A 144,179-nucleotide genomic window follows, 5' to 3' on the forward strand; every position below is an offset into this window, starting at 1 on the left:
GGTTCATGTAGGTTATCTACAAATCGGAAGGTTGGTGGTTCATGAGTGTCGAGGTGTCCTTGAGGAAGACAGCTGCCCCCGACGAGCTGGATGGCGCCTTGAATGGCTGACACCGCAGTCGGTGTGTGGATGAATGGGTGAATGTGAGGCAAATTGTAAAGTGCTTTGGATGGCCATGTTGTCTGTTGAAAGCGCTATATAAATGCAGTCCATTTACCATTTAAGGGGAAGTTGTGGCCTAATGGTTAGAGAGTCAGACTTGCAATTGAAGGGTTGTGAGCTCGAGTCCCAGGCTGGCAGGAATTGTGGGTGGGGGGAGTGCATGTACAGTGCTCTCTCCACCCTCAATACCATGACTGAGGTGCCCTTGAGCAAGGCACCGAACCCCCAACTGCTCCCCGGGCGCCGCAGCATAAATGGCTGCCCACTGCTCCGTGTGTGTGTGTGTTCACACTGCTCTGTGTGTGTGCACTTTGGATGGGTTAAATGCAGAGCATGAATTCTGAGTATGGGTCACCATACTTGGCTGAATGTCACTTCACTTTCACTTTTTCACTTTCACTGTGTTGAGTCACTTGAACACTGATTTCATTGAGACACTTTTGAACACGTCACTATTGTACTATCAGGGTCCAAAACACTGGGCACCAAATATGAGTTAAAACTGACTGATAAACCAGTTATTTACTAGTTAGCTAATCATTTTATAAGGAATAGCGATATTGTAATTCTATGAATGTGTCTATAATCATCTATGTAATACAGCTGATAGAAAGCTCTTTTGTGTTACTGATAAATCAGAAATATTGCTAACAAAATACATGCCACAGGAGCTCAGAATACGTTCTTGAATATTTCAGCATGTGAAGTTTTTGTGATTCCATCTTCTCATCACAAATCCTCTCAGTTTTCAGTTGTTCAATCTTTAGATTATCCATCCTTCATGTTTTCAATCTTCAGCCTAAGCTGAACTCTCAGGTTTATGAACTTTACCTAATTACCAGCTACAGAAAGTGCTGCCCTGCTGGAAGGATATTCTATCAGACTGAATATGGTGAAAAGATGCTGTATTATGTATGTGTGCCAGTCGTTTACCTCGTTAAGGTTCCCTTTCACATTTATTTATTCATAAATGCTCATTATGACTGACAGAGCGGAGACTTGTGAAACGAGAGAAGGGATATCAAAGCAAGTGCCTTTTCCCCCTCGCCGTCTCTCTCTCTCACTCTCCCTTCTTTACTACAAAGAATAATGGAGAGCACTGCTGTCAATTCATGTGATGTTCACACTTCACCAAGAAGATGAGCTTTATCTTCTTTAAAGTAATAGTGTACGCCAAAAATGAAATTTCTGTCATCATTTACACTCACCCTCGCATCATTCAAAACCAGTGTTGCTTTCTTTCGTAAAACACCATTAAAATAGGGGTGGACAACCCTGATATTTCCATTTGTCCATTTGTAGTCCCACTTTTCTTGTTAACTGCTGAAAAAATCCATCCATCCATCCAAGTTCAAGTGAAGTTCAAACTGAGCATCAAAATGAGAAGAAAGGGGATTTAAGTGATTTTGAACGTGGAATGGTTGTTTGAGCCAGACAGCTGGTCTGAGTGTTTTAAAAACTGCTGATCTACTGGGATTTTCACACAAAACCATCTCTGGGATTTACAGAAAATGGTCCAAAAAAGAGAAAATATCCAGTGAGCGGCAGTTGTGTGGACGAAAATGCCTTGTTGATGTCAGAAGTCAGAAGAGAATGGGCAGACTGGTTAGAGATGACAGAAAGGCAACAGTAACTCAAATAACCGATCGTTACATCGAAGGTATACAGAATACCATCTCTGAACGCACATCGAACCCAGAAACAGATGAGCTACAGCAGCAGAAGACCACACCGGGTGCCACTCCTGTCAGCTAAGAACAGGAAACAGAGGCTACAATTCACACAGGCTCACCAAAATTGGACAATAGAAGATTGGAAAAACGTTGCCTGGTCTGATGAGTCTCAATTTCTGCTGCGACATTCAGATGGTAGGGTAAGAATTTGGCAGAAAGAACATGAAAGCATGGATCAATCTCAACGGTTCAGGCTGCTGCTGGTGGTGTAATGGTGTGGGGGGTATTTTCTTGGCACACTTTAGGCCCCTTAGGACCATTTGAGCATCGTTTAAACGCCACAGCCTTCCTGAGCATTGTTGCTGACCATGTCCATCCTTTTATGACTACAGTGTACCCATCTTATGGTGGCTACTTCCAGCAGGATAAAGCGTCATGTCACAAAGTTCAAATCAACTAAGACTGGTTTCTTGAACATGACAATGAGTTCACTTTACTCATATGGCCTTCACAGTCACCAGATCTCAATCCAATAGAGCAGCTTTGGGATGTGGTGGAATGGGAGATTTGCATCATGGATGTGCATCCAACAAATCTGCAGCAACTGCATGATGCTATCATGAGAATATGGACCAAACTTTCTGAGGAATGTTTCCAACACCTTGTTGAATCTATGCCACGAAGGTTAATACATATATTAAATTATATAATCCAGTGAGTGATTTTTGTTTGCACAATGAGTCTGACAGCAGCCAGTGCTCCACACAGAGATCTGATCATCATCATCAGTCTGTCTGGAATAACATGAAGAAACAGAACAAACTGAGACAGACTCAACCCAGAAGAACTGTGGCAATGTCTCCAAAATGCTTCAAAAAACCTGCAAAGCTACAGTACTGTGCAAAGTTTTAGGCACGTGTGTAAAAATGCTGTAAAGTGAGGATGCCGAAAATAATTATAATAAATAGACTTTATTAATTAACTTTTATTAACTTAAATGAATGAAATCAACATTTAGTGTGACCACACTAATGCATTAAAAAAAGGTTTGTCCTAGGTGCACTTGAGCATTGTTTTTCAGGTAGCTTTGCAGGTAGGTTTCTTGAAGTGTCTTGGAGACATTGCCACAGTTCTTCTGGGTTGAGTCTGTCTCAGTTTGTTCTGTTTCTTCATGTTATTCCAGACAGACTGATGATGATGATCAGATCTCTGTGTGGAGCACTGGCTGCTGTCAGACTCCTCGTGCAAACAAGAATCTCACTGGATTATTACCAGTAATGGCAAAAATAATGTTTGGAACTAATATTTCCTACTTACAAACTACAGCCAAGAATAGAAATAACTTATTTTTTATTTATTTTGCAAATACTTTTGCACAGTACTGTATATATATATATATATATATAGATAGATAGATAGATAGATAGATAGATAGATAGATAGATAGATAGATAGATAGATAGATAGATAGATAGATAGATAGATAGATAGATAGATATAAATCCACTTAAAAATTACTCCAGGTTGAGAACAACATGAGTAAATAATAACAATCAGAACATGACTTTGTGAGTCTAGACAGACTGAATACACAGTATAACTCTCCTGACAAAACATCTCTCCTGATAGTGTGTAATGACTTATCATTTCTGGGGTGTAGAGTGTCACATTCCTTTTGAGTTTTTGGTGTGCTTGAGCTGAACTCAGCAGCATTTGATTTCTTTTCCCTCCCGTAATGTCTTTTTACATGCTCTCAGAGCTCTCTAAGCCCATTGGGAAAGCAGAGACATGAGAGAGCATGACAGAAATAATGGGGTGAATCCAAAAACAAGGGCAGATGAAAAGACAAAAGAACAGAGAGCTGACAGGGTGGGAGGTGATCAGTAGTGTGTCTTTTCTATATAGCCATCTTCTGACTTTGGTGATGGACACACAGCCTGTGAAACTGCCCTGTGGACTTTTGTTGCTTTCTGGCATTTTTTTAATGAGCTGTCAGACACAACACTGCAAACTTGAGTTCGTAAGAAGATGCAAGTGAAAAGCTGATAGATAAATTCAGGTCAGAGAACTACTATTATTGTTATCGAAAGCTATTACATTTATTAAAATGAAATAACAACTGAAATGCAGTTAAAATACAATATACTTGAATTAAAAGAAGTTTAAAATAAAGTATTAAGATCACTTAAAACTAAAACTGAACTAAAAATAAAGCTAATAGAAATGTAAAATAATAATAATAAGATTATTCGGATCTTCTGAACTGTAATATATATACCATTTTTTTATGTATGAAAGCAAAAATAAGATTATAAAAATATTGTTATGTCTTTTTATTTGCAAAACAGCTGTTCCATTTTTCAATTGTTCTTGTGCATTCAGAGATCTCACTGTGAGTGTTTTGAAACTACAATATATTGGAGGCAAAGTCTTGAACGTCTGCAACAGTGTCTGGCATAATTAAAGGCTTATACTGTAAGACATCAGTGCCCATGTTGAGATTCATTGAACAATGGCTCTTAATCCCACAGTAAGCAGCTGTTTGTGCATGGAGATGGAGCCAACCTGAAAATAAGGCAGTTCTCCTCCAAACACGGCAACAACTCTAATCCTCCACACGGCATTACGGATTCATGTTTTATATTCAGGAAAACAACACTTGCACACACTGAGAACAAAAGGAATAATTTGCAGGCAAGGAGAGGTAATTGCATAGACAGAAGTCAGAGAAAAATAGACAAGGACAGCTGTAGATCTTGGCAGGTTAAGTGTGTCACGTAAAGGAACTGCAGCATAGGCAGAGATAAAATGACCTGAAGGAATAATTCACCCCAAAATAATTAATTTGCTTTTAAAAAGTTTGTTTTTTCTTTAAAACATATTTGGAGAAATTAAGCATTATATCAATTGCTCACCTGTGGATCCTTTGCAGTGAATGGGTGCCATCAGAATGAGAGGCCAAACAGCTGATAAACATTTAGCTTTTTATTTCACAAGACATTAATAGATGGATTGGTGTGGATTACTTGCAGATTATTGTTATGTTTTTATCAGATGTTTGACATGACGGCACCCATTCGCTGCATAAGATCCATAGGTGAACAAGTGATATAATGCTTCATTTCTGTACAGATGAAAAACTAAATCATCTACATATTGGATGGCCTGAAGGTGAGTAAATTTTCAGCAAGTTTTCAATTTTGGGTGAACTGTTCCTTGAAGTCAGAGTTGGTGATTTTAGCAACATGAAGGACAGCAACTGATGTCCAATGTCAAAGTAAAGGAAAGTTTCATTCTCTGCAAAAATATCAGTAAAGCATGATAGAGGGCAGTCATTTTCTAACATTGCATGTTGTGCAAGCCCACTGAAAATCAATTCAGCCTCCATGCTCAGATCTCAGCAGGTTATTTCAAACCCCCTTCTGGCCCCCTTAGCTCTCATTGGTTTGTTAAGGTGCAGTTTTTAGCACAGGCAAGTTTTGGCAGTGAAAATCGTGAGCACACAGGAGGAGAAGCACAATTATAATTAGCTGAGCTGACAACATGCCAATGGCTCACACACACACACACACACACACACACACAAACATCTCATTTCGTCTTCTTTTTATACCTTTCTAAAGAAAGCAATGTTCAGTTTGTTTGTACTGATTTTGTTGTTTCAAACACTGTTTCAAGCAATTATCCAGAGTGAGAATCTGGAGAAACACGGACATTAATGCAAACTAGTAATGGTTGGGTTTTTGGATCAATTCTGCTGCATTAATATTGTTCTTTTGATTTGAATAGGCCATGTTTTGTAGAAATGTTGGCAGCTTGATGGATGTTGATTCAGAAAGGAAACGGTAATGTTTTATGGCTAAAGATAATGCTCAGCTAAAAGCTTTCTTCTCTTTAACAGCTGCTCAGTTCAGCTGTATTGATCCAGCACAGGTGAGATGTTTTCTTGGCACACCTCATAGATTCTTTCATTGTTGTTTAACTCTTTTGTAGCTCACCAATCCTTCAAAATGCCCTCTAAAGATTTGCTCAAAGTCTTGGCAAGACAGATTACAACACACAGAACATGTTTCTTTTTGTTGCTTATGTATCCTCTATCTCTTTAGACTAATCAGGTTTTCAATTGGATTAAATGAGCCTAAGTGGCCTATGCTGAGTCTTTTTTCTCCATTTACATTTATGCATTCGAAAATTCTTATGATTAATAGGTCCATACATACTCCGTTGATGAATTTCCATGAACTCAAATCTGATGAATAAAGCATCCGGGAATATCAAGTAAAAGCATTTGGGTAGTTAATGTCCTGTTGTGTGACATGCTGTTTTCCATATAAGCATCACTTTGCTAATTAATTCTAATTAGTATGCATGCAGCTTTATGAGCTCATATTGAGAGATTAAAGGGAATATTAGCATTTTTGAAAACTCATTTGTTACACCGCTGAACCGTTTAAAATGAACTAGTATATAGTAATATATGGTAGGATAGTAACACTTTGCCATAAAGTTAAATTTTTTACCATTAGTTAAATCATTAACATGCACTAACAATGAAACAATGCATTTATTAATCTTAGTTAATGCTAATTTCAACATTTACAAATACATTATTAAAATGAAAAGTTATGTCTGTTAATATTATTATCATTATTATTTATAAATGGACCTAAGCTAACAGTGAACAGTTGTATGATTTAATATTATATGCAAACTACTAACAAAAAAAATGCTTAAATATATACTATATCATGCATTCATAGTTCAGTCTAAAATGTTGATATTGATTTTAAAAAGAAAATTAATTTATTCTGTGTGTTTCCTTTTAAAATAATTGCATCCACTTCAGTGGTGCTCATTGTTCAGATTCACTCACCAATATTCTGAGTGCTGGATTTAATAAGCATGAAATGGCATGTGCCAATCAGCCATATGGAGTTTCTTTTCTTCCTCAAGCTTCAACATTCACAAATGTTTTTGGTGCAGAAAGTGAGACAAATTTTATGAACATGAATATGGCTGGTTTTCCACTTTTTTTCTTTCTCCGTGCAAAACTTTATAGAGGTGTGAGGTCTGACAGCCCACTCCTGTTCCGACTGAGGAGCACAGATGGCGCCCCTCTCATAGAGATCCTTTTGAAATCCCTTTGAAGCCATGAAAATATTAAGAGCGAATGAAAATAAATTAAGAGATCCACTCAAGAAGATTGAACTGGCTGATTCAGACTTTATAGGTACCAGAACTGTGATCGCTGGACTTTATTGCAGAAAGAAGACTGATGTTTGATATTTCACATTGTGGCAGGTTATTGATTTATTTTATCTTATAGTTTGATATGCAATCAACATTTTAACAGAGCACTGAGTTCAGAAAAGAACACTCATACCATTGCTTTTCTTCTGAACTAAAAGGAATTTAATTGAAATATGGCACTTTATTTCACGATAGATACAGTGTTAAATCACTCTAAAAGTGCACAAACTGCAGGATGTATAACGCAGGAGTCAGACATGCACTTCTGTGATCAATAAAATATTAATTTGAGGAAAGGATGTGAGTGTATAAGTGTGAGATGTGAGTCACTTTGCGTGCAGACTAATCAGTTTACCTGACAGCGAGACAGACAGTCATACATGGAGATATTGATTCAGCTAATTAAGCTCAATAAAAGTTGTGTTTGTGATTGGAATCATAACCAAAACCAGTCGATTGCAAGGGAGTCTACAAATGAGACTTGTTGCATTTGTATCCAGTGTATTGGACATGCTTTGGCGCCACATTACTTTGGCTCCAGACGCTTGTGTTAACTTGAGTGCTCTTGAGTAACTTGTGTAGGGTGTGAAGATGGGACCAGTGCATATATGTCTTGAAAAACCTTTTATTTTAATAATAAATTAAACAGGGTCCAGAAGATTTAAGCTAATAGGCAGTCCAGAGATGCAGAAGGTCAAGTTGAGAACTAAAATTCAGTATTGAGAATGCCTTTTCAATTACGATTAATTTGAATGAATCGCAAAAATGCAGAATTGTGAATTAACTTTGAATTTAAGGGAGTGTAATAAGAGTTATATTTTAAGCAAAATTTAAAGTGAATATTATAACAGTCAAGACTTTTAAAAAGTGGAAACACGCAAGAAGACTCAAGAGTTTTACCTCGTCATTTCGTAACGTTTGATGATTGTGAGCTGCATTCATATGTGGGATTGCAAGCAAAATAGCATTCATCTCTAGCATTCATTTTGATCATGGAAAAGAAAATTGGAACAAAAACTAAGTCTATGTGTTTGGAACAAGTGGTAGTTCGATTTCGTACTAATTGCGTCATCAGTTTCTGTCCTCGTAATGATTTTATATTTGACATTCGTAGTAGGAGAAGCCACACTGCAGGACTAAAAACGTCTGACATTGACAGAATTTCATCAGAGGTGTAATCTGATCGCAGTGCTCATTATTCAGCTGTTGGTGAATATGTCAAACTAGCAACTGACTAGGATAAGATGAATGTTTTGCATTTAACTGGACAAATTGAGGCCAAAATTTTACAGTGTGCACCCATCTTAACATTTTATTTTTAGTATTTTATATATATATATTTTTTTTTTTTCACGACAACGTTATGATAAATGTCATTATATTATACACACACAACATAGCGGGTAAATATAATCCACAAAAACGTGTATATAACCTGCGAATCATTTTATGGCCATGTTGGAAGAACACTTCATTTCCCAGAATGCTCCAATTTGCCCAAATTGTGATGTCATCAAACATGTCCATAGTTAATGTGACTGGCTGCAACTGTCTGCTAAGACCCTGTGTGAACTTGAGGAGCACTGGTTTTTATTTTGTTGGTTAAAAGTAATTTAAAAAAATTGTCTGCAAAAAGTTAAGTTAGTTCTGAGAAAGTTCTAGCACCATTTTAGAGAGAGAGAAAAAAAAGCAAGACCAAGTGAAAGAGAAGGATTTAGGGCACACAAAGAATCAGGTGTGCTGCTGCACCTAGTTGCAAAATGCTCTATCTTGGGATTGGCTATCGAGTGAAAATGAATTGAGGGAATGCAGATCTTCCATCATACTCACTGTACATATATGTAAGTTCTCTGGGTTGTTTTAGTGGATCATGCTTCATATCCCCTTCCATGTGACAATCTGTATTTTTGTCTTAATTCATTATTCCACCTACTCCTTTATAAACTGTTCGTCTCTTATCTTGCTTATAAAGTGATTGTGTTTCTATGTGCTGTCAAGTTGCTTCATTATCAAATGAGAATCTTTTCTTCAAGCAAGTAAATGCACCAAGTAATTGATACCTGCAGCTTGTTTGGACTAGACACTGGTTCATTATTGGCCTGAGGCAAGATGAGTCTCTTCACATGCTCATTTTATTATTAGATAATGTATTAAATGTATGTAAGCAGAGATTGTTTAATATCAGCATGTTTCAAGACCTCAGGCTGTCATGAAAGGAGGTAGGTGTCTTGTAAACTGGTTGAACTGAGGGTTGAGGTGTGAGCTATTATTGACTTCCGCTCCACCTTCTGCTCAATTAGAGTAAATGAGAAGATTTTTCCTCAATTTTAATGACAGTCTGTAATGCACTGCAATGTTAAGATGATGTGCCATTCATTTGAGCAAATTGTCTTTTGAAAGCAGCTGTTCTCTATAAACAAACAAGGACTGGGGCGTTTTCCACTTCTGAGTCTCATTGCAGCTATTATAAATGCAGAAATTGAATCATGTATCTGCATAGACATAATCTCTAGACTTCTTCTGACCTCAATACACTGAATGTTTCTTTCTAAGAACCAGTGCGTTTGCTGGGAGTATAGCTCATAACTCGAAAGGGAGTAATTATTCAGAAAAAATGCTGTGGAAAGCAAAACTGGGCAAATATAGCCAGACCTAGATACAAAGATTGAGAACTAGGGTATGTGTGTGTGTGGGGTTGCATGAATGTATACTCCGATCTGTGAATTAGTTTAATTTAAACTTATTCTGAATCTGATATATTGCATTAAAACATGGTTCAGTCTCCATGTCTGTAATATTAATATCTGACATCTAAAAATGATGTTTTGACCGCTGTGAGCTAGATCTGAGTGAACTTTAAAGTAATTTTTAATTGATTAAACCCATTTGAGTTTGATATTTCAGTCTGATCGTTATTATTTGTAGGTGTTCATATGTAACCGTTTCACGTTTTTGACACTCGGAGATGTTGAAATATAAAAAGTTAAGGTATTTGAATGCACAGCTTTAGAAATGTTAAAATATTTACGAATCTTTTATGTTATAAATATACTTTTACAGTTAACTTTTTCTATTGTATAGATATTTTGAGCACCTTAACAGTGAAAGTTTTAGTATAAATCTATAATAGTATGTTGTACGATTGTTTTATAGTATGTTTTTGTTCAAGATAAATAAAAAAAATATATGATTATGTAATGATGAAAGCTTTTATTAATTTTGAAGTTTTGACTTTGGTAAATGAATCAGTGTTTTGAACAAATATGTTGAGTGAATGATTCAATGACTCAAAGACTCAAACAGTAAAAAAAAAAACAGTAGCTTAATTCGCAATAGCACATAGCATTCTACTTTTACCAGAGCCGATCCTAGACTTATGGGGGCCCTACGCAAAACTGTGTCAGCAGGTTAGGGGGGGTTGGCTGACGAGTTATGAATGAATGAAACAACTTTGTTAGTGTTCACTCAGTCTCGAAAAATTTATTTTGGCGTGCATATGATATGCAATTGTTAGGTTTAGGGGTGTGAGGTGGATGCATATTATATTTACACCAACAAAGTGCATATCATATGCATGCAAAAACTGCATTTTATATGCACATCAAACATGTGTGTATCCTATGCACGCCAATGTCTGTTTCTTTATATAAATAGCATGAAAAATGTAAAAATGTAATTGTGCAATTGATGCGCACCCTCATGAGGCAAACATGACGTAAATAATTAGAGTAATATGCTATTCTGAATTCAATTACTTGAATCAGCGTTTCTGAGGACTTTAATGTTATATAATGTTATATAATATTAATATTAAATATAAACCATAATGTCAACCATCACAATTCCAAATTAGTTTAAAGTGATTGCATTTAACATTTAATTAATTTAATTGACTAAAAATGTTTTAGAATGCTGTTACTAATGTGCATTTCAGATGCCAAAATTACACCTTATAAACAAATGTCTACCAAATCCCAATGGAAAGCAGAGTTTTACCAACAACTTGCAAGCTGAACAGCAGACTTGATTTAACTCTTTCTATTGTCTCTAGTGTCATCTGTCATGGTTCTTTTGAAGCAGTGGATATGGAAGTGTATATAAATGGATCCTGGAAATGCAATCTGCACTAGTTTGTGCCACAGGCAGAGCTTGTTTACAGAATGTGATATATGATCATGCTCTTGGCCAGTTTCCCTAGTGGTATCTGAGATGATAGGGACTGTGATTTCAATTGACATCCTCAACCAAACATCAATCATCTAGAAAGAACAACGAAATGATTGCTGCTAGTCAGCTGTGTAAGAAATGTAATATTATGTAAATGTACCCAATGCTGAAGGCCCAGTATTTTACCTCAGCTTGAGTGTCTCTTTCTTCAAAACAACTTCATGCTCGATCATGATTGATTAATCTTGCTAGGTGTCTCGATATTCTCTAGACGGCGCATAGCATCCCCTCGAGCATCAGGACTGTCCTGTGTTCAGCATCTGTCAGGATCTGTATTCCCTTGCCTTTACCAACACATCCTGTGAAGAACAAATTAATTGGTGCAAATGCTAGCAGATGGCTTTGAAGGACACTCGCTGTACCTCGGGTGACAACACTTGCCCAAATTCATGTAGATTTCCCTTATCGCATATCTCAAGATGCTGCCATGTGTCCACCCAGAAGAAGCCCCTGAAGTATGTACTCGGGAAAAACCGTCTGGTGCCATTTCACTATTCAATTTTTCAAACAAAAACACTGATTTGCAATAATTTTAACCTGGTGAGGAGGATAAGAGAGATTAATCCAACATCATTGCAAAGCTCGAACTTTCAGTTGCTTGGAACAGAAACGAGTGCTATCTGGCGTGTCCCGCTTTCACTTCCAACTGTAATTACAAATAATCAGCCCAATCAGTATGCTAATCTCTCGTGTTCAAACCGACGATTCATCAGTTGCTAATTCGCCGGTTGTCTTGAGTCTTTTATTTTGCCCTCTTTTCTGCAAATGCGATAACCGGTTAACATTATCAGTGCCTTATCAGGCCCAGGCCAGAACAATGGTACCAGTCCAAGCCTGAATGAATGAACTGAAAAGGTGGCAGAAAAGACAGCCATTGTGATTTTTGTCACTACGTGGCTGATAAATAGAGTCTGTGAGGAGAATGAACGGAGAGGCCTATCAATTATAGCTCAATTGTTTCCTATTCATTTCTAATTGAATGAGGGGGAGACGGTAGCATAGTAGCGTATGGTATATAAACAAAAGCCTACGCAAGCCATTTAGGCTTTGTATCCCGGCACAAATGAACCCAGGAAAATCCCCTCAAGTCTCATGTTATTGTTTGTGTGCTTGAGTCAATCGTATTGAGGAACAAAAGATCTAAATACAAAGCTAAGCTAGCGCTAACTGCTAACTCAAGTGTTTTGAATGACAGTGAATTCATTATTCTTGTCGTTTTTTTATGATTCAGTTTGCGGTTTTATCAGTTTTTAATCTGTCTTGTCTTAAATTTGATGAAGCCGAAGCTCACAGTTAAAAAATAATGAGTTTATCAGTATAAACGAGGTGTAATTTTTCTCATACAGTGATTAAGCGTTAGATTTCCCACAAGGTACGACGAATTGTCTCGCGCAGATGGCAACAATGAATGTATACAGTGAGTCATCAAATGAATGATTGCTTGTGTCTAATTGGTGATGTTCATTTTAAGACAACATCAGCAGCGATGTGGAAGAGCGTGAGGGGAGGGGGTGCTTTATTGACACAGGTCTTCGCACAAATCAAAGGTTCAGAAAAGGAAATGAACCATTCAGAAGTCATAGCAAATGACAGATATTCCTCGACGTAAGGGGAATGTGGTGACTGCTGCGTTTTTTAAATGCAAAAGTGACAGTTTAATTACCTTTGCCTAACGTGAAGATGGAAAGGGTCTGAGTCACTATGAGAGCATGGGTACATTTACAGTGGGTTTTTTTCTTTTAAATGATCCTATGAATCACGCGAATGCTCGCCGTTTTGGCAAACGCAGCTCTTTTTGAACTTGTGCACCCCTCACATGGATCCACAGCTGAAATCAAACATGATTATACTTTGTGTTCATAACACCATTCACTTTACTGAGTTTAAATGATGTTGCTTTTACCAAAGTGCATTTAAGGTTTAATGGTTTGAAAACCAATTGGGTAGATGATGTTTGGGAAGGTGATTGTAGTGACTGTGATATGATATGCCTCACTCTGAGAAAAATGGTTCACTTGGGCAGTACTGTACTAATATGTACCATTTAGGGATAAATAAGATACAAAAATTTACTTTTGAACGGTTGCTGCCCTAGAGTTACAGCTTAGTTCCATTTAATTAAAAAAATTATTTAACAAAGAATTATAAATAGACTGTTTATTCTTTTTGGTTTTATGAGCTCATGTGAAACCTGTTTAAAAATGTATTTTATTCTTATTTTTGCCGTTTTACTTAGTGATAATTTCTGTTATAAAATGTTATGTTATTTTTTTGTATTGCATATTTTTTCCTTTAAGTGGTTATAAATTGAAATTGTAAACTACACCTTTATATAACCTTGCAAAAGGCAAAAATGTGTTAGAAAATCGTGGAAAATTACCATTAATATACCAAAATATAACTTTCCATTTTTATTTCATTTAACAAGTGCGTGAACATCACATTTTATTTATTAACCATTAACCTCGTTTAGCTGCAATTTCATTGTAGACTTTTAATCATGTTTAATGGGTCAATATTTCACTCTCTTTCCTCATCCATTCTCCCGGCCCCAGCACACAGTCAGTCACAAACTAAGTCACAAAAATGAAAGTTATATAACCTGTCAAACCTAGTGCCTCTCAGCTTTAACTCAGATCAAAGTGTGTCTGTCTCCCTGAGGATGTCCTTGGTATTTTCCTCTGCTCGGGTACCATACCAACCACAGCACCAGTATTTACTCTTAGCATCTTAAAAGGAATTGTCCTCCCCTTAATCAACAACAAAAATAATTCCCATTAATAATATAAAAAATGTAAAGGGGGATTTGTTGCAGACTTTTAATCTCACACCAGTGTGTTCTCTTATTTGACATATACTTAAGTAATGATTTAAATCAACCTATGGCCAGTTGACTGACATGAGTTTCGCTCTCATTTCCTGAAAGAGATTTCCCTGCCATCTCACCCTGCAGACATCTGCATCCAGCTCACTGGGCTTCTTTATCATGGAAAAAGCGGTTAAAACTGAATCGATGCAGCACACAATGAAGTGGACTTGAGTGTAAATTGGTTCACTTGGGAGACAGAAGGTGTCTCTTCCTTCACATACAGTAAGAGAGAAGAGATGTCTATTCAGGTCACCATAAGCACATATATTCAGTAGCAGAGTGATGAATAAAACTGACATTTGTGAGACCTATCACAGGAAATGTCTTTATCGCTGATGTATTTCTTTAGGTTCTGGGTGTTTTCTGCAGTAAGAGATTCAGGTTAATTTGTCTTGTCTTATTTATTTTGGTTGTTTGTCTGTTCCCCTCATGATGATGTGTCCACTCAGGTGTCGTTTAGTCTAATTTAACTCTATTTGTGATCTGTGTGCGCAGTCATTTAATTTATTTTATTTTTTGCATGCAATGTTCGGTGAGACTTTGTTTTTGTATTGAATTCACTTTAAGCTTTCCTTTAGCTATAACTTGCAAAAAGTAATCCGATTACTTTTTTGAATTCAGAAGTAAAAGTTCAGTGGTCCAATGATGATTTTTAATGAAAAAAATGCAGATGTAGAAGATTTACTTTCAGGGGCCTTCTGATTTTTAAATGACTTATTAAAGCTTCAAATGGTATTCACTCAAAAACTGTCTTAAAAAAAAAAGATCTGGGCAGCGTTTCATCAAAGTAAATCATTGGTGTAAATAATTTCTATGATCTATAGGCTTATGACACTTTTGGGAAGAGCTGGCGCTGACTTTCTTTTCAGTGTTATTTTATTAATATTAACGGCATACAAGCTTATGTATGTTATTTCACATACCTTTTGTTGTTGTTTTCCTACCTGTTTGCATAAAGAAAGTACTTAAGTTGTAACTGAATGCATTTATATTAACACCTTGGCAAGGCAGACATTTTGTTACTTTTTTTTTCATTTAATGGTAGTTCACGATAAAGGGGCCCCAGCAAATATTTAAAGGGCCCGCAAGATGACTTCATGCAGTCTTGGAAAACCATCAGCTCCTAAAATGACAGGAATTATAAATGTAATACATAGTAATTATTTTAGTTGCTAAGAGTAAGCATTATTAGTTGCCACTAAGAGTGGCAAAAAATAATACAACTAACTAAAACGTATTTGGATGTTGAACGCATTGATACTTCAATCCATATTTGGCAAACTAACACTTCAGTGAGTTCAAAAAATATTGCACCACAATATATTATGTGAACATTTTTCAAATATTGTCTTTTGTCCCACAGAAGAAAGAAACTCATACAGGTTTGGAATGACATGAAGGTGAGAAAAGGACACTTTGTATTTTATTTTTAATTTTTTTTGAGTGGAAAAATGACACTCTAAAATGCCCATAGTGAAAGGAATATTCTGATTAAATTCATAGTCTAATGTTGAGTCCTGCAATGTGTTTCTAAGCTTCACTGTCTGTTTGTGCGCTTCCAATCTGAATACAAATGCATAAATAAATGAGAAAAGCAGCCTGCTCATTTATTTCTCTTCCTGTGTACCTGTTTCAAAGCCACCGCTTGCCCATTGGTTAGATGCCGCATTGGCAGGGTTTGCACTTCCTGTAGACTCGGACCCCTCCGAGCACCCACACAATGGGGACGGTTCATGTGCCAGGTAATTGGCGTCTGTGGGGGACAGGTGCTCCCACAATGCAGCGGGGCGCTCTGCCGAGTCTTCTTCACATGACTGTAATTACCTAATTGAAAAGCTCACTGGAGGGAAATAGGAATGAGAGATAAGGTCTCTTTCACCAAACCTCAGGCTGCTTTTCTGTTGAGCTGAAAAAACATCTATTTGTTGCCACTTGAGGTAAATATTGTCCAAGGGAGAAATAATGGAAAGAAAAGCAAAGATAGGGGACCCATTGTAAACGAGGGGCTGATTCAGACTGGCAGGGTTCGATGGAGGACACACACATGAGGAAACGGACAATAGACCCACCGATTTTTTGTTTTAGACTCAATGTTTATCTACGGTTCATGAACTGAAGTGATAAGAGTGAAGTAAAAAGTATAATGGAGATGGAAATAAATGGTGTTTTGTTTAAAAAAAAATATATATATATACAGTACAGACCAAAAGTTTGGACACACCTTTCATCAAAGAGTTTTCTTTATTTTCATGACTATGAAAACTGCAGAGTCACACTGAAGGCATCAAGGGCTATTTGACCAAGAAGGAGAGTGATGGGGTGCTGCGCCAAATGACCTGGCCTCCACAGTCACCGGACCTGAACCCAATCCAGATGGTTTAGGGGTGAGCTGGACCGCAGACAGAAGGCAAAAGGGCCAACAAGTGCTAAGCATCTCTCGGGGAACTCCTTCAAGACTGTTGGAAGATCATTTCAGGTGACTACCTCTTGAAGCTCATCAAGAGAATGCCAAGAGTGTGCAAAGCAGTAATCAAAGCAAAAGGTGGCTACTTTGAAGAACCTAGAATATGACATATTTTCAGTTGTTTCACTTTTTTTGTTATTTATATAATTCCATATATAATTCCACATGTGTTAATTCATAGTTTTGATGCCTTCAGTGTGACTCTACAATTTTCACAGTCATGAAAATAAAGAAAACTCTTCGAATGAGAAGGTGTGTCCAAACTTTTGGTCTGTACTGTATATATATATATAACAAATTAACTGGGTCAGATCACTTTCGATATCTCAGTATTAGTGATAAACACAGTGTTAGTTTTTTTTTTTTTTTGCTTTAAATCATTAAAATTCATATATTTATCAAAACTTTTGAGTGTTTATTTGTATTTGTTTTTATCACTACATTTTGAGTGATTTGAGCTTTTATGAAGTGTCACCTGCTTTCAGTTACTAATCATTATTGCTTATTTTTAATAAATAAAATAATTTATTAACCCTATTATCATTCCAAAACATTTCCAGGAAATAATTATTCAAATTGTTAACTTGTGTCTAATTTTTTTTCTCCAATCAAAATATTAAAATATAAGTAGTATTAGTAGTAATAATAGGATTATTCAAATCCTATTAGCCTTTTGCAATAAATTAAGGTCCTATGAATAAATAAAGATATCAGTATCATAATATCAGAAGATCAGTTAACATAAAATGGTATTCAAGGCAAATGCTTTCCTTTTGAATTTTTTTTATTTGATTTTATTAGTAGTAGTACTTCTATCAGGTCTTGCCTTTAACCTGCACATCTTTGTAAATCAGCTCTTGTGCCTCAGGTAGTCCAGACATGGATTATTTGCAGCTACATTGATCCATGAGATGTAACTATGAAACATGACATCAGTCTCCTCACTGTGTAGTCTGTGAAGTCATCGCGACCTTCAAGTGTGCAGGTTGCTGATGCTTCAAATGCACCATATGCAAGTCAGCTTCTGTAATATAAATGAGTTTGGTCTTTCTTGTTTCATTAACATATACTGCTTTAAGGGTTGCCAAGTAATGATATTTTAAACTTTGATCTCCTTGCAGAACTTCCCAGGACCATTTGCTCTTTTTATTTGTGCTGCAAGAACTGTAATTTAGTAGTGTTTTAAATTACGTCAGTTTTTTACTTTACAAATAAGTATACCTCAGCCTGTTATGAAATGTACAAATTATTGTTTGGATGTATTTACTGTTATGTTATGTGATTACAGAACAAAGCCACTGTAATCACTCTGACACTTTTTTTTTTTTTTTTTTTTTTTTTTTACCTGAATCTTTGCTGCTCCCTGGTGGAGAAGTTTAAATTGTTATTTTTTTATTTTCTTTCTGACGGTTAACTTTAGAAGCAGGCGTTTTTTATTTTATCTTTTATAGTATTTGATCCTGTCAATAGCAGAAATTTAACATTACAAATGCAAAATATTCCATCAGCTTTACTTTAAAAAAATAAATAAAATGTAAACACATTTTCAGTTTGTTGTTTGTAGCTTGTACTAAATCCTTTCTGATTTATTTATCTCTAAAATGGTAGGTTTAAAAGAACAGTTCACCCAGAAATGAAAATTAGCTGAAAATTCACTTACCCTTCAAGCCATCCAAGAGTTTTTTAATGGAGGAAGCATTATTATGGATCATAATTTTTGAAGTTAAAAACATGATTGGTTTCTTACAAACACGCAGCTTTTCATAAATCGTGTGGATTATTGTGATGCTTTTATCAGCCGTTTCGGACCCTCATTCTGACGGCACCCATTCACTACAGAGGATCCACTGGTGATGTAATGCTACATTTCTCCAACTCTGTTCCAGGAAAGAAACAACTCATCTACATCTTGAATGGCCTGAGGGTGAGTAAATTTTCAGCAAATTTTCATTTTTAAAAATATAGAAACTCTTTGGTCATTTTTGAACACAATGCTGCTGGTCTAATAGGATTCAATGATGTATGCTAAGCTATGCTAAAAGTGCTATCCCCAGACCCGGAGATTGGCTGAATGGATTCAAAAATGGTAAAACTCAATTTATTAACTCTGGGGGAGTTGAAGAATGAGCCTATTTCCAAAAAAAAAGTAGAGTGTTCCTTAAAGAAACAGTACACCCAAAAGCACTAGAAGAAGCGTTATAGTAGTCATAATTTCCAGAAACAAATCTGGCAGATTGTTAAATTGTTCAGATTAACATTTGGGTGAATAATGTATTTTTATTTATATTTATTTCTTTATTTTTTACTGTCCCTTTAACTAGGATAAAATTTTTAAATAAAAAATCAGTTTAAATTCACATTTCATTATTCAACACATTCTACTAATATTGCACAGATTCGAATGGAAGAGCAGCGATGCTCCGATCCTGTCTCAGAGAATACTTTTCTGTCATTATTCAGCAACAACATTACAGCTCAGCCAACTGCTGGAAGCATTCTCTGGATCTTCCTTACAGACATTCCAAGTCCTCTGGTAAAGAAATGACTAACTTTCCTGCAGTATGTGTGAGTGGTTCCATTCAGCGCCTCCTCCAGGGGTAACGAGAATGATTTTATGAGATCCTCTCCAAACATGTACTGCCAGAAAAAAGTAAAGACTGATTTATTAGCTTTGGAATGGAAAGGGAAAAAAAACCTAAAGTAAAAAAAAACTAGCAACTAACTAAAATAATACAACTTACATGTTTGAAAGCATCATACACAGCCTTGAAGGCTGTCTGTTTGTCACTGTGAAACACTCCTCTGTTGCCTTGTAGCATTAAAACACCCTCTTCTTCTGCCAGGATGCAGTTGCTGCCATAGATGCAGTGGTCAGGGCGGTAGTTCCAGTGGCAGGGGAAGGTAAATACCATCTCTGGGTGAACACACACACACGTTATAGAGCAGGGTTATTCAAATCTTGTCCTGGAGGGCCAGTGCACTGCAGAGTTAAGCTCGAACCCTGATCAAACCCACCTGAGCCTGTTAATCAATGTCTTTGGGATCATTAGAAAATCACAGGTAGGTGGGTTTGATCAGGCTTGGAGCTAAACTCTGCAGTGCACTGGCCCTCCAGGGCAAGAATTGAATAACCCTGTTATAGAGACTTGAAAGAGAATGGAAAGGAATGGGCGAAATCCAGAAAGGCTTACCTGGATTGAAATGGAAGATGATATTGATCAGATCTTGATCACCCCAGGTTATGTTAAGCTTGTATTTCTGTAACAGAGGCATCAGAAGCTCGTCCCAGTGCAGACCAACAGAAGACATGTCATTCTGTCCATCCAGAGTAAAAAAAAAGAAAGAAAAAGAGTAGTTTGAAATGAGTAGAGAGACTTTTACCCCTTCTTCTGGACTCAAATGTAATCACATGTTAAAAAAACCATTAACATGGAGTCCTAAATAGATAAGCAGATGTTTTACTCGAATGTATTTAAATAAGTAGCACAACTGTTTTCAACATCGATAATAATAAGAAACGTTTCTTGAGTACCAAATCTGCATATTAGAATAATTTCAGAAGGATCATGTGAAACTGAAGACTACATTAAGGGCTGCTGAACATTCAGCATTGGAATTGACACAAATAATTTCTATTTTTGAATACATTAAAATATAAAACATATTAAATTGAACTGATATTTCACAATAATACTGCTTTTACTGTATTTTTGATTCAAATGTAACCTGGATGAGCACAAGACTTCTTTCATAATTTTTTTTTTAAACCTAACCAAGCCCAAAGTTAAAATAGCTTTTTTTTTTTATATTTTATTTTTGTATTTTTATATTAATTATATATATATATATATATATATATATATATAATTTTTTAATTAGACTTTATTTTATTTTTTCTTTCTGTTTGATGGTAGGTGTTTTAATATAGTAATATAGAATGTCACATGACATTTGCAGCCCACATGTTTGCCTTTGAAACAAGATGGAGACATCAGCTTCTGCTTTAAATATTTGTAGATATTTCAAACTAAGCATTAAATTGCCGTAATACTCACTGGTAAGAAGAATCTTAGTGATGCACATGGCTTGAAAAGCTGACTCCACTTTTCATGGTTCTCATGGGGGAATGAAATGGAGTGAACAACATAGCTGAATTTTGCTCGGATGAAAGCTGGCCAGGAATCCAGCTGTAAAAGTGGAAAATGGATTGGAAAAAAGATTAAGTCTTTAATCTCTTTATACAGTTTCTCAATAGTTAAGTAGCAGATTAAAGGAATAGGTCACCTAAAAATGAAAATTTGCTGAAAATATACTAATCCTCAGCCCATACAAGATGTAGAGGATTTTGTTTCTTCATCAGAACAGATCTGGAGAAATTAAGCATTACGTTACCCATTTAAAATTGCATGTATCCCCTTTAATGTTGAAAAAACTTGCACATTCTTGTGAAACAACATAGATGTGCATACATATGTCAGAAATGACAACTGGCTCATACTGACTGCTGTTTTTATATTCTGGTGTGTAACTGCTCCTCTGCAAAGATGTGAAATCTCAAGGCACGGCTGCTGAGCATTGCTGCGGTCATGAGCATGTTGACAACTTCTCCGTGTCTCTCTCCACAAGCCACCACAGCCAACTGCATCGTCTCTCGCGGTCCAGGTGAATTCACCTTGTGTGCAACATCTCTGGAAATACACCAGTTTGAGCTTTACTGAACACCATGAGTAAATGAGCTGATACTACTTTTCCTACAGTCAGTGCAGGATATGCTTATCCTTTAGAAAATGTAAAATGTTGAAATGAGCTTTATTATGAGTTTATAATGTATAAAATATGAGTAATGAAATAGGTTTTATCTTCTTATAATTTGCAGTCAAGTTTGCAATCATTAAATATCAAAATTAAACAGACAATTTTTTTATGTAATAAGATGGACAAAGAAAAAAAATTGTTTACACAAACACACGTTTTTTTTCTGAGAATTGTCGAGACTTTCCATAGACTTCTATTACTTTTATACTGACCAAACAATATTTTTATATCCCCTAACTCTAAACCTACTTTTTATTTTTTTGCACCGTTACACTTTCAGATAAACATCATTTACTATTTTTAATACTTTTTTCCTCACGGGGACTGCAATGCTGGTTCTAACAATATAAAAAAAAATATATGTTAGGTTTTATTATTCTTGTGAGGACATTTGGTGTATTTATATATATATATATATATATATATATATATAGAGAGAGAGAGAGAGAGAGATACAGAGATAGATAGATAGATAGATAGATAGATAGATAGATAGATAGATAGATAGATAGATAGATAGATAGATAGAAATACAGATGCGGGTCATATAATTAGAATAATCATCAAAACATTGATTTATTTCATTAATTCCATTCAAAAAGTGAAACTTGTATATTATATTCATTCATTACACACAGACTGAAAAATTTCAAATGTTTATTTCTTTTAATTTAGATGATTATAACTGACAACTAAGGAAAATCCCAAATTCAGTATATCAGAAAATTTGAATATTACTTAAGACCAATACAAAGAAAGGATTTTTAGAAATCTTGACCAACTAAAAAGTATGAACATGAAAAGTATGAGCATGTACAGCACTCAATACTTGGTTGGGGCTCCTTTTGGCTGAATTACAGCAGCAATGCGGCGTGGCATGGAGTCGATCAGTCTGTGGCACTGCTCAGGTGTTATGAGAGCCCAGGTTGTTCTGATAGTGGCCTTCAGCTCTTCTGCATTGTTGGGTCTGGCATATCACATCTTCCTCTACCCAATACCCCATAAATTTTCTATGAAGTTAAGGTCAGGCGAGTTTGCTGGCCAATTAAGGACAGGGATACCATGGTCCTTAAACCAGGTACTGGTAGCTTGTCCTGTTGGAAAATGAAATCTGCATCTCCATAAAAGTTAGTCAGCAGCAGGAAGCATGAAGTGCTCTAAAACTTCCTGGTATAGGGCTGCGTTGACCTTGGACCTAAGAAAACACAGTGGACCAACACCAGCAGATGACACGGCACCCCAAACCATCACTGACTGTGGAAACTTTACACTGGACCTCAAGCAACATGGATTGTGTGCCTCTCCTCTTCCTCCAGACTTTGGGACCCTGATATCCAAAGGAAATGCAAAATTTACTTTCATCAGAGCACATAACTTTGGACCACTCAGCAGCAGTCCAGTCCTTTTTGTCTTTAGCCCAGGCGAGACGCTTCTGACGCTGTCTCTTGGCACCAGGTGTCTTCAATATTGAACCTTTTCACAATATTCTAATTTTCTGAGATACTGAATTTGGGATTTTCCTTAGTTGTCAGTTATAATCATGAAAATTAAAAGAAATAAACATTTGAAATATATCAGTCTGTGTGTAATGAATGAATATAATATACAAGTTTCACTTTTTGAATGGAATTAGTGAAATAAATCAATATTTTTTGTATTTATTTTTTAATAGCATTATTATTATTTTATATATATATATATATATATATATATATATATATATATATATATATATATATATATATATATATATATATATATATATATATATTTTATTGTGTGACACTTGCTCTTTGAAATGTTTTTTTCTTCTAGCTGCTTTACATAGAGCGACCAGGTGTTTCTAATTCGAATAATTAACTGCTGTTAAATGAACTGAGATGATGTTGGTTACACACACCCTGATGAAGGCATTTAACCACAACGCGTAGATGTACCTCTCACCAAAAGAGTTTTAATGTATAGCCAGTGATGCAATAAAGGCTTTTTAACTTTTCACTACAATTCGATTGCCTTGGAGTTCTTGTCCTTAAATATATACTGTCCCATACAACGAAAGAGCCCCAGATGTCATACCCTATGCAGCACTTCTCGATGCATTCAGTGCTTTGACAACTTTTTGATGATGTTCTATGACCAGCACCTATATATATAAATTTTTTATTACATTATATATTTTTTTCCCCTGAGATAAGTTCAATCAATTACAGAAATTCAAGGAAGTAATCACCCATTTGCCTTTAATCTGAGCCTACCTGCTGAAACACAGGTGTGTGTGAGAAAGACTTGATTTGGCAGTTTGTGGTCTGTTGCATCACTACTCAACATCTCAACAATGTTCTCGACATGCCAGCGCTCTCCCTTGACAATGAATCAGTAACGTTAGGCCTGCAGGTAAGTTAGGTGTGAACACCTTCGAGTGTGGAATTACACACAGGCTGTTGTCATGCGCATCGTTTTCCTCTCATGTGAATTCGGAGTGTTGGACCTTTCCTGTTCCTTTCATCCTATGCGAATGATATAGAAGATAAACTGGCTATCGCTGCAGCATACATTCACACTGAATGTCACACTTTGCCGCCAAACAACAACAACAACAAAACTTAAGAAAATGATTGAAATTAATTTGATTTACCGCGGTCTGTGTTCTCTGGTCGCGGTGGGGAGTTGTTTAGATTTTACTCCATTTAATTTCTTCGCGACGGATGGCTCAAGTGGCGCCCTGACTTGCTTTAAAACAGGCGAGAAACCTTCAGCGTCATGTTTACTGAAAAAAATACTAAAGGCAGAAGAGCGATAACTATGCACAGATTAAATGTACTAAGATATACACGCATTCTACAGGACACGGACACTGTTTTTACACTGTTTGTGTGTGTACAGTAACGTTAGCCTACTCGCCCACTAATGACCACTTGCGATGTCCGGTTCGTGAATGAATCGTTCTTTTGAGTCGGATCTTTTTCATTAATCAGTTGAACTCATTCATATGCTACGTAAATATGTTTAGAGATGTGATTAGCAAAACTGACTTGTTATCATAGACAGTAAAAGAAATGGACACAGCGACCCCATTGGATTCAACGGAGAAAAATGAAGTCAATTAGAAGAACGCACTTCCTGGGGGTCGAGCGTACTTTTTTTTATTTTTTAAATATTTTTTTTGCTTTTAAACTTTATTGACAAAGTTCCATTTACAAAACAAAGTGGCATGAAGTTTCAGTAGTATTCCTTGAAACAGAACGGGTGCAACAAATAAAAGACAAAACAAAAATAGTGCATCTTTTAACAATCATAAAGAACATTGTCAGAAAACATTGTAAGAAACATTCTAGGGGCTAGGGCTTGTACAGCAAATCGTATCTTTCAATTAAATTATCAAGTTTAATTGCATATTTGCATTTCAGTCTCTTTAAGGCTTTAGTAAAGGAAATAAAATCATTGTGAAAAACAGAAAACTTAGGATTAACCGACCTGTATTTACATTTATGTATGTAAAATTTACAAAGAATCAGGACATTGTTAATCAAAAAATCTAAATCATTGTTTTCTAAGGTAATGCCATAAATAATATCATTCTGAGTAAAGAGATCTAGTGGGATATTAGAATGGAGCCAGTCATGAATGTCAGTCCACAAAGCATGAAAGGACATTGGAAGAATAAGTGTTCTGTGGTTTCTATACCTATACAAAAAGCACAGCTATTTCTATCAAAGCCAAATCGCAGATGTAGAAATTCATTTGAAGGATATATACCATTTAAAATTTTAAAATGCATTTCTTTAGATTTTGGAGAGATGGGGAATTTAAGATATTTGGTTCTTAGAGGGGTCGAGCGTACTGCGCAGACTCAAACAAAGCTTGATGATGTAGATGTAACGTGAGCAACCTGTAAGTCTTCTAACCGCTGTGCCAAGAGAAATCTGAATCACCCATCGAATCTTGCAGAGAAGGCGAGCGTGAACGGGAGAAAATTTTGGTAAGTATTCTGATTAATTATCTCCCTTGACTTTATGCCTCCACGTTCCCCCGATAGCCTCATAGACAGTAAAAGATTACCTGCGAGCTTCTCCTCCTGTCCATACGGTAATTTCTCTACTTTTTTTTTTTTTTTCGGTAATTTCTCTACTGTGTGACAGAGAGTCGCTGGTTATGACGCAATCGTTAGCCTATTTTTTACAAAAACTGCTTCTACGGGACCATAACGTAAGATACAAGGTAATGGAGCCTTTTATACATTTTCGTGTTTCTTTGGAAATAATTAATGGACAAATGGAGTCTTTAAACGCCTCAGGTGTAAAGTTATTCGCTGTCAAAGTGATGCCAAAATGAATGGAAGTCAATGGAATGCTAACAGCAGGTGGGGGTCCGCTAGCCAATGGCGGAGCCCAGGGGTGCTTCAAAAAAATATGAAACCCTGCCCCCCTGCTTTTACATATAAAATAGCATTATTGCTAAAAAATATATTAAGTGAATCCTTGCTGCTGCAAACTGAAATCAATTACATGAAATTATAATTAACAACCTGGTAAGCTTAAACGGAAAATAAAACGCAAATAAAATGTGACTGCGAAACGTCAAAATCTTACGGGTATTATTTATTTTTTTAATGGAGATTTATACATGATCTGAATGCTGAAAAATATTATTATTGATTTATGGTTTGTTAGGTAAGACAATATTTGAAAATCTGGAATCTGAGGGAAAGAAAATAAAAAAATATTGAGAAAATCGCCTTTAAAAGTTGTCCAAATGAAGTTCTTAGCAATGCATATTACTAATAAAAAAATTCCCGGCAGAAAATGTACAAAATATCCCAATGATTTTTGGCATAAAATAAATATTGACAGTCCCCCCCCCCCCCCCCCCCCAAACAATGTATTGTTGGCTATTGCTACAAACATAAATTGTTCTACTTACGACTGTTTTTTGTGCTCCAGGGCCATATCTAAATAAATACGTGCCTACATTTGTTTTTACTGGAGCCTTTCTTGAGCATGCCAAAACTCTGCCAGAGACCACACAATGACGTAATTACCTAAAGAGCCGCTGTGTCTGTTGTTTGAAATTATCTGTTCGTAGGAACCGATTCGCACAAATGAGTCACTTCTCCTATCACTAACGACCACCACCATCCCCCACATACAAGTTTTCCCACAAATGGTGTAAGAATGACCCCTGTTATGACAAACACTTTAACTTACTAGCAGCTATTTAAAGTTATTACATATTATTCAGTCGCGGACTTCTATTTTTATTAATAACTGCTAGTATTTCTAGTTTTCCTTTACAGGATTATGTGACTTTGAAATTAAATTATTAATAATAAATCTTTATTTTAATCTTACAAATATTTTAATTTAATTATTATGCCTAGCCATTGCAAGAACAGTAAAGTTCAAATGAATTCTTAGTACCGTACCTCCTAGTAAAACAAAAGCTTGACTTGTGTAATAATGATTCATAACTAAATTAGTAGTAGTATCTTTAATATATGTTTTAATGTTTAGAGGAACACGTATCAAAAGCAACAACCGTACATGTAGAATAAATTATGAATATTCCTAATATTTTACTTGTAGGGAGCATAGAGGAACTTGACTTGGTGATCTTTTTTTACCAGCAAAAAATGCTTTCTGCTTTTTATTTTCATCAGAGATAAAAGGAAAAGGAATGTTTTCTGCTGTACAAGGCAATGTCTATTGAGAAATGGATTGCATGTTGTGTTAAGACACTGCTGGTAGTTGTCAAATAAGAAACAATTAGCTACTCTTGCTCGTCTCTGACTCAACCTGTTAGCCACATATTGCATCACTCCTCATGGTGAGGTAAAAACCACAACACTTTGAAGACCCACAGTGAATACATTTCACCACAAAAAATGATCAAAATTTGATAATCACTCCCTTAAGATCTTCATTTGCCCTAGAAATAACTTTTACTTGACAACAGGATTCTAAATCTTAAATTTTATTAAGAGATATTTCCTCTACTGCAATATATTTATATACCACCGTTCATCATAAAGGAGGGGATGAATTCAACATCTTACAAATACATTTGTCATTTTTAAATGTTATGTTTCTTGTGGAATTAACAGAATTATATCAAGACAGTCTAACACAAAACAGTGCTGGTAGAACTAGCCGCACAAGTGATGCAATCTATGACAAGTTTCAAATAAAACCGCATGAACAAGAACAATTTAAACAATTAATTTCTGCATCTCATAAAGCCATACAAAAAGTACCAACAGGTGCAACAAACAATTGAGAAAGGAAGTCTTGTTTGGGTCACAGTTATTCATAGATGACTTCATCATGTAATGCATTTAAAGTATATTAAAGTAACAGTTTGCAACAGACACGTCATTAAATACATTCACAACAATGTTCCAGTTGAATGTTTTTAAGCCCCAGGGCTAATTGTCGAGACGTAATGGGTGCTGTTGCAGAAATTACAGATTGTGGTTTTAAAAAAAATAATGGTTTATGAAATGAACCATTTAAGATAATGACGAGAACGAGAACGGGTGTCAATGTCCAAATCCAGACATAAAAACAATACTTATCCAATTCATAAAACTACCACGTGCTATAGGAATTAAATCGTCAAAATTCAATCATCAAAATTGCTTACAAAATTCTACAGTTTATCTCAAGCTGACCTACTGGGCATTGTATCAAACCAGGATGAGTGTATTGTGATCAAATCCTATGTTTCTGATCTTATAACTGTGGTAGTAGTGAGAGATGGCTTATATTGCTGGGTTAAGTCTGCGTCTCGTTAAGTCTTCGCATACATAAGCATGCTCCTGTAACTGTTCGTTTTAAAATGGATATATTAGGTGCAGGAGACTGGAAGTAACGTTCGTAATCCACAGGTTCTTAGTGAGATTCCCCATTGAGTGAGGAACCCTCCCCTCGCGGGGACGAGGATCTGGAGATCCCTTTCTCTGTGTTGTCTGAGTTGGATCCGCTCTGGCTGTGGTGGTCTCCAGCTGCACTGGAGGACGAACTGGAGGAGGGCTTAGTTTTCTCCTTAAAGTCTGTTATGATAACCGTCAGATCTCCCACTGTCACTTCCAGATGTTGTGCGCTGCTGCGGTCCACATTTTTTAACCTGGGCCTACAGGATAGTGAGCAAAGAACAGATGCTTGACATCCCTTGAGCTGAATAAATGACACCATTTTTTTTCTGTAGAGCTTCTCTATAGCATTTCATAATTGATGAACTTGACAACATCGATACCAAACTAAACTTAGCTGCACTGAGAACTTCTGTAGAACTGCTTTATAGCTGAAATTTAAATAGTTTCATAACTGATGCATTTAGCAACATCAACACTGTAATTTAACTGTTTATTACTGTAAAGCTGTTTTGAAACTAAATCTGTATTATATTAAGTTAATTTGGCTTAATATATAAATTGACTTGAATTGATATTATAATAGAGCACGAAGGTGAGCCTGGTGGCCTTGGCTTTGCTAGTATTTTCTCATTCCTTTTCACCATAGGTAATAAAAAAAAAAAATCAGGGAGGCAATGAACAAACTAATGATCAAAGAGATGAATCAGAACATCAGAAACATTCATTTGAAGTCTTTTTAACATACAGAAATGTGTATTTGAACATATGAATAATAGAGCCCGACCAATATATATATTTATATATGGGGGCCGATACAGATATTAGGGATGTAATAAGCACAGCCGAAAAAGAAACTGCCCATCCCCCGAAATCTGAAATATTTTTACAATTCGACCATTGTGTGTGTATTATATATATATATATATATATATATATATATATATATAGTGTGTGAGTGTGCATGTATATTGTTATGTGATGATCAAACCAAGTATTTACACCATATAGAAGCATTTCATGTGCGTAATGGTGGCACTCATCATTTACAAAGGAAAAAGGTCTATGTTCTGAAAAAAAAAAAGTTCATATCTGCGGCATATTCACAGATACGATATATATGCGACAGACTCATATCAGCCGATAAAATCGGCAAAACGAGGTATCGGCCAGGCTCTAATACATAACGTTTCGGAAAAATACACAAAAACAGTACATTTTTAAAATACAGTAAAAACAATAATATTGTAAAATATTACCATTCAATACAGGTGTTTACTATTTGCTGATTTGTTGCTCAGGAAACTTTTCTCATCATTATTATTGTTGTTTAAAACAGTTGTGCTGCTTAATATTTTTGTGGAACCTATGATAAATTTTTTCAGGATATTTTGATTAATAGAAAGTTCAAAAGAATAGGATTTTATTTGAAACAGAAATCTTCTGTAACTTTATAAACAGGGCTTGAAAACTGATTTTTTTTTTTTTTTAAATCTGTTCACTCCGAGCAGAATCGATATTTTAACATTTCTGTTCTGCATTCCTCTGATATTATTACCGTTCCGAAACCGGTTCGGGTGGAAGAAATACCGGTTAATAACATTATTTTTTAAAAAACAATATTATTTACCTAATAATATAACAATAATAATAAAGTATAGCGTTTCTTTACTCAAAAAGAAAAGGAAAAAAATAGAGATCTAACGCTTAGTCATCATCTCTAGATTTTGGCCAAATGTAAGCTACTAAAAAAAAAAAAAAAAAAAAAAATCTACCAACACTTTAAAGACAAAGTATTTTTAAGATATTTAAAAATGTTTGCTGCATTGTTAAAAGAAAAGAAAAAACATCATAATATTGCGTTTTGAGAGTAAAAAGAGTATTGAGGTTTGAGAGTTTTTCACGTCGCATTTTATTAGCCATATTACTTCCGAAATAATAAAGGCTAAAATGCCTGTAGTCTAAAGCAAAATGTTTAAAAACATTATAAAAACAGCTATTAGTTTAGGCTATAAAAACGTCAATCCAAAAACAAATTAATCTAAGGTGAAGCTGATGCCTACCTCTCTCTTTTGGCACGAATCCAAATGTTTCCACGTTCCCGACATATCTGGATGCTAAAATGTTATTTAATATAAAGAATATAGAATAATAGTATATGTATAATAAGTAACGCTGTATATGAGTCCAAAAGTCGGACTTCAAATCTCATTCTAAGAATTATTTTGAGGTAAATAGCAAATGAAAACTGTTCAGCTTCCGGGAAATTTGAGAAGCTCCACTGGGCTATTTTAGTTCCCCTAACTCCACAACAAAATAATTTAAATTAACAGTATTTAGAAAAGAACAAGAATTAAAAATATAAGAAGCTATAGCAATATTAACGACAAACTAAAACTAATTAATTTAGGCTAAAATGAAACTGAAACCAACATTGGGTCTCATTCAACACAAAATCAAATTTCCGTATTCGCGATGTATTTGAATGACAAATGATTATACAAAATAGCCTAGTGTTTATTATAGCCTGATGTTTGTTAACGTTTTGTGTCTGCATTATGTCTATTTCTGAAAGAAATAATTTTTTTTTTCTCTCTAAAAAACGTATAGGCTAAACAAGTTCTCTCTCTATCTCTCTCTCTATCTCTCTCTCTCTCTATCTCTCTATCTCTCTCTCTCTCTATCTATCTATCTATCTATCTATCTCTCTCTCTCTCTCTCTCTCTCTATATATATTATATATATATATATATATATATATATATATATATATATATATATATATATATAGCATATTTTAAAGGGGTGGTTCGGGATTTTTGACATCGGACCTCATTTTTAGGTCAGCCTGGTTGTTATTCATCAGTGGAGACATTTTTTTTTAAAAATTATCCAGTCCTTATATTTGGATAGTTGGCGGATGCTAGGCTAGCGCGAGTCAATGGGTATATGTTAGCCAGCCATTAAAACCCGTTTTACCCACTCCACAGTGCACCAAACGCAAATCAATTATAACACTAGACTATCGATGCAAATGTCCGTTGAGAGAATAATGTTAGAAATCAAACTTACCTTTCATCTCAATGATCCTAAAGGAACTAGTTTCTCAGCCGCTGCGGAATTTTACTTTGTTCTGCTTATGTGATGTTAGTGATAATCAGTGTGCCAGCGGCAGGTAAATACACTTGCGTCATGTGTGGACCGGCTCACTCGGTTGCCTAGGTAATCAATATCACTCCGCTGCTGCTGTCGACAAGGCTTATGATTACAGGGAACAAATTATAACTAATGCAATGTGATGAAAGGTAAGTTTGATTTCTAACATTATTCTATCAACGGACATTTGCATCGATAGTCTAGTGTTATAATTGATTTGCGTTTGGTGCACTGTGGAGCGGGTAAAACGGTTTTTAATGGCTGGCTAACATATACCCATTGACTCGCGCTAGCCTAGCATCGGCTATCTATCCAAATATAAAGACTGGATAATTAAAAAAAAAAAATGTCTCCACTAATGAATAACAACCAGGCTGACTTAAAAATGAGGTCCGATGTCAAAAATCCCGAACCACCCCTTTAACCATGCAGCAAACCTTTTTAAATATTTTGATACTTTACTGAAAATAAATAAATGACTTTTTAAAAAATAACTGATTATTAATCGGTCAAAATTAGCTGATACAGTTTGCTGCATTCATGCGCACTCAGAAACCGGTGACTGTGAACGAATCAGCAGAGCTTGTACTAGCTTTTGTCATCGCTGAATCCTTCTCAGACATTTCCAAATGTCGAAATTGGTTAGCGCATCTTTCTGTGCATGATGATGTCCAATGCCCCAGGCGAGCGGAGCTTCTCAAAGTTGGGAATTATCAAAGGAGAGCTGCGGTCATCAGTTGGGCAGGAAAGGGCTAAGCATGCTGGCGCTTGAGTGTCGAATGCACATGCACCAACGCCGAGAAAAAATAGGCTCTTTTTGCACTGCAGCACCAGGCCTAATTTGGTCTTAATCCGGCCCTGAAGGCGGTGCATTGTCATTGAGACTTGCCTATGATGAGTTCACAGCTGATCGGACATTTCACTCGCATTTGCATAGGTACTGCTGGAATTCGTGATTGGTTGACAGCAAATTTCAAATATTAAATGGAACGATAAAATAACGTTATTAACCCGTTATCGGCCATTTCAAATTTTTCGATTCTGTTCGGCACTATAAAATTTGATTTAGTTTCTGGTTCTGTTCCTGTCACAATTTCGTTCATTTCCGGTTTTCGTTTTCGTTCCTTGAACCGGTTCAGAGCCCTGGTTATAAATGACTTTACTCTCACTTTTGATCAATTTAATGCATCCTTGCTGAACAGATTAATGATACTGAGTCTGACCCCAAACTTTGTAACAAATATTGGTTACAAATATTTGTATTTGTAATATTTGTCACTAAAAGAGGACAAAAAGTAGTATAATTCTCGGGGGATTCCGGAAGATGAAATATAATTTATATTCAAATAGTTTCCACATAGAAAGCAACAATACATGATATTTTCCTGACTGAGCTACCTGCTATGTAAAATGCCAAAGAAAACCACTTAATTTGTTTGAGGAGTACAAACTACGCAGTGAATTTATGAATACAGGGGCCGTATCGCAACATTTCACCTCATTTTCTTGTGGCTATTCTTTTTCAGTGTCGGTTCTCTCTCGTTCTTGTCCTTCTCTGTTTTTTCCTTTTTCTCTTTCTTGGGCTGTGTGGGCGAAGCAAACTGCTGTGTGACAGGACGAGGTTTCCTGAGGGGAAAAAAAGGGAAGACTGAGAAGTGAGAAAGCGAGATATTTTAAATCGGGGTGACATGATTCAAGCTCACAAGGGCCTGATGAAAAGGACTATGTGGGAAAAAGCATGTTAAAACAGGCAAGTGTTGAAGCCAGTTGAGAAGTTTTGCCTACACAGAGTAATCTGAAAATAACGTGTTTTCTCATTAGTAGAAAAAAAACGCCTCAATTTCACTCATCTCTTTTCCTCTCTATAGCAGGAAGCCAAAAACTGGTAATTCAACTTCCTGTAATAATCTAACATCCCCTAATATACAAGCTTTCCCTGTCTAAACATATATATATATATATATATATATATATATATATATATAAAATATACACACACAGTACAGACCAAAGGTTTGGACACACCTTCTCATTCAAAGAGTTTTCTTTATTTTCATGACTATGAAAATTGTAGAGTCACACTGAAGGCATCAAGGGCTATTTGACCAAGAAGGAGAGTGATGGGGTGCTGCGCCAGATGACCTGGCCTCCACAGTCACCGGACCTGAACCCAATCGAGATGGTTTAGGGGTGAGCTGGACCGCAGACAGAAGGCAAAAGGGCCAACAAGTGCTAAGCATCTCTCGGGGAACTCGTTCAAGACTGTTGGAAGACCATTTCAGGTGACTACCTCTTGAAACTCATCAAGAGAATGCCAAGAGTGTGCAAAGCAGTAATCAAAGCAAAAGGTGACTTTGAAGAACCTACAATATGACATTTTCAGTTGTTTCACACTTTTTTGTTATGTATGTAATTCCATATATAATTCCACATGTGTTAATTCATAGTTTTGATGCCTTCAGTGTGACTCTACAATTTTCATAGTCATGAAAATAAAGAAAACTCTTTGAATGAGAAGGTGTGTCCAAACTTTTGGTCTGTACTGTATATAGTTAACTGATAAATAAAACAAAGGGAAAAAAACTAAAATACATTTGTAATTCCACAACTAAAATAAAATTAGTTTGTCAATTTTTATTTCAGTTTTAGGTACATAGTAATAAAATAATAGAAATAAAATGCAAATTGATGCAATAACACTATTATACTAATTAACACATTACCTTTGGCAGCCCTAAAAAACTAGACTGACAATAAAAACCGGAGAGAATATATACATATTATAAAATTATGATAAAAATACATGTAAAACACCAGATCCACACTGAACCTATGGATGTAAATAGCCAATCAGAAATTGCTAGAACAGCCCTTCTTGTCCTACTGTTGTCTGTTAGTAGAATACTGTAATGCTGTTGTCATTTCAATGCATCAGTTGTTGCACCACTAATTAACAACCTGACAGCTGCGGCAATTACAGATTATATCTAGGCCTATGAGCTGAACTAACCTATACTGATCTCAGATCAGAGCTCAGGGTGAAGCCGACAGGGATGCACCGTGACCGTTGCTCTAATGTCAAGAACAACAGCTGACACACCAAACGGTCCACAACAGCAATTGTAGCCGTCTGCTTTGCCAACACACACACACACTGTTTTTAAAAACAGCTTCTCCGTATCTATGTGCTGGTGCAATGTTTACGCTTTCATCCATTACCCCCCGGGTGCTTTGGGAATAGCTAATGAAGTTACACAATGTGAAATTAGGACATCTAGAGCCTTAAAGCAGAGCAGCCAAGAACCGGTCATTAGCATTGATCCCGAGCCCAAGGCAAGTGAAAACGGCCATTATTAGTTGTTGTTAGCTGTCTGCCTGCCTCGCTCTCTGCTGCATGTCAAGACCTAGCTGCTTGCTGTGGACTCTTAACACCCTTCACACTCAGCACTGTTAGTAAATCAATCGATCACTTTGTGATGCATTTCCTCCATGCCAGACAAAGCAATTCGGCATTAACATTGTTGATCCTGCTTATTTTTGAACGTTTGTCATTGGAGAGAGAGAGATTTTGTGAAATTACTCAATCATTAGTCACTTTCCGTCTCACGCACACATGTTGCAACTACACTTTACGTAATCCGTGCTATTAGTTTACATTTATCCTTTACAGTAATGCAGAAAGGCAAAGTAAGCCAGTTAATATTAGATTTATTTTGGAATAATGACAATTTCTTAATAAATTTTTAAATACATATTTAATGTTCCAATTATATTGTTTGTGTATCAACCAATTCAGTCAATAAAGGGATCGCTGCCAATGTAATAACTAATTGTATTATGTTATGGCTGATGACTTACAAATTGCATATTAATAAAATTTTACTCTACTCTGTAAAACACAAACTAAAACCATTTAAATCAGACCATAACATCAATTTAGGCAACACGACATTATAATGTATAGTATGAAAATGGGTATTCATTTTTAGATTTGCTAAATATTAGTGATATTAAATTAATGTTTAATGTTGAAATAGAAGAAGCTAGCATGTGCAATCAAATATTCAGTATGTTTAATATCTAAATAAAAAAATTATTATAATAATGAATATGGTACCAATATATATTGCGTATTCTTAGCAAAGTCTCTCACACTATAACTTGACTCAATTTCTCAAATCATTTTCTGTTTAAATAAAGCCAACGCAATGAATTTCATCATAAACTCACATCAATGTCAGCTTTTACATCAAATGATTACTGAATGTGTCTACAAAGATGTCTTCTTTTCTATAAGTGCACAAACAAAACAAATTTTCCCACATTACAGTGTTAAATCAGAAGGACATGAGGGCTGCGTTCTCTACTCTGAGCCAAGAGTCTCTCAGATGTGTTCATATCTGCATGTTTGTATAATGGCATGATGACTGTACCGGGGAGACTTGTGTCCTCATGGGCTTGAGTGATGGGAGGGGACACCATGATTAATGCACTACACTGTGTGAACATGCAGTCTCCATACTGCTCCTTCCTTCGCTCCACTGCCAAGTCCCCTGTTTGACAGATGGCCCACTGCCTCCCACCGTCCCAACTCTCCACGCTTTTTTTTTCCGGTTCTTTCCAAGTGTCTGCATTTCCTTTTAGCTGCTTTTCAAAATCCCACACTGCAGTTCCACATTACTTCTCCCTCGCTTCTGTATCCAGCTTTCTCTCCTTTCATCAAAGGCCCATAACTGTCTGAATCTAAATGAGGTCAACCCATTTGAGACGGTACGGGCATGCGCCTTTGCATGCTTTTGCAAACTATATGCAAAATTTCTCTAATAAATGACAACTGGCTCTTGTAAATACCGAATAATGTAGATGTTTTATGTAGCTTCTTGTTTATTTGGCAGAGGCATGCTAGGAACGCTTCCTCAGACTGCATTTGTTTTGCCTTTTTCGCAGTGCAGCGCTCTGGGTTTCTGCACACATGCAATTAGAGAGGATTTCACATGCTGCTCAACTCTTAAAAATGCCACATTGTAGCAATTGACTGACTAGTCATCTAATAACATACACTAGATAAGCATGTGTAAGCCATGGTATAACTTATTTAATGCATATAGCTACAAATTATGTTTTTTCGAAATATGTCAAGATTGCACACTAATTATTACTATATAATGCAGTTTATTATAATAAAAACAAATAAAAATATATTAAAATGTTTATATAGGCTCAATTTAATGGGTTAATTAGTTATGAAAAAGTAATGCAATTTAAAATATTTTAATGCAGTAAATGCACTGGCTCCGCCCCCATCCTTGTACATCATCTTACATTTCAAACAGTTGACTGTTGACAAATAAGATGCAGGGCAACAACTACTTTAAAAATGCAGTTATGCCCTAAAATGCAAGATATTGGTGCAAAAAAAAGATTTAAATCTACTTACAGCCGTTATATATACAGTATGCATGTGTGTATATATATATATATCTATATATATATATATATATATATATATATATAAAAAATAATATATATATATATATAGTTCTTCATCGTGAGAGGTCTTGAGTAAAAAATAAAAACGGCTTGGTCTAGAGGGGACATTCTCTACATTTTGTAGTAATTGAATGGTATAAACTCTCTCCTGCAGAGCGAAGTTTTCGCTGGGGGCAAAAAGTGTCGGTACACTGAAATAAGAGGTTTGACCGGCAGTTTCGCTAGGTCAGCGAGGGAATGGCCTGAAATGCTCAATGAGAAGCTCTGCAGCTTCATCAATTAAATGTCATTCTGTCAGCGCAAGGTAACAAATCTCTCTTAGAATGAGCAAATATAGCCAGAGTCAAAGCAACATTAAAAAAAACAACATTCACTTAGGAACTAGTATTGCGTCATTTAAATGGATAATTTACCCCAATATAAAACTTTTGACATTTTTACTTTTTTGTTGTTCCAAACCTTTATGACTTTCTGCGAAACTCAAAATAATTTATTTGAAGACTGTTTTGCCTGGTTTTGTACTTACAATGCAAGTCAATGGGATCCAAAACAACACAGGCTCTAATTGACATTCAGATAATTGTATTTTTTTTTCTAAAACCATGTCTTTTAACACAAATTAAATATATGATGAGATGCCCAACAAACATGCTCTGAATTAACCCTAGTATCATTCGCCACATATCAGTTAGGCTCAGCTAAATCATAGCCTTATAAAACATTCATATGCTATCCGCTGCACACAACCGCAATCTAAACGAACACACGGTTGTCATCTGACGGCTGCTCGAAAAGACGACGAAGCTGAAAGCGGCAATCAACACCAATGCATTTCATTGGCATTTACGCATACAACCACTCGGCAAATGCAGAATAAAAGCAGAAGAAGAGTAAACGAGCTGCGTGTCAAGAAGCTCTCCTTTCTTCATAAATGAACGACCTGCAAGGATCATACAATCAAGAAGACATCATCATTAAACCCCATCATTTGTGGCCATCTTGAGGCATTATAACAGGGCAGATGTGCAATCATGGGTTTATTTATGGGCATGGGAATCCTTGTGTGTGTGCCTGATGTGATGATGCCTCGTTTGATGACAGCATTCTTGATTAAGCCGTTGAATGCAAATGAGTTCAGGCCGTCTGGACGCCAGCTGCTGTGGTGGCCTAGACGAGTGACAGCACCCCACCCCCACATAAAAATCCACCGCCCTCTCACACGCACTTTTGCAGCAAAAATGAACATTGGTTGGCTTTAAATAACTGCTGTAATAATACTTTAATTCAGCTGGTGGTAATGGGATCTGAAACTTGAACATAATTAAGCCTTTATAAACAATCTCCCTAAAGAAAGATGATCGTTATCTGCCGCTGTTGTTGACAGCAGAGGTCTGTCATCATCATCATCATCTGCTTTTAGGGTGCGTTTATGTTCCGAAACGCAGATGATAAATGTTTTACTCCCTGACCTGATCTCATCTTAATGATATAAGGGAAATAACTGACTGCCGACTCAGTCGCTGACTGTTCCAAAGCAGGATTTTTATGACAGATGAGATGAAGGTGAGAAAATACGAGCCCATTAAATGTCTTCTCTGATGAGGTCATTAGTGCGCTCTCATGGATCGCTGCCACGGGATAGGCGCTATATGTGAGACCGATACAAGCAGAGTAGATGCTAGTATTGTGTAGGACCCCACATTCTGTATGATTAAGTGAAAAATTCTGAATTGATTCATTTTTGTATTCTTTTACTGTTATTTTCTATTTCTTTCCTATTTCAGTTAAACCTCCATTGCCAAAAGTGTAGCGGAAAGAAAGCACAGCTCACGCCGAAGTCACTTCCGAACCAAGCAGCTTTTTGTTGGTCAACATGGCGAAATGGATGACCAACTGTACTGAAATCTATAGGTGAAATTTTTCGCCCTCGTGCGAAATACCAGATTCTTATTCATGACTAGATTAACAACAAGAAATGTGACCATATCTTTAGAAACAGAATTACTTTAATTTTCCTGATTACTGTGTGTTGGACGCTTGAACATTTCGAGTTTATTCTCTGCATTCACGCGTGAAATTAACTTAACAACAGACGCAAATTCGTGTCATGGGAGGGGCTTCTGCCAGTTCACGCAGCATTGTGATTTCAACCACCATTTATTCTGATAATTTTCAAAATATTACTGTTATCGTGTCATGAAATGTAGTTTTAAAAGTATTTCAGGCGAGAATGTAGTTTTAAACACAAATATGCGGTTTATTTATAAAGACAGCGCCTATTTAAAAATGTGTTTGGCAGATTTCAGAGATGATCAGCTCCATGCGTTCAGCGGGAGCTCAGTGATCATGTATCTGCCTAGAGCAGTCTCAACTCAGCTAGTCCTTCTGACATTTGCCACTGGCTCTCATGTCTCTTTAGTGGTTCAACATAAAATATAATTTGTTTGGGTAACTCAAACAGGTAATCTTTGGTCTTTATTCAATTAATCTATTTATTCCAAGCAATATCCTTTTTCTTCCTGTTTCTGTAAAAGTATGAAGAAGTATCATACAGCTCTGGGTATCCACATACAGCATACACATACCTTAGTCAAAAGTGTAACGAAAAAAAGCACAGCATACAAAAGTTACTTCCAAACCAAGCAGCTTTTTTGGTCAACGTTGAGTATTTGCAAAACCAACTTGAACCTGTTGCGAAATCTGCATGTGGGCAAATCTTTCACACCAATGCAAAATTCCAGATTGTGCCGATTCCTATTGATATGACTCAATTTCGATGGTGAACATTTGCAGAACAGCAGTAAATGTCACCACAACTTTAGTAACATTATCTTCACAATTTTCCAGCATAGCCTTGGCAAAGTTTGTGTCTTCAAGCATTAATTATTTAAATGTTTGTTCTGAATTTGAGATTTTCCATAAAAATGCTTTAATGTACACATAATAATCAAACCACTTACATATTTTCAAAGTAATCTTTAGCAACCACTTAATTGAAATCATTAAATAATGATACTGATACCAAGTACAAGTATTTAACCTCCAATATACCACATTAGTAGTTATTATCGCTAGTATGAGTGCATCCCTAATGCTTTAAGATAAAAACAGAGAAACATTACAAATTGCTAATTTTAATGCATTTGATATGCAAATTATGAAGATTATGAAAATATGAACGACTTAGGCATTAGAATTAAGATGAATGTACGGTTTACAAGCCAATTTATTGAAATCGTTTTAGACTGCTAATGGAAAAAAAATGTATGGCATCACAGTGGTTTATTTATAGGTTGTGTCATGCCTGGCTAATGTATAATTACAAAATGAATTCAAATTAAACCCCAATTACTTCTGAAATAGCCCACATTAACCAGGAAATAATGGGTGTTTTACAAACAGAGATTAAGTTAAGTAGCTTGACACTTGTTCCTGAGGTTATAAACATTGTATTAACTGTGTAAATTATTCATACACCCAAGACAAACGGCTGTCTCAAAACCTAACGACCTGGCTATCTAGACGGCGTTCTTGGGTATCGAGTGAAGCCCAAAATGTTGTATAGGTAGGCAGCTCGCTAGATGTGAAGCAGCAGGCGTCGTGTGGCACACTCACCGTGTTGACGTGCCCTTCCTGACATCGCACATCATGCATTTGAACGCTTCGGCGCTGTTCTTGAACGTACACACGCTGCAGTCCCAGTAGCCGTCCTCGGCGGAGGGCTTCGTTTGGCGTTTCGGCCTTCAAAAAGCAAAACAAACAGAGAGAACATCACATCTCGGACTGTAGAAATCTCCGACACACATATCTGATCATATCCATGCGAACAGTCAGCAGGACGCCTGCGCAGGCGACGCGGGCTTTGTTTTTCTTTTAAATAAATGACACTTTAGGTTGATAAAAACAGCCAGTCCGCCATGGTGGCCACTCTGTTGCGTCTTTCTCATTCAGGCGCGCGCAGCCTAATGGTCTGTTTCAAGCCTTGAGACGGTCTCGAGTTTCTCGAAGCCGCGGCTGTGGGAGTTTCTTTCTGTTTGTTTTTACCTCGTCGGACTCCTCTTGTCTCCCATGCTCCAAAAAAACTTTGTGCGAAGCGTCGCAGGCACAGCCGCCTCTCGCGCTCTGTCCTCTCTCGAGCGGCTCCCTCCCCAGCTGTAGTAGAACCTCGAGCGCAGCGGTGGCCACGTGACTGAGCTCCACCAATCCGGCGCCGAACTATTTTCTCAAAATCTAGGGTCGTTCTCCTGAGCCTCCTGCTCCTGCTTCATCACAAATCATCCGGGCGCAGAGCGAGACGAGTGCGAGTGAGGGAAATGAGCAACTCTAAATTAAAGACATGCGTTCATCGAATAGGGTGCAACATACCTTTACTAAGATTTTACTATGGTTTACCACAAATTAAGCTATATTTAAACTGTGGTGACTACAAATTAACCATCGTTTTGCTACACTAATCATAGTTTAAACATAGTCTTTGTAGTAAAACTGTGGTAATACAAGTGGTAATTAATACGTCAAAAAAAAATGGTTACTACAATTTTACTATGGTAAAACCATGGTTTTTGTAAGGGTAGTGCCTAAATTCTAAAAAAAAAATTCTGTTGCAGTAAATGGTCTGTCAGCTTTTTATATGAGCTGTTGTTTTCTATTTATTTTCCATAATGTTTCCAAACCTTGGGTCTAAATGCAGCTTAAAACTTTGATTTGTGTGACTGTTTTGTTTGCTATTAACAATAAACATTGAAATTAAAATAAACTAACATTACAAAACAAAGAAACAAATAGGATGGTTAGCAGGGTTGCAATTACAGCCTACATTTAGCTGTTAGACAAATGGGACCAAATATGTTTGTTGGAAATATTTCCCATTTTTCCACTTCCAGAATAATATTTGCTACATTTTTTTTCTTATAATATCTTGTTTAACAGAGCTGGAACTGTTGAGATTGACTGATGCACTCAGGTTTTACTATTCAGATCAATAATTGTATGTTTTTTTTTTTCTTTTTACCAGATATCAGAAAAGAAGAACAAGATCTTTGACTTGGGACAGGCCAAAATCTTATTTTACAAATTTTAATTTGTATCATAGAAATGTGCATACATTTCACACATACATTTACTAATGATATGAAGTTAAAAAATATATATGCTGTACAAATATGCTGTACATTTTGAGGTCTTTCTCACTGAGAATACAAACAATTTTATATTGAACTTTCATAACTTGTATCAGTGGGTAAAAAAATGAAAGCTGACGACAAAGGTGACAGGAAGTTATTTTAAAATCGTTTATTTTCCATGCTTCCTGGAACAATAACAAGAATGTAATTGTGAAACACACAAAACTACACTTTATTTACAAGATAAAAATTACAGAACTTTTCTGCAGGATCTTTAAATCCCATTACTACATACCCGATATTTGGAGGTGTAATTATCTGAATGAGGAGCATAAAATGATAACAAACATCTCAGATGAAGGTAAGCAGAATTTCCGCAACACAGTTTGACAAAATTAGAAATTCAGATCAATATGTAACCTTCTCAATAGGTAAGAGTGGTTGAGAAGAGGCGATGTGTTCCGAACACATAAAAGTATGAGTCAGTCACTGAGCTCCTCCTCGTCACTGAAGTAGGCGCTCTTTTTGATCTTGGGTTTGTGGGTGTCCTCTGATGTAGATGCTTGAGACACATCCTCTGTGACCTGCTTCCTTCTCTTCTCCTCCTCCTCAATGCGTGCTTGCTGACGGTGATAGGCAAAAATTTATTTTTCTCTTTGAACCCTTTTTTTACTAGGAATATTAATGTATGATGACTGAACTGTAGAGTATATAATATTCACGGACCTGGAAAGCAATTGCCTGACTTAAACTGTCCAGTGCTGGATCCTCTCCTTCTTCCTCACTGTCCTCTGGTTCTCTGAAAGAACAAAAGCAGAATATGTATTCACTTATATTATTTGCAAGTTTATAGATATAAAAGATTAAAGAAAAAGTTAAACCCCCAAAAAATGAAAATTTGCTCTAATATTACTCACCCTCAGGCCATCCAAGATGTAGACAAGTTTGTTTCTTCATCGTAACGCATTGAGAAATGTACATCACATGTTAACAATGCATCCTCTGTCTGCAGTGAATGGGTGCCATCAGAATGAGAGTCCAAACAGCTGATAAAAAAAATCTAAATTTTCCACAAGTAATCAACACGACTCTTGTCTAACAATTTAAGGTCTTGTGAAGTGAAAAGGTGCATGATTATAATAAACGCACACAAAAATACAAGTCCATAATGCATAAAAAATGCTTCATCCAGTGAAAAAGTCCTTGTTGTCCTGGTACATCAAAATCCACCAATTTATTTGTTTAGAACTGTGTGGACTGTTTTCTCTTGTGAACAGTGCTTGATCTGTGCATTTTTCTCTCCTAATTCAGATGAGATGACTTTTTCACTGGAGAAGGCAATGTTATGGATAGAAAACTCATTTATTTTAGATAAAAGCAAGAGTTTACATTTGTTTTACAAACAAGCAGCTTTTTACTTCATGAGATGTTAATTGATGGACTGGAGACATGCTGATTACTTGTGGATTATTGTGGTATTGTTTTTTTCCCAGCAGTTTGAACTCTGGCAGCACCCATTCACTCCAGAGGATTCATTGGTGAGCAAATGATGTAAAACATTTCTCCAAATTTTTTCAGATGAAGAAACCAACTCATCTACATCTTTGATGGCCTAAAGGTGAGTAACCTTTCAGCAAATTTCATTTTTGGATAATGCATTCCATTAAATGCATTAAAAAAGCACAGAGTTTGAAATATCAATTATATTATGAACTGCTTACGGCTCCTCAGGCTGCTGCAACTTTTTCTTCTTTTTCTTTTCCTTTTTAGGTGGAGGTTCTCGCTCTCCAAGTAAATTTTTAGGACAAGCGTAACTCAAGTGCCCTTCGTCCTGCCGGAGACAAATTACATGACCTCAAAAAAATATAAGCAATACCATCTACACATTAGGAATATCACAGGGTAAAAATGTAATACATGAACACATTTCAACATATTATCATTAAATAACCCCACATATTATGAATGAAAACTTACCCCACATTCATAACATTTGGATTTGTCGGAGTAGTTTCTCCTTCTGATGAATTCTGTAGCTCTCCCATTGTCGATGGCGATGCTGGCCTTCACCGTTCTCCCAAACAACTGAAAGAGTTCAAGAGCAATCAAAAACTTTGGCTTCATGTGTCCTTTTTTATTATTTTTTTTATTTTTTTTTACTTGATGTCATGTTAAACCATCATACCTGTTTGTTGTTCAGTGATCGGGAGCAATTATGAGCAGACTCTCTGTCTAGGAACAGCACAAACGCCACTCCCTTACTCATCCGTGTCTGCTTGTCTTTGACAACAGTAACCCTTCAGAAAATGATATTGTGACTATGACCAAGCAATACTTTGATAGAATTATAGAGGTATAACAGAATCTATCAACTGCAGCCCAAAAATAAAAGATACTTACTTCACTACCTTGCCATATTTCGAGCATAACTGTGGGGAAGTTGCAAGAAACATGTTAACAATATTTGTAAATTTACTTTAAATTCTGTAATGAAAGAATGTAATATATGGGTGGTAACTATGGCTATGCTCCGGGTGTGTGTTCACTACTCACTGCTGTGTGTTTTGGGTTAAATGCAGACTACCAGTTCCGAGTATGGGTTACCATACTTTGCAAAATCACGACTTTCACTTTCACTTCATAAGGGAAGTGTGATAAGATGTGTTGCTCCCTTATTCTAAGGTATTTGCACAATATTTGTTATGTGACCATATATTTAGAGACAGTCCATTCAAGTTTAAAGTGTGTCCGATGCTTCAGGGTAAGACGTCAAAAAAAAAGATATATACATATGAAATGTATTTGAAATGTATTTTGTTTATTAGTTTCACTTCTTACTCAAGTGGCTTACCCCACTCCCCCAAATATAACTGATGTTATATGTACCTTGTGCAAATCGCTGTTAGTCAAGGAGAATGGGATGTTAGACACATAAACAGTGCTTTTGCTGGGCGCTAATCCACCACTCATATTTATCTTTGATATCTGCAAAAGAATAAAATACATATTTCAAACCATGCAAGGACTATAAACAAAGGTGTGATACTAAAAGAGCTTACGGAAAACATCAATGAAAAAGCATTTCAGACTTACTTAATCGTCAGAATCTTATTGATTTAAAGCAGGTTTACCATAATGACAACAACTGCATTTGTCGTGTCTAAACTTACTAAAATGTACGTTTAATCAGCGTGTAAATCCGATTCAAAATATCAACGCAACGCGACCCGGAAGATAAAGAGACGCTGCCGCCACAACATAACACCCTCTGTCACAAAACAAATTCACTAAATTAATTGCTACTTATATAAACCAAAGAGACCAATGGAAAGGTCTTATAATTAAAATGCGGCAAATACTAGCATCAACATTTTTTTAACAGTTATTTTATTAGGATTGAGTGGTTTTATTTTGAAAAAAGAATATTTGGTCTGAACCCGGAAACATTGTGTTTTTGATTGTGGCTGTGGATGTTTGTTTAGCAACTGACCGAGCGTCTCGCCACGTTTCGTCTCAAAATATTATTATTTAACAAACGTTAATTGGCTACAAAAGACAAAGAAATGTTACATTGACAGGAGGTATGTCAAACAACGAATGTAAACGGTATGTAAACGCTTATTTTGGGGTTAACGCATGTGTTCTCAGTATGCATGCACACTGGTAAAAGACGGTATTACTGCGTCTGGTTTAAATTTGTTTATAATATCACATCAGTTTGTTGACTGGAGATGCAGACATACGGGTAAAACATAAATCAATATAAATTGGAGCTGATTCCTCGTTGACTGTGAATTTAGCACAAACAACGCTCAAATGTAAGCAAAGGTTCTTGCACATCTTTGATAATATATATATATATATAAGTTATATAAAGTCTCGAATACACTGAGCGTTTTAACTTATCAGTCTGATAAGTAGTACAATATTGGAAGTAGATGGAAAATAAAATTAAAGACAAAACCACATTATTTCAGTTAAATTATGAAACGTGTAACGTTAGTTCTGCGCTTCGATATTTTTGTTGCACATCAACGATCTGTTGCAATTTTTCTTCTAACGCCATCTAGCCACAAATATATTGAACAGTGTATTATTAAAAGTCAGAAGTACTTAATTGTAGTGTTTTCTTCTGTACAATAAAATATGATAAAGCCTTTACTTTTCAGTTATTTTGAAAGCAAAGCTTCATATATTTATCAGCAATAATTATTATGGGCCATAAATAATCTGCCAGCTATAGACATTGGCACATCCCTATTCCTGATTCATTTACCTCTCATTTTTTCATAGATAACCATCATACAACTGAAGACAACTGCTTTCCATTCACAAACTAAAAGTAAGTCATTTAGAGAAATAAGATAAAGACTGATATTTACGAATGGATAAATATTATAAAATATGTTTATATTATTTTAAAATGTAAATATGAATAAGATGTAATAAGATATCACCGCGTTATATATATATTTTTTTTCAGTGTTATGCAATATTTAAAGATTTATTGATTGTTGTCATTTGTTTTGTATTAATTTAATTTAATTAGATGTAATAATTCATGTGTAAGTGCCTTACGGTTACTGAGGATTAAATCTTAATATTTCATCTTTGTCCATGTTTTTATATCTCAGTGGCTTTTAGGAGAGAACGAAATCTTAGAGATATTTATGAGGAACGGTTTCAAGCAGGAAGAGTGGTAAAAACTATTTATTTATTTTGTTTTATTTATTCATTGCAATAAGCAGGGGGAGGTTACAATTGAGATATTTGGTTTATGCTGTCAGACAAACGGCTGTGCTTGAGCTTTTTTGATCTTCCAGGGTCCATATCCAAGAGAAGCTCAAGGGGAAAGGAGACCACCCTTCGGGCGGCCAGACGAGGACTACGGCCGTGGCTTTGAATATGATGGCCCTCGGTTTTACCCAAATGGTGCTCCTCGCAACTACCCTGGAGAGGATCAGAGAGGTTATCATGGAGACAGCCATCACTCATTTCCAAACGAGCACAGGGGTGGACCACCCGGGCGAAGGGTAAGTATTAGAGATCAGATGTTTTTTTTTTCTTCCATCTTTAATTTACTTATTTATTGATTTTTTTTTTTTACTTTTTTGTTTCTTTTGTTTCAGTGTATACTTAATGCAGGGCTTAAAGTTCTCCGGCACTGTGCTGGATTTCGGGCATGCAGCGTTTGGCTGCAGAAAAAAATAGTCCTATATATATATATAAAAACATCTTGTTGATTGATATCACTTTTGAGTCCACGAGTTCGCCTACCAATGGTATGAGAGGAGCATAGCTTTCACTCTCAACCAAACTAACATTACTAGCCAATATTATAAACATGAGACATGCATAATGGTATCCATTTGCGGAGTCCCAGCCTCGATGAATGGAGAAGCACAGCAGAAAGCTGCGAGGCGCAATGGTCAAAGATGTCCATCTAGTATTTACATAGAATAACTAATTAAAAAGCAGGGGAGCTTTGTAAACCTCTCAGAATAATCATGTCATCTCCATAAAATGATATGATTGCCAGAACAAATTTGCGGGGATATATATAAAGGTCCTGTTCACACATGATCGCTTAACTTTACCAGTAATTTACCAGTAAAGACTGTATTTGTGAAAGGGGCTAAACTCTTCCTCTGTGGATTTGAATAAACATTCATTCAAAAGTAGAGAAAAAAATAAGCAAAATAGAAAACAATAACAACGAAATTCTACCAAAATGTAAACAACAAATTATTCAATCTGACAAAAAAAAATAAAAAATAAATATGTATTATAACAATTAAAATAATATTAGCATATATAAACAACATTAATGTTCACACTGTTGGTTATGAAGAAGCCATTTCTTAAAATGATGCTTAGATTAGTTAAATGATGTACATTCTCTAATTAATTGTGGTATTGAATTCCACTGTTATGATGCTCTGAATGGAAAAAACAGCTAGACTATATAAGGTTTTTCTAAGTGGAATTATGCAGCACCTCTAGTTACTCTGTTTTCAATAGTTTTAAATGGAATAAAATCAACTAAAGGAGGAGGAGCTAAACCATGCATAATCCTAAGAACTAAAGAAACATTTCTAAACTTGATGTGATCAAACGTGATGTTTTCCCAGCTAAGCAGGTTATGTATTTAAGATATGACAATGGTGAAAAATATATTTTTTTTTTTAAATCTAAAATTTTAATAAAATTTTAACCACTAATTCCAGTGGTTTTAGAGCTATAGCATGTGTATTAGACCATCTTGTCAGACAATAATTAATATAAATATACCTTTTCAGCCTCATTTGATCAGATTTGAACAGTGTTGTTCAATACAGTCATGTAATTTCTTTTGTTTTGATATTTATTTGAGCAAATTATTATTGCCTCATCGTTAGTTTATTTATAAATAGTCATATTAAAGCCTGGTTTTTACTTAAGTCTGTTTGTTACTAAAAATATCAGATTATTCAGTTGTCAAAATAATCAGTAGATTACTTGTTTACCAAAATAAACATTAGTTACAGCCCTAGATTAGTTAAAATATTTCTAAATACAAATGCATTGTTTTACTTTTTGTAATTAAAAGACAAATATTTTGTCATTGAAAATTTTAAAAGTAGTATTAAAATATTTTCACGTTTTAGTGAACTAAGTGTCTGTATTTTGTCTCATCTCGTGAGCTAAGTGTATTGTCACACCCCTACTGTCAATAAGCAGTGATATAGCTCATAATTTTCCAAGTGTATGATACAGCTTAAAAAAAAACAAAAAAAAAAAACTTTTGAATAAAGTCAATAACTTTGCCGTAGTATCCTTTCAAATGTTAAAGTTGTCACAGTCTTTGCATGCGCTGCCCCACCAGAAAAAAGTTCAGGCTCAGGATTTTTACATTTTTTTTTGCTTTATCCCCTGTTAATGTGTAAAACTGTGTCTGTCTGACTTTTTGTTTATTATTTGTGTTAGTTATAGGTATGGTTGTCTTATGTATAAAACTATATATATGTACACTCCTGAATGTTTTGAATAAGGGGGGCAAAAAAAGGGGAAAAAGATCAGATATGGAAAATGCTCAACAATTTGTTGCAATGCAATTGTATATCTCACCTCTTCTTCATATGATTTTGTTTTGCACTTTAGCAAGAGGACTTCCCATACTACAGAGGGCCGAGAGAGGAGCCGCAAGGTGGACGCCAAATGGACTTCAGGTATTTCATAACTGCAAAACGTTACAAAGGAAACAATGTATTCCTGGTGTATTCTGGATAAATGAATCTATCTTTTCTCTCTCTACTCTTTGGAAATAGTGGCTCACACTTGTATACATGTATTTAGATTAGATTTAGCAAAAGTTACAAATACAAAGTGGTTACATGCATTTCAGATAACCTCCAAACATGGTTTGAGTGGCCTTGAAACATTTTGGATCCCCTTTCCGCATTACACATTTCAGTATCTTAATACACTGTGAAAACGCAATGTCAAGAGTCAAGAGTGGACATGTCCACTGAAGCACATGTAATTTCCCCAGCAGATGGCAGGACTGTTCCTTCTAAAAACAAGCTGTGTTCCCTCCAGCTATAATGCCTTGTTTTTATACTCTGAGTAAGACACTAAAGGAAGTTTGTTAATAAGGAGCATAAATCAAACTCTGAGTTGTCCTACATTCTCTGGTTGGTTTTTGTGGTTCAGCTCCCATGGAAATACCCACAGACAGTCACTCTGCCAAATGCAGGAGCACAGTGAGCTTTCCAGTGGTTTTCCTTATCTCTTAATCGGTCTCTCTGGTAATTAAATGCAACAGTTTGCAGCAGAAATAGAGTGCAGCCAAATTAACTTTGTGTTGGTACACCCCTACTTAGAAGCATTAAAAACTTGTTTAAATGGTGACATCATTGTTTTCTCTTCAGCTCTGGCCAAACCCTACGACCCACCGGTGGGTCAGCGGGGGGTGGGGAGGGGGGTGTCATATTATTTTAAAAAAATCTAAAAACTGTGAAGCACAAAACTAGACATATATGATATTTTTTGAAAGCGTAGAACCTCTGCTTTCTTGCAAGTCCCATGATATTTGCATTCATTTTACATAAAAGAAAATAGTAAGGTCTAAATTCGTTCTTCCGCAACCACCCCACTTGAGAAAATCAGACGAATAATGTTCATATTTCATATTTATAGCACACAAACTCACCTAACATAGACAAGTCCCACATCAAATGAAAGCTCTCACTCTCAGGAATGTCCACAGATCTTACGCATTACAGTGACATAACAACGAATAATTTTCAGAAGAATCACGAAAACTGAAATGACTCCTGTGAACAAGCAAACTGCATCATATTTCTGTGCTGATAACTACATCTGTGCGTGCATACTAGCCTAAAATCCTATATCAGCTTTTACTTTAGGTTTTCTTCAAAATGAGACCATTTTTATCAATTTATTCCAAAGTATGTGGGTAGGGCTGTCTTTTAAGTTAAGGTATGCCTACTGCTTTCAGAAATCAAAAATGGTGAATGTAAAAGTACACTTGGTGACTCTAGCGCCACCTTGTGTTTAAAGCTAAATAACTGTGTGAGAAAGGTAGATTTTGGTCCATTCTTACCATTTGGTGGCGCTATTGTAATTAGATCTTAGGGAGTCATGCTCATCTAAGTCTCTCATCTTATTAAAATCAGACATTCCCAAGATTCAGTTATGAAGAATGTCCTTTATATGGTTTTATAAAGCATTTTCTCGCTAATTCGAATAATCGTGCTTGTCAAACATGTTTAAAAGTGCCTGTTTTGACCTTTTCAGTGCTTTAATTTAATCTGTCGTGATTGGTAGTGAGAAGTTGCCCTTTTTTTGGCTTGGGGTAATATTCTAGTTTCATATTGGCAGTAAGGACAGACATGTGGTAATTTGCTCTGTTAGTCCAGGGCAGACAGGGTCACCTGCACTTCAAACAGATGTGAGGGTCATTAAAGTTTTGTGAGGACACTGTGTGCGGACACATTGTCGTGTGTGTTTGTGAGAGGGGAACCTGGCTGGGGTTCAGGCCAGGGTCACCCGGACCAGGTGCCAGTGATTATTTTACGTCCTCCCTCTCGCCTGTGCGGCAGGCCGTATAAGTGGCACGTAATCAGCCTGTGCGACCGACCGGAGGGCCCTGGCAGGGAAAGCGAGTCAAGGGGGAGCAGAGTTTTACTCTCAGGTTTTACTGCTGCTAGAACAGATGTGTGTTAATGAATGTCTTGGTTGCGGGCAGACTCGGCAGAGCTGCGATGCTGCTCTGTCAGGCAGCGCTGCAACTTTTTACAAGCCTCATTTTGCCCTTTTCTTTGTGCAGTTTATATTGAGTTGCTTTTTACAAGCAGGATGTGAAGCCTCTGGCTTGGGCCTTGCACAAATAGGTACAGTCTTAAATGAATTAGCCCAGTGTGGAAACTAGTTTAAGAGAATCTCCTCTGTGTCATCAGGACCAGTGTAGCAGAATATATTCTGTCCCTCCTTTTCTGAATATTTATTAACCAATACAAGTCTTTAACACAACAAGGGATACTTCATCCAAAAACGAAAATGCTAAAGTTTTTTTGTGTGTGTGTGTTCATAAATTGGTCGGATGTGGTTTGGATATGGACAAAAACAATCCTTCAAAATATAATCTTTTGTCTTCCATAAGTCAGTCATATGTGTTATGGAAATATGTGTATGATAGATATAAAAAAAAGAGGATTAATTGAAGCGACAATCACAGTCCTGAGGCTGGTGGAAATCTCTTGTCTCCTCTTCCTTGACCCTTCAGACTCTGACCCTACAGAGCACGGTTCATATAAACAAGCATCTTAAGATTAACAGATTGTCCCCCCTTCAACCCCCTTCTTAACCTGTCAGAGGACAGTGGACAACCATTTAAACCACACTTTTTTACTTATTTTGCTTGTTTTTTTTTTCATTTTTGGTAATCTTTTCCTAAGTTTGCTTAGTTTTTGCTTAATTTAGTAAATTTTGGTCTAGTATATATTTTTTAAAAAAAAGTTATATTTTGTGTTTTAATATGTTTTCAAGATTAATGTTTACCTGTGTTTTTTTTTTTTTTTTCAGACCGAGCAATCGTGCAGGTCCTCCCCCGAATGCTCGAGTCCTGGGTGCTCATCCTCCTCCACCCAGGTCTCTGCCTACAATAGCCCCTGATGCAGGAGACGACACCCTCATACAGGCCATAATGAACCTGGACCGGGGGTTTGTATTCACATACGTTAAAAGTAAAGTGCCTCATGTTATTCAACTAGGGAAGAGATACTCAAGAAAACTGCGTATCTGTGCTCATCTCTCTCACAGGGAGGAGCGGGACAACTTGAGAAGAAAGGCGCCGTTCCCTCCAGTACGTGAGCGTTCTCCAGCTCGGCGGGACGTCCCCCCTTCCCCTCACAGTCGGTCGGGGTCCAGCATAAGTAGCCGCAGCTACTCACCAGAGCGGGGCAAAGTGCATCCTTTCCCACCTCAGCAGGGGAAAAGTATGAAAAATCTTCAGTCAAAATGCCTGTTCAGTTACTACTTAGTATTTCTTTGGTTTTGAGTTATTTACACTACTGTTCAAATTTTTGGGTTTAGAATGGAAGTGTATATACTTATACACAAATATTGAGGCATTTATGACCGCAACATTTCAACCTCAACTCAACATTGTTTAATGCCAGTGGTGTTCGCAGGTATAGACAGTCTGCCAAACCTCTCTGCATTTCACTTGGAGAAATCTCATTGGCTGGATCTCCCACACACACAGACTCTAGATGGTACAAAGGGTCAGTGCACAGCTTGAAGTGTAGTCTTTGACCTGACGTGGACTAGTATTTGAAACATTTAAAAGCCTGTTGATTGATTTAAGGGCTTTCATGACTAATTTGCACGCAAGCACATTTTAATTCGCCCAGCTGCAGAGTGGAAAGACCTTCCATGGATGCTTTATTTCTCATTGATACGTCCTAAATGCTTCCCAGACAGGTTTGATGTGAGTTATCGTCTTTGAAAACAGACAACCGCCACCGTCCACCGCAGACCTCCGGTCACAGATGATGTCATTCAAAGCCTGTCCTAATAAAGACTCCCATCTGTGTTTGTTTCGCTGTTCTCTGTTACTATAATGAAATCCTCAGTAATAAGTTCCAGAGTGACGCTTCGAGCAGCCAATATTGGATGCATGTGTTTGGGTTGACGTACACCAAGTGAGCGTCCCAAGATTATGCAGCTGTGAAAAAATGAAGCAGGCTTGCATGGGATCATGTGATCTGATCTCTAATACTGATCAAAGAAATGCATCAAAAACACCTGAATTATTGCTCACTAAAAAGACTGTTTGTTTACCCTTTTATTTGTATCTTTTATGATGATGATGATATACAAATTTTTTTTCCTGTGTTTCAGGATTTGAGGAGCCGTTCGGGCCAGGCAGGGGACCGGGTGAGTAAAACATTGTCGATTATCCGGTCATATTGATTGATATTATACATCATAAAACCTGCATGAATTCAATTTTTAAAAATGGTCATTTACTCAAACATTTTTTTTTTTGCTAAAACAATTTAACATAGCTTGTTGGAACATATGGAGAAAAATGAATTAATATAAATGTTCATCTTTTTACTGGATAACATACAGGCGGACATATCACTGGAAATAAATAAACACAACAGTGTGGTCTTGTATCATCCTGATATGGTTTATTTTGCAATTATGATTGGTTGACTATATTTTTCCAATAATGAGATGGCTACTTTCCAAATAAATAAATAAAGATGGCTACTTTCCAAAGAAAAAATTCAATTGCATGCACATAATTTTACTGTTAAAAAGTTTGGGGTTGGTAAAATTAACAAGGCTGCATTTATTTGATGAAAAATGCAGTAAAGAAGTAATATTGTGTAATATATTTACTGTATAAAATAAATGTTTTATCTTATATTTTAAAATGTAATTTATTCCTGTGATGGTAAAGCTGAATTTTCAGCAGCTGTTACTTCAGTCTTCATTAACACATGATCTATCAGAAATCATTCTAATATGCTCTGTTGGTGCTCAAGAAACTTTTCTTAATATTATCAACATTGAAAACAGTTCAATGTTTTTGTGTAAAATGATACACTGATTATTTTAATATAAAGTTAAAAAGAGTGATATTTATTTAAAATAGCAACCGTTTATTTTCTTGTTTGATGAAGTTAATGCATCCTTGCTGGTTAAAAGTATTAACATAAATAAATAAATAAATGAACTGGCCAAACATTTGAATCGTAGTTTACCTGGGTATTCAGTCACCTGGGTACCATTTTATATGAATATTTTAGAAACCAAAAAATTAAAAATAAATCATATTCCCCTTGAATCCTTATAAAGTAAGTTTATGGCTCACACGCAAGAAGATTTTGTTTCGCTTTACTTTATAAGTTAAAGGTCAGCCCGCAGTCACGGTAACTTGAGAGAAAGCGTTGCTAATCGCACCATTGTAGAGCCTCATTTTGTTTGTCTGCTATCCTCGCACTTCCTTTGGCCGGGGTTCGTAAAAAGTCCACAGGAGTGTGTCTGATTGCTAAACCTTTCCTTTTTCTCTAGCTTTCATCCGTTCCCTTTTTTGCTTTTCTTTGCCAGATGTTTGATATGCATGCATACGTCGCAAGGAGATTTAGATTGGAATCTTAAATCTGTGTAAATCTAAACAGAACTGCTGGTTATAGGCTTCTCTCCGCTCCAAATCAATTTAGCGAGCATTCCTTGATCTCTTGCCGACGAATCCATAGGTGTTGAGCACACAGCTCACATGGAGAGGGTCACGGGGTGACACTGCAGGGAAGAGTCCTGATCGGCAGCGAGGGAACCACCTGGTTCTGCACGCCAGCTGGATATTCGGAAAACGAGCAGGATCCGTTCCAGCATGTGAAAACGTTTATGGCACCAAATGAGTCAAGCAAGGCCATATTCCGTGGCTTTCTGGGGGATGTTGATCCATGTCCAAACTATAGCTGTATTGTTGGCTTACGTCCTACAACAGATGCTTTGTTTCTTATGTTCTGATCCCAGTCTTTCATCTTCTACAGACAGGGAAAGGCCCCCCGGCCCCTCTGTGAGTGCATCACGAGACGGTTCGCCCCATAGCTCCGTATCAGCCACTAAGGTGAGTCGCTCACACACACACGACTCCCAAACAGATGTGCTTACCAGAACACTCCCTTTCATCTGCTAAAATAATAATAAGTGTGACATGCCAGCAATTTCAGCTGATGGTGAAAAAACTGGAGATTTTTTCCTTCTTTTTGAAAAGCTGCTTGCTTGCGCTTTCCTCTCTCCCATATGGTGGGGTTTAAAGGGTACTATTTGGCGTATGAAAGGCAAGCGGCCCGTGTCGTGTTTGTTCAGACTGTAAGCACGGTACTGACACAAAACACGGCGGGTCGCTGAAGGAGAGTCATGGACATCATTGGGCCACCCAGGCCGCAGCAAGGCTAAAAACTCTCGGCTTTATCACAACATCTTATCAGAGGCTCAGAGCACTCTGGGCATACTCTTGGGAGCACTGAGAGCCTAAAATAATTTGGCTTACGTGTTTCTCTCATGTACTCTCTTCTTTTTCCTTTTTTTGTGTTTAGGTGAACCGAATCTGAGAATAATCATGGTGAACATACAAATTTTCTTTGCTGATTTTTAAATAAACGAAAAGAAAAGAAAGAAAAATTCTAATTAAAAATAATTACATTTTACTCTCTGTGAATATTTTATTCTTTTATTTGTAATGCAAACTAGTTCTTTCACTGATTCCCAAGACATTGGCTTTCCTTACTTAAAAAGCTTGAGAAGTGCTAATTTATTTTTAAGTTTTCGTTTATAGGTTTTTTTTTTCCCACAAAATTTAATATTTCAGGTCTATCACCCAAATTGTAAAGAAATTATTCAGGGTTTTTTGATAATTTTTAAGATTTAAGTTGGTAGAATAAATACTTAACAACACCAGAAAAATTTAACTGTGTATTGTAAATGTATGATGTTCAAAATATTTAAAAAATCATTTTTTTAAATATTTAAAAAACATTTTTAATATATAATAAAATATATCTATTACAAATTATAAAATATTATTTGTATATTAGTTGTTTTCTTATAAAATATCACCATTTATAATACATATAAAGTTATTATGGATATATAAATTTTAAATATATATACTGATAGATATTTAACACATTATTTTTGTATTTGAGGGTGACCCATATTGAGTGAAGGAAAGGGAAGTTGGAGGTTGCACCCAAACATATGCCATTACATATACAAGTAATTTGTAAAATAATTCAACTTTTGTTTTTTGTCTTGTCCCAGTACTCAATCAGTGTTTTGATGCAAGAATGCTTGAATCAAGCTTCAGTTTCAAGCCAACACGACATGAAATGCCTTATTAAAGAACCTCTGTGGGTTTCTTTTGTTTGATCACTTAGATTCACCTCTGAACCATGTACAGATGAAAGTTGTTTCTGGTTGTTGGATGTCTCGGTCCTTCAGCCTTTGATCTTCTTCCATAGCTCTGTTTTTGGGGCATAAGCCATAACCTTGTGCCTTAGATGAAAAGGCTTTGCCAGTGTAAACTCGGCTTGATAGGCGGTCTCTTAAGTTCAACAAACACACTTGTTTTGGGGATTCATTGTTTGAAGAACAAAGAACAGATGATTTTGCTGTGGTGGGCTCATATTTGTTTGTAATGCCTTTGCAGGTCTTGTCTTAAATATATTTCTATCCCCACTTAGATCAAATGATTATTATTTTGAGTTTGTTTAATTAGTGTTGTACAATTATATTTATTTTCTTCTTTTTTTAGACAAAAAGTATCCAATTAGGTCCAAGTCGTAGATCTAAATAGACAGAGCCAAATTGTTAACTTTTTTTGGACTTGTTTCCATTCTGTCATTGTTCTGCATTTGGAGAACTTTTCCTCTTTTCTGTTTTGGAGAAAACAGGACTTCCCAAATGTTGATTTCCAGCATCTGTTGGGATGTTTTACTCTGAACATGTTTCTGGATTAATCTAGCCTTTAAAAGTGCCTTGTCCTGTGTACTGCAGGAGGACATGACAATGGTGGAGGGGCCCACAGATGAAGTTCCACCCACCGTAGATGAAGCTTCCTCTGTCATGGACGACTTTCAAGAGCGACGAGCTCAAGCTATTGCTGCCAAGGCTCGGGAAATTGAGAAGGTTTGAGAAACGCCAAAAATTGCTTTGGAGCTTTTCTTCTTCCATAGTTCTGAGAGTGTCTAAATTAGTTAGGAAAAGTGTATTGCCAGTTTTTTAATGGCCACATACTTGTTTTAATGGCTCCTTTTCATGATGCTGTATATTATTAATAGGGTTGCCAGAAAGAGTTTAACTATTTACATTTTAGGTTATTTAAAGCATTGAAAGAGTACAGTACGGCATTTATTATGTTCAACAACATAATTTAAAAGAGGATTTTGGGTACTTCTGAGTACTTCCACTTTTTGTCTTTTTCCTTCCTTTTTATCCATCACATTTACTAAGGAGATACAAAGGTAAAAGACCCACTGTCTCAGCTTTCTGTACAAGTTCAGAACGATCATAATAAAGTTCCTGCTCTCTCCTCCTCTTCTTTACTGGCCCTATTAAATGAAAGATGGAATCCCACAGGATTGGTGAGCCAGCCCTCCTACTAGCTCGTTTCCACTGTCGAGCTTAAAGTGGGCGTGCTAGTGCGTGCCAGGGCCAGTCACATTTCCACTGTCACTTCTGGGGCTTGATCGTGCCTCGCCGGGGCTTCCTCGGGGCCAACGGACGGGGTTTTTTTGGCCTGACGAAAACCTTGGGCCAAAGCGGGCCAGCTGGGGCTAGAGGAGTGGTTATGAACAAAGGCGGAGTTTCTCTTAGCTCAGCGCTGCGGATCATTTCAGAAAGATAACAGCTATAACACCAGCATTAAAAACTTTTTTAAATAAGTTGAGCTCAAAACTCACTTTCAGCCAGCAGCATGTGTTTGAAATAATTTGATCGGATGTGGATTATAATCACCATACAAGGTCAGAATTATTTATAAGTGATGTAAAAGACTATGCACGCTAGGCATTAACATTACCATAGTAAACATGGTAAATGTGATCGTTTAAAGAAATCAGACATCAGCTTCTTATTCTCCATCACAATCGTATATTTATTTAGTACCTTATATTATCTGTCATAAGTCTCATCTCGAGACGTTAGCTCCACGTAGCCTATCATAAAAATATAATAATTTCTTTTGTTCGGGAGCTTTCATGAAAATAGAGATATTATCATTCATTCTAAATGTGACATATAAAGGATAGCTACTGTGGCTACAAATAAACAGAAACAGACTTGACTGAATAAGCAGGCTATTTTCATAACGCTTAAGCGTTAAAAATAAATCAAATAAATATAAATACATTTATTCTGATAAATTAATTCATTATGATCAATGTATCACTTATTCTAAAACATCAATGGTTTTGAATTTGAATATTTAACAAAGCATGCAAAAAAACCCCGCTTTTATCATGTTTGTTTTGTGATCGCTCTAGTTCCAGTGACTTATTTCTTAGTTTTCTGATAACTTCTCTTTGTTGGTGAAATCATGGGGTCGCGTGACATTGTTCCTGAGAGGCGTGTAAAGGGCGTGTTTTAGTGACGCGCAGCAGAGCTTCAGGCCTGAATGTGGAAACCCTGCGTTATTCTGGCCTCGGTGCTAGCGGTCCGAGGCTATTAACCCCGACCGGCCAATTTTAAGCCCTGGCTCGCACTGGCCCGACAGTGGAAATGCGGCTATTGAGAACAAGCCTTTGGCTCAATAGCTGCTGGCGATGCACAGTTTTAAATGTCGGATTTGTCCCAACCATGAGCTTTATTCGGCTTATTTACATATCGAAAATAAATCTGATTTTATGTATGGCTAAGATTTCCTTAACAGGAAGCCCCTTGAATCAGTTATAGTGTTTGAATAGCTCTTTGTATTCTCGATCACTTAAGCATCATTTCCTGCATAAAGGACTGACAGATCTACATTTCTGTAATTTGTTCAGGATTTTTTTTTTCTGCACTTCTTTTGAAATAGAAGTCAAAGTGTGTTTTGATTTGCCCTGAATGCACATATTTCAGTGACAGTGTTTGGATGCCTTTCAGGCCAAAGCCTGTTATTTCACAAAGTGTGTGTGTTGTTTCTGTTTAAGTGTCCACCAGATGTTTAGCTTCTCCTTTAATCTGGTCTAGCCATCTCTACACTCTGCACTTTACCTTTTTTCAACAAACATTTAGCTGGCATGCACTATACAGCATGCTTTTTGGTTTCTAAACAGTCGTGGCCAAAAGTTTTGAGAATTATATAAATATTGGAAATTGGAAAAGTTGCTGCTTAAGTTTTTATAATAGCAATTTGCATATACTCCAGAATGTTATGAAGAGTGATCAGATGAATTGCATAGTCCTTCTTTGTCATGAAATTTACTTAATCCCAAAAAAACCTTTCCACTGCATTTCATTGCTGTCATTAAAGGACCTGCTGAGATCATTTCAGTAATCGTCTTGTTAACTCAGGTGAGAATGTTGACGAGCACAAGGCTGGAGATCATTATGTCAGGCTGATTGGGTTAGAATGGCAGACTTGACATGTTAAAAGGAGGGTGATGCTTGAAATCATTGTTCTTCCATTGTTAACCATGGTGACCTGCAAAGAAACGCGTGCAGCCATCATTGCGTTGCATAAAAATGTCTTCACAGGCAAGGATATTGTGGCTACTAAGATTGCACCTAAATCAACAATTTATAGGATCATCAAGAACTTCAAGGAAAGAGGTTCAATTCTTGTAAAGAAGGCTTCAGGGCGTCCAAGAAAGTCCAGCAAGCGCCAGGATCGTCTCCTAAAGAGGATTCAGCTGCGGGATCGGAGTGCCTCCAGTGCAGAGCTTGCTCAGGAATGGCAGCAGGCAGGTGTGAGCGCATCTGTACGCACAGTGAGGCGAAGACTTTTGGAAAATGGCCTGGTGTCAAGAAGGGCAGCAAAGAAGCCACTTCTCTCCAAAAAAAACATCAGGGACAGATTGATCTTCTGCAGAAAGTATAGTGAATGGACTGCTGAGGACTGGGGCAAAGTCATATTCTCCGATGAAGCCCCTTTCCGATTGTTTGGGGCATCTGGAAAAAGGCTTGTCCGGAGAAGAAAATGTGAGCGCTACCATCAGTCCTGTGTCATGGCAACAGTAAAGCATCCTGACACCATTCATGTGTGGGGTTGCTTCTCATCCAAGGGAGTGGGCTCACTCACAATTCTGCCCAAAAACACAGCCATGAATAAAGAATGGTACCAAAACACCCTCCAACAGCAACTTCTTCCAACAATCCAACAACAGTTTGGTGAAGAACAATGCATTTTCCAGCAGGAGCAAAAAAGGCAAAAGTGATAACTAAGTGGCTCGGGGACCAGAATGTTGAAATTTTGGGTCCGTGGCCCGGAAACTCCCAGATCTTAATCCTATTGAGAACTTGTGGTCAATCCTCAAGAGGCGGGTGGACAAACAAAAACCCACTAATTCTGACAAACTCCAAGAAGTGATTATGAAAGAATGGGTTGCTATCAGTCAGGATTTGGCCCAGAATTGATTGAGATGATGCCCAGTCGAATTGCAGAGTTCCTGAAAAAGAAGGGCCAACACTGCAAATACTCTTTGCATAAATGTCATGTAATTGTCGATAAAAGCCTTTGAAACGTATGAAGTGCTTGTAATTATATTTCAGTACATCACAGAAACAACTGAAACAAAGATCTAAAAGCAGTTTAGCAGCAAACTTTTTGAAAACTAATATTTATGTAATTCTCAAAACTTTTGGCCACGACTGTACACTTAATATACATCTAAAGGGTTGTGGGACACAAAAGTAGAAATTTTGAATAATGTGGCAGTTGCTCTTTTCCATTAAATAAAACAATGAGTTGATAATAACAAACTAAAATATTTTAAGCGTCAAAGCATCATAAAAATGGCCTGTATGACTCTTGAGCTAGTTTCCATGTCTTCTGAAACCATATGATGGCGTACAAGCAAGAAAACCATTGATCTTGATTCAAACGTGAGAGTTTATGTGATTGGACAAAGGATTGTTCTTGTATGTTTAATCTTTTGTTTTCTGCACTCAGCATCTGGATCATTACTTCATGAGTTGGACTGATCTGGTTCTTGAGTTCAACACTGACTCAATGGTCTGTTCACAACATTTAACTGTTTACTGAAGAATTCAGTAAATAATGACTTCCAAGTTTAGTTTGTTCCTATCTATCATGCGCTATCATATGGCTTCAGGAACCTTGAAGTTAAGTGTCACTTGATTCTTTATGGTGCTTTTGCATCCATTTTGCAGTGTGAAAGCCTCATACACATGGGGACCAATTAAATGGAAAAGACCGACCAGTGCAATTCTTCAAAGTTGTAACACCAAAGAGTATAATTTATGGTTAAACTTTTTGTTTTTATCTGTTCAACCTGATGATCATCATCTTTTTTTATTATTATTATGTTTCATCTTGGCAGAGAGCATATACTTTAAACAAGTTCAGTTCAAGTCAAGCTCAAAGAGGAATCTAGCTGGGTCCTGATTGTTTTGTTTTGACCAGCAAGACGTTTATTTTACAGATGAGCCCGTGTGTTTCTAACGAGACTGAATTCCTTGCTGCTAAAGTACTGTAAGTAGGGCATCTTTGTTGTCATAGTTCTGCAGTCCGCGGTGAGGCTTAATCTGGGTCTGAAGCAAGGCTTTTGAGGTCCATCAGGGATGTTTGATTCCTTCGTTTGTTAATCGCGTTTGATGTTTCTGATCTGAAAATGTCAGATCAAATAAAATAATAGACTAATACACAGTTGCCCCTGAAGGCCATTACCCTTACATGATGTTTTGCTATGCTTAGGTTTTCTATGCTCCTGTTAGAGAACACAGGCATTAGAGTATGCTATATTAAGGTGAATATGCATCCTTAACAGTTATTTTGGATTGTAAATTAGTTCTGTGTGGTTTTTAGTCAATATGCTTGGGGGCATCTATATGCTAATGTACTGTATGTACAGTAAATTTCTTGACAATTTGATTCACAAGCTATTTCATTGGAGACGTTCATTTCATTTAGGTAATGTTATGTTTACTCCATATTGCTGGGCGTACAGATGAATATATTGAAACTTCACATGGCAAAATATTATACTCAAAGCTTTTATATATAATTTAACCTAACTTGGTCTTACACAACTAGAACTGAACTTTCACTGAACCACTCTGAAAGTTATTAGTGTATAGATACTTTCCCACTTTTCCCTCCTTGTCTTTCCCACCCTTCCTGAATAATTCTCTGCTATCTTTACCCGGAATCAGGAATCAGCCTCCCACAGTACAAAAATGGCACATGAAAGGCTGAACAAGAACACACACACTCTCTAGGTCCTGTTCAGCTTTCCTGTTTGATTGGGTTACAGAGGTGGGGTTCACAGGAAGTCTATGGAAGTAGAGCATGCATTAGGAAATCGCTTCCCAGCATTCTTGGAATTGTTCTGAATTATTTAAGCTCAGTGTGGCTTTGTATGTTCAAGGTTATCTCATAAAAGGACAGCATAGCAGTATGAATTAGAAACACAACTGATAATAATAAAATGTTTAATTTGATCATTGCAAAACAGCAGAAAAATGTTGCAAATAGAATAAATTTGCTTTAAAAAATAGCGGTCTTTCAGAACTTCCTGTTAACCTCTGCTTCAGATCATCCCTGCTTACTGAGTTTAGTAGTGGTTTATTGTGTAACGAGGAGTGTTTTCTACTGTACTCAGATGACATTGCAATAACAGTACCATAACCCCCTCTTCTCATCTAATTTGAATTTAATTCTAGGCCACACATACAGTTAACGCCCACATGGACTCTCAATTATTCATGGGAATCTCATGTACTAACTTTTTCAGGGCTAGGATCTGTAACTCATATCTGACTTAAGATTTTATGTCTGGCATACAATAAAATGGGCACAAAAAAAGACTTTAATGACCTAAATATCGTAGAATATAAAGATGTTGTAACATTTACTGTTGCTCACTAAAATTTCACCATTAAAATACAGTTCATTTAATAGGAATCGGTGCGATTTGGAATTCACCCATGCAGATTTATCATTCAAGTTTTTCATGCAAACTTGCTACATCAGCAAACAATGAATGTCTGTAAGTCCGGTTCCTTGATTACCGCTAAATCGCCATCACCTGCTTTTAAATGGAGAGGCATTTAATAGGCAGAGCCGTAGATCACTGACAAGCTACGCAATATCGCGTTCATTATCGAAGGTGATTCATCTTGGAACCGGACTTACAGACTAGGTGCGCATGATCACATCGTTAGATATATCGCCCAGCCCTAGTATATAGTACTGGTTTAAATTTTTATAACTTACATTAACATTTATTTTCAACCCCCTTTTATAAAATAGCACATATGCTACAAGGCTCCAGCAACCAGGTTTATTTGCTGTGTGTTAATGCAATTTAAACAGTCCCACAGATTGACTATTTTACTGCATTCTCTTAACCTGCAGCCTTAGGCTTCTGAGTACTTCCTTTCTACATCATTTGTCCATTCTCTTCTGGAATGTTCTAATTGACTATTAGAGTCTTCTCATTTAACCTATTCGACTTAATGATTATTAGAGGCTGTTCTCACACAAGAACTCTGGGCTTTGTGTGTGGGCCTCTGTGATTCCTGGAACCAGGATCTCAGTCATGGGAAAGAGCCCTTATGTTAGAAGCTAATGAGCTCACTGCAGAAATTATTAGTCGGCACAATTAGTTGGGTGGCCACATTTCTTTTCCAGACTTGTGGGGGCAGGTAGCAGGAACCACTGAAGATACGCATTGTCTTTTTTTATTTAATTATGCCCAAAGTTTTCAGTTTCTGTTATATTTTAAGTACTTACAGATGTTGTTGTATGGTTATGTAATGCCAGGGCCATGTTGGAAACTGGCGAGATGTTTAACCATCAGTTTCTTTCAGTTTTGGCTGGGTGCATTGTGTTGCTCTGTGCCATCGTTTAGTCGTGACAGTCTCCTGATGTAAATATATGATCTCCAGCTATAAGTTACATGTCCTGAGGGCTGTGTGTGAGTCAAGGTAATTGCAGAGGTTATGCAGTCTCCCCTGGGTCTGAAGCATTGCTTTGATGTCCAGAAGTGTTTGATTATCCAACCACAGTAAACATAACTGAGCTCTGAGAGTTTTGGTTTGGGGCTTAGTTCTATCGTCTGGATGGTAGATCAGAAAGGCAGAATGTTCTCCTAAATACAAAACAAAACCGCTCTCTATCCCCATGTCTTTTGTGAACAGAAATAGTTAGATTTAAGATGATTTCATGGTCTGTTCAATGAGATGGTCGTGACTGAATTTGCCAGAAAAGTAAAGCACCAAGCAGAGTATATTGTTTCCAATTAGAGTATTGCGGCAAATTTGCTGCTTAAAAATGTAATGTTAAATACAACTTTTCATTTATTTTTCAAGGCCAATGAAAATGTTAAAAGGTTAACAACTTATCTGAATGGTTTGCTCGGCAGAATTTTTTTTTTTTTTTATTGTGATCTCCAGGATGATTTATCAATGAATTGTTGTCTGAGCTTGTCAAGGCATGTGTTTTTATGTTGGTCAGAAAGCCAAATGGAAAAGAAAACCAAATTTTACGGTGCCAAATTTAACACACTTTCAAGAACCTTGTTTGATGAGGTATAAGTAACTAGACATGATTATAAACTGTTATGCATTGATTGTGGATTTCCAATGTCATTTGTGTGCACATTGGACATGTTGGACAATATTACAGCTTTATAATTTCAGACATTGGACTGTTTTATAGGTCTATCGTCAGGACTGTGAGACGTTTGGCATGGTGGTGAAGATGCTGGTGGCCAAGGAACCCACCTTAGAAAAGCCCCTGCAGAACCCACTGAAAGAGAACCTGATTGAGATCCGTGAGCGATGCCTTGATGACTTGAAAAACTTCATTGCTGAACTAGATGAAGTGGTACGACAGCCTGAACCTGCTGTCTAAGGTGGCCCCATTTACTCAACCAGCAGTTTTTCCTCCCTCTGTACCTATACAAAAGTCCTTCATTGTTTTTTATGGTTTATGTAAAGGCCAATGTACTTTGTGTACTGAGTGTCCACCTAAAAGAAATCTTCCTGGTTTGCAACGGGGCAAGGAAAATCTCTTTATGTATTTCATTTATGTGGTTCCGTTCATCCATTGACACTAGTCGATGCCAGGTTGTATAATCTTTTTGTAACCTTTCAACATTAAGATAAATAAAAATAAAAAATAGATGGCAAACACAAGGAAAGCAGTGTCAGAAGAGGGTTTGCTCTTTTCATCATTAATTGCAAAATCTATAGAGATTATTAACCTACTGAGGAGATTTACTAGATGATGCTGTTTGTTCTGAACAATTGTGTATAAACTGAAAGGGTTCTATGTTGTTGCCAATTAATTCCCTTACATTCAAACCAGTAAGAAAAGTTGAAGAATGAATTATGGTAAGTAATCTGTATGGGTTCAGCAAATTGCTGCTATCTGTAGTACTGTTAAACTGTGCAGCTGACAATAATGCATTTTCATCTTTTTTTTTATCACATTTTCTGGCCACTATATTGTGAAAACCCAACACAAGTATTTGTGTAGTTTTTTCCTTTGTTTAGTATTAAAGAATCTTGAACCTACTACAATGCATGTTTTTTCCTTTTGATTTAAAACCCTTTTGTGATTTCATGTTTGTAATTAAATAAAGTTGCTATGTTTAGGAATCATATTTTTTAGTTTCCTCAAGCAGCCTATGAACAAATTTGAAAAATCAAAGTGCAGTGGAATTTATTAAATTGCTCTTTAATTATTTTATTGACATCTTAATGTTAAAAAGGGATAGTATGTTACCTGTGGTGAAATGTACATAATAGAGAGAAGATTCCTCCAAAACTGTTTAAGCGCATAAGCATATTGTAGACAGAAAAATGTTTAAGGGTGCAGTTATTACACCTGCAGAATAACATAATGAGGCCATTAAGCATATGAATAGTGCATATATATTTTGCATTTGCAAACCCCTGGTAAATAAAATGGCAAACCTCAATTTTGCTGATCATTAATTATAACTCCATCTGAGGCCAGGAATCGTGGTAATTAATCATTTAACACATTTGGATATAAAAATATCAGTATTCCAATCTTAATTTAACAAATATACATTGTTTGCACTATTAAATAATTATTTAGTCTACATGCTACTCAAGAAATTTTGCTTTTTTGGGAATAATGGTTTTTGCTATACAATGTACAAGAAAATATTACGTTACTTTCCTTGTTCAGACCAACAGCAACACAACTGACACTCCGTACTTGTAAAGAAAACTTAAATCTCAAGAAAATTGTTTTGTTTTCCAGCTTCTTTAGAATCACGCGTGTGTATGTTCCAGCTGCAGCAGATGCAGGCTTTCAGTCTAAAGTCTAAGAAATTATGCAGTTCTTGCCCTTATGACCTTTCTTTTTCAGTTTGGTCCGTGAACTGAAAGGAGGTGTTAAAGCAGTGACACGAGTCGGATAGTCATCTGTGTAATAATGAAAACTTTGAGATCGGGGTTTGGGAATTGGCTGACCAAGAAAGAATCCCTCCTCCTCAGACTCTGAAGATGAAGAGGAGCATGTTGAACACGAGTCATCATCATCACCATCACAAAAGTTTTGGAAGTGGTCCATTCGGACCATGCCCTGCTGAGCAAAGTCTGATGGGGTTTGATGATAAGAGTGCTGACTGTGTGACGAGTGATTTAAAAGTATACCGTTTCTGGGCTCTGGTATGCTTGAGCTGATTATCTGAGGCACAACATGCAATTTACCCTGATTTTTGGAAGGCAGGTGCAAGGCATTTTCTGAACGTGTTTTCCGGCCCGGTCTGCGTTTGTGATGTCTGTTAGCAGGACGTCTCTGTGGCTCCTCCTCCATGTGATAGGTCCGTCTGTGAGTCCTCTCACTCATGGGTGGTTGCCTCAAGTCTAGTCCGCCATAATATCCTTTATCCATAACCTCGTCAGAGAACTTCACTTGCTGAGGTCTGGATTGGGGCTGAGACTGAGACTTGATCCTTCTCAGCACTGGAAGATGCAGTGGAGAGGGTAGTTCCTCTCCAAAATAAGGTGGAATTCTGTCCTCTTCTCCCTCGTCTGCTCTCTCTCCTTGCCTCAGTGTCTCCTCATGGTCCAGCTCAGAGGTTAAACTCCTCAGGGAATTAGCACTTCTGTGGAGCATTGAGGAGTTCAGTGTGCCCATGTTACTAATGTTATCACACTCATCCAACTCTCTTTCTTGGTCTTTCATGTTTTGGAGGGAGTAGATGGTCTGTCTGTCCTTGCTGTCTCCATCCACCGAAGCTCCTGAGAAATGGAAGACATTTTATGAGTTATTTAGATTAATTTAAAAAGGAGCAAGACTCTGAAAGATGTTGTTTGAAAATGACATTCCTACCTGTAATATTTGAGAGAGCTAGAGAATCCATTGAATCTCCAGTGTTGAGCTCTGCCTTCTGGAATTCACTTGTAATGCACTCCAGTGAGTCTTCATACCATTGCCTGGGCTCAGACCAGAATCTAGGTACTGCTCCCTGATCCATCTCCAGCTCTTGAATCTTTCTAGCACTAGCCGGACCAGGGTGACTACCATAGGCAGAGTCTCCAAGTCCATCCTGAGACTGAGCCCAATACATTTCTGTGTGGTGCTTCTTACTTGCCAAATTATGGCTGTGGATCTTCATTTCTGGTTTGGTCCTGTTGGTCTCAGAGTCTTTCATCATCCATGGCTCGGCTGGCCTGGTGTCCTCCGTGTGAATGACACCACGGTCTCCAAATTTCATTAGCAGCTGAGTCATGTAGTCTTCATGCTCAGCCCAATCTTCCACACTGTCCTCAGGGCCTTCCTGCTCATCATGGTCTCTCCAGTAGTTGTCCTCTGCAAAGTTGATTCTCTCCAGTTGATGACACACAGTCTCTGTGTTATCACCACAGAGACTGGAGGTCCTGTAATCTGTTGCTGAATATAGTTTTGTCTGCTGGCACTGCTCTGTAGGGCAACTACTCTTGCCCATTCGTATGCTACGTCGAGATTCCCGTGATCTGGCAGACTGAAAAGCAGAGTCTGAAGAGTCAGAAGCATGGACGTCCTCACCTATGCTACAGTCCTTAGAGCAGTAGATCCGGCCCTCTTTTGGAAGGAAGGGGCAGCCCAGCAGGGATGTTTTGCATTGGGCACAACAGAAACATTTGTCAGTAGCATGCCAGTGTACACCCTCATATGTCATTTGGGCATGGTCGACTCCTGAATAAAGGTAAATCAACATAAGAAAGAAAGTAAGAAATGCTGTACTTTTTCAACCAGATAGTCATACAGGTAACACAGTTGGCCAGTCCTGCTCCTGGAGGGCCACCTTCCTGTAAAGCAAGTGATACTTAAATCTGGCTCGCAAGATCCACTTTCCTGCAGAGTTTAGCTCTAACCCTTTGATTAGGGTTGGAACTAAACTTGACAGGAAAGTAGATCCCGCGAGCCAGATTTGAGGATCACTGCTGTAGAGATTCCCTTTAAGCCTAATTAATCAGCCATTTACGGTATTCAGGATTACTCTATCTTCTAGCAGTTATGCTGGACCAGGTTGGAGCTAAAGTTTGCAAGTTGGTGGACTTGCAAGTAGGAGGAATAATCATCCCTGTCATACAATTTTTAATTGTTCCAATGGTAACTCACCAATATTTTCCCCACAGGCCTCACAGTACTCTGCATATAGTGACTCGAAGCATCCACAGCAGAAGGGACGCCGATCCTTCATGATGTACCTCTGTCCTCCTAGAATAGTCTCGCACTCAAAGCAAGAGAAGTGTTTCATGTGCCAGTGTTGACCTTCAGCTTCAGTGCACTCGTCAGCAAAGATTATCTATGAAGAGACACATAATTAGAAATTTGTATTGGCTATGTAAATTTAGTTTCTTTGTATATCAGTCCTTTAGAAGATTATATATATCCTCACCTCATCACAAGCTGAACACCGTGGCTTCAGAAGCTCTGCATGATGTCTACCGCAGTAGATTTTGCCATTGTGGTAGAAATAGATGAGATCTACCAGAAGTTCTTGACAGGTGGAGCAAGTAAAGCATGCTGGGTGCCAGCAAGGACCGGGGCCCGCTCGTGAAGCAAACACTGCCATGTCTCCACCCTTAATGCTGTCTTTACACTGTAATTTAAAAAAAGATTTTATTAGAATTAAAGGCTGGTGTATGGATGCTCTGGTCATACAAAGTCATCCTACAATTTACTTGGCTTTATTCTTCATTCTTCTTTGGAACAAAGACATTAAGTTTAAATTAAAAATAGACCCCGATATCTGTTGGAATAGTCTTCTAAAGGCCAACTGAGCATGATCAAATGCATGATCATGGTCTTTTTAGAAGTACTTTTGCCAAAGTATTCATTTCACAGCTGCTTCCCATTATTACTACATGGCCGTTGGCCTTGGAAACAAGGGGTGTTGAATGTCCCACAAATGTTCTTCGGCAACGGAAACCAGAGACCCGAGATTAGCACTGCTCTGCAGTGTCTTGTGTGGCAATTTGTGGAAGGGTTACATGTGTTTTTCGGAGGTATTATGATGCTAGACTTTTTTGGTTTGTGTTTATAAGTCTTCTCAACAGGAACAACCATCTGAACTGGCTCTCATGTGCTAACTCCAGTCCCTGAAGGAGATGGTCTTCAGCCAAAGATTGAGTGTTGGAATACTTCAAGTAGATTTGATACGGCCAGAATTAATGGTCACAGGAAGAACTATATATCTTCCTTCAAGTGTAGCAGTTGAATGAGTATAATATTTTTAATTTAGTTAAATTTTGATATTTGCAAGTTTACATTTTTACAGATGGTGGGAAAAATACCAGGAACGTTTATGCATACATGCTCGCAAACGTGCTGCAGGGCTCTGGGAAGTAGTTTTGGTGTTCCCCTCCCAAGTGCCTCTTTCTTCCTCTGAATGCTGAACATGTGGAGTTCTCGTCTCTCCTCATCACTGAGAGACTGGCAGTATCGGATCTGTGTTGAAGCAAAGGTAAAAAAAGATTTGCAATGTTAATGCCACACGCGAAGAGCCTTTTAGATCTGTAACCCAAAGTTATGCCAGGAATTTGCTAAAGTATACAGTACACGGACTTACAGCAAGCACCATAAAAATCACAGAGGGACTTTTTTATTGCTGCTAGAGAAAAGGATAAAGATACACCTTTGAGATAGTACTACATATCTTTGTATGCAAACCCGAGAGGGATTTGTACGTACTTCTATCTACACGATCTTAAAGTCCTCTAGTAAAACCGTTGTGTATTCCAGCAGTCATCTCAGTCACTTTCATTGTTAGTTTTTTCTTCGTACCTCATTGTCATGTGGCGGCAGCTGATAGAGTAGTTGTCTGATCCTGTGTTTCTCTCCTGGGCTGTTGACATATGGCACCTTCTCCTCTGGCAGGCACGAAAAGTAGATCTGAACCTTGTGGGGAAAGAAGGCAAACAGAGAGTGAGAGGATTAGGGTTTGCTTTCAACAGCTGAAAACTGAAATGAGACACCAGCCTCAATCAGTGCTACATCGTTCAACCTGTCATACAGGCTTCTCCCAATTGTCTCCCCCAACAAGGGAGAAGTGGGTATATCAGTGACCGGGACAAAGCATTTAAACAGCAGTGTCTGTCAGTGGCGACCCTGAAGAATATTTATGGGGTGGTATGCCATTAAAGACACAAAGATAGATGCCTGCTGGAACGTTCCTTGTGTTTAAGTGTTACTATCCAGATCAAGGCAGATTGTTATTTCTGTAGCAGTGGCGTTGGGAGTGGGATTCGAGATCAAGAGCTGTCATACAAATTGCCCTAAATTCTCTCTAAACCTCAGGAATTATGTTTTTGCCTTCAAGCTACAGTTTCTTCCTCTTTCAAAGCTGATTGCAGTGCATTTTACAGAACTGAGAGAAGAGCTTTCATGAGGATGTCAGGCCTCCCACTCCACGTTTTGAAAAACGAGGAGAAGGTGGGGGTTAAAAAAACACATTCAGCTTCACTCTAGTCCCTCTTTCACTCTAGACCAACCTCCACCCCCGTTGTTTCTGCATGTGTGTTTGTGTATTGCCTTGTTTCAGGAAAGTGCCAACTAGCCCCTAGACAGTCTTGGTTCTGTTTGCTTTCTACACACAGCAGGGCAAGAAAGCAGGTTTTCTAAATAGCTGTTTTGTTGGGACTAGCGCTTGAACCACACAAGTACAATTCAAGCAGTTTAAGCCAATGCACTAAGGGATACCAGCTTTGACAGTGGTAATATTTTTTAAAACCGTAACACTTTACAAAAAGGTTCTCTGATAACTTAATCTAATTCAATAGCTAATTTGTACTTGTCGAATTCAATAGCTGACTTAAAATAGATTATTGAATATAATTATTTATGAATTGACGTTTAACATAAATTAATAAATGTGGTTAAAATGTTCATAAATGTTTACTGTGCATAAATTAAAACTTATTGAAAAGTGTAACCTTTGAAACCAAAGGGATAGTAAAATAATTTCAACAATGGTGTAATATGTTTTTTTTTTTTTGAACTATGGATTTGGGAGATATTTACCAGACAGTACAAGTTCTAGCAAACATTTTTGATTAATTGGCATGCAAACTAAAAAGCGTAACAAGTCATTTGATATATAAATTTAAACAAAAATTCTATTAATTTTCCTGCCAGTGTATAGAGATCGCTAATGTGTCATCATTATAACGTATTCCCAGTGGTGAACGCAAAGCATTTTGGGAATCCGCGGCACAAACATTAGGCGCCAGACTTCTTTGCATGGAGGGAAGAACGCAGTGTTCAAGATGCCGTCTACCTGCTGTGTTATAAACTGCAATAGTCGTTCTCGCGATAAGTGGCATAAAGCTTAAGAACGGAATATCCTTTTATCGTTTTCTAGCGTGGAAATATAATAGTACAAGCCATGTTTCAGAGGAGAAGAATGGCATGGGTAGCAGCGGTAAGGAGGCCAAGATTACCTTCGATAACACTCCACCACACATGATGGTGTGTTCAAAGCATTTTCACAAAGGTAAGTTACAATTACTCTCTGTAAATGTTAACTGTTAACTAGCATGAAATGGATAGAAAATGAGCTTAAGTTACCAATGTACTAAAGCATAACGTTAATCAGTTTTAAATGTTGTACATCTAGGCTACATTGCAATTTATTTGGTGACTGTGTTTGCAGGCAAACCTGCCTATGAAATGTTGGAGTGTGATCCTGCTTTGATTACAGGAATAAATTAGTTTAAAATATATTAAAATAGAAAGGTCAATTTAAATTGTCATAATATTTCACAATATTACTGTTTTTATTATTATTTATTTTTTATCAAACCCCAAACTTTTCAACGATAGTGTATGTTGCCCCCTGTGTGTGTGTAGCTAATCTGGATTCCTTAGGAATAGAGGTTGTGATATGACACAATTTCTTTATATTGTTACTGTCAGACACTACACCTGCACCTGAGATGGAAGGTCCTGTGAATCCACCCCCATCGCCAAGCACTGTCCACACCACTCATGAGACTGAGCTGAAGACTTTGCTGGATAAAATTGTAGTTGTGTGCTGTGCTTTGACCAATATGTGTCCAAGTATTGTTGTGAAGGCGTCATGTTAGAATTATACACCATGCTCACATCTAATATGTAAATGTTTTTTTGTTTTCCAAAAGATTTTGTAATGTCTCTTTTAAGCCATGTCTGTAAATAAAATACACAAAGATTGAATAAAATTCTGCCTCCTTTATCTGTATTAAGGAAGCATTGTGCAAAATCAGTGTTCTTCGGTTGCAAACAAAATAACATAACTTAAATAGTAGTAACAACCAACTTAATTTCAGTTTCTTGACCTATTTAACATGTAAATACATTTAGATGAATACATTTACATTATAAAGAGTCCATAGAAATGATGGGAAACTGAAAATGCATGAGGTAGGTTGTGGGTGATAAGTCACAGACACATGACTCTTCTCTGGCTGGTGCGCTGCTGAGTCCGACGCAGCCTAAATGGAACCACTGTATAGGACAGTTCTGATCATCGCAAGCAAACATGTCATCAAGCTCTTCAGGCTGTCTGTAAAAGCACCACAACAGCCTTTTCACACGCCCTTCTTTTGGGCTGGAGGGTGTTACCTTGACCAGTCGCTCTGCTCGTAAGGATCGAGTCCTTTGATTCTCTTTATTTTCTCGTCATATCTCATCTTTGCATTAGGATTTAGTTTTAGGCGGTATGGTCCGACAATGTTTTCTTTAGCCCGCTGCATTTTGTAGGATTATATTCTGTTTTTCACACAAATTTTTCATTATTTTCATGCCAGAACACTAGCCTGCTATGCCAGACCATGTTAACTGGCCAAACATACCCATAATTCTTTGCGTTCTGATGACGTTGCCGCCCAGTTCGTCACATGTGTTAGCGATCTCTATAGCAGTAGTTTGCCATTAATGACTTAATTTGCTGAGACGCATCTCAGTGGGGACATAAAATGCCTGCAACAGTTTGTACACTGCAGGGAGTATTCAAAGCAATTACCACTAATTATCGTTCCACACTATGGTATTTGTTTCTAAGAAAAACATTTGACTTTTCGACATGTAAATATTTTCCCTCCCTAATTTTCTTGTCTCTGTAGTTCTTTACTAGTTGTTCTGGCTTTTGAAAGTTTTCTGCTACTTTGAGCTGTCTTTGTGCTGCCCATCAACACCCTGTCAGTCAGATATAGGTTGCATGTGTGCTCAATGTCAAGGTTGAGAGGGTCCAGTCTCCACTCAGAAAACTTGCCAGACTTTGCCCACGTCAAAGTGTACATTGATTAAGAGCTGTTGGCCTCCATGCAAGGTCATGTGCAGCTGTGTTTCAGGGTAGATGAGATGCCAGCAATACATGCATTACCTAAAACTCACGTTCAGAAGCTCAGACCCTCTTGAAAATCTCTTAGGCAAGTGTGAAGGCAGCCAACAAACTTCAAAAAGCTTGACTAGCTCGTTTTATATCAAAGATCTATGTTGGCTGAGAATCAGACTTGAAGTAAAACCAGAAAAAAATGGAATGCTTTAAATCAGCTGCTTTCATCTGGCTTGAATTGTGGATTCAGAAAGGGAAAAACAGTTTCTGCCTGAATTTTTGGATGTCTGCAGATAATTAAAAGTATTAAAAGCACGAGTTAGGCTTTACAGTTGTCTGTCCTTGACTTTGGTGAGAAATCTATGCATATAAAGAGATTTGAGGCTTAAGGTTTACCTGCTCTGGTCGTAGTCCAGGAGGAACCCATGTGTACTCCTCCAGTGCGCATCCAGAGTCATCATCAGAGGTTGAGCTCCTCTGAAATCCTACTGCCACTTTGGCTCCTCTTGAGTCCATGTCCGGTGCCCGAGTAATGGGCCAGATCCCTGATGTAGTCTCAAGACTCATCAGATGGAACCACTGTTCAGATAAAAAAAAAATAGATATTTCAATTTTAAAGTTTGATACCCAAAGTTTATAGCTGCATCTGTTTTGTGAAATATGCATTATCCTTAAGGGAAGAATGTTCTCAAAACACCTTAAAATTGAGATGGAGAGCAACTTCCAGTGCTGTGGTTTCCTTTATCTGTCCGAGCTTTGAGAATTGCCAGATATTTCAAATGAAGGGAAGTTGTGCTTTGAAATGTCAGCAGAGTCTTGCCTTTCAGGCCAAGCCTCAAGCTTGCAGATAAGATGTCCATGTGTACACGAAGCAGGATTAAACACTTGTGACTCTTTCTCCAGGCCTTCTTTATCTTGATGCTTAAGCACTTCAGAGTACTTTCTGTCAGATAAAATGCCTTTGGTCCCAAGGTGTTGAAAAGAACACTCCTACTTCAAGTGTTCTGAATTGCAAATGAGCCCGATATAGTGAGTGAACACCCTTGTTTGGGTTGAAGCTGGAGCTTCACAAGCCCCCTCTCAGCTTGCCCCGGAGTCACAGAGAAAGTCCTAAGACTGTTATGAGTTATCTGTTATTCCCAGTATTTTAACTACTCAGAGAAGCTAAGATAATAGATTTGCAATACAAAGAGGCATCAATAGGTAGGGATATCTTGGTGCAGATAACATTTTCCCTGTTCTCTTAATGGAAAATGTAATTTTGGATTGCCTCAATCACAATACAGCTCACCTTCTATGACCCCGGTCAAATGCGAACTCATTTCACACATGAGTGCCTAGTAACTTCTCAGCAATTACCACACCTGAATGACAATGAATGGTCAAACCCACATCCAGTCCTCTGAACCAAGCAATGAGAAAAAGTGGCAGACTAGGATTTTAAATCAGTATGAATGCCTTAGAAAGAAACCTGAATTAATTTGGGGCTCTCTAAATTTATCAGATCATTTCAAAATCCTGTTTGAATTACATAGATATAAATCTAAAGGCTTTGGTATTTTCTCTGCCAACTTTCTTTAAAAAATGTCTTAGAGAGTAGGAAATACCTGCTGTGGCTCCCAGGGCCAACATACACAAGCACTCACATTACACCTTGTCACTCTCTGGCACCGACACAATGTGTGGCTTTGTGGCAAAAACAAAAACAGAACGGATCTACCCTGCCCTGTTTTCAAAGGAACATACGTAGGAGTAAAGCAACATTGAAGAGAGGTCGTTTTAAAAAAGGCGCAACAGCAGAGAAATGTAAACATGCTCCAGATGTATGCAACTAATCTGACTGGCACCTCAGACAGGAAAGTGTGCGTTCAGCGCTGGCCGGGAGTTACTGTGTCAAATATGAAACACTTCTGAAATAAACACAGACTGGTGTGTGGATTAACTGAGGCTTGGATTATAACCATTCCACCTGAGGCTGAGATCCAACAAGCCTGGGCTTCACAGTGCCCCTGTTGTCAAGCCTAGGATATTAAAGTTTCTCTAATGTAAAGTGTCAAGTAAGCTAAGTGAGTTTGACATGCTGCATGCAACAGTGTGGCCAAGCAATCTTTGGTCTCAATGCATATAGAGACCAAAGATTGAGTTGATTAAAACCAAGGATTGAGCTGAATAAAACCTGAAGCACTTCATAAAAGCATAATAAAATTGGTTACATTTTTTTCAACTATTTCCATATCTGATTTGAATGATTAGATCTCAAGATTGTACAAACAATTTATCTCAACATCAGGTGTAAATGATATCTGGGATATTCCAAGTGTACATGTTGTGCCTTCTCACATTTCTTGTTTTGTGACCACTTCTCATCTCAGCTCCGTAATGCCAAAACTTCATATGGCCATAACATATTATTTCAACTACTGTTTCTATCTGTCATCAAATACTTATCACTCATCTGATGGTATAGTCTAGAATTTCATATTTACAGTGTAAGACTAGTTTAGACTTGATTGCATTTCGAGAAGCATCTTACCTGTGTGTAATGCATCCTGTATCATTCAGGACAAGCCTCCAATTAGTGCAAGTTACGGAGGAGGAGACTAGAAAGCATGTCCACAAGGATATCAGGAAAATTCTGTCTAAAGTCCACTGATGGTTTGTAGCTTGGATAGTCAGTGATGCAGTTGTCTCCTGGGTTTGTGAACACGTTGAAATGAATGCATCAATATGTGTGCCAAGTAGCATGTCTTCTTGTAGTCAGACCCCTCTGGGCCAGCCCCCTTCACAATCAAGCCTTCCCCCTACCCTTTAATCTGAAATACACCCCCATCCCAAAACAACCTTCATCCAAATTCCTGCTGTAAGAGAGCTGTCCACATCCAACAGCAAAACCTCTTCAATCCACCGAGCCATTTGTTTTGTTCCTAAACATTCTAAGTCAAGTACATCCTGGAAGAGTTCATACTCCATTGAGTGTTGCATAAGTTGCATCAAGGGCTTGTTGTTTTCCACCAATGGCCAAGATTTCCTGTTTTTTCAGCTACATTTATCATGTCGAGGAAGAACAGAGAGCGCTCAGGAAATATGTGTTAACCTCACAGAATCAGATATGGGATTGGAATAATGAATTATGTAACGTTTCAGTACATTTGAAGTAAACCACTGTTGCAATACTTTATATTCATTCTGTCATTCTCTAAGGAATCAGACTACACTGGTTGTACTGTATGTTACTGATTCACTAAAAGAACTGACTCATCAGAGTCATTTGTTTTCTTATCAAAGAACAATGGTCATACAGGTGGGTTTCCAACCCGACTTGTGATTCGCTTCTCACACGTTCTGAGGCATTTCCATATGCTCAATATCTCCCTCCTCTTCATTCCTTCAGACTGAACTCTGTGTGTTTACAGTGACGATGGCCCCAATGGCCATCTCTCACCTCCACACTTCAATCGGATACAATGACCTTACTGTGTTAATTCCTTTCGAGTTCTGGAATCTCACAAAGGAAAAACCCCTGAGAAGTCATATGCTCTCAAGAAGTTTTAAGAATATTGGTAGAAAAAGCATAATAAGTTTTAGGGTTATATTTGATCTTATCTTTTTAATAATTTCAGAGTGCATTTGCAAGTATTTAATGATAGATATGCTGGTTTTGTCATTATACTCACTGAATACAAAGGCTGGACCCTCCTCACATTCATCTCTGTTTGGTCATAGCTACTTCATCACGATCCAGTCGAAATGCCACATTAAGCCTGTGTGAAACTGCTAGACTGAACAATTGCCAAATCATCCTAGTTAAATTTCAAGTCACTGTGAAGAACTCAAGCATCTTCCAGAACTGCGAGGTCATTTTAGACAACGAGATAAGATAGCAACAACAGTACAAGCAAACCAACATGAATTTCTCTTCGGTTTTTGGCAGAAGCTGTGAAGAACCACTTAACCATCAGGATGACCTTTGTTAGAAACCCCTTTCTCTTCTTAAGATGTTTATCAGGAACACCATCAAAATGGCAGAAAATGCCACAGTGATTCTTAATAAGGGAAATATGAAACCAAGAGAAGCAATGAGAAAGAATAACCTTATTCTTCTAGAGAAATTACATCTTATTGTGAATGTTTATCTAGATAGAGACAAAGAAACCACAGTTAACAGACCTTGTTCCCATCATTTCCTGGAGCAGGTTCACAACCCTTCCTGCTTCCTTGGAAAGCTTAAGTTGCAGCATATTACCACTAAACCCTGCACCGTTACTGCTGCACTATCTTATAGTAAAGGGAAACTACGTGCAAAACACCTAAGGTTCACATCCTCCTCTTCCCATTGTAAAATGGGCCGACCTTCCCCAGGCGAGCCATTATAAGCGATAACGCATATTTCACCTCATTGCCACGCCAATTGACAAGTGTTTAAGAATGGATGCTGCCCTACTGCATTCACATGTCAGTGCTACCTAATTAATGACGCTTTTTTGAGTGACCCCTGACCCCCGCGCACACCCTGCTCCCTCCGCTCATCTCTCTAAGTATTTAGATTTGCTCTTTCCTTCCCGTGTTAATGACAAGGCATCAAACTAATGGATCATGGCACAATTGGTCACACGCAGCTGCTCCAATTACAGCATAACCAACATTTGTAAGCAAATACGGTCATGTTTGTGTCAAAATAAACTGTTGGATGCTTAGCTAGGGTTTTTTGGATTTCAGCATGACCTCTTTTCTCTACATTCAGGCTAGGCCATTTTCATCAGAGCCTCTGCAGGATGCTGATTGCACTATTGATTTGATAATGACCGAATTGTGATGTGTCACACTGTATGTGTTTTAATTCACACTGTCAGAACAACACATCACAGTCTGTCTCACCTGACAGCCGCAGACGGACTCTCAAATACTGTTTCTTTAGATCAGTCGTTCTGATTTGAGTAACACTGAGGATTACGGAGGAGGAAGCGATGATGCATCGAATAGTCTTTCAAGGCATAACTGTGAATTGACACAGACTCGCTCTGACATATTTTCCCTGGCTGAGTATTTTTGTAGTGTAATTGCAGTATGACATACAGAAATGTAGTCGGCCGTGAGAAATAATGACTTAAAAATCAAGCCGAGGCTTCTGCCAAACGGATAATTTAGCTGTGGGCTGAACACCTACTAATGCCCGCTTTTAAACTTTAGCTAATTTATACATTTCCGTTTACATTAAATTTACATTATACATTTATTTCATTTTCCTGGACAAATTGGTTGCATTTGTAATAGTCTCTTAAAAAAAAAAAACAGTAATGGAAGTTCAAATAATTTCCTTACAATTTACACAATTAGTCAGAATGTTCTCAGATAAAACTACTCAGGTAATGATTCTCAGGTAAAACTACTGCTATTCTCACAAACTTAATTCTAAACATCCATAGTTCAAATGCACAAACTAAACAATCCAGTTTACTGAGATCTTAAATGGTCATCCCTCCATTTTCCATACAGTGCAGTTCACCAAGCATTTACTTTTCCTTCAAACGCAAAGTCCTTATTCATACCCATTATCAGTTCATTCACGTTCAGTCCACTACTGAACTCACTACTGAAGCCTGAATTTGAATTTAATTGACTATTCACACCTGGAAACTGCCTTACAGACGTTAAAGCCTGATGAAAGTTTCACCCATTCCTGCCAGTCAAGACATCATATCCATTATCAATGCTTTAGCAAGGGCTTTTCTCACTGTTGTGTTAATATTCAGACTCACGGAAGAGTAAAAAGACACAAGTTAGTGTGAGATATCAGGTCATAAAAGAAAAGGGTAAACTTACATGTGCCAAAACTTTATAGCCTGCCAATGAATGTTTGCAAGACACCTTCACAGGGTTGTAAAGCCTAATAAAAAGGAAATAGTCATGTTCCGGAATAGTTTGCAAGTGGAAAGGTCAGATTAGCCAGCATTACCGATACGCTGTAATGTGTAGAGACACGTTGTGAGATAAAGAGCTTTTTTAAAGGTTTTCACACAAGCTAATTTAAATCCTTTGGAAATTAGCCACTGTTTCAAACAGCCAGCAAGTACATAAAGGTCCCTGAATAAAAAATTAATAAAAAAAAAACCCTTCATCTTCCTATTTTAATCCCATGGGGATTTATGGTGTATTGTGTTACATAAACCTCAATTGATAGTTCTTATGCCACAGTACTGTAAAAACAACATTATTCAATACGATTGCCACACAAATTATATAAGTCACACAAGACTGAAAAGAACTAGTCCTGTGGGTTAAAAAGATATTTGTATTTTGTCCTCATGTGGATGCATGAATATCCCCATTCAGTTTGGAAACCTGACCTGAACCCGTGTTGACTGTAAAATACTGTAATTAAGACTTTAAAATACTGTAATTGCATTTAGATGTGACTATATTATAAAAGTATATGGTATAATGTGGAGATGATTATAGTAATGATAATATATGCGGTGCGTGAAGGGATCCAGCTGCGTTTGTGCATGCATTTAGTTCATAAAGGGCCCTGTTTTAATACTGGCCCCCATGCCCTCTCCTGCCTGCCTAATTTGATATTGTTAACTGATACATTCGACTTTAAAAAAAAAAAAGGAGAGGTCACGCTAACCTCTCTAGACACAGGTGGGCTTACCCGCAGAGGATATATACTTTCAAAAGTTTAACAGTGAGATAAAAGACATGTACAAACCCAACAGTTTCATTTTTATTGTTTGCTGCAATAATGACCAGGTCTCATTTCACACCAAAAGATAATGTATTTTAAAGTTGTACGCTCTCAGAAAAAATAAATAAATAAATAAATATATATATATATATATATATATATATATATATATATATATATATATATATATATATATATATATATATATATATATACATATATATACATATATATATATATATATATATATATATATATATATATATATATATATATACATACATATTCATACACACACGCACACACAAGAGTTGTCCCTTGGGAGAAGTTGTCAAAAAGGTATAAATATGTACACTTTAGGTACTAATATGTACTTTCAATGTCCTTATATGCACAATATGTAAAATATGTACATTTTCAAAGGGTACTGCCCCAGTGACAGCTTTTGTACCTTTTTTTTCTGAGAGTTTACAAGACAATATTTTCAATAATTCAAAATTTAAAACAAAAAATGGAGCCTGTTTTAGGACCTTTTTTGTCTTGTGACATAATTTCATATATAATGAACAATTACAATAATTAAATACAACATTTTCTTGTTTTAAAAATTGTAATTCCAGTTGTTCTTAATGAATATTTCTCTAACACAATTTCCCCCCACTCTATTTGTAGTTCACAGTTGCTGTAATACAACGTTGCATGCTATTAATAATAATAATAATAATGATAATAATAAGTATATTATATAAATAATAATAATTACTATTATTATTACTGTTATATTATAAACAACTACTTTTTTATTATTTTTTAATTACTTTTAAGCACAACAAATTTAATAGTAATAAAGACTGCATTTTTTCATATTATGCTAATAAGAATTAATTTTTGTGTATTTTTATGATCAATTACTATTTTCTTTACAATTATAATCACTTATAATAATTTATTTCCTTTGTTTGTTTCTTTTATTTGATTAAGTGTGGGTTGAAATATGACCCATATTGGATGATCTAGACTTAAAGAGAGAAGGTACAAATAAAGTGTCCACCAGGCCATTTGTCAGACAGCCAGCTATTTTTCATGTTTAAGCATATATGTTGTACATGTGTGCATCCGTTATTCATAATGAGAGCAAAATTTTAAGTCTGGTGGTCTAAAAAATTTCTTGAGGGCCTCATTTAGAGAGCTGAAGACCACCCAGCCCAACAACAACCCTCCTCAAACTCCACTGAGAGCATCAGGCCCTTACCTCTACATCTCCTAATTACAATCATTTGCCTCATACCAAACAAACACCGAACATCTGCTCCTAATGCTGCTGACTGTGATTATTAAGGAGATTTTACTCCCAGGTCGACACACAGAGGAAGCGCAACAGACAGGAATAACAAGGAGAGGTACAAGTCCATGCGATTTGTTTTTATTAGCGAGGATACACTGCAACATGTTGAAGCAATGAGCCTGATATGTTTTGCTAGTTCATTAGTTAGTTTTTCCTGGCCCCGGATCCTGGCATGCAGTTTAACCAGGTGCTGATGAAGAGATCATTGACTTAATGTAGTTGACGAACCTCACCGTCTAATGGCAGTTTACACTCATGTGGCTGTAACAAACGCGGCAAAGTACAGCTAGCGGCTTGTCTGGTGATAGGAAAGCTCTAAGTAAATAACTTTTGTTAATGAGCTTTAAATGATTAGTTTAGTTACTCAATCTTTTGGCTAAGTGTCATGTATAATACACAGAAAAGGATGTCAAACAGACACCTTTCACATAAGCAATAGCGTTGCTGTGTTATAAAATGTTACATAAATAATCCGCTCAGGCCTAGTACTGCGTTACATTTAAAAGTACCAATCATATTTTAATAGCATTTAAATTTTGAAGCCTTTTTTGTTTGTTTGTTTTTTTGATAAGCTGTTTAACTCGTGATATATATCACAATACGGAAAAAGATCAATAAATGTGACTTTAAGTGTGAAATGGCATTTGTGGTTCTAAAATCCAAAATGGATCCAAGAATGTTCAATTATTTTCAAATGCTTAAGTTAGCATAGCTATTTTTGTCCAAATGGTCAAGGTTTAGTAAAGCGATCTGGAGGCCACCTACACACCGTTCGGAGAGTGCCAAACACAGACTTCAGTCATTCTGATGATAAATCGTGCAACTGTGAATGTTATCTTGCATCATCCCCAGTTGGAGGGTAATTACTCCTCTCTCAGCAGGGAAATGCAAGCCAGGGAGTATGGAACAGTAATGACACTAGATCCCCAGGGCAGGTTGATTGTTTGGGTTTAAACACACATAGGGTGTTATACAATCCAGCCTGTTTCACATCATTCATAAGATGGTAACATGACAAGCCTGGTGCTAATCACCATCCCTACTTTTTGACAAAAAAAAGACTGTTCTTTATTTTCACTGTGAGGCTATTTATACCTGTTGGAATAGTGCTGCTTTGGGGTCGCGGTGATGATATGTAATTCATCACTATGACATGATATAGTAATCCTCACATAATGCCTGTCTGTGTCAGGGGCCCCTCTGACAAAAGTTCTTTAAACCTGGGCTGAAGCTTTACTTCCTCTGTAGCATAATCATTTTGTGTGCATTGGAAAGTGATACTGCACATCTTTGGTGCTGCAACACTGATATCATAATTTGGTCTGTGTATTATCATTATATTTATGATATGTTGTGAGATGTGTTTAAATAAATCTGTTTATCTTCTGCAGATGCTGCAGAAAAGACTATTTCGTCTCGTGAGGCTTGAAAGAATTGGGTCATGGGAAAGTAACGTATAATCATCCTAATCGAGTCTCTCTGAGGAGCAACAAGTTTTATTGAAAGGTAAAGCCGTTTGTCCCTAAACAGATGTCAGGGGCCTTCTGAGACTTTCTGTTTTTTTTACAGTAAACTGTATGCATGCACACATATATACAGTGTGCATTTCAGCAGGTTCATGTCATGAAAACCATAGAAGCAGAAAGGATGAGACTCAAAAACAAGCCTTTGCATGTTGCATTTCACAGCTGAACGCATATAGATAATGAATCTCGTCCTGATGTTTTTCTTTTTCTAGAAAAGCAAAACAGTCTGGTTTCCGGGTGTTCATTCATATTAACACACAGGATGATTCTTTACAACTTGTTATTAATGCTAGCTGTTAAACCCCCATACCTTCACCAGCCAAACAAGCGCACAATAAAATCTCTGTTTAGTTGCAGTGTGCTGGAAAGCCCCGAGCATTCATTAGTAAACCACAGAAAATTTATAAGCATGTCTTCCATCCCACGCTATGCAGAAGAAGCCATTACTGTATCTTAAAGGTGAAATGTTTTTTGATGTTAAAATACTTTTACTATTATAAAGTTGTTTGCACAGGGTTCTCACACCTTTTGACCAATGAAATGACATGATTTTTTCTAATTGCTCATAATTGCTTCAAATGATTGCATAACGATTTTTTTTAAATGCCTATTGTACTCACAACTACTTTGTGCAACAAAAAAAAAACATTTTAGACCTGAGCATAACAATATATTTTTTTACATATAATACTAAATACACCGTAAATATTAGGCTGCATGTATCTACTTGGTTTAGAGTGGTAATATAATTATGAGTAGCTGACATTTTCAAGCAGTTACAAAAAATGTCCAACATTGTGACGTTATTTATACTATTATAAATGCATTTCTCATTTTTTATAGTTACTGTATTAAAAGAATGTTTTATTCAAAAATCTATATTTTGAAATATTATTGAAATATTTTGTGCCAAATGCTATCTTATGATAATTTGTGATCAAATATGAATATGCACATACTTAAATTGTTTAGATTTGAGAGCTGGCCAGATATTCATTGAATACAGACTTAAATTGTGATCTTTTCCAAACAGAAATCTATTATATAGTGCCAGAAGCCCTAGAATATAATGCATGATTGTTCAGACTACATTTTCTTTAATAGTATTCTTATTTTAGGTGCCACTTGAGAGATGGACAGCAAATTATAAGATTTACATCAATGGGTAATGTTGCAGAGTCAATTCAAGAGTTCAAGAGTTCACATCGCCCATATTAGCACCATGGCTTCATGTGTTTGAGCACATGTATTAACCACCAGGCCACTATGACTGACAGAATATTTGACCATCAAATGACTGGTAAGCATGTGAGTGAGAGAGAAACACTGATTCTGGAGTGCATGGACTTCAATAGGGACATTCTGATTGAATTTGCGACTGCAAAAAGCATTGACTTTTTAAGGCCTGGTAATGTGACAACATTCACATAGCATAGGTAGCGGGAAATCCATTTGCGCACAAGCCAAGAAATCTGTCTCTGAAATATCACACCTGCTTTTATAAAACAAGTTACATTTGCAATGTAAATATATATTTAATCTCAATGCCAATCAGTTATCATATCAGCAGAAACATTGATCTGTGGTCCTTTTTTCATTCCAAACAACCGTGATATAATAATTCAAGCAGCATGCCACCTTTCAGCTGTCAGGAAGACTGCACGATCACAGTTGAGATGCCCTTATCTCCACGCTGCCAGAAGCGGCCGGCTGCTGAACGTCTGCCGCACATGTTTACCTTGTCTCATCCTCACACTCTGATTATAAGGCAGCTGCCGGCAGCCGTCCGTCTGACTGAGCCAAATCATTACCTGCCTTTAATCCGCTGCTCTGATACTGCCAGTTGTGGGTAATTACTGTGGTGCCAAATCAACTTGTTCTCACTTGCATTTACAAAAATCTAAACAAGAAAGAAAAAAAAGGGAAAAAATGGCTCTGATCCCTTAGCTTTGCAAAAAATCAACTCTTTCTTACCTCATACTCATAACTCAATATTTGTCTCCTCCCTTATGTGTTCCTTCAACTCAGATTGTGGAATATGATGTGTTTTATTATCGAACAGCTGTTCCACAACATCCATGAATATGATTTGGTTTTGTGAGTGATCTAAGGCCAGAAATTTGTGTTTTATTTTTCAGGCACCGAGTAATTAGAAACAACTCAAGCATCTTCCACATCGAGCCAGACAAATGCGTTGAACCTACAAGCTGTCAGTCATGATGGCTTATTTCCATTTTCTCTGTTTTCTGTGCTTGCTTTTAATTAAACTTTCCTTAGATTTCAATAGGATTTTGAAATATGTTATATATATGTACTACTATGATGGCAAAGCCAAATTTTTCAGCAGCCTTCAGTGTTACAGGATCCTTCACAGAAATCATTCTAATATGATAATTTTGTTCTCAAGAAACATTTCTGACTATCAATATTGAAAATTGTGCTGCTTAATGTTTTTGCAAACTGCAATGCATTTTTTCAGGATTCTTTGATGAATAGAAAGTTCAAAAGAACGGCATGTATTTGAAATCTATATCTTTTGTAACATTATAAATGTCTTTACTGTCAATGTTGTTCTCGTTGCTATCTGAGGAAATATTTGCTGTCTATGAAGTGGTCTGAAGCAGTTGCTAGTTTAAATGTCAGCTGGCCTGTATCAGAATCTGACTCTTGACTCTTTCAGCACAACTAGACAGAGCAGCTTGTTTCTGGCCCCCTCTCCATACTTGGCAACATTCACAGGCCGGGCAGACAGAAAGCTACCAAATGCGTTTGAGGTGTGGGGTGATTTGCATAGGCCTCTCAGCATAAACGGGCCACTGTGAACCTCCTCTGCCCCCCACTAGTAAATCAACACAGATACATATATACAAGCACTCCTCATAGCATATTCTGTCAGCCAAAATCTGGAGTTAGAATCGCTCTTTCTGTCCTTTCTGTCTTGTAGCTACACGCACACACACAGACTTGTTCTCACACAAATATCCCTCTGTTTCACATACTAGACAAATTTATCTATCATAAATTACAAATACAGATAGCTTAACCAACCCAAACTAAAAAAGCATAAAAATGTCAAGATGAACAAATTTGTTTAAGAGTTTCCCATCATACAGAAATTCACATATCTACTCACTGTCTAAATTATGACTTTATATTACAATTCTGATTTCTTTTCCATAGCCAGTGGCATAACCCAACTGAAAAAAAAAACACACCTGAGATATTTAAGTAAGTAAGCCAAGAGGACACACTACATCACTCTCTAGTATAGTCAGCTGAAACCAAGCTTCACATGTGGTCGTAATGGCTCATTTATTAACCAAGTCTTTACATAATCTCAGATCTCTGTTCAGTGCATTTGGAAATTAGGAAATCTGCCACTTCCACTTAAATCACCTGAGAAGCCCCAGGGGTCTAGTTAACTGGTTTGTCATTCACTCCTACATGGAGTGTCTTAAAATACCAAGCATTGCTTAAAGGAGATGTAGATCACCTCAAAACTGCAAATTCTTTATCAGTCATTTTTAACATGTTACAAAATTAACTTTAGTCACTCACTTTTGTTGATGCAATACTCTCATTCTAACTGACGCTAGCCAACATGAGGCTGAGTAAATGATGACAGCCTTGTGGGGGTTAAAATTTCCTGTAAATACGGGATAAAATGTAATTTTGAAGCTGAATAGATTTATGAAATTGATAGATAATGTATTAAGTTTATGTAAGTTAACGGTTGTTCTGACGTATTTTTCCTATCTGTTGCTGAGCAACGGACACGAAGACATCGTCAGGCCAAATCTTCACAAGCAGAGCAACCGCTAGAGGACACCAACACCTAATTCACAAAGTACTGGCTCAAAAATAAGAAACAGATGTACATTACGCGGTTTAAAGTATATATATTTTTAATCAGAATACTACTCTCACGAAAGATATAGTAAGACAATGTGCGCCATTCGGGCTAATCCGAGTCTACACAAATATTTCACAGAGAACCGATCAGGTAAGCGTCTCTTTCGCCTTATATGGAAATGGTCCCCAACGGTTAGTACTTAACAACTAACAGCATTCTTTTCTTTTTTATTATGGAAAAGGTGAGTCTTTGGGTCATGGATCAGAAAATGAGCTAAATGTCAGGAGACCAAACTGCACGCTGATTGACAGGAAAGAGAGACACTTAATTCCGGTTTGTGACCTGAGTGACAAGGAGCAGCTGAGTGTGTGTGTACAGACACATCTGGAGACCCGCAGGGCTTCACAGCAGACATCCATAATGTAAGACACCGTGCGTTTTACGCACTATAGTTAGGTAGGTAAAGTGCGGTGTTTCTATAGTTTAAACTATGTTACACACATAGAGTTCTTTTTCACAAACATGCAGTTACGTCCTGATTCTTCTATTAGTCAAGTAATTCAATTAAATACTTTAAAATGTATTTGGATTTCTAAACTTTAAACGGTTTTTAAACTTTTAAACTATAAATGGAATTGTGGATCTTTAAGTAAAATGTCTAAGCGGGTCAACCGGAGATTTGTAATATCTGTCGGCATTTTATTTTATTATTAGCTATTTTATAGGCTATATGAGAATCACTTATGTTTTTACAATATTAATTTCGTCTGGCAAACCAAAGTCAGTGTAGTGTAACCAACATTCAGAAAGCCTATTTGTTTGCTTGTGAAAAGAAAAACATAAAACAGGGTGGACCACTTTAGATACACTGTAATTGTGTCTCAGTGTCATTGTTATTTTCTAAAGAAATGTTATTTTGATTGTATGTAGTTTACTAAGCTACTTTTTACTTCATGGTTAGACCAGTTGACATTTTGGGGTCATCGCATAATTTAGTTATAAATGCTTTTAAAACATAAAAAAATCTAAACTGAAACTTCACGCACTTTCTTTGCTTTCCATTATGGAAGGCTATCTTTAATTCGTGCCTACGCAGCTGGAAAAGACTGATTCTGATTCCCCGTGTTTTTGCACATCAGAATATTAGAATTACTAGACATTTTACGACCCTATATTTCTTACAAACAAAACAAAGCAGCCTATTTTAGGACATGCAGTAATGCTCAAACATACTCACGTGACGAAATGAGTTGATTTATTTCCGTTGCTGTTCGAAAATATTCTCAAATTGTGTCATTTGCTCGAGTCCAGAAGACAGAAAGTAAACCAGCGATATTTGTAGAGGACGTGGAGCTGTTCAGTATCCAAACAGCGCGAACCAATGGGTCAGCATAGCGGAGACGCAGAAAGCGAGTTTGAATCCCAGATGCGATGAGTAAACACGCAGTCTGCAGTCAGTTAAAGAGCCTGTGTGTTCACTGCGCTGAAATGACATGAGCGATACTCTCCGCTGATTGGCTCATAGGCGCGGCCCCCTCCAATGCCTTCACGCACACATTCTTGCTTCTGCTCTCTCACTTTCCGGGGGTCCAAAGTAAATTAAACATCAGCGGACGAATGAATGCGCAAAAATGCACATTGATTGGTGCGATATAGTGGAGAAATCAGAATCGTAACCCGTTCACACTCAAAGGATCTTCTGGGGACATTAAAATATGGCCATTTGTGTTTTTTTTTTTCTGAATTGTGATATAAATTACATTTATTTATTTAGCCAATGGCAGAAACACGCTACTAAAGTATTGTTAATCCATATCATTAAATATAAACAAACACTGCTATGCTTTTGCACACTCCACATTGAGAAACCAACATTTTGTTCTTATTTACATTTTTTAATTTAAATGTTAAATTTTTCCATACATTTTTCATACATTTTCAAAACTAGTCTACAAACTAAATCACCCGTAGCTCAAATATCACATGCATTTGTGCATATTTAATTATGGAGTGCAACACACACCACACCAGGCCTGACATCAGTGACAAGACAGGCAAACCAATAACACTGCATGTCATTGACATCAAGCCTGATGTGGCAAGTCTTGACTCACCATATTTTTAGGGCAAAGAGCACCCCAGTTGTCTGGGACTGTGTAAATCTGGCAAGAGAAGGGAGGTAGTGAGATTTACAGCACTCTTGAGGTTCCCCAAGGTGAAGTGGCTCACTTAAGAGCACTTACACTCCATCCTTGACATATTTGATTGAAAATGTAAAATGAGAGGCAGAGCATTGATTCATATTAATCAAAGAGTTATTGCAAATCCAGAATTACCATCCTATAGGTGAGAATTAGTTCAATGCATTAACTGGAATCTTGACAGGTTAATGCTACACATCTGAGTCTCTTCAGCCAACAGTCTCGTCTGTCTTGTCCATCAGTACCTTGTTACTGTGTGTGTTTGCACTGAGATGTCCACTTTACAGCTTTAGAGTACAGAAACATCACTTTTCTGACACCTTGACAGAACCGGCTCCGCAGCTCTCGACAGCAGACGGCCTGGGCCCCTGACCTAATTCACAGGGCTGCCCCTAACACACATACACAATGACAGAAAGCCCTTTCTACCATACATTTTAATCTCAGGGGCTTATCTCCCTATTCATATTAAGTCTGCACACATAATGACACATATACATACACACACCTCCCACAATTGGAAACGTAGAGTCAGCTTGTAGATCGTCTTTTCTCCCTATCTCTCTTTCCTCTCTCCACTTGCTCTTCACAGACAAGGAACCCCTAATAGCGCTTTGGGCCTTTATGTATCCCACAGACAACTGAAACACTAATCCTATTTACAGTGGGGCATAAAGGTAAGACTATACACATGCTGGGAGCGAATGGAAGAGCAGATTAACTCGGCAGAGCACACATCTGACTGAGAAAGAGGGGGTCAGTCTATCCCCAACTGCCATTTTGGGATTCATGTACGCAGATGTTTTTTGGCTTAGTGACGTATAAGATTGACCATGATAAAGGAAAGTATATAGTTTAAAGCATGTGCCAAGATTTGATAAATTTTCTCCTTTTATTCATGCTGATTTTCTATGGTTTTGAAAAGGTTTTATACCATTTTCAAAACAAAGAAAAAGAAAAAAGCTGTTTAATGACTCAAAAGGTGCACATGCACACAAATAAAAACTTTTTTACACTTTAAATGTGTCTGTACACATTTTAAATGTATTAAATATGTATATATATAAAAATAATTAAGCTAAAGATAAAAAAAGATTTCATTATTAATTCATAAATAAGTCACACCACATGACATTTACAACCTGAACTGACCTTGTCATGAAATGGTCATTCTGTATTCTGATATTTTAAGAATCTTGTCGACCTTGACATGAGGGTAGGCATGTATTTAATTTTTTATTTTTTGACTGTTTTTTTTTTTTTGTTCTGTTTTTTTATGTTAATGGAATCACATGACTTTGGTTTGGCAGACAAAAGTTTTTAAAGTGGTAAAAAGTTAATATATAAGAACAAAACACAATTAAGCTAAATTGCATAGAGGTTGAATAATGCTTTTTTTTCTTTGTGGTGATATCAGAATATGGTGAATCTTTGTGGTGATATCAGAATTTTTTTTTTTTTTTGCTCAATTAGAATGAATTTTAAATAAAAAATGTAAATCACACTTAAAGAAAATGTGTATGCAAGTCAATGTATGCATGAATTTGATTTAAAAAAAATTAATATAAAAAACAAAACAATAGAGTGTCAAACTTAACATCAGGACAGATCAAATCTTAGGTTATTTGCTTTCTACATGCTCCAGGCTCAGGAGTTGCTTTCCAAAATTACGTGCCATTGATTTCTTTGTCCTAGTTGCTTCAAAGATGGTGTAAGATAGCTTCAAAGTATGTTTCACATAGAATTCAGAATCTGAACCCTGCCAAAAGTAGCAAATGATTTAATTACATTCAGGGTGTTTAGAATTTCAGAAACCGATCTACTCAAATAGCCATGATGTCTCATGTAGAACATGAGTTATCCGTTGTATGTGTGATGATTCAGGGTAAATCACTCCTTCATGCTGTAGCCGAATCGATAGTCTGAGGTTTGGGTTGTGACCCATTAATCCATTTTGTTGCATGTTAGAGGGTCAGTAGGTTTACAGACTTTTCAGATGACTCCTGTCTGTGTAAAACTAAACCCAATGGATTCTTTTCATTTCTTCCCTGCATATTCAGCCTCTGGCAAGAATGCATGGCAAGAAGTCATTAATGTTTCATTAAGGGGTAGGAGGGGGTGTTAACCCATAAGTCAGACCAGCGCTAGTTATGCACCCTGGTTTCTGTGTACCCCACACACTTAAACTCTGCCCTTTGACCAAAACAAAGAGCCTGTTGATGTGCAGAGAAGAGGGTCTCTTATTACTGGGGGAAACACACTGGCCTATACATGCAGCCTGAGTCAGATAAAAATAACTTTCTATTACCAGTACATTTTTATGGTGTTTGCATTTGTGTTTCACCAACATTTTGTCAATCTGACTTACACCATACACCATTTTATCATGCACCAGGTAAAAATCGCCCGATCACCTGAAGAAGCTGTACAGTTTAAAAATGTTTGTCTGTTGTATGCAGCACAGGATGAGTTGTGCACCTAAGTGTAATATTTATGTTTGAGAGTCTTGAAAAACGCACACACATGGACTCAACTGCTCTGCCGTTTGTTATTTTTGTCAGGCCTGTGATGAAAAGTCAGGGTATTCTTGTTACTCCTTAATCCCTTTTAGGAGTCTTGTTGCTTCAGTTCATCCCTACCGAGTTTACTTCCAATCTAACCTTAATTAGAGTCTTGGTGCAGGATCCAGGCTTACTCTCAAAACAGGTCAAGCACACTTAAGTACTTCACCGCCTGGTCTGTCCATCACATAAAGTCAATCTGGGCCCTTCTATGCCCTATTAGTGAGGCTTTAATTAGCGTTGTTCTTTGGATGTAATTGACAGGACGGAAGTTTGCTGCACATACTGAAGTGAGCTGCTCTTTTGAGGTCCGGATACAGATGATTTCAGGGACTTAATGTCAAGGACTAAAAACCGAGCCCAGGCTTTGCAGGCTTTCCTCAACAAGGTCAGATTATGCTTGTTGGAAATGGACAGTCTGTTAAACAAGGGGAACTTTCATAACTGGAGCAGTGTGCTGTTTGTTTGTGTTTGTTTGAGGTTTTACTGTTAAATATAAGAATATTATTGGATTCAGAAAGTCCAGAGTAGCATATTAATATGTAGCTGTTATTAAAATTATGCTTTATAAACTGGATGTTTAAACTACAACGTCATTAGAGTTGCAGAAGTCAGTGTGCAGGACCAGGCTTGTGAGTTGTGTGTTTTTCTATCTTTCTTTGGTTTCATTTAAGTACAACTGAACTGCTGTGGAGTTTCCCATATAATGAGTGCAAACAGAGTTTTCATTTCCAGTGAACTCAGAGGCCAAGTGCTGCTGGAGATGTTGTTTCAGAGTTGAGGGGACTGATGGTCACACATTGTTTCCCGTCTTTCATTGGTAGTTTGGAATTTTGACAAGTGTGGATTTTCACCTGATTTATGTTCTTTGTTGTTATTGGCACTGCTAAATTTCTTTTCAGTTCATCATGCTGTTGACTAAAACTACAGCATCAGCTTTGGCTGTTAATGCCAGATCTCTCATTGACATCTTTATGCCTCTTGACACTCTTTAAACCAATATTAACCCAATGCATTTCAGTGCAGTACTTATGAAACTGGCTAAACAAACAAAACCTAGAGTGAGACTATCACTGATACTTGGAAGAGTAACCGGAACTGTGCAAGATCATTGATTGGAATGTAAAACAAATTGTGGGTGGTTGTGGACAGGACCAAGCAAATATCTCAATTGTTTCCTGCTTGGCCTTGTGTGGTAGAGTATGGTTGGTTAGGATGGGGGTAGGGCAGGGTCTCATCTCCTGGGTTGATGTTTACTGAGGAATACTGAGAAACAAACAGGGGCAAGGAAAGAAAATTGAAAGAAGACACCATACCATCCCAAGGACTGTCTCAAATACATCTACCCTGACTACTTGTGCTTTTGATCATGTGCTTCTCTAAATTTTTCGGACAGTTGTTTTCTTTTAAAACCACTAAATGGCAAGTTAAATACCTTTGTTTTGCCACAATCGATTTTCGTATTTCTGGAAATAGCTGTTAATCTACAGCATGTGTAGGTTAGTCTTGATTTTCTCCTTTTGGATGCTGAGGCCAAAGGCTTCTTGGAGTGAAGGTTTTTTTCCCATCTTGGCAGGGAGGAAGTGAAGGGCGTCACAGAGCTCCAGGTTGTCCTGTGGAATGTCCCAGTCATATAACATAGAGCCAAGAGCGACGCTGATGCCAGTGAGTCGGGATAGGAAGGAGGGAAAGGGGGAATGCAAATGCGGAGAGGGAAATGTGGATGTTGATGCCATCAAACTGAGATTTTCTTAGCATTTATTAGGGCTGAACAACTTCAAGTAGCCTTCTTTTGTTTAGCTGTTTGTTCTGTTTTTGTATTGTTTTACGTTCTTTTGTTTTGTTTTGTTTTGTTGTTTTTCATTTTGTTAACTTGTGCTGTTTTGATTTCTTTTTTGTTTTTTTTTTGTTTTCTTTTAAGTTGTTTTGTTTGTTTTCTTTTGTTTCGTGTTTTTTATTTGTTCGTTTGAACTGTAGATACTCTCAGATCAAACACAGCAAGGTCCCATGAAATACAAGCCAAATCTGCATTGTCATTGGCCCTTTTTGTTGTGTTATTAAATGAGTGAACTTGAGAGTTTCAGAATTTCTTTAAGTACAATTTATATAAAAAAATTTGTTTCAATAAACTGGTAAATTTAGAAAAAAATAAAAAGTGTGACTGTTATCAAGACCACGCAAAACACACTTCAGTTATGTGAAGCCTTTGCAAGTACTCAGGGCTAAAATGAACCGAAGGCTGTGACCAAAATCCAAAGCAGATTTTGGGAGGAATAGCACCCCTTTCCCCTGACAAACAGCTTCTCTCATGTTTCTGAGATAAGCCGGCCTGTGAGACCGTGAGCGCCTCTAATAGGCTGTCTGCACCAGGCTGAGGTGAAGATCAGCAGGAAGTCTAGCTCTCTCTGGGTTTGAATTTCTGCCCCTCTCCTGATCCCTCTCTGACCCAGTGGTCACAGGACACTCTAAGGGGAGGACTTTGCTTTTGGTGTGAAAGCTGGCAGCCGTGAAACCCTGAACCTCTATCCTCCTCCCATACCTGTGACCACCCACAACCAGAGGATCTAGAAAAAAAATTGTTAATTAAAGTCCATATGGTGTTTTCTTTCTTACTTTATTGCTTATTGCTTTCTTGTTTGCTTTCTTTTTCCTGCTTTCTTTTAGTCTAGTTAGTTAGATGCTTTTATTCCCCTATCTCATTGTGCCATTATGGGCAGTTTTGAAAGGTTAACAGTATAATTGTTTAATTAGACTGTTTTGAATTTGTTTGTTTCTTTGCTCTCTCTGGACTAAGTTCACCTCTCTAGAGGAGTCATGGCTCATTTGAGGTCAATTGCATTTGCAACGCCATATGATATGTGTTGCTTTTTAGGTTAAACCCCTAGACATCTTGTTCATAATTGCAGATATATTTTACATAGCAAAGCATTATTTTAACTACTTTTCAGGTTTGTACATTCTGCAAAAACACATTTTAAAATTTTATTTTGTAGCTCTTAAGGATGGTGTAACGGCAGAGTCCACATTCATGCACACATGCCTAAGCCTGATGTTGAACCCTTTGTTTAGTTCAGTCAGTTAAAACGAAAGCATTGCAGGGTATAGTAAGATAAATTGTCATTGTCTGTGAACCCAATAATGCAAGCCTGGAGCAATGGACACCCATTTCAAAGTAATCAGGATTATACAAAAAGTTAAGCCTTAAATGACAGGTAAAGGAAAATAGACTCTTAAAACATTAAGCAATGATGTGTGAAATAGATTTTTTTTTACTACTAGTTCTAACTATATCTGAAATGAATCTTTGATCCATTGGTTGGTTTTCTATGGTAATTACTCTCAGCTCTGGAGTGTCCAGGCTGGCAATACAGATAGTTTTGTCCCTGTAGTTAAAAGGCAGTTCCTGGAGAGACATCTGTTGAGCATATGCCAAACAGCCTCTGTCCTCACCTCTAGGACAAACTTTGAAAAATGGCTGCTCAAGGAAAACACTCAACATGGAGCCTTGCTGAGACCAGCCCTATTGCTATGTCCCTGAAGCAGATCTAGTCACAGGATTCTGTCTCTCTTACTCTGTTATGGTCTATCCCTCATTGTAACTGTGTGATAACCATTAATTAGTCTTTTTCACTCACTACCATTCTGTGGAATTTTGGTGCTTTATCTTTTCTACTCCTCTTCTTTTCTCAAACATCTGTCATTCTTTTGTTACTTCTTACTTCTTAAATTTTTCCAGATTCAGGTTGTTTTCATTATTTTCTTCCTTTGCTTAAACTTTTGCTCATTATGTATCACAGTCTCTCTCTCTCTCTGTCTCACACAACACACACACACACACACACACACACACACACACACACACACACACACACACACACACACACAAACACACACACACACACACACACACACACACACACACACACACTCAAACCAGTCAAAAGTGTTGAATATTTAAGTTTTTTCAAACGTGTATATTCATATTATTAGCAATGTTGAAAACAGTTGTTGCTGCCATAAGGACTTAAATAGATAAATGAATATATGTACTATATATATATATATATATCATTTATCATTACAGTTTTTATCATTACAGTGGTGCCGAAACCCGGGAGAAGGAGGCGGGAACCAGCGGACAATCAAATAAGGTTTTAATAATCAAAATAAATACAAAACACAAATAAAAAGCAAACACAAACTAAAACCCAGGCCTGGTCCTCTCTCGTCCTTCACTGTCGTCGCTCCAGTTTTATATCCTTCCATCTTCGTGGGACTCGAGACCGGTGGGTCGAGCAGGTGTCACTCATCTCCAATCACTCCACCGGCCTCGCTCTGTTCCCACGTCTCTCCGCCCTGCCCCACTCTTCACTATATATCATCTGGAGAGAGAAGGATGGAATTGCAAATAGTTTGTCAATTCATTTTCTATTTTTAGAAAAATAAAACTGCTATTTCAGAAAAGAGTAATATTAATTATTTGATATCTTACAAAAGGAAAGCAGCATTTTCTAGTGCAATCACTAGAATATATATATATATATATATATATATATATACAGTACAGACCAAAAGTTTGGACACACCTTCTCATTCAAAGAGTTTTCTTTATTTTCATGACTATGAAAACTGCAGAGTCACACTGAAGGCATCAAGGGCTATTTGACCAAGAAGGAGAGTGATGGGGTGCTGCGCCAGATGACCTGGCGTCCACAGTCACCGGACCTGAACCCAATCGAGATGGTTTAGGGGTGAGCTGGACCGCAGACAGAAGGCAAAAGGGCCAACAAGTGCTAAGCATCTCTCGGGGAACTCCTTCAAGACTGTTGGAAGACCATTTCAGGTGACTACCTCTTGAAGCTCATCAAGAGAATGCCAAGAGTGTGCAAAGCAGTAATCAAAGCAAAAGGTGGCTACTTTGAAGAACCTAGAATATGACATTTTCAGTTGTTTCACACTTTTTTGTTATGTATATAATTCCATATATAATTCCACATGTGTTAATTCATAGTTTTGATGCCTTCAGTGTGAATCTACAATTTTCATAGTCATGAAAATAAAGAAAACTCTTCGAATGAGAAGGTGTGTCCAAACATTTGGTCTGTATTGTATATATATATATATATATATATATAATAAACCAAAAGTCTTATCTGTGAGACATTCTGTTCTTCATAAATCTAATCTGTAAACTCAGACCAAAACCTTTTAACATCACTTTTGGACTTCCCATACACACTAAATCATTTACACAACCTCTCTCTTTTTCTCTCTGTTCTCTTCTGTCTGGCACTTTTTACAAGATTTTCACATTTATTTTCACTTTTCAGTTCGTTCTCTATCCTCCATTTCAAATACCTTGCACAATTCTCTGTAGAAGTTGATCTATATCTACGTGCATCAATCTGTTCAGACGTGCACTTATCCTCATCTGTCTTTCTTTGTCATCTCCCTCTTTGTTTTTTTTTCTTCCCTGCCACACACACACACACACAAACAAGAAATGACACTGAACAAACCTGTGGAACTCAAGTGCATGCTCAGCACTGTAACTGTTGACTGAAGTGTAGCCAGGCCAGAGGCGTTTAGAAACAGACAGTAGTGTGACAGTCAGCACTGAGAGTCACTGTTCAAAATATGATCCTTGAGAAGAACACCTGTGCTGTTCTTACACAAAAACTAATAATTCAGCACAGAAGAATATATCTGCTTTAATGTGATGTGCTTACATAATTTCATCATAAATTTCACATTTCTCTAGATTAACAACATTAGATTGAGCGGCCAGGGAAAGTTGCTGCTACTAATAGATTTCAGATGATAAAGCCATATTTGAGGTTGATGAATGATATATGTAAGCATTTGCATTGCCCTACCCAATGTTTTACCATATAGACCAGCCTTTAACAATCTGTGTGACTTTGCCAATGTGGATTTTTATTTTATTATGCAACAAGAGACTGATCAAATTTTGGTCGACCAAGCCTCCTCTGGTTGACTAACGGTTGGTCGACTATTAGGGGCAGCCCTTATTTAAACTAAACAAAACACTACACAAAACAAAACACTAAACAAAAGAAACAAACAAAAAAAAAAACTAAATGAAGCACCACACAAATACTAACTGAACAAGCCAAAAGACTAAATGAAACACTTAAAAAACACTAAAATAAATAAAAAAATGAACAACTAAACATAACTAAACAAAACAAACAAAATACTGAAAACTAAACAAAATATAAAACAAAGCTAAACTAAGCAAAACACTAGAAAAAATGAAATGAAACAATAGACAAAACTAAACAAAACACTAGACTGAACTAAATGAAACACTACACAAAGCTAAACAAACCTATAAACAAAACACCAGTCAAACCTATATGAATCACTTATCAAAACTAAACAAAAGACTAAAAAAACAAAGAACACACTAGACAAAACTAAAGGAGACACTAGACAAAGCACTAGACAAAACTAAACAAAACTTTAGACAAAACATAAAACTAAATGAAAAACTAAACAAAACGAAACAAATCACTAAACAAACACCAGACAAAATACACAAAATGAAACAACTAAACACTAGATAAAATTAAGCAAAAATTAAACAAAACACTTAACTAAACCAAACAAACCACTAGACAAAAATAAACAAAGCACTAGACAAAACTAAATGAACCACTGAACAAAGACTAAACGAAACACTAAACAAAACTAAACGAAACACTAGACAAAATTAAACCACTAAACAAAACGCTAGGTTAGTTTTGTCTAGTTTTTTGACAAATGAAACACTAGACAAAGAAGAAAAAAAAAAAAAACACTAAACAAAACTAAACAAACACCAGGCAAAAAGCGGCTGAATAACTGAATAATATTTCCTATCTTAACTCATTATAAAAAAAGAGTCACAGACATAGTTAGACTTATATATTTTTCCCCGTAGGAACATTTTACTTTAGCAGAGAATAGCTTTGCAAAACCTAATGTCATTATGATAAATGGGTGTATGTGTAACTAAAAGTGTTCGCGCTTAAAGTGAGGTGCCCTTTCTAAGTGCTCAGATAGAATGCTGTCTGTGTGAGTGTTGGTGTGTGTGCGAGTGTTTTGTTCCCAAAGGACCGTTCGCCAGTCTCTCTCTCTCTTTCTCTTCAGACTGCACCTGTCCTTGCCATCAGGATCTCTAATTAATCACAGAGGACCTTCTCCCCACTTTCTCTAAACAAGTATACTTTCTCATTGCCATATTTGGCCTGACAGATGGCTTCCTAGTGCCTACTTACAAACACACAAGTAGATTCTCAACTTAACACAGCACTATGAATATCTATGGCATCTTTCCTGCTTACAGTATATCCATAGTATTCTGTAGACAAGGGATTTTGGTCATATTCAATGGTCTGATCTCACAGATTAAAAGGAAACAAACCACACTGCAATGACAATTACTTTAAACAGAGAAAATGCCAGAGGCACATCTGAGCTTAAAAGCTTTGGCTTTTAAACTCTGTTAACCAGTTTGAAAGTAGGCTTGTCATCTCAGGGCTGAGGTAGGCAGCTTTTTGGTTTCCACAAGCACAGTGGATTTCCACAACCGAGCACAGCATCTCTCACCATTCCCACAACTATGTAAACACAGACCTGTGCCAGCGAAAACAGCTGAACGTGTGTAGAATATAATCTCTGCTCCTTCATAGTGATTCGCTCGGCTCGCAGACTATCCCGTAGGATAGGTGCACACTGTAAAACCATTATTCACTTCTGAAATTCCAGTTGTACCCCTCACTCTCAGCGTCCTTTATTTTTGTGATTAGGGTTCTATGAGGGGGGAAAAAAGCAAATATTTAAATTTTTTGTACCTCAGGTTAAATATCTTTTTCAGGATAATCAGTCACCAAATGTAAAGTAGTTTAGGAGTCTAATTTTGAGATGTGACGCTAACTACTGAAATGTGAAATGTTTATAGCAAATTGGTGTTATGAAATTTGATGCAACTAATATCTTGAGTTGCTTATCATTAATATGAATTTTGACATAACCTTGTTTTTGGAAAAGAGTGCCTTTGTCTGTGATTACATTTAGTACTGTAAAAATGTACAATGGTCATAAGAAACACTGTGTAATTTGCTCCAGAACTTAAGTACATGTTGTCTGGGAATCTTCCTTCTGTAATTCAAAGATATTGATCCATTAGCAACCTCATTGTGGATGCCAAACTGTACAAAATACCAGATGGAGCTGGACTGAAGCCCCTGAGCCATAATTTCCTTCCTTTCCTGATGAAGAAAAAAAAAATCAATAAACAAATGACCAAATAACTCAGTGGAAAATGATTTCCAGCTCCCTAGGGGTTCAGATGTTGATTATGTTTAGTATTGTTTAATGTACAAATTAGCAGGGGTGTCATGCCTTATTTTTATTTTAGTGTTGTGTTGTGTTGTGCTGTGCTGTGCTGTGTTGTTGGCATAAAGTTTTTATTTAGCACTGACCAGAACTAAAAATACAGACCTAATTGTAGTATTACTTTATTGTAATATATAATAATATATAATAATGTTATAAATGATTAAAATATTAAAATTGTTTAAATGTTATTTTTTAATGAACCGAAGAAAAAATTGCTGCCGAACTTGACAGCCCGTAATCATCATACATTTCACTGAAAAATATTTTTGTTTTCACAGGAATATTTTAAGGAATATTTTATTTTATTTCATTTATATTTTGTTTTTAAGAAATATTTAATATACAAAAACCATCCTAATTATTAAAAACATTATCAAAGAAAATAATTCTGTTCAGCATCTAAGGGGGAATGTTCCAAATTAAAATGACGTGCAGTGACTCACAGTGCAATTTGCTATGTTCTCATTTTGTGTGCTGTGTTGACCTGTATCTGTCCTGCTCTGGGTTCTTCTGATCAAGCTCAAAGTGTCAGACATGACTCTAAGCATGTCTTGTGTCTGATTTAGCAGTGACACAAAATGTCACTTCATGTTGGCTTGATTTAAAGACTCAACCACTTCTTCTGAGCTCATCTGGTTTGGATTGATGAGCTAGATGATTTATTCAAGGCTTTGCAGCAGTTCTTTCAAAATGATGTGTGGGGTTAATAATACACTGTTTGAGAGCTCTGAGAATAGAGTGGTATGTATGTGGTATATATGTTCTCTCCGTGGTGGAGATAAACATTTTGACACCTACCCTCTGCTATCCAGGACACCACGTTCTCTCATTCCACAGTCTCTGACTGCACGTGTCCTCACAAATCATGTGTCATGATGCCCCTATGAAATAAATCCCGCCAGTCTGGGTCTCGCCAAATGGACTAAACAGCCATGAGAATAGGTGAGACCTCTGGCGCCTTTCAGATTCACCTCATGCTGGCACACGATCTGAAATGGCGTCACCAACACAACTGATGTGTGACATCTGGATGTAAAGAATCGACTGTTGTCTTGAGTATTTTGAAAACACACTTTAACGTCCAAATATCAAATGATGCTTTTAATGCAACCGTCATTAGAATAATGTCAATGAAAACTGCAGAAAAGGCTGCAGAAAATTCAGCTTTGCTATCACAGGAATAAATTAAAATTGTAAATATATTAATATAGAAAACAGTTGTTTTAAATTGGAATGAGATTTCACAATACTGGAGTTTCTACTCTTGTTTCTGTATTTCTGATTAAATTCTGACTTGGTGAGCAAAAAAAAAGTGTGCATGTATTTATGTATGTGTGTGTGTGTGTGTGTGTGTGTGTGTGTGCGTGTGTATATATATATATATATATAAACACACACACACACACACACACACACACACACACACACACACACACACACACAGACACATATGTATATATAGTAATTATTTGAAATATATATTTTTGTAACATTATGTATGCCTTTGCTGTCACTTTTGATCAGTTTTTAATACATACTTGCTAAATAAAAATATTTATAATATGTAAAGAATTTCTTTATTTATATTTCATTTTAGAATGATGAAGAATATTGAAGACTGAGCTACTTTGCTCTGTCGCAGCATTAGCTGTTTTTGTTACAAACAATATAGTTTTGTTTTGCCAGAATTAGATGTTTTTCTTTTATTTGGTGCAGACAACATCCTACACACACTAACGTTAACTGTTTCTGGCTTGAGACCAGTTGGTTTTAGCCACCCTTAGTGGAAAAAGGTCGTCTGCGGCCTGGATCAGTTTAAATCTAATCTACTTCTACAAGTCTCAGCTGTGAGCAAGAAAAATGGCCCATGGGAGAGAGAGAAAACCCTTGAGGGTTTGTTAGAGGCCACATGTTATATGAGTGGATAAATGGAGTGGATGTGTTTCTAATTCATGAGTCAAACATCAGTCTTGTGAATAATGCATTTAGAGATGCCAAAAGAATGGGTAAAAAAAAGTAAGAAAAAGCAACAACAAAAGAGACCCACAAAGATGTTTATCAGTCGTCAACATGCTCCGCATTGCCTAGCCTGATGAATGCTACATAAACATTCTCTTATTATATGAACAGAAGAGCCCTTATTTTCAACATACTTACAGAGTCATTGTTTACTTAGACTTAATGACTGTAGTCATGTCCAACACACCCCTCTATTCCATGAATCACAAACTATGCCCTTGAAGCAAAGAGATACACATTCCACAGAGAATGTATTTGCTGTGGGCTCGTGGACTCTCCTGATGTTGCAATGCATTATGGGGGCTTCAGCAGCATCAGAGGTTATTATGAGAGTCAGAGCAGAACAAATATGCTTCCTAATTCTAAAGTTAGAGCTACAATTTGTTTTTCACATTCCACATATATGTATATTTCCTCATCTCTTCTTAGCAAGGTGGAGACCGTCTATGAAGCCAAGAGAGGACCTGAGTGAGGGGGAATTGGATTTTGCAGTGCTGGGCCCTCATAGTTTTTGATGCCAAGAAAAGCAACCCAGCTGAACAAATGCGAGAGAGGGTTTTAAACAAAGCATAAACAGATCTCAGGGCCTCCAGACTGCTCCTACCAGTTTGAAAGGAAAGTCTTCATCATAGCTGCCATATATAACAGCGCTGTATGTGTTTTCCTGCACTTAGCTTGACAGCTAAGGAATATACCATAAATCACTTGTTACTTATTACTGAAATTAAATATGGTTTTGACAAGACTCTCTGAGTGCTAGAAACACTCATGTTGGATGTTGAGAAGGGAGTGGTAAATATGAAATCAATACAGATAAAGATGTTTTTTTCTTCTTCTTATGGGAGAGAAGCTAACATTGTGTGCCATCAGTCATCTTGTTTCAGATTTTCTTACCAGCACCTAACAAATAAATAAAAAGCCTTTTTTTTTTATATACATTTATTGAGATTCATACATCACTTGAAAACTGAATAAATAAGCTTTCCATTGATTTATGGTTTGTTAGGACAATATTTGGCTGAGATACAACTATTTAAAAAATCTGGAATCTGAGGGTGCAAAACAAAAGAAAAATTCTAAACATTGGGAAAATTACCTTTAAAGTTGTCCAAATGAAGTTCTTAGCAATGCATATTACTAAACAAAAAATAGTTTTAATATTTATGGTTGGAAATTTACAAAATATATTCATGGAACATGATATTTACTTAATATTCTAATATCTTTTGGCATAAAAAAAGATAATTTTGACCCATACAATGTATTTTTGGCTATTGCTATAAATATACCCATGCTACTGAAGAACGTTGTTCTCCAGGGTCACATAAATAATATTTATTAACAACCGTGTTTTGTTTTATGCTTTTGAATACAATGTAGATTGTCAAGATATTAAAATTAATTTTAAATCTGAGTTTCGAAAGCAAGGTTGATGGTGTAAGAAATATTCACTCAATATTTCATGACGGATTTGTCAAACAACAAAACGATTGGTGGATGTGTATTGGTTAGGATTGGCTCTTGATAGGAGTGAACACTTTCACCGTCTCATTTGACTGTTTTCTGGAAATCTCCAACTGTGTGTTTACATGCTTATTTTTTCTCTCAGCAGGAACATGGCCCCAAAGCTGCAGGGTTCCCCACGGAGACAACCTTTACGCTGCTGAAGTCAGAGGTCGTCCGTCCCAGAGGGAAACAGTGGCGACACCCCAGTGCCTGAGGAGACAGAGGCATTCAGTAGACTAATGGGGTCTGACTTCATCATTAAGAAGGTGGATAAATCATGATATACACCCACACATTCATTATAGAGACACAAATCTGCAGGTCTGCTTACAAGAATGAATTTCAGATATGTGTTTATTTAAAAGATCATTGGCTTTGTCCATTCATTATCATTTTCACATTCATGGATTAAAGTTTTACATTTCTAAATAAAGTGCATTCAAATTTTCCAAAGAAAAAGTCCAAAGAGAGCCACTGTTCCCCGTAAGAAGACTCACCCCCATCACCCCAAACTTGTCCTTTTAGTGTGAGCAATTGGATTAGGCGGTTTGGTTCGTGTAGTGTCAGAGGCTAAATGGATGGCCGGGCACCATGATGGATGAACATTACCAACAAGGCGCCTTTCCATCTGACAGATCAACATACATCATCTATTAACCTCATTTTTGGTCGCTCAGTGGCCAATTCATGGCCAAAGTAACCAAATGTGTGACCACAGGGACAGCAGTATCCCAAGTCTGCATCTTTAACCCTTTACTGGAGCTCTTCAGTTTAAACCATTTAAAATAATTTCATTTAAGACTTTAATCACATTTCACATGTAGGAAACCCCAGTTGTTTTATCCATGTGTGTAATGTAAGTTAGAAAAGAGTCGTAAGAACATAATAGTTTTGATTTAACACATGGAAAGACGTTCCAGTGTGAATTATCTCTGATGAATGATTAGAATGTCTTTGAAAAAAAAAACAGCCAAAAAAAAAAAAAAAAAACCGCTGGCTAATGGATAAAAAGGCAAATGGGTAATGTGTTTTTTTTATTCACATTTAAAATGATCTTATTCATACATTTTAAAACTATTTTAAATACTATTTTAAATATAATTGCATTTTAAAGTTATAGGAATGTATCTCTTTATTGTTACATTTTTAAAGATTATAAAAAATACTTAAAAGGCATTTGCATTTAAAACATATTAATTTATAATTTTGTTGTAATATTTTAAAATACTAATAAAAATAAAATATATTCACAATGTATTAATGTACTATTTATTGATATGTTCTTGAAAATGCACTTAAAAAACGTTTATTGGTGTATTGCTTTATTGTTGTATTTCTAAACATTATTTTAAAAACATATTTGCACTTAAAAAGCTATATAAATGTATTATTTTACTGTTACATCATTTGTTTTTTATATATTTGTATTATAAATCATATATATTTACATTTACTGTTTACATTCTCTAAGATTAAAAAATATATCTTACAAATTTATTTGTGTATTGTTTTTCATTTTTAAATAGATTTACACTTTAAAGATGATTTAATTACAGCTGTCTATTTATTTATCAGTTATTATTAAATTGATTAATACATTTGTGATTTATTTAATTGCATTTTATTTTCAAGTTTATTCATCATTTTAGGGACATTCATCATTCTCAATTTAGAGTTTGACTCAATGATAATGAATGATTATGTCTATAACTTATTCATTTGGTTCCTCTGAATTTATATGAATGCCCAACTGAATTCTGCGGTCTAAACCTCCCTAAACATCCCTCACTCTTATCGCATACATATTGCATTGTTCTTCTGTCCTCCATATGTAGGCACAGCCCCGAGGAAGATCCAGGCACCCCCTCCCTAGCCCTGGTTATTTGTTTGCACTTTGGTTCATAATGCAGCCCTAAGGCTCCTATAAAAACACACTGCAGCTATAACTGACTGAACCATTGATTAACAAAGAGAGCTGGTGTCAACCTGTCCTTAACAGAACCCTGTGTGTCACCACTAACTGTGTGTGCTGATCACCATCCTCTTTTACTTCTGTTTGTATATGTGTTTGGGATGGGGGATGGATAGGTTATTTTCCCACTGTGGGATCGAACAGTCAAATGAGAGGTTGAGTTTTTATCAAGCTTCGCAAACAATACAATAATGGGAGTAGGGCACTATTAAACAATAGCTGCAATTAACCTCATTTGCATGATTAATTATGTGCCAGGGCTCTAAAATAGGACACAGAGCTTAACTTAACCCACCACTGTGATGGACAGCCAATGCAAATATGTTATATGCTCTTATAGAGGTCAGCTTTTATAGAAAATCATTTATGGTGCCAGAGGATTAAATCTGCATTTAAAGTCCTATTTATTTACAGTGTATAATGTTATTTAATATATACAGGGAATTTATCATGTTTTTTTTTTTTTTTTTTTTTTAGGTCAACTTATTGGGTCATTTAAAATGTAATTTACTGTTGAGACAAGCCTGGGAAAGTAAAAGCAATAGTCGACCTAAAGATGTAAATTCTGTCATCATTTACTCACCCTCATGTTTTGAGAGATTTTCTACATTTGTTTTCTACTTTTTTTCCCCCTCATACATTAAAAGTGAATGGTGACCATGGATTTTCAAGACAACTATAATGTTTCTTCATCTTCAGAAAACATGGAATATAGCTCACAGATGTTATGGACTATGTTTATGATGTTTTTATGGTGTTTTGTTGTTTTTGAAGCTTGAAAACTGAATGGAAGAGATCAGTATGATCATTTTTTTTAGCTATCTTCTTTTGTTTTCCACAGAAGAAATAAAGCCTTACTGGTTTGGAATGACATGAAGGTGAGTAAATGATGACTGAATGTTCTTTTTTTTAAAATCTGAACTCTCTCTTAAATCATTATTAAACACGTGTGTATGATTTTTATCATTTAGTTTCGTGGCATTTAAGAGGTGATGTGCGGCTCAAAGTCTCACTACAGCACATCTGTGGCACTACGGATCAATACAGCAGTGAAACCACCATGATGGGGCATTATTGAACCTCTCCCACTGCATTGATTCACAGCTGGAGTTAGGTCAGACCCCCAGTATGGTGGGCTGAATGTCGTGAGTGCACGTGCCAATTAATGACTAACTGCAGGCTAACCAAATACCGCAAGCACACCATAGGATACTAAAGTTACTGAACATGAATACAAGAGGTTTTTAAATGGTCACAAGAGCCTTAATCGACACATATTTTTCTCTATCATGTTTCTTTTGGACTATATCCAAACCAAAGTGTTTCTTAAAAAGCATTAAAGTACATTTAAAATTTTCATATACAGTGGGGTCTAAATGTTTAACACTAATTAAAAATCTGTAATACTACATCTAATGTAAACCTAGAAATATAATAATAACAGGCACATAAATAGCGATTAAATGCAACTTAGGAATTTATATTCAGAAATATATTTTCAGATCGAATTTACAAAATTAAAGTGGAAACAGCATAAAGACAGCATATTTTATTTAACAGCAATATCAAAAGCCATTATTTTTAACCATTATAGAACATAAAAAAATGCATCTTTTAATTTTAACTTATGCCCACATAAACACATTATAATTAATGTTACATTTAGCTGTGCTTTTATATGTATATATATATATATATATATATATATATATATATATATATATATATATACACACACACACACACACACACATTTAGCACAGTTTCCAAAATATCAGCATTTGGTCTGTATATCATTCAGATTTTAAAGAGAGATTTGATTTTTGTGAACTTTCTGTGACTCTACGTGCGTGTGTTAGGGCACTTTACAGTATATCCCTGGGCAGACACCTGCAGTGCAACACACTCTTGTCAAGATCTGTAAGTCTGTGTTTTACAACATTGCATATTTCATGTAGCCCCTGAGCTCTCGTTGCCCCTAAAATGAATCATGCACAGCATTTCCAGCCGAGACATTATTTGTGCACAAAGGCCAGGCCTTGACCTTCAGGCATGTTTGATTCAGTGTGCTCGTGTTGTGGACATTCACTTTCTTCTCTATTCTTATCTTTCAGGATTGTCTTTCACTGATGCCCCCCAGTTGTTTTGGGATAAGGATCTCATGTGCACCTGTCTGAACTCACACTATTTACCATTACAACAGATTATGCCATTAGTGAGTAAGCACACATGCTTCAACACCTTCTATATTTCACTCAACGAAAACAGAATTCCACTGATTGAGTTGACAGTGTTTTGTCATTTAATTGTTTGAGGTTAATGCTTGGTTAATTATAGATTTGAATATGTACTAGGCAGCTGGATACCTGGAAAATTTTCAATCTGGTTTTCGACCGCATCACAGCACAGAGACAGCACTCATTAAGATAATAAATGATATTCGCTTAAATTGTGACTCTGGCAAAATATCGGTTCTGGTATTGCCAGATCTCAGTGCTGCGTTTGACACTGTCGATCATAACATACTACTAGAGAGACTGGAAAACTGGGTCGGGCTTTCTGGGATGGTACTCAAATGGTTCAGGTCATACTTAGAAGGGAGAGGCTATTATGTGAGTCTAGGAGAGCATAAGTCTAAGTGGACGTCCATGACATGTGGAGTCCCACAAGGGTCAATTCTTGCACCGCTCTTTTTTAGCCTGTATATGCTCCCACTAAGTCAAATAATGAGAAAGAATGAAAGCTATGCTGATGATACCCAGATTTACCTAGCCTTATCTCCAAATGACTACAGCCCCATTGACTCCCTCTGCCAATGCATTGATGAAATTAATAGTTGGATGTGCCAGAACTTTCTTCAGTTAAACAAGGAAAAAACTGTCATTGCATTTGGAAAAAAAGATGAAGTTTTCAAGGTGAATGCATACCTTGACTCTAGGGGTCAAACAACTAAAAATCAAGTCAGGAATATTGGTGTGATTCTGGAGACAGACCTTAGTATCAGTAGTCATGTCAAAGCAGTAACTAAATCAGCATACTATCATCTAAAAAACATTATTAGAATTAGACGTTTTGTTTCCAGCCAAGACTTGGAGAAACTTGTTCATGCCTTTATCACCAGCAGGGTGGACTATTGTAATGGGCTTCTCACCGGCCTTCCCAAAAAGACCATTAGACAGCTGCAGCTCATCCAGAACGCTACTGCCAGGATTCTGACTAGAACCAGAAAATCTGAGCATATCACACCAGTCCTCAGGTCCTTACACTGGCTTCCAGTTACATTTAAGATTGATTTTAAAGTACTTTTACTCGTATATAAGTCACTAAATGACATAGGACCGAAATATATTGCAGATATGCTTACTGAATATAAACCTAAGAGACCACACAGATCATTAGGATCGAGTCAGTTAGAAATACCAAGGGTTCACACAAAACAAGAGGAGTCCGCCTTTAGTTACTATGCCGCCCGCAATTGGAATCAGCTTCCAGAAGAGATCAGATGTTAAAACACTAGTCACATTTAAATCTATACTTAAAACTCATCTGTTTAGCTGTGCATTTATTGAATGAGCACTGTGCAATGTCCGAACTGATTGCACTATATTTTCACTGTTTTTTTTTTGTATTTTTTTATATGTAAAATCATTTTCTAACTGTTTTAAATTCATTTTAAATAAATATATATATATTATTATTTTTTTATAATGTTGAAAGTTTAAAAATTGCTTGTTTTATTCTTATTATTTTTCTTAATGATTATTTTACTTTCTTTCATGTAAAGCACTTTGAATTACCATTGTGTACGAAATGTGCTATATAAATAAACTTGCCTTGCCTTGCCTTGCCTTAACCATTTTGTCCTTTATAGACAAGTCCATCCAAGCCTAAAGGGAAACAACTGTTTCTAAGATGATTGACAGCAACTCTGGTGATGTGTAGGAGGAATCTGAAATGAATGAGGTTCTTGTAAAGAAAAAGGTTAGTTTGAAATGGATGGATGAATGTGTTGATATTTGATCTGATGAATCAGAATGAGCTTTATTGCCAGGTATGTTCACACATACGAGGAATTTGTTTTCGTGACAGAGCTCCGCAGTGCAACATAACAGCGACAGAACAAAAAACACAATAAGGAATAAAAAATACAAAAAAATACAAATATGTGGGTAAGGATTGACAATATACAAATTGACAATGTATGGCAGGTATCTTAACATGAGCATTTATGTATGTACATGTATATTATGTGGAAAAATTTTAACTGTACGCTAAGTATGTGTGTTGGATAAATAAGTGTATGTGTATATAAATATAAATATAAGTAGTGTAGTGTGTTCCATGTATGTACATGTATATTATGTGCAAAAGATTTACGTGTACGCTAAGTATGTGTGTTGGATAAAAAGTGTAGTGTATATAAATATAAATAGTGTAGTGTGTCCCACAGTTATTATCAGCTGTTCATAAGATGGATTGCCTGAGGGAAGAAACTGTTCCTGTGTCTGGTCGTTCTGGTGCTCAGTGCTCTGTAGCGTCGACCAGATGGCAACAGTTCAAAGAGGGAGTGTGCTGGATGTGAGGGGTCCAGAGTGATTTTAACAGCCCTTTTGCTCACTCTGGATAAGTACAGTTCTTGAATAGATGGGAGGGTTGAACCGATGATTCGCTCAGCAGTCCGGACTACCCTCTGTAGTCTTCTGAGGTCAGATTTAGAAGCTGAGCTGAACCAGACAGTTACTGAAGTGCAGAGGATGGATTCGATGATGGTGGAGTAGAACTGTTTCAGCAGATCCTGTGGCAGGTTAAACTTCCTCAGCTGGCGAAGGAATACAACCTCTGCTGGGCCTTTTTCATGAATCCTGTTACCTTGCCATATATGTTTTCTGATACAACCTCTGCTGGAAAGGGTTAAGGAGACACTTCCTTTGTTTTCTCTGACTGATTAATGGGGCAAGGCTGTTTGTGTTTGTAACAAATGCATTTGGCTACTCATGCCATAGTCTTCAAAGATGCTTCTGCATTTAGCAGGCTTGCGCAGGCTTTGGAAAATGATACATAGATTAATCACATTCTTTCTAGCAGGAAAAACACTCTCAAGATCCTATAGTTGAAGGAGGAATCAAAACTAATATAACAGTGAGTGCGCTTCAAAAAAAGTGCCTTGTCTTCCTCCAAACCCTGGAGAATGCAGACATATTTATGAACAGCTGCTCTTTGAATCAGATACAAGTGAAAAATGAATTGAACTCAGTTTGCTTTGTGCTGTTTTATTCTTGGAACGGATGATTGGGAGTGTGGGGAACTTTGCCAAGACTACACAAACACAGATTCATATCCTTCATGCCTCCTTCATGACTTTGTGCTTGTGGAAGAGAACAAAATGAGGATCAAACATGTAAAAACAAAAAATAAGTAGGCGTAAAGGATTAGAGCAAAGTTTTTGCACCGTTGTAAAATGAAGAAAACTGCAACGATATACTTTTTTATACATTTTAAACAGTATTTTTTTAAACAAACATATTTTCATGTGTATCCTTTTTGCATTTATATACTGAAGTCTCTTCAAACTGCGATGTGGTCTCATTAGCAAATTTTAATGATTTTTGTGGCCACTTGTTGTGTAGCGAAGAATCGAGTGACTTTAATCCATGCAGCTTTCTGTTAGTCAATGCAAGAAATATGTGTAACACTGTTGCAAAATCTGTGTGGGGAAATCATTCTCACTCACGCAAAATTCCTGAACTTATCAAAACAAATTGAAATAACTAGATTTTGACTATGAAACAAATCACTGAACAATGCACCCAAATGATTTCAGAACATCCTTATATCTTAAAATGAAATTGCTCAAGTGAAAAGAGCCCTCCTCCAAGTCAAGAAATGGCTCCCATCCCTCCAATGGTGTCTATGTGATCTCCCCCCATGTTTTCCATTGTTTGTCCAGTTTTCATTTCATTTAAGTCTGATTGCTTAACCTTAAGTATGAGCAGTAGTGAGGCTTGCATTAACAAGCACCACTTAGTATACTTTCATATACGTTCTTTCTGAGCAGAACAAAGACCGTAGGGTCTATGTCTCTCTTTGTTTAGCTGTATAAATCTTTCAGAGAAATAAAAGTCTTGTCTCTGCGAGGCTCCGTCTCTGATTTAGGTGCAACAACATTGGCTTGCACTTCATCCAGTGTTTTCTTAGAGCGCTGAACCTCTTCAGCCGAGTGCAGCATGCTTGATGAAAGTGTGGCAGACAGTCACTCCCTGTTCCTCTCTGCTCGTGTTTTACGAGCTCTGACTATGAAACCAAAGGCTGGACTGCCCAATAGGAAACAGTTTCCCAATGGGATCATAGATGGCCTTGAATGAGAGCAGGGGGAGAGACTAAGTCTTTTTTTACTGACATGGTATACATGACACTAAAGTAACAATTTTTTCTCAGAACTCACAATTCTGTATTTTTTTTTTCACAGAACACAAAATAAAATAGGTAATTGAGACTTTTTATCTCACAATTCTTATATTTTTTATATAAAGTATAGTTAAAAATATAGTTTTCTGTATATTGCAATTGCAAGTTTCAAACTGGCAACTTTTTTCTTGCAATTCTTATTAACTTGTTATCTCACAGTTACAGAATTGCATGAAAAAAGTCAGAATTGTGAAATAAAAAATTGTGAGGAAAAAATGTCATAATTAGCTAACTGTCATTTTTTTAATCCAATGGAGGAAGCAAACTCCCATACAAATATGTAGAAATATGAGGAGGAATGTATTTACACATGGTAAAATGTGATATTCTTTTATATATACATGTTATTGTTATTATTATTAGCACTTAAGTTACATTTGTTTGTGTGTGTGTGTGTGTGTGTGTGTGTGTGTGTGTGTATATATATATATATATATATATATATATACTTTATCATGTCTTTCATTTCAAAACACATTTAATACAATTATGCAAATGAACATTTGCTTTAGAGACAAAACATTTTTTTTTTACCAATAGTCATTCCACATTTTTCCTTCTATGTTCTGTTCACTTTTTTTGCCTTATGTGGTAATACCCACCACCAACACATAAAAAATAAATAAAAAATTATTAGAACGATTACAATTACATACTTATACACTTTTCCATTTGAAAAATAGGGAGAGAAAAAAAGAAAACAAATGCAAAACACATTCACATATTCATATCAATAGTTCCTAATAAGTAATTCAAATAATATTTTCAAACATTTAATAATAATATTTCATAAATAAATAAAACAATGTGATATTCTAATAAAAACATGAAAAGGCATTAATCTCCCACCTTCACTGAAAAAAAAAAATGTTTGCTCACAATTTATTTACAAGCCCATTTTTGGCTCATCAATGTGAAATTCATAATTAGAGCGTGACATGGGAAGTCGTGACCCCCTGTAGTGCAGACTATAACAAATGTTAAGCCCTGAGGCTGAAGGCAGGTCAGGATTTGATCAGGAGCTTCAGGCCACCCAGTTTGGCAGGTCTACCTGTAAACAAGGATGTGAACTGGAGGAAAGAACTGACAACAACGAAGGTTTCGATTTCTGTATAACATGATTGTACACTAAGGGCTATTTAGATTATTTTGCATACTAAACTATCATTTACCAATGTTATCATATAAAATATTTCCAGATTGCATCTTTTTTATGCATACAACAACAGCAACAACAACATCAAAACTATTCCAAGTGGTTTTACTATATATAACCCTGTAGTTAATTATACATATCACTTTGTAGACATCAGCAAATATGACACAATCCATATTTTACTGTTATGGAATCGAATGTGTTTATTTATGTGTGTGTATTTGTTTTCGGTTTAATTTCTAAAAGGGGTCTGTTGTTGATTTGGCCTGTCAGAATTGCTCAAAATCCATGCCGTGTCTTCATATGCCACTTCGTGGTTATGAACACAGCAGGTTATGAACCAATTTGTTATTTTATTCTTTGAAATCCACAAAAAATGTTGATGGTGAAAGAACAGAACACCATGGAAAAGAACTGAGGTCTAAATAATAAATAAAAAAGAGCAGGGATAATTGTAACTCTTTTTTTCTCATTTATTCAGAAAATGTTATGTCTAAAGTCTATTTTTATTTCCAGCATGTCTGCAGCCATTTCCCATGTTAATTAAATTGATACATTTGTAGGAATCACAGAAGATCTGTTATCAATCTAATCCTTGAACAAATAAGCAAATATTCAACTATGTATATGAAAATAATTAATTAGGTCTGTCCCCTGAGACGTCACAAAAGATGGCAACAGATTTTGACAGGTCCGTGTAAATAAAGCAGCTACTATTTGACAGGAGTAGTGCATAGGCCTTTCTTATGAAGGAAGGGCCAAATAATATCAATGGTTTCTTTACTGGTTTAATCAGAGAGACATGTTTTACATCTCGTTAGCTCTTCTGGATGGTGTGACTCATAAAAGGGAATTATAGATGAAACAAGCCATATTTGTTTCATTAAAGTTCTATAGATCCCACACCCCTATGTGTTTGTTTATAACATTTTGGCTACTCTATTCATGTTTTTAGCTAAAGGTAAAAGTGTAAATCTATTGAATTTCAGTGCTTTTATCCTTAAAATGTGTGTGGGGGGGGCTGAGCAGATTCCTTCTGGGCATGCTGATAGGGTGTAATGTGTGACCTCTGGGTTACCTGTACAGTCATGTGAGATATGGGTACTTTGGCTGAAGACATCACACGTGTCCTCTATCTGTCTATCTGTAGCCCACATAATATTATCTTATTGGACAGAGATTCCAGCTCTCATAGCAGCAGACTGCACATCTCTGCAATGACTCATTACATGCTAAGGCCTATGGGAAGACGGTAAAGGATTTTGTCAGACTGCATCAGTGTTATACACACACAGACATCGGCTGTGTCTGTTTACAAGCATAGCCTGACATAAATTTATGGGTGTTTCTTCAGCTATGGGCACTTTTTATGTCACAGGGGTTGATTTTTATAAAAACAGATTATTTCTCTTTTCTTATCTTTTCAAAATTGTCTTGGAAACATTTATACCATGCCTTATATTAGCTACATTTATATACTGATTGAATTGTTTTATTCTATCTCACACCCAGACTTTCAGCCATATTTTTTTAAATCTATTTTCACATATGAACATCCAAACAAAGAGTATTTACTCTGTCAAAATTATTTATATACTTAAAAAATACTACCATTCCTCAGTAGTGTAATCCAAGTTAAATATAATTTGTAAACAGAATAGTTTTTATTGTACAGAATTTATAAACAAGCTGTAATTTTCTAAAATTATATTAATATTGTTCATGTGGGCTACTTTGGATGCTTAAAATGTCTAATTATTTTATTTTATTTCCACAATGTCATTTCTAAAACAGAATACTTTGGCGTGTTGTACAAACTTTAATAAAAAATGACCCATTTCTTCTGCGATGCAAATATATCAGATGTTAGAGGACAAATTAAATAAACTAGTGAGAGTGTGAAAAGTGTTTTTCTGAAAGTCCATCGAGCCAAAAGTCCCTATGGTTGAAACAACGCCCTTATGCTGACTATAATAAATGATAGAGTCAGATTATTCATTGTTAAAACCAACTGCAGAATGGAATGCCTGCCTTTCTGTTTTATTCTCTCTCTCTCTAAACAAGAACCATGTTTTTCTTCCTAAATCTTCATGTTCTCATAACACAGAGACTTGTTCACTAACCTTCCCAACACTGACCATCAGTGTCTCTCTGACTCATGGGTCTTCTACATAAAATGATCCCGACTGTAATGTGTTCTATATAACTGTTCATCAGTACATAATGATAATGTAATTGTAAACGAGTCTCCCACAGGACAGAGGTCACCCGTATCAAGGAACGCCCGGATTTAAATAGACAGTTTAATTCTCCTCTGCTACGCCACAGATGTTGTCAAGGTTACTAGACTAAAATTCTAAAATGAACAAACACCATAAAGTAGAGAGTGAAGTGAATGTCATTTTTACAGTCAGCAAAATTTCCACCCCCTGGAGTTCTTTGGCAAAGCGACAACATCCAGGGACACAGTAAACCTGGTTTGTTCAAAGCCCTCTGCTGTTTTCCAGCATGCCCAGACCTCCATACAGGGCTTATCAGGCCTCTGAGCACATTCCACACAATGTCAGCTGGAGACAATGCTGTTACAATGCATGATAATCTATTTTTCCTCTCCTATTCTCTATGCCCAACAATCTTTGACTCTTTCCATCCTAAAAGTGCAATAACATGCAAAATTATTTGAGGACCCAGAAAGTATGTGAAAATACAATAGGATGTGATTTTACACTCTAGAGGTTCTGGTTTTGATAGATGATAATAATAGAAAAAATTATTTTGTATGATTTTTATTTTATTTTACTATATATTATATTATATTATATTATATTATATTATATTATATTATATTATATTATATTATATTATATTATATTATATTATGAATTGCATTATTTTATTTTGAAATATAATATTTGGGATGTATAACTATTATTTATATGTTATTTATTGACATTATTATATTATAATAAAATAAAACATTTAATAATATAATATAATATAATATAATATAATATAATATAATATAATATAATATAATATAATATAATATAATATAATATAATATAATATAATATAATATAATATAATATAATATAATATAATATAATATAATATAATATAGAAGATAGGACATTTATATTGGATTTTCTTACATTAGTCACCTTTTCCTTTTTGTACCCAGATACACATACAAGTCAGGAATGGGGTGATAATCGCTATCATCCCTCATTTCCTTGGCTTTTTGCACTATTTGCTAGCGGGAAAGGCACGATAATATGGCTCCATTACTCTTCTGGCCGACCATACAACACCTCTGCAACTCACCCTCTCTCCCTTATATCTCTTTCCACATTCAAGTGTTCTCAGTTATTAACTTTCTGAGAGTCTTTATGTTTGTTCAGCAATTATGAGGACCTGCATGAAGATCGTGAGAAGATGGCTCTAATAGAATCCATCTGTGGAGGTGGCCAGGACAGTAAAGAGCTCTAATAAGATCTTGTCAGCCTCAGGATGAGAGTGTTGTTATCTCAACGGTTTCAGACACCTTCATCAGCCACAGCGTCATGAAGGAAGAGCTGTGCCTTCTTTTGTTGCTATGTTGCTTTTAATTCTCGCTTTCTCTCACAAACTCATCAATCCATTGCTTTCTCTCATTCTTTGCTTGTATTTGAGTGGTTCTGTATCTTGTAATGATGCCTCCAGATGTTTCTAATAAAACTAGTGTCAGGGAGGAGTATTGCTGGCAGATCTGCACTTTTGTGAGCTGTTCTTCGACATTTAGGGAAAAATGCTTTAAGAGGGCTGCAGGGCAGTAACTCAGCGCTCTTCGGGGAGGGGTGGACAGTTTGGCATGGCTTTGAAAGGGGCCCAAGGAAAGGCACTCCTGCATTTGTCTTTTTTCATCACGCTCCATGTTTCTGGTTTCTGTGGCCGTGATACGAGTGATCGTTCAGGAAATGAGAGGGACCCAAATCTTTTTCAAACTTGTCATCGACGTTAGAGATTTGCTCAGGCAGGTCATGCAGCCAGACGCCTCAAATTATTATGTTTTAGAGAAAATAAGGACCAGGATTTCTGAAAAGCTTTTACCTTTGTTACATGCAGTTAAGCTACAAAGAGACATGACAAAAAATATAACCCAAGTCTGACCTCTCATGCACAGTGTAAACACTTTAAATTAACCAGTTCTAGTTAAATTCATATTTTACCCAAAGGTAGTCATTAACTGTCAGATGCTACAACTGTAAAAACTCATGAATATTTAATTAGGTAAACTGGTTTGGATTATGATTGGTTGTCTGTAATGCATAGTTTTTCACTGCAAAATGCGCTGTTTGTTTATTTTATTTTATTTTTTTCAGCTTTCAATTTTTCTCCTCTGAAGTGCTTTGTTGATATGAGTAACCCCTCAAACCGAGAGAAATCATTTTTACTTTCACTTTGAAGAGACAAATTACTTTCTTGAAACTTATCTTGTTGCATCTGTTTGGGATGCAGTGTAGGACAACTTCAAAGTTACACCACCACATTTTACCTGGTGGGTCATTTTTATCTGTCACAGAAATATGCACTCATATGCATCATCAGTCACCATGAAATATGAGCAAGCATAAATCTCTCTGCAGTACCTCAAGTGAAATGAAGTGCACTGTTTGATCACAAGCACGTGGGACATTTCTGTTTTGTGTTATTTTTATGGATTTGTATTTTGGGGTTGTTTCAAGGCTGTCAATATCTCTCGGTTGTTTCCTTTGCTCTGTGACACATCTTTCTGGAGACGTCTCGGAGTGGTAATTATTTGAAGATGCAGAGCTATTTTTTGGGGTTCAGGGATGGTAGGCCTTGCTATCCTTTGATGTAAATCATCATGGGACTGGATAGTTTGCATTTCCTGCATTTAATGGAGTGATACTGTTTGCTATTTAACATAGTTGGTTTATGCACTATTGGTTTTTGATACTTTTCGCGTAAGATCTACTTGGTCTTACTTAGCCCAGAGCCCTGGCCTTGTTTCTGAGGTCATCTTGTGATCCTCGTCTCATGTCTGCTCGACTGTTTGGCATTCTTGGAATGGAATGTGAAACCGAGTGGACGCCACCACCGTAGTTGTCGTGGCAATGCAATTTACAGCCCGTTAACCCTGGAATTAGCATGGAGTCTGGAGAGACGCCGTCCAAATGTTGTCCTTCATCACTGCGGATCCTCAGATTTGAACAGATTTTAACCTTTGCAAAGGTCAAGGAAATCCTGGGCCTCTCGTGTTTGCAGATATAACCTTGTGCATGACTGGACTGGAAAACAGGTTCTGTAATGACTGGCTCCAGCCTAGACAGCAGGAAATGCAATTACCCTTTCAAGAAACTGCGTTTACAGACCCAGTTGTAAATGGCTATATGTAACAATGCCTTGAAACATGAGTTCAGTTCAGTGTGCAAATCATACTATGAATGTCAGGTGATATGACTTCAGTTTTTAAGTGTAATCTGTCAAGATTTGTCTCATGCAAACACAATTAAAACAAAATTACCCTTTGTGCATTATCTCAAATACTTTTCTGTGATATTCTTCACTTCAAAACGTATGAAATTTCCTCAGAAATCGCTAGTAAATTTAGTAAAAAGAAAAACAACTGAAATATACTGCAATAAGTTTTGTTTTATTTACAACTTATCAACATAATTTTTAACGTGTTTAGATAAAATGAAAAAAAAAAAATTATCTTAGTATTTTTGTCTTGTACAAATATCTCAACATTCTTAAATCAAGACACATTTACTTGAGAAACAAAGTGATTTATGATATGAAGTAAGAAAAGAAAAGTCAAAATAAAGTGAGAAACAAGAACAAAAATCTGCCAAGGGGTGAAAAAAAACTAAAATCATTTAGATGGCAAACAAAATGACCCCACTGGCAGATATTAGTTCTTTCTGTTTAATGTCTAAACCAACTTTATGTTTTTATCATTTGTAAATACTAGTGAATATTTCTAATGTAATATTTAGAATTTAAGTGTAGTAGGCCCTTTATGTAATTTTAAGGCACTCTGCCTTTTTTTACTTGAGCCTTAAATAGGGGTGTCAGAATTCTCCTTCCCCCAAACCCCCGCTCGTAATTTGCACCCTAGTTAAATCCCTGAGGTCTAAATGCCATATTGCTCCTTGGTTTAAAAGTGGTATGGCATTGGGTATCAGGGTAACATTTTATCACATCTAAAACCACAGGAATGCGGTTATGTCGAAAGGAAATGTCTTCGTTGATGGAAAGTTCATTCTACTTCAACAAAACACCTCTTCAGCGGCCATATCACCTGTCAAATCTCTTTTATGAACCATGACTAAACGCATTTGGCCAGGCTTTACAGCACAGCAAGCTAATGCTGGAAAAGCCACTTCAGTGGAGCCATCAATTTAAGGATATAGACCACAGATAATATCAGGCAGGAAGAGAAACTTGGATCTTTCATTTCTGACTGAGCTTGACTCTGGCAAACAGTTTTATACTGCCATTATTTCTTGGGACGTTTTCACATAGCCTGCAGGCAACAAGATTTTGTTGACCCGAGGAGCTGAACCGTGAGCGTAGCACAGCTAAAGAAGAACTGGGACACGCTGGCAGACTTCAGACTCCGTCATCTACTTCTTGCCCAAACAGACAGACATAAAAAGCTTAGATCTGTGTGGCAAGAGCTCTGGAGCCAGCAGTGTCCGAGGACGTGTGTGCAGTAGAGAGGTTATCCTGCCATGGTAAAGCAGTGACTAAGACTAATTTTAAGATCAGGAACAAAGAAGGAACACTAGAGTGAATGCTCAGTATAGCAGTGTGGGTTTGAATAGATGCAGGTTAAATCATGTTTCAGTGGAATATACAAATTCAAGAAACTATAAAATCGTTGTTCAGTCATGTAACTTCATTATCAAAAATTATAATTTGGATTAGAAAATGCACACAAATTAACATATGTATGTATATGTATTTGTTAATTTATAGGTTTATGCAAATTGGATTTGAATGCAATTCATAATATATAAAATTATATAAATACATAAACAATATTTATTCACTTTTTTATTTATTATAAGCTGTATTCCTCATTTTTTGATAATCTTTGATAACTGAGTTACATGGTTGTTGGATAGAAAGAGCTTGTCTAAATATAAATACCATTATTTTTGAGCTTTTTTTAATTATGACACAAACTTGAATAAATAAATGCAATTTCTTTATTATTATTATTTGAACTCTTGACCTATTTGTTTTGAATGCAACTAGAAATAAATAAAATATAATACATTTAATTCCTCATTCCAGTGTGTGTGTTTGTGTCAGAATGGTTATGGGGCAGTTACACTGCTAGTGTTGTTTGTCCTAAATTGGGTTCAAGCAGAGGTAAACTGGGACAAACACCGCCACCAGCTGATTCATCACAGACCATCAGGGCCTTAGACACAGTTCAATCATATATTTTGGCTGTCACTTTAATATGCAGCGAGTTAATACACGAATGGAGGTGGTGTGAGTGTTTGCATGTGCACATGCATTAATGCATGTTAGTGAGTAATCAGCATATTTCATTATTTCATATGCATTGCGAGATCAACTTGATAATGCACAAACATCATCTTTAGCTCTTATAAAACCACGGATTATGATCATTTATACTATTAAAGCTGGAAGGAAATTAAACTTCTCTGAAAAAAAAAAATCATCATTATGACTGGTGAGATTATGTGAATGCGCTACCTCATTTTTTATAATCCACAAATTTAAACTTGACTTCTTGAAAATGCACAGATTAGATTCAATAACAGTATCAGAGCTAGAAGGAAATTAAACTTTCCGGGCAAGAATAAGCGAATCATTTCCTGACTTTAAAAAAAACTTTCCACTATCTGGATAAATCTTGAGAAATTTATGAGCATCTGCAACGCAAGCTCTTCCTTCTGAATAAAACATTACTTTTGCCCCTTGAAATTTATGACTGTACGCTGGAACGTTTCTGGACCTACCGGATGAACGGCTAAGGGAGGCTAGAAGCTGGACTTGTAGCACGGAGCGGAAAAAAAGCAACAACGCAAAGATATTCTGTAAGATGTCTGTCACAGAAGAATGAACTGAGATTTATGTCAAAGGAAAAGAAACTCCTAGTACTGAACTGAAAAATGTCCTTCAGCGTCTCACAGACCTGTGTCATGGCTCATGTGATTTATGAGTTCTATGAGGTTTCGACTTTAGTGTGGGAAGCAGCTGCCAAAGTGTTTTGACAGCACTGAGACGGAATATTAGAACCGGCCCCCCTCCAGAAAATACATCCTGGCCCTCAGAAGCCCATAGCACAGCAGAGAACATCCACCCGAGATGAGCAGATAGGACAGGAGACTGATCCATCTTATCCAAAATCGGGTGACAGGACCTCCGCTGAGTTTGCGTTCCGCTTCGTTTAGGGAGATTTGTCTGAAGAGGGTGAATAAAGCAGAGTAAACAGGGCCGCGGAGCGCATGGTGCTCGCTGAAGGAGAGAGAACATTTCCCAAAGACAGAAGAGCCTCTAATAGAGATATAGATCTGAGTGCTCATGGCCCTCACGTCTGGCAGCCGAACAGACAACATGACTGATTACATGAGGGGGATTTTTGCAGCCTCTCCATGGAGAATAGTTCTAGTGAAGAGGGAATGACATGAAACCACTGGCTCATATCACAACAGAGTCCAAGGATGCCAGACAACTGACATACGCAAGGGGAAAAAAAGACCAGTCGCTCCCATTCCACTGTAATGACTTGACAAGTTTTCTTTCCTGATGTTTTCCTAAAAGGAGGATGATTTTACTCTTAACGATCTAAAGTGTGGTGGTCACTTTTTCCTTAGCAATGAGATTTTTAGCCTCATGCTTTATTTAAAAGTAACTGAAAATGAGCAAAATTTTCTCTGTGTGGGGTGTAAACACTGTGGGGGGTCTTGCAATCAGATGATGTCCGTCTAGCTATGTAGAAAAACAATAAAAAAGTAGTGCAGTTGAATGGAAAAACACATTGTGTTCACTGTCTTACACGGTCTACCTTTTGTTTTTCTGTCAAAGGTAAAAGGAAAATCAGTTTCAGTCTCCCCCCGAAAACACCAGTTAAATGTGATCCTATGCTGTCATTTGACGTGGTGACAGGCATGCAACAGGAGCTTGTTTTCTTTAAAGACAGGTAGTCTGGCTCCATGTGTGTACATTGTATCAGGACAAACTCTGGATTTGACCCAAACTATTATGTGATGATATAATGAATCGCAAATGACTTGCTCTTGTGAAAAAGACGTACACTTTATACTTTATTTATACTTTTAAGATTGTCTCACTCAGTATATTTCTGGTTTCCTAGTTCAAATATATCTAAACATTCTAGAAGCAAAATTATAGAAGTTAAAATGTCATGTTTTCTGATGTGTATATATATAAATATATATGCGGCACTGCCACATTTAACCAGTGGAAATGCTTCATGTGCATTTATTTTATCTTTCATATAGCCACATTTCTTAGGCTTTACAAGCGTTGTGTTACTTGTTTTGGGCACTTTTTGCTTTTTTATTCAGACAGGACAGTTTGGTTTGATAGGAAACAAAGTGAATGAAAAAGAGGGTGAGAATATTGGAAAACCAAGATTCGATCTCATGCTGTCCAAGGTGCACTGCAAGGTTTGTCCAACTGCACTGCATGTCAGAGCATTGCCCACAAGGACAACTGATATTAATGTATGTATATTTTGCTATAAACCAAATAGATCTCAGAAAATCATGACTATTCCATCTGATCTATTTTTCATCTATTTAATCATCCATCTGAACCTCAGAAAGTAGATTCAGAAAACAAACATTTGCAAATACTTCAGATTAATAAGCATTATAGCCTTTAAATGTCCATGTTGGCAACACCTGTTGGTTTTTACTCTTTAATTGGAAGTGTCCTTTTGGATCTCCTAAGATTCCTGCTCTAAAATGTTTCCCCCTTCTGTCTGGCTAATCCTCAAAAGGAAGACAGTTTCTAATTAATTCATCATCTCATATTTCCTGTAGTAAGGCAGGGGGTGGTATTGATTATTACTGAGTAGGACACTCGGAAAGGTCAGCCTCCAATTGCACCGATGTTGCCCTGCAATCTGGAGATGGCCTTCTTGATTCAGATCTGTCCCGGTGTGCTTAACGGGTCCTGGGACAGATTAACTTCCCACTGCAATCAATCAATCTCCTTCTGTCAGCTATTTGGAAATCCGCAAGGGGCATCCTCAACAAATGTGCCCTACCCACAATCCCTTTCTCTGTGGGGTCAAGGGCGAGACTTACTGGGAGACTATGAGTGCAGGGGCTCTCAAAGGTCTGACCTGCTCAGGTTTTCCATTCTGATGAGTGGGTTTGCCTCAGAAACTCTAATTGGCAAACAAATTGAACATAATTGCGCATTTTCTTGTATGAACTTCGATTGCTAATCCAAAACATATGGGTTCCTTTTTCAATGGCCCATAGTGCTTGGACTTAATGTAACATATATGTGGAAGTCTTTCATGCTATTGTATAGTTGTTTAGTTTTATGATGGGAGACTGTGTGCATTTGTGGCTTCATTTCACAGTATTTTGGTAAGTTTGCTCATTCTCTTTAAGCACTCAGATTGCCTGTTATCCACAAACAGTACAGAGGAGACGTATTTCTTTCTGAAAATATGCTGATTTGAGTGAAACCTACAATGTTCAAGCACACCGCCTGCAGTTCTTATGGCAAATTTAACCTCATGAATATGGATTATAAAATGCTGATGTAGTTTTGCAACCTTCCAAGAGCATCAGGTCACATGATTATAATAATTTAAAAGGAATATTTCAGCATTAGATTGTTACAAAAGGTCAGTCTCCAAAATCTGGAACATTTAGACAATCTTTTGGAAATAGATTTGAATTAGAATGTTAGAATTAGAATGTTTACTTTTATTTTTGAAATCCAAAGATATGTTGCATCATTTATTTCTTTATTTATTTTTTAATGCATATTTATTATTTATAAATACATTTAATTTAAAAAAAGATAGAGATATTAATGGGGAAATTAATTATTGAAACCATTCATTTGTAATGAAATATTATATTTATTTTGATATAAATAAATATTTATATTTTTTAGATTTGTACAAACATTTTTAAAATCCAAACATTTCTTTTATGTGTTATAATATAGAATCTCCTAGAGTTTTTTCTCCCTACAGTTATAATCAAATTATTTGTCTGTTGGTTGTTTTTAACTTTTTTCTGTATATCACATTTTTTTTCTCCATGTGTTATAAGGCATATGTTGCAACCTTAGTATGGATGCTCCTCCTGAGCTCATTATGGGCAGCTGCCTCTTCATAAGTATGCTTAATATGCTGTATCTGTAGTTACATGTTTGCATCAATCTTTCTAGTCAGCTAAATTCAAGTCAAATTAATTCAGATTTATGAATGCCTTTGTTGGCATTGTTCAAAGCATGTTCAAAGAGCTGACAAGCTTTTACAAGGTTATAGCAGATAAGACAGACACCCACACGGGGGAATTTGCAGCACATTATGCAAATGGATGCATTAAAGTGAGTGGCTTACACTGTACAGACATGATATGGAGCCAGTTAATGTGATTAGGTTGCTTTAGGACAGACACATTACCTTATCTGCTTTAATTGGCATCAATCACATCTACAGTTTGCATGCAAAACCAAATTAAATTGAATGTGTTATGAGTTGAGGAACCAAAGCATTTTGTTCATGCTTGAAGACTCGGAGACAGAATGACTGTCAGAATAAACAAAATATTAACCATAGCTGTTAATATTATATTTTAATAATTAATTTAAGTAATAGTTGTCGTACCATCCTGAGTCTGAGCACAAACTCTTCAGCACTGTGGTAATGTCCCAAAACCTTAACAACAACTCTTATAGCCTCACATATCAGAGCATTAAACACTATTAAGTCTGCTCCTTTCCTTATTCTCAAAAACACATATAATTACACCTCATTCAAATTTTTACTCTTTCAATCTAGTCCCATGCAAAGCATTCTGGGTATTTGGGTAATGCTAATGTAGCTTCACACCTCTACAAGAGCATCCAGTAATGTAAGCAATTTAGTATTCATTGACACTTAAAAGGGATGTGATTTTTAGTCATCAAAACTCTCAGTCACATTTTTTTACAAGTTAGTGTGAATATCAAAAACATTTGAAAATCTGTTTCAGTCAGATGTGGTGCATGCTGGGAACTAGAAATCCACTGCCCAATTTTCAGTTGAAGCAACATAAGTTATTCATGTAATGTAAAACTTTTATAAAACTTTTATTTGACAAATTGCATGCAATGTAATCAACTTGTGGCAAAATGTTCAGGAATTGTGTTGCATTTGATCATTTTAAACAAGTAAACTGCAAAAACAAACTTTTTTTGAGTAGATATTCTTTCATAAAGATTGTATATGAGAGTAGAATATTCAGGCCCACAGTCAACTAATGTAATTTTACAAAAGATTGAGTTAAAAGAAAGCTGAGTTAAAAGAAAGATGAGTATCAGTTGCCGTTCTACGTTTGTCACAGAGCAGGCAAGATGCTGTTTTGTGTCTCTATCATGTGAACACAGACAGAATAGCACCATCTTTTCTTCCTTTTGTCTGCAAAAGATAAAAATAATATATTGCCACATTGATTCAATGCAGTCAAGTGACCAACCACTCTGTGTTTAATAAGTCTATACATTCTTAAAGATAAAGGTGCTTAAAAGGTTCTTAGACCATAGACGTACCATTTGTGGTTCCACAAAGAACCATTCATTCATACTGTGTCTGGAGGTCAGTGCAGTGTCTCCGAAACTAACTGAAAAATAAATACACATAACATGCCAGAGTGCATTTTGGGAACAAAACCCAGGTACTCGACCTCAAAGCTTTGATGGGCATTTTTATTGCATCTCTAAATAACTGACCCTCGATTCACGTCTGGATGCTTGGAGCCAAAGCGATTCATGTGAGTGGAGCTCTGATCACAGATATAGCTGCATGTTCTGAGAAGACAGAAATAAGTAACATGCTGCCATTATCATTTGGCTCCACAGTGGACAGATTGCTGTGCTGTTGTGGCATCTGCTTCCTCCGTTTGCTGATGTATGGCAGTGATGTTGCAAGAATGGAAATGTGAAGGTATCTAGAATTTTTCTGAACTTTTTCAAAAATGTTTGACGTAATTTAAATGTTGTTTGAATGACAACAGCACCCACATTCTATATTGCTTGCACTGTATGCATGTACATGAAGCTTTGAAAACATAAATGTTTTATTTGAACCACTAGTTCCAATCAAACTGTCCATTTACGCAAACAAGGCTTCGTTATGTCCTGGTGTTTCGAACCTTTTTATAATTTACATGGTTTGTCACTAGGGGGCCTTTATGTGAACCCATGTACCAATGTCTTAAGGCCCTGCCATACTTCAAATGAAGTTCGTTTTCGTTCTTCGTTTGGGGGCAAAAAAAAGTTCGAAAAGGCTGAACGACGGTATACTGTTTTCGAAAATTCAGACACCCCCGTGCTGTATGGTGTAACATTTATTTGAAACACATGTATTTGGTTCTTTCTACCTTATATCTTTACTCTTTCCTTTCAATCTTCATGGCTTTGGAAAACTTGTCTCGGATGTTTCTCTGCATCGCTTTTTGCACCAAGCTTCATTGCAGTTTCTTTTTAGGAATTAAATACTTTCTCTGAATCTTTAAAGTCTCTCCATGAGCGATCAGTCTCCTCAGCTATTCAACACAGTGTATTCAGGAGATGCTGTTCTATGCTCAAATAAGGCTTTGTTACGTCATATCGTTTCAAGTCGTTTTATAATTTAGATAGTTTGCCACTAGGGGGGCATTGACCCCAAAGTGCACCCATAACTTACATATGGTTTTAATTGATCTTTTATCAGTTTTAAAATGTAGGACAGTTTTAATGACTAACACATGAGAATAATGAAAAAAAGAAGAGTTAATTGATAGTTAATTGTCTCTGCTTGGCCTAATTAGAAAAGACCTTCTATAAACACACTAAACAAACAGTACAAGAACACAAATTATGCAGTTTCATGGTATTTAATAATTTATAGATTTCATTTAATACATTATACTTTGATGAAAACCTTTGCAAGTGGTTTGTAAAATGTGTTTTGGCAGAGTTATCATTGAATTTGGACATTTTGACCAGCGGGTTTCGCTGTAGTGTTTTGAGTGCACTTCGAAACAGTGAAGGGATTGGTACAATTGATTCCAATTCCCATTTTTTTACCTTAACATGAGCGATCAACAAGCAATGACCTTAACATGAACCCTTTTTTATTTTAAAAACACTGCTTCATGGAGTTTAAAAAGCATTTTTGTTTATTTAGTTTTAAATCAGTGTTTCACAGCATGTATCAAACTGGCCAAGTCATGTGATTTCAACAAACAAGACTTTGTTGCATCATACTGCTTTGAAATGTTGATGATTCACTACTACAGGGCATTTATATTGCAAACATGAGCCAATGTCTAATATGGTTTGAAATGATCTTGTGGTTTTATAATTTAGGTATTATTGAACAGGGGTGTGTAATAGACGAATTAGTTAATTATCTCTAACATGTCTCCAATGTTTACTTAAAACATCACTTAGTAGAACAAACATGAGTTTGCTAATAGTAAAAAAAATGTGTGTTTCATCTACTGCAGTCAACATAATGCAATCTTCCTGGGCTGAATTAAACTCAAGACTTGATTGCTGGGTAAACTGTGATCTAATTAAGCAAATCTTCCAATGCAGAATTTAAAATCATAGCCAAACTCACTTAAATGAAAAGGTACTGATATAGAAAAGTCAGTTAGGTCGGCCTCATTTTGGATCTAGTCTTTTCTTTGATGCATATGCTGTGGATCACCTGGTTTCTTGTGGTTCTTAAACAGATTTGAAAGGCATGGCTTTAATTGTGGGTTTTGCGTTTTTGGTGTAATGCATTCAAACTCGAGTCCAGCCACAGATCATAAACAAGAGAGGCAAACTCATTAGCTTGTGGGGAGTTTTTATGAGAATGTTGCATTGAAGCACTTAGTTTTCAAGCCTCTGTCTATTTTGCATCTGTTAGAGGAAATTTTGTGATGCATTGTAGCATTATGTGGTTTTATTTTCTCACATTACATTCGATTCATATAATGCAATTACCACTGACATATGAGTTTTTTGACTTGAAGGAATATTTCCTTCAAAACTGAAAATTGTTGTAATTACTTACACTCATGTCGTTCCAAACCTGCATGACTTTATCACGTGCAATGCAAAACATTTGTATGGAAGTATAGGTAAGATAAGTTTGAGTATGAACATCTTTTGATATAACATCTTATATCAAAAGTGTTAATATAATTGTATTGAACAAGGTCAATAGTATGTTTTATAAATATCATGAATTATTAATTTTTCAAGCAGCTGCACCACGTGAAATTTTACAACCTGAACTGACCGTGTCTTGTCAAAAAGTCACATTATTAAAATAAAAATAAGCAGTGAAGCAGTTTTTGTTAAAATACTTACTTTGACACTTAATAGCAAGTAGATTTAGCAAATAAATACAAAGGGACAATGAAACATTTTAAGTAGAAAAACTGAAACTGTATTTTCTTGTAAAACCTGTAATTTGTGTTTTATTTGGAACTGCAAAAATAATGTAAGCTACAAACAAATTGATGTAGAAAACTACTTTCTTCAGAAATTGCTAGTAATTTTATAAACAATTACAAAGAAACGGCAAGTAGTACATTAAATTAAAAGTGACATTTTATATAAACTGAAAGAATATTTTCTTGTAAAATATACTCCAATAATCTTTATTAATAATCTTAACTTAAAAAAAAAAAATGTATGTATAAGCAGATTTTGTTGTTGTTTTACATTGTACTTGATAATGTAATGTGCTTTTCAAGGATTTATAATGAGGCTTTATTTTCTTCATTATGATATCTGGACAGTTGTATCACCCTGACATGTTTGACTTTATGCCCCCAAAAATGTCAAAACATGTTTTAAAATTAAATTCATAATTTAATGCGTATCATAATGAGGCATATCCAGTGCTTTTTGTCCTTTTGACAGCCTGTAGAAACATCAAAAACACCTTTAAAGAGTCAAAAAAATGCTCTCTGTGTATTTGAAATCAGATAAACATATCCCTTGTGTGGATAACACTCTGTCACATGCTTTTTCGAGTGTATTACTGTATCCCTTTATCTTGTACAAAGCATTCCCCTTCCTCAGCTGTTCTCCTCAGGGACTCATTCAAACCTTTTCTCACAGAGATCTCGTCGTTGTGTGAGCTCCGGCGGCACTGCTTCAAACACGTCTCGTGGTCATGAGATCTCAGTCTGATTCTGTCGGCTGGACTTGTGAGCAGATGCACGTGCGTCAGGACCCCGTGCTGTCTTGCAGGACGCCGGAGTGACGGCGTGAGAATGTGGGCCGTTTGATCCACTCTCAGCCTCTCTTCTTTTGTGAGTGCATAAAGAGTCAATGCATTGATCCAGGCCAGATATAGGGCGCGAGGCTTTGTATTGAACTGATGCCTAGTGCACAGGCTTAATGTGGAGGGAAGATAATGGTCACACTGTTGTTTGAGTGACAGACTGTGCTGCATGTCAGAGATGAACACATTAGATAACGTGACCAAAAGAAAAAGTGTGTCAGACCAGATGGGTAGAGCATATTTAGTCACTCAAAAATCACTCTCTTACACATATAGCCTTCTTATAATATTTAGTATATTCCACGCTACATGTAAGAGATAATGGTCAGCTGGTCATTATCACAAAATAAAACTTGTATGGCCCTAAAGGGTTTTATTTTGCAATAATAATCAGCGGACTGTACATTCACATAATAAGAAAGAAAGAAAAATAAGGATGCACTGATATTAAAATTCTTGTAGATACCAACAAGCCAATAATGGTGTTTTGTCTAATAAAAAATAATAATTAATAATAATCAGTATAAATAATTAAAGAATTATATATATTTACTTAAATTAGATATAATGATATGTAATTATTGAAACATAAATAATTATTAATATTAATCATTATTTAGTAATAATACATCATGCATGTCTAAACAAATATTAGTTTTTTACTTTAAGTAATTATAAAATGACTATAAAAATTTGTGAAATGAGCATGCACAAAGGAATATGAACAAAATTATAAAAAAAAAAACATTTCACATTTAATTCATTGTGTTATTTGCCATTTAATTGTAATACACACATGTGGTTCAGGTTATGGGAATTAAATGTCCCCACAGAAATGTTAATATCCAAAATCCTTGTTCTTGTCGGGACTATTTTTGATCCCCACGAAGAAACAAGCTTATAAATCATAAAGAATGAAGTTATATACAGTATCTCAGCCAGTAATGCAAATTAGGATATTGCTTTAAAATTAGATCACAACAATTATAATGAATAGTCGAATCCTGGTATATTTTGAAACATTTTAAGAGTATAAAGTATGGAAGATCTCAAACCAAAACTCAAATGTGGGCTAAAGTAGACATTCATCTTCCCATCTTGTCAGCTGTTTTGTCATTTGTGCTTTAAAATACTGCGTTTTCACACAGCGGTTTTATATTTATAGTCAATAATGTGGAAGGACCACAGTGTTTTGCTCATGTCTGTCAGCGTCTCGTCAGTTTGAAGGATTTCCCCTTTTAAAACAGCTCAATAAGCATTTGAGGTCCATCCATAAGACAAGATTAAATTATTTCTTTAATTAAATGTACTTATGGAGGCAATTCATTTTTTCTTCAGTTCGGACAGTGGCCATGGCGGCCAACCAAGAGATACAGAGATAGAGATAATCATTCAAGTGTAAGGGAACGCTTCGTTTCACTGTTCGACCACTTTAGGCACTAAAATTAGCTTTTTATTCCTGGATTGAGAAATATGATTTATAATTGTACTTTTGTCTAGATTCCTCTCTGTGCAGTTGTTCCAGTTGTGAAAAGCACAGGAAAAAGGCTGATTTTCACACAGTAATGTTTTCAAAACTGATATATTTCAGTACGTTTAACTGTTAATGGCAGGTTCCTTTGTTACAACTTTCCCCATGTAGTGTAACATGACATGTGAGGCCCCCTAAGGGAACTAAAAGATCGCAAAGCTTTTCCAACCTTTATCCTTCTCAGTTCTCAGAAAAGAGGCATTAAAGTGAGTTCTGGCATATGAGTTCTTATCATGGGACGTGGGTTTTGGCGTTGACCTCATAAGACTTCACAGATCAGGATTTGATGTCAGTGGTTTAGAGTTGTATTTTTATTCTCATTCTTCCAAACCTCCTTTATTTAAGGCAAAGAGCCAAGCCTAACAATCCCACAGCACAGCAGACCAGAGAAAGTTATCATCGGGCCATAAAATGTAGCCTATAAATCTGGTCTATATGGCTGCTCTTCAATTACCCCAGAGGAGCTAGAAATTACCCTCATGTCAACCTGTTAGCACCTGATCCGATCCAGAGGTGGAGACACTTGCAGCGCCAGCGATAATGAGTATCATTGTCTCTGTCTCCCCACATCAAACGGAGACTTCACCTTTAACTCTTTAATCGTCATGTGCGGTGTTCGTGGCGCTAGTTAACGCAAAGCCTCATCTCTTTTCAAAGAGTTATTTTCACAGGGCCGACATTGACCTGGAGAGGCAAAAATATTTAGGATGATCCCAATGGTGCTCAAAAAGGCCACAACAAAGGACGATGGAGGTACATTGACCGCAGCCACTCAGAGCAAAATTGTAGTGTAAAGGTGATAGCAGCTCAACAATAGCAATAGATGAGTGTCTCTTTTGCGGTAAGATTGCCCAGTCACAGTAAGGACAGCTCTTATCAGCTAATGCATCTGAAGTGAAACCGCTTTCTTCATGTGTGGCCTTTCTTTCTTGAATCTTTGTGACGGTGAATGAGATGCAGATGCACTTGAGTGATATCCAGTGCATCTTTGTGCTCTTATCTTGAACTTGTCTGCAAGTCAACTCAACCAGATTTATTTTAAGAACTGGTAAGATATGTGACGGATAACTCCCAGTTTTGCAGTTTTTCCTCTAATGAAACAAGTTCATGAATCTGTTTTGTTCTAAACCCTTTTTAAATATTATTAGTTACGGCTGCAAAGACAGACATCACTATCACTGTTTCCCATACAGGGCTAAGGTGCAGTCCCATTAGTGGATTTTCGTTGAAATTAGGGTTCGGGAACAATGTCCATTGTCAATAAATTGTCAAAAATAATGTGGAAATACCTCAAATTGTGCAGTGGTCAACAAAACATGTGCTGTTACTTTTCTATCAGACAGAACATCTGAAAAAAAAGTTTTCTTACCACCTGTCAGAATATGCCTTCTATACTACACAGTAAAATACTCAAATAATATCCTTATTCTGATAAGATTCTGAAGTGTGAATCCACTGAACACCGCTTGAGACCATGCATTGGAGAGAAGTCAGAGAACAGTACAGAACTGTTATACTTCAGTCGAAAAGAAAGGTTTTTGAGGAAAACATTCCAGGATTTTTCTCCATATAGTGGACTTCAATGAGAGCCAGTGCAGTGAAGGTTCAAATTGCAGTTTCAATGCAGCTTCAAAGGGCTCTACAGCCGAGCAATAAGCATCTTATCTTAGAAAACGATCTGTCATTTCCTAAAAAAAAATTACAATTTACATACTTTTTAACCACAAATGCTCATCTTGCACTAGCTCGACCTCACGCAATCATGCTGGAAAAGTCACATACAATGGACCCAAACAAACATGCAAAGAAAGTAAAATGCTCTTTCCAAAAAAAAAAACAAATTTAAAAAGTGATGTTTTTACCTTTGGACCAAAGTACAGAACTAATCACATGCAACTTTTCCAACGTGACAATGTAATGCGAGAAGTTGAGCTAGTGCTAGACAAGCATTTGTGGTTAAAAAGTAGAATAGAACGCTTGCTAAAAAACTTAATTTCTTTGCAACTGAAGAAAGAAAGACATGAACATCTTGGATGACATGGGGTGAGTAAATTAAAAGGAAATTTTTAATCTGGAAGTGAACTAATCCTTAACTAAAAAGTACATGAAGACAAACTTCTCTTTGCTTGGTACATCAGCTCATGTTTTCTGGTGAACTGGAGCATGAGCAACAACAGGCGGCGAGTGTGACCTGTACTGTTCCTCCTGCTGAAGAGACATCAGGTCAGATCCTTCCCAGCGCCCAGTAGACTGATCCAGAGCTAATGCATCCAGCCTGTTTCACTGAAGCAGCATATGTGCACATAATTAGATCTGTCTTATGAGCATGAATTTATGCTTAAGTATAAGTTTAATACAGCAGAACTGAGCGTTAATCAGCTTTATTTTCCTATAATAACATTGCAGGCCTGACTTACATTTGGATCTGTTCAAAGTTATCCTACAGTATGGCTTCAAAATGGATCGTTCACCCAAAACTGAAAAATCTGTCATAGTTTACTCACCTTCAGTTTTACCAAACCTGTATGAATTTCCATCTTCTGTTGAGCAAAAAAGAAGATATACTGAAGAATACTGGCAACCAAACAGTAACCATTGACTTAAAATACTATGGAAGTCAGTGCCTACCAGCAACTGTTTGGTTACCAACATTCTTCAAAATATCTTCTTTCTTGTTCAGCTAAAGAAAGAAGCTCATGCAAGCTTTGAAACAAGCGAAGGATGAGAAAATGATGACAGAATTTTCATTTTTGGGTGAATGATCCCTTTAGAAGTAAGTAGATGGACTTTATGATAAATTTTTGTGCTTTTGAGTTATTCGTCAAATCTGATTGGTTCAATTTAAGAAGGTTCTAATATCAACATTGTTCATCCAGTTAAGGAACATGTCCTACTTGGCAAAAGTGCAATAAGGAAGAGAGGTAAGACTGAGTAAAAATGTTGAAGTGAAGACTGCAGGGCTTTCTGGCCATCTTTCATTGGCAGTGATGGATGGACGTGTATCCTGCTGAGGACTAATAGTCATAGAATGGAGCTGAGAGATATTTATTATTCCCTGATTCTGTTACAAGTCTCCATCCCAGCTGTTTCTTCTGTCCTCCAGCCTTAATGACAAGATCTTATACAATCAATTATAGTTAGATACAAAATTTGATCTGTGGGCTGAAAGTGGTTAATGAAAATGTTTGTTTGCAGGCCACCTCCACAAGAGGGCAGACGGATTTCTCTTGAAGGCATCTACATGTGCCAGCGTTTGCAGGTAGACATATGTGTGTGTGAGTGTGTGTATGGAGCTTCCACTCTTATAACATGCCCCACACAGAGCGTTTGCTGAGGTTGGCAGTTTGTCAGAGCCATTGCTTAAGGCTCTGCAGCGCCGAGCATAGAACCATTAACAATTACGAGCTTTCCCTCACCATGGCAACCAAATAACGCATCATAGCAGAGCACACAATAGTTTTTACAAGAGCTTTTAATTTCAAACCCATCCAGTGAAAATTCCCAATGGAAAGCACTTTGGCATTTTCATACGCCAAACATTATGTTACGATTGTAGATGATACATGAAAATAGCATCAAGAGACTGTGGTTATGAAATGAAGGGGAAAAAACAGCATGGCTAAAAACTTGTGAGCTGAATAGATTGTGTGTTTATTTCAGTTGGCCGAGTCCTTCTCTGAAATGTTTAAACACTGGAAACGTTGCCTCCAACAATTGCTCTCGATCTCTGCTGCCTGTCAGTTGTTGATAATTTAACTAGTGGTTTCCACAGATCAATATGATTGCCCTGCTGAGTGACACCAAACAGATTTGTGGACCATGTTTCTGTCATCACAGAAAATTTAGGACACTGGGATTTAGGAGTTAATCAAAGTATAAAAAAATCTATATATTTTTTTTTCTTATGCTCACCAAAGCTGCATTTATTTGACCATAAATGTAATAAAACAAGAAATATTTTAAATAATATGTACATTTAAAATATCTGTTTTCTGTTTTAAGATATTTTACCATGCAATTTATTTCTATGGTGCAAAGCTAAACTTTCAGCAACCATATAATTCCAGTCAGAGAGCTTCTTACATGGATTTTTTGTTTTAGCTATAGTTTTCACATGTGTATTCATTTTAATAATAATTTATTTTATAGGTAACATTGTGTCCATACAGTATAGTTTTCACTGTGTATTCATTTTAATAATAATAATAATAATCATCATCATATTTTATTTTTTATTTTATTTTGCTTTTTACATTTCAGTTATACTTCTGAAGAAAATGTTCTCATTTCATTCAAGGATTATATTAAGTGAAAGGGCTCATTTTATGTATGCAAAATATAATCTATTGTTTTTTTGTTTTGTTTTTTGGGGTGAAATATGACCCAGACATTTCTGTGTGAGATTCATCCGTGAAGTTCAACACATTACTCAAGTATTGCTTTGATGATTTGTTCACTTTAATTGCTCACTTCAGCCAAGCTTCGCAAATGTCATAAATGAAGAGAAAAGGAGAGGACGCTGGGGTCTCAATGTCAACAACCGAATTCTTGTGAAAACAAGACGGAGAGCATCGTTTTTTAGTTCCAAACTATTTAACATCCAGACTAAGATGAAGACTACGCTTGCTCATCGGTTGCTTACCACAGTTGCCATTGAGGTTTAAACAACATAGCCCATCCTGACAGATTTAAACACTGACCACCATAGCTGAGGCACACAAAACACACTGCTCTCTGAGGTCAGAACTGTGTGAAACATTCTCTGGATGTGGTAGAAGCCAAAATGCAATCATTTATGATGACTGGAAAAGGAATTATGACCCAGTCCCTTAATCAGTCCAGACTTTGATTAGAGTATTGAGGAGATAACTAACAAAGATAAAGGATGAGAGACATAAAGGATCTATGAAGGTCAGATACAGAATAAGAGACAGAGTGAGCACTTGTTTAAAGGGGTTTAGAGGCCACGAGGATGTTTATGTTACTTATGAATGAGAGCCTGTGTTTTAATAAACTTTCCTCTACGAGTCCAAGCCCGACTGTCCACAGATATTGAGCACTGGCAGGTCACTGCAAAGCTGGTCTTTCAAGCACTGACTGAACAAAATCACTAGCTAAACAATGTTTACTGAAAATACATTTATTTTTTCTTCTTTTTAATGTTTTGGTACAATATTATTTTTAACCCTACTGCAAGTACAGTTTATCATCTCAGAACCTCTTAATACAAACTTATTGAATTTGGGATCAAAATTTTTTTTGCAGTTACTGCCATCTGGTGGTCAAAACGATGAAGCGCACCTACTATGAACGAAATGCATTCTAGTCGTGCACTTAAAGGGTTAGTTCACCCAAATAGCAAAATTACGTCATTAATGACTCACCCTCATGTTATTCCAAACCCGTAAGACCTCCGTTTATCTTTAGAACACAGTTTAAGATATTTTAGATTTAGTCCGAGAGTTCTCAGTCCCTCCATTGAAACTGTGTGTACAGTATACTGTCCATGACCAGAAAGGAAATAAAACATCATCAAAGTAGTCCATGTGACATCAGAGGGTCAGTTAGAATTTTTTGAAGCATCGAAAATACATTTTGGTCCAAAAATAGCAAAAACTACGACTTTATTCAGCATTGTCTTCTCTTCCGTGTCTGTTGTGAGAGAGATTTCAAATCAAAGCAGTTTGTGATATCCAGTTCGTGAATGAATCATTCGATGTAACCGGACCTTTTTGAACCAGTTCACCAAATCGAACTGAATCGTTTGAAACGGTTCACGTCTCCAATACGCATTAATCCACAAATGACTTAAGCTGTTAACTTCTTTAATGTGGCTGACACTCCCTCTGAGTTCAAACAAACCAATATCCCGGAGTAATGCATGCACTCAAATAGTACACTGACTGAACTGCTGTGAAGAGAGAACTGAAGATGAACATCGAGCCGAGCCAGATAACGAACAACAGACTGACTCGTTCACGAGTCAAGAACTGGTTGCATTGGTTTTCGGATCACCAGTACTTCTCTCAGACAGTTAGATTCAATAAACCGGTTGAAGAAAAGGTTCACTGGTTCTTTTGCTCAACGTAATGGCGTCATTTGCGATGATTGCCCTTCATTCAAGCCTTCGGTTTACCCGCGCTCATAACATTAGCACAGAATCAGTTCAGAATCAATCACCAAAAGAATCAATTCGATTCAGACGCTCTGTGTGTCGGTCTGCTTCACGCTGAATCACACATGCGCAGTATCATCAGCTCCTCGGTTCTCGAATCGGACGCGTCTGACAGAAACGGTTCTTGACTTAGGATTTGAGCTCAACACTCAATTTGTGGTGTGAAGGGGTGTTTTTCTTTTTTTTTTTTAGATATGACGTAAATATATGAATTGCCACTTATGCAAAAAAAATGAGTCCAACACATCAGCCTGAAAGTTTTTTAGTCCTTAAGACACTGATTAGCTGCTTCAGCTGTTTTTCATCAGAGTTGGAGAAAAAAAATCAGTGGCTGACCAAGAGCAGGATACAGTCTCTCTCCTCCTGCTGTTTTTATGTATTAATGCAGATACACTTATTGTCCACAAGGGGGAGCACCTCTGATATGACCTGATCTGGTCTCATGCCTGTTATCCATCCATCCATATCCATCCAATTCGATTTATAAGGTAAAAACTGAAGTGCAGTTTTCCATCCGCTCCACCAGTCGACAGAATCAGGCTTCAGTTTGACACAATCAGATGCTGCTTGACAACATGACGCTTGATAACAGTCACAACAACACATGCGTATCTGCAGATGACAGCTGAGTTACAGACTCATGATGTCACGTAACAGTAAACACTTCAGCCCATAAACTAACAAACCCGGAAAACGCTGTGATAAAGTGCAGGAGTGGAAGATGTCATGCGACTCACCTGTAACATCTCCTTCTCTTGTAGTGTATTTCTCTTACAAGAGAAAAATCTGGGAACCGGAAGACGTTCAAACTGCTCGCTAACAAAATGGTGAACTGAAGTTCGGTGCTCCTTGCTATCATCGAGCAGGAAGGTGAACGCAGAACCAGGTACTTCTGCATCAATGAACCGGAAGACCTCCTCAGCTTCTCCTTTAAAGGCTCAATTACAAAGCTCACTGAAGTCTGGGTCCTTTCTGACCCGAGTCTCTGATTGGTTGGTCACAGTCTGGAGAAAGGGGAAAGTTGAATCTTACGGTTTATCAGGATAAGTGCTCAGTGACAGTTCCACCTTTTCTTGTTTACCAGCTGCTACTCTTATTTTGTTAGTGAAATGCTCCAACTCTTTGTTGATTGCTGGACCCAGAATTACATTCAGATCAAAGCAATCCTGATTTAAAATGTCAGCGTCATCTGATTTAGATCGTTTTAGTTTATCCTCCCTTTTAATAGCTTGCCTTGGTTGAGGAGGTCTTTTTATGTTCTTCTTGAAAACTAGGACTGTTAACAAGTTTTTTTTCATTGATGTCCATCTCAATAAGTCTTGGGGTGAGTTTTTTATGTTTCCATGGAAACCGTCATGGTCTGATATGAAGCAGCTGAGAGTGTCCCTCTCCATTCTGAAGCCCTAAACGAACATACTGATTAAGTCACTTAATCATTTCATTATTATTTGAGTGATTTATTAACTTGTATAGGAATGTAATTTAAACTTATAATGAAATGTAAAGAAGAATGTATCGTGTTATTACAATTATCCAATAAAAACAACTGAATCACCATTACAAAGCTGGTTCGTTTAATGCTGTTGCGTCATAATACATAGCAAGCAAAATATAAATATTCGAAAATAGTGTTTGCACTCACCCGCGTGCTATTGTTGTCAGTTCACTTCTTCCGCAGCACGTGATACCGCTCTTAAAGACATAGAAGCGCAAAGTCCGAGAAATAGGAAGGATTCAAAAATAGAGTCAGTACTTTTTTTAACCTGAAGTGTTGATTTTATACAAAATGTGTAAGGCATGTTGTCATATTAGGTCGTAATGAGCAGCATTTGACCTCTGGATTTACAAAAATCATTTCAAGTGTTTCAACATTGCATCAACCACTGATGAACACATTAATTTTTATTCAAATTATCAGTCAGTATGTTTAACCATTTATTATATATACCACTATGTCTTTCTAACAATGTACAAATTCAAGTTATTTCTTATATTTGATATAATGTTTAATGCACTTCATGTTGTTAATTACGAACGGAATGCACTTTTTGTATTTTTATATCAAGAGTAGAAGAATATTCTACTTAAAACGAAGTTATAGACAAGTTAGAAAATAAATAATGTAAAAGTAATAAAAAATGGTCTAATTACATTACCTCAATAGTGTAATGTAATGGATTATGTGATTAACAAGTTTTGTCATCTAATTTGTCAGGTAATGGGCTACAATTTGAAACAATCTACCCAGATTGTGAAGATACCGTATTTTATTAGTGCCAAAATTGACCAGAAATTGATTTTACATTTCTAGCCTACAATATGTAGCCTAGTGTACAATGCTTATTTATTTTGAAGGTGACGAAGGAAGCAACAGCAGCACTACTGCTGCAAGTGCTCCTGCTGTTGAACAAGACAGTTCAGCTTTTGAGTCTGAGCAGGAACCTTCAGGTAAAGTTTAAGCCAGTGGTTTTCAACCTGTGAGATGGTATTGCAGGTGGGCCGCCAATTACTATTTAAATAAATAATAATATTGTTCATATATGTAAAAATGTCATAATATAATAACATCATTTCATATATATATATATAATCAAATAACAAAAAAATAATATTAAACTGCAACTAGAGCTGAAACAACGAATCGATTTAATCGATTAAAATCGATTATTAAAATAGTTGTCAACTAATTTAGTCATCGATTCGTTGCTAAATAATTTATTTGCCGTAAGCGGTTTATTTCGTGCATATTTCAGATCTGCGGTGACCAAAGTGTGGCAGTAATGAGCCACCGGAGGATTTACTCAGCCAGTACAACAGGAGAAGTAGCGAATAGCCAATAGCTGGCCTCGTTTTATGTCACGTGCTTCCCGAACGGCGTCTCTGCAGCATTCAGCAGGATGTGGGAGTACTTTATTTTGAGCCTTCAAAAAAGAAGATTAACCTGTAAACTCTGCACTACTGAACTGTTTAAGGGACCGTTCACATATCGCGTCTTTTGCGCGCTCATGTTCGTTATTTCCAATGTAGGCACGCAGTATGCGCGCCCATAATGGAAGCGACGCGGTCGCGACGCACCCGTTTTTCCAGGCGCGTGTACACCGCATCGAGTTAAAAACATTTCAGCTTTTCAGAATGCAGCAAGCGCACCGCGGGTCATGTGACAAGAACTAAATAATCAGCTTCATCCTTTCCCGTAACAACGTTAAAAGCTCAGCCAAGATGAAGGAACAGCTGATCATAGCTGTATATGGATTCCCATTTTGAAATAAATTTAGTAGCAGAGCTACTGCAAGCGATTTTTAGAGCTGCAAATCCATTTATCCTTTGCTGAAATTTCCGCGTCTTCAAGGAGAGAGCACGTCATGGTTGCTTAGCAAAGGCAGACGCCTCAGGGGCGCTTCTGCACGAGCGCTTTGGAAAGGAGGAGAAAGTGGCGCGCCTAGCGTTTTAGGCGCGATATGTGAACGGCCCCTAAGCCTTTTATTTGTGCAGATTCTCCAGTACAATGTTGTTTGCAAATGTTTAGTTGTAAAAGCTGATAACATTGCTTTTTAACAGTTAACATTTAAAGCTTTACAAACATGTTCTGTGATCAGTTTGTCGTTTACCAGTTCATAATTCAGTCGTGCAGCCTAATTATGACTGAATGAGAGAGGTAAATGTTTAAAGATATTTGAAATGCACTTTTTTTTCTAAGTATTCACTGCTCTTTTTCACACAGCAGGTTTTTTGTGTGTGACTGTCCAATTTTTTTTTCTGGACAACCTTCTGATGGATTTTACTTTAAATTGTGAGTTCCATTCAGGTTTCATGCCATTGGCACTTTATTCGAAGGATTGTTTACAATTTCACAGCATAAGCTATAAAGCTGTTTCCCAGTAAATAATAAAATACAATGCACTGCAATCTTATTCTGTTTTATCCTTATTCTTCATGAAAATATGTTCTGAAAGATTCCTTAATAAGCTTTGTTCGGGATGTTAAACTACTTTAGGAGCTCTAAGGACTGCCACGGTGAAAACATTATTTGAAATCTCCTTGTGAAATTTGATAGAGTATGGGTCAGTGTTTTGATTGCAGAAGAGTTTGACAAGGGATCACTAACACATAATAAAACAACTCCAGGTATATTTGTGATGAGGATATGACAATGCAAAATTATTAAAATCTCTTAAAAATCTATGCTGAATGATAAAGACCCTTTATTAATAATTTACTTTGGGGGGAAAATGGAAAAAACTAAAATATAAGTACATAAACCGATTAATCGATTAATCGTAAAAATAATCGACAGATTAATCGATTATCAAAATAATCGTTAGTTGCAGCCCTAACTGCAACTATGCTTCCACTATTCAAGCTCACTGATTGGTTTAAGAATAAACTGCCAATTTATCTTAGATATTTTTGCTGCATATGCTACAGAACAACAGCAGTTTTGCCAAGCGGTGCCAGCCCAAGTTATTTTTTGTTCACTGCCAGTTTATTCAATAAAGACAGTTAACAATCTAGCTTCTGAGTACTAAGTTATTAACCAAACAATAGCGGGGTCAGTTAATTTTTTTTTTGCAGTGGGCCACGCAAACATATGTGTTTGGTTGTGTGGGCCGCGAGTTGAAAAAGGTTGGGAACCACTGGTTTAAGCTAAAAGCAAATCTAAACATGCTGGCTATACTCTTAAAAAAATATGTGCTTTTATGATTTATAAGGTCATCAGTAGTAGGACTGGGATCATTGGGACATACAATTGATGGCTGCATAAGTAATATAGATTATTGAAAGTGCTTATTTCATATTGCAGAGAAACTCAATGTGCAGAGTGAGAGAGAGGGGGATTAAGGGAAAGATGATCGAGACAGTGAATGCCTTGATACTTCACTTGATTATTTTGCCCATCCACAGTTTAAGGATTTTGATTTATTTAGTAGTAGTGGACACATGAATTGGGTGGTGGTGACTGCATATATATATATATATATATATATATATATATATATATATATATATATATATATATATACATTTTTTTATTTATTTTTGGTTAAAAAAAAGTCTCTAATTGTGAGATATACAGAACCTGTACATTTTTTTTTCAAATCATTTTATTTTTCTTTATCCTCTATCTTATACAATGCATAGAAAAAGACATTTAAGACTCAATGATTCCTTTCCAGACTTCATAATACCCTTACATAGGAGACATGTTAATAGTGGTTCGCCTGTTGTGAATCAGTAGATGGATCGTCCCAGAGGTTCTGGAACTTACAGTCCCTTCCCTTATGAGTGCTTTCAAAAGCATCCCAAGTGAGATGCTGAGTGAACTTAACTCCAAGCACTTATAAATTAGTGTGGTTGCAAATGGCATGAAATGGGGGCTGGCCATTAGATGACATGTAAAACATTCGTTCAGACAGACAGGATGGCCCTAAACCCCTGAAACCATGGACACTCACTTCAAGATGTTAGACAACGACATCATCTGGACAAACAGCTGTACAGGCTTAGAAAAATAGTATCTCTGCGGGTTTAGTCTTCACTAGAATCAGAGGTGGAAAGAGTACAAAAATATTCTACTCAAGTAAAAGTACCATTACATTAATGAAATTTTACTTAAATACAAGTAAAAGTACCAGTCTAAAAAATCAACTCAAGTAAAAGTAAAAAGTAGCTCATTTAAAATTTACTCAGAGTAAAAATTACTTAGTTACATTTTAACAGTGGGAGGGAGTCAAAAATGGGACAGGCCAAGGGTGTCAAACTCAGTTCCTGGAGGGCCACAGTCCTGCACAGTTTAGATTTAACCCTAATTAAACACACCTGATCCAGCTAATCTAATCATTTAGGTTTATTTGAAAACTACATGATATGTGTGCTGGAGCAGGGTTAGAACTAAACTCTGCAGGGCTACGGCCCTCCAGGAACTGAGTTTGACACCCCTGGGATAGGTATATTAACCTCAAACTAGTTGTTTTTAATTAAAGGAATCAGTTATTTAGAATAATAAAACATTTGGGCTGTTACCAGGCAAATCATTATCAACAAACTCATCTTTTCAATACAGAGGAAATGCAAAAGCTTCATCGGACGTGGCATTTAGATGTATTTACACACTGTTTAGTGCAGGACAAGAAT

General features: G+C 36.6%; 5 protein-coding genes across 7 annotated transcripts; 1 reads left to right on the plus strand and 4 right to left on the minus strand.

The window, feature by feature from the left end:
• Positions 1-19,053: 19,053 nt before the first annotated feature.
• gxylt1b (glucoside xylosyltransferase 1b) lies at positions 19,054-20,099 on the minus strand. Its single transcript, XM_059511910.1, has 3 exons — positions 19,837-20,099; positions 19,387-19,559; positions 19,054-19,282 (listed from the first exon to the last, which is right to left on the minus strand). Exons 1-3 carry the CDS (start codon positions 19,952-19,954, stop codon positions 19,121-19,123), a joined length of 453 nt encoding a protein of 150 aa, XP_059367893.1. The 5' UTR covers positions 19,955-20,099; the 3' UTR covers positions 19,054-19,120.
• A 7,315-nt stretch (positions 20,100-27,414) lies between these two features.
• On the minus strand, positions 27,415-41,183 carry LOC132105717 (YY1-associated factor 2-like). The gene is made up of 4 exons (XM_059511053.1): positions 41,019-41,183; positions 40,590-40,715; positions 32,982-33,110; positions 27,415-28,588 (listed from the first exon to the last, which is right to left on the minus strand). The coding sequence occupies exons 1-4, from the start codon at positions 41,042-41,044 to the stop codon at positions 28,348-28,350; spliced, it is 522 nt and encodes a 173-aa protein (XP_059367036.1). The 5' UTR covers positions 41,045-41,183; the 3' UTR covers positions 27,415-28,347.
• A 1,068-nt stretch (positions 41,184-42,251) lies between these two features.
• On the minus strand, positions 42,252-45,375 carry zcrb1 (zinc finger CCHC-type and RNA binding motif 1). Its single transcript, XM_059511059.1, has 8 exons — positions 45,191-45,375; positions 44,984-45,082; positions 44,498-44,526; positions 44,283-44,394; positions 44,075-44,182; positions 43,819-43,928; positions 42,824-42,896; positions 42,252-42,720 (listed from the first exon to the last, which is right to left on the minus strand). Exons 2-8 carry the CDS (start codon positions 45,065-45,067, stop codon positions 42,580-42,582), a joined length of 657 nt encoding a protein of 218 aa, XP_059367042.1. The 5' UTR covers positions 45,068-45,082; positions 45,191-45,375; the 3' UTR covers positions 42,252-42,579.
• A 157-nt stretch (positions 45,376-45,532) lies between these two features.
• On the plus strand, positions 45,533-65,863 carry pphln1 (periphilin 1). 2 transcript variants are annotated; one of them, XM_059511058.1, is made up of 11 exons: positions 45,533-45,678; positions 46,391-46,439; positions 46,732-46,796; positions 46,921-47,130; positions 49,238-49,305; positions 52,184-52,321; positions 52,421-52,596; positions 53,504-53,539; positions 55,171-55,247; positions 57,179-57,310; positions 65,004-65,863. In XM_059511058.1, coding segments are annotated over exons 2-11 (1,098 nt in total). In that variant the 5' UTR covers positions 45,533-45,678; positions 46,391-46,438; the 3' UTR covers positions 65,199-65,863. The 2 variants fall into 2 exon arrangements, with proteins under 2 accessions (XP_059367041.1, XP_059367040.1); XM_059511057.1 differs by having other exon boundaries at positions 45,541-45,703.
• A 156-nt stretch (positions 65,864-66,019) lies between these two features.
• On the minus strand, positions 66,020-89,008 carry LOC132105718 (prickle-like protein 1). 2 transcript variants are annotated; one of them, XM_059511056.1, is made up of 8 exons: positions 88,774-89,008; positions 74,524-74,706; positions 70,599-70,712; positions 70,128-70,262; positions 69,211-69,414; positions 68,931-69,117; positions 67,659-68,504; positions 66,020-67,567 (listed from the first exon to the last, which is right to left on the minus strand). In XM_059511056.1, the coding sequence occupies exons 2-8, from the start codon at positions 74,692-74,694 to the stop codon at positions 66,645-66,647; spliced, it is 2,580 nt and encodes an 859-aa protein (XP_059367039.1). In that variant the 5' UTR covers positions 74,695-74,706; positions 88,774-89,008; the 3' UTR covers positions 66,020-66,644. The 2 variants fall into 2 exon arrangements, with proteins under 2 accessions (XP_059367039.1, XP_059367038.1); XM_059511055.1 differs by lacking the exon at positions 88,774-89,008 and adding an exon at positions 76,661-76,822.
• Between the last annotated feature and the right edge of the window lie 55,171 nt (positions 89,009-144,179).

This window comes from Carassius carassius, chromosome 26, assembly GCF_963082965.1.
Source record: "Carassius carassius chromosome 26, fCarCar2.1, whole genome shotgun sequence".
NCBI lineage: Eukaryota > Metazoa > Chordata > Actinopteri > Cypriniformes > Cyprinidae > Carassius > Carassius carassius.

Excerpts from the sequence above, each read along its gene's own strand:
- gxylt1b (XM_059511910.1), bottom strand. The coding sequence starts at position 19,954 with ATGTCTTCTGTTGGTCTGCACTGGGACGAGCTTCTGATGCCTCTGTTA. Across the intron at positions 19,560-19,836 it reads CATCTTCCATTTCAATCCAG|AGATGGTATTTACCTTCCCC; the intron begins GTAAGCCTTTCT and ends GTGTTCACCCAG. Across the intron at positions 19,283-19,386 it reads TGTATGATGCTTTCAAACAT|TACATGTTTGGAGAGGATCT; the intron begins GTAAGTTGTATT and ends TTTTTCTGGCAG.
- LOC132105717 (XM_059511053.1), bottom strand. The coding sequence starts at position 41,044 with ATGGGAGACAAGAGGAGTCCGACGAG. Across the intron at positions 40,716-41,018 it reads GACAAGAGGAGTCCGACGAG|GCCGAAACGCCAAACGAAGC; the intron begins GTAAAAACAAAC and ends TGCTTTTTGAAG. Across the intron at positions 33,111-40,589 it reads AGGAAGGGCACGTCAACACG|GAAACCTCGTCCTGTCACAC; the intron begins GTGAGTGTGCCA and ends TTTTCCCCTCAG.
- zcrb1 (XM_059511059.1), bottom strand. The coding sequence starts at position 45,067 with ATGAGTGGTGGATTAGCGCCCAGCAAAAGCACTGTTTATGTGTCTAAC. Across the intron at positions 43,929-44,074 it reads CCAAATGTTATGAATGTGGG|GACGAAGGGCACTTGAGTTA; the intron begins GTAAGTTTTCAT and ends TGTCTCCGGCAG. Across the intron at positions 42,897-43,818 it reads TTGCAGCAGCCTGAGGAGCC|AGAACCAGAGGACAGTGAGG; the intron begins GTAAGCAGTTCA and ends TTGTTCTTTCAG.
- pphln1 (XM_059511058.1), top strand. Across the intron at positions 49,306-52,183 it reads GGACGCCAAATGGACTTCAG|ACCGAGCAATCGTGCAGGTC; the intron begins GTATTTCATAAC and ends TTTTTTTTTCAG. Across the intron at positions 55,248-57,178 it reads GCTCCGTATCAGCCACTAAG|GAGGACATGACAATGGTGGA; the intron begins GTGAGTCGCTCA and ends TGTGTACTGCAG.
- LOC132105718 (XM_059511055.1), bottom strand. Across the intron at positions 70,713-74,523 it reads CTGGACTACGACCAGAGCAG|GTTCAGATCTACTTTTCGTG; the intron begins GTAAACCTTAAG and ends TTTCCCCACAAG. Across the intron at positions 67,568-67,658 it reads AGCTCTCTCAAATATTACAG|GAGCTTCGGTGGATGGAGAC; the intron begins GTAGGAATGTCA and ends TCCATTTCTCAG.